We start from the raw sequence: 127,370 nt of genomic DNA, 5'->3' as shown, positions 1-127,370 counted from the left end.
CCCCCCGGTCCTTGAAAAAGTGTTTCTGCGTGAAACTGGTCCCTGGTACAAAAAAGGTTGGGGACCACTGGTGTAGCTCACTAACAAAAGGCACCATGCTTTCAGCACAACCTATTTGTATCCTGAATGTACCCTCATGCTGTTTCTGTTTTGGATTGTAACCTAAACTTTATTACCTACCTTTAATGGTAGAATTTTAGACTTGCTGCTTTGATTGTTGAAGCAATCCTATGAACATGTAGGTGTGGAAAGGCAATAGCGCAGCAGTTAAGCATATGCTTAGCAGACCCAATTTCCATCTTTTTTAGCATCCCTGAGAGATACCAATTGGAACCGCTGCTTGTTGGTATAAACATTGCTGATTTAGATTTGTATTTACAAGTGCAGATCATATATTCTAAACATCCATGAAAGACACACACATGGATGGGCAATAAAGTAATATTTTGCAAAATGTGGGTTTTTTTTGTAAAATAGTAAATCTTAAAATGAGAGCCAGTTTGATATAGTGGTTAAAGCACTAGACTAGAAACTAGAAGTCTGTGAATTGTACCCTCATCTTTAGGCAAAAAGCTAATTGGGTGATTTGGGACTATATAGCTTCCCATATATTAAAGAGAACCAATATTTTTCCATCCGGGGCTAAACATTTTTGTATAATTACTAATAAATAGGCTGCAATATTTTGTTTTGAAGGAAGTTTTAAAATTTTAGTACATGAAATTGGTGTTTTAAGACTTTTTGTGTGTGCGCCTTCAGCTCAGTTTTGATACCTGATGTCTCCCTGCACTAGTTCTTGCAGTTTTCTTGGCAAGATTTTTGTGCCATTGCCTCCTTCTTAGGGCTGGGAAAGAGTAACTGGCCCAAAATCACCCAGTGGTTTGCTTAAGGTGAGTCTAGAATTCAGACTCCTAGTTTCTAATTTAGTGCCTTAACCACTATATCTACCAAACTGGCTGTCGTTTTAAGATTTACTATTTTACAAAAAAACATCTTTGCAAAATGCTACTTTATTGCCCATCCATATTCCCTATGGGTGTCTAGATAGAATATATGATCTGCCCTTGAAAATAAAACAGTAATAACTGAGCTGTTCTAAATTTTAAAAAACCCCTCAGCTATTTTACAAAAGATGTTTCAATTACTGAAACATCTGAAGGCTGATGGATGAGCAAAGTGGTAACATACTTGAGTTCTTCTGAATGTGCTTAGTGAACCTGCAGAAAAGAGATGTGCTGAGCACAATAACCTTTGTTTAGCAGGTACAATATAATTGCCCTCGCTTATTATTTACATTTTGCTGTGGCTAACAGAAAGAAAATGAATGATGCAAAGTAAGCATATTTGCATGATACATTCAAATAGCATAGTGATTTTACTGGCACATAAAAACTTGGCTGGAAATATTTGTACTGGAGTTTTGGGTGAGATGATGGCAAACTAAGATTTCTCCAGAGGAGCAAAGACCATGACATGGCCAGAACCACTTGCTGGAAGCAGGTTCAAGAGTTACATCTTTAAATATCCTTTTTTTCCCCTGATTTTTCCTTTCCCTTTTTTCTGAACTTTGTATTTCTTTCAAATTTCCTTTTTTCTTTCTGATTCCAGTTTGTAATATCTTTTTGTATTGTTAAACTCTTTAATAGAAGTATTTTTTTTTAAAAAAAAAACCTCCTTTGTACTGCCTTGCTCAGAAAGGTAGTACTGTAAGTTTATTGCTCTGTCTTTTCATACTTAAGAAACCCTCAGCCACTGATACTTCATGCTGAATCACATTCCCAGTTTCCTGGGAGAAAGTCCTACTAAATTCTTGATTCTTTGTATACAATTATAAGTAGGATCAAACTGTTACTCTGCTAACTCTTGTTCATTTATTTCCTGTTCCGTGAATATTCATCACATTTGGGATTTTCTTTTTACATGACTTTGCAACCAAATTTTATGATAGTGTAATGGATCTTACTAATATATAAAGGAAAAACAATTAACAATAAGGCTTGAGCTTGTTTCATTTCTTTCATGAGTCAACTCTTCTACTATGTGATTTGCAAATGTGAAAAAGCAATTGCACCCTGGTTTTAAAAAAAACTTAACTAAAACTATTACTAAGGATAGTAGATTAAACCAATAAAAATATGGATTTGAGCCAGCTGTGTTTTGGCTACTCACAAAGTTTGGCTCCTTTCATATTGAAGCTTCATTGCAGAGATACTAGAATAATGTTATGTCCCACTGAAGTTTCTGAAGACCTCTGAAAAAAGTCATTGACTAAAAAGTCATCAGTCTAGACTGTAAAGTCATTTTAATGCTTTGGGGATCCACTGTGTTAGAGGTGCAGTCTTGAAATGGAGGTTTGGGGCTTCTGGGGAAGATATTACAAACTGAAGATGGGCCTGTGAAAGAGCTGATGACAGCAGTGAAGACCAAGGAACCAGTGAATAGACTGGTTCCTTGGAATTTTGTCACAAAGAAAGAGGGCAATTACTCACATGTGTCCTAGATGACAACTCAAGAGGAGACTGCATTGACTTTGCTTGTCCAAAGTGCAAGCTTCTGCACTTCTGAAGGGTACAAGAGGTGGCCACAACTATCATAAATAAATATGAGCCAGTTGTCAATTGTCCAAATTTTAATCATATGCCCATGGGGATGCTGCAATGGTCATAAGTATGAAAAACTCTCATAAGTCATTTTTCTCAAGTGTTGTAATTTCAAACAGTCATTAAACCATTGTAAGTCAAGGACTACCTGTATTTTAAAAATAAAGAAGTGGAGACGATTTGGGGAAATGGTGTATCTTCCCAAGAGTTGTTATTCTTCCAAAATCACTAAGAATGCAACCAGGATGTTTCAAGAACCTTAGAACATCCATAGTGCCTCAGGCTAAAATCAATGTTTATGACTCTATTATCAAAAACTACTGGGTAAAAATGAGATTTGAGGACTGTAACAAATCAGCAACTTCCTCATTAAGGATATGGATGCTCAAGTTTGCAAAAAAGACCCACTTTAACAGGAGTGAATACTTTCTCCCAGAACTGTACACAAACATATGATGTATAAAACATTTCAAAACAAAGTAGAGAGGGTTGTATATTATGACTTGTAAATGTAAGCAGCACAAAATGTAATAAAAGCAGGGATCACTCTAAAATCTTTGTGGGTAACGTAATTCAGAACTGAGAGGAAGTATAACATTTGAACCCTTTTATGGACAATTCTGATCTTCAATCTTTTGCTCCACTCCAAATATTCTAGCATCTTTGAAAAGTCATTTATGTCTAATTCAACTCAGTGCAATTAAGTGGCAATATGTGTACCATTACTTAGAGAATTCTTGAATTGAGATGACAAGTGGAAGGTATAGATTTCAAATAAAGTACTTTTGCTGGAGACTTTCCAAATAGCTTTGAATATTATTATTATGAGCAGAACAAAATGGAATAACAAAGATAAGGCAATACTATTGCGAGAATTAGGGTGTTGTCCTCTACATGCAGTTTATATAAAGATGGGTCGTGTTTCTTGGCAACTGTTACTTAGATCTGTAACATTCCCTCCCCTAATTCTAAATAATCCCCAAATTCCAGGAACAAACGAGGGGCACAGAAAATTTGTTGAGAATGAAGGGGAAGATGGGAAAGCCTTATTCTCTTATTCATAAATGAAGAAACATTAGATTCTAAGTTTTACCTTTCAGTCTGTTGTTCCGTACCTTCTAGTAAACTATTTATTCTATATGGAATTTTTCACATGAAGCTCTAGTTTATACACACACACACACACTCTATTGAATTGTTTTGCATCACAAAGACGCTATATAAACTTTATAGTTACATTTATCTTAAAACATTTGCAAAGACTTTGTTTTTTAAAAAAGAGTCTTCCAAGACATTTTATTAAAGTTTCATGCTACACAAAACATACATGTGATAAGAAAAGAAAAAAAGCATGCATGCTTCGTATTTGAAACAGAATCAATCCCATTTGACAAAGTAATGACAATACAAGCTTAGTCACCAAACTCACACTTTTAAAGATTTTTTTAAAAAGATAGGACACGTTGCTCTAGAATGTATGTGTACAGAAGGAAAACCATGGTCCTGGATACAAAGTATGAAAAGGGTTTGGAAAGATAACTAAAATCTGGTCATCTTTGTCCTTCATCATTCCTATTAATCTTGAGAGAAGTGGTGCAAGCAAATTCCATAAAGGATTATGCCTCAAACACTTCAAATATATAAGAAACATCAATTTTAAAAAAGCAAAATCACCTTTAGGGATTTCATAATAGATAGACATTGATTACCAAAAAATGCTATTTTTTAAATTAGCATTTTTTCTTCAATCTATTCCAAACACTTACTTTAAAAAATTGATTTAGGTTATCAGTAAATTAGAATTTACCAGGAACCCAATCTCAAAGCTGAAATATGAGATCCCTCTCTTCTACTACATGAGAACTATTCTTTTGCTCCATTCACTTTTAGCAGGGTAGTTGTCATGTGCTGGATATGGCTTTGTCTATGAATATGAAGTCCCTCCATTCTCACCTAACTATTTTTATGCTAGTTGCTCTTCACTTTGTCTTCATAGCAACCATCATAGAAGTAATAGAACTCCTTGTCCTTATTATTGCTGTTTATTTGGCACAAGGGATGGCCAATTCTAGAAAACACTATGAGTTGCTAGTTGAGAAATGCACTCACATGCCACTCTGATCTCTTAACTTGTACACTAGAAACTTGTATTATGGTTACGAGTAGATAGGAAGTTACTGTATATATTTTGAGGGAATCTGGTTGCATTAAATTAAAATTGCGTTGGGAAATATGTAACAAAACTAGTGGGTTATGTTGAGCTACTATGCTCTTGCCTACTTACCTCTTTACTTATTTACCCAATTACAATAGGAATAAGAGAAGAGGATAGGATTATTGTATCTGGGTTACAGAAATCTAAATGACCATTAGATGGCATCAAAGAACATCAGTTTGAAGCCATCTGATGGCCATTCAGATTTTGCAATCCAGATATGGTAACTAGTGTTAGATCTGCATCAATTCACAGTTATTCAGCCGCCGCCAACCCCCTTTCCCAATGAACAAGCTAGTGTTATTTATCTTTTATCCAAAATAACATATCCTTGTTGCATTGTGAAGATAGTTCCCTTTGGGCATGGATTTATTTATTTATTTATTTATTTATTCATTTTGATTTGAATTCAATGTCTATAAATGGTTGTTTTCTCCAAGCTGACTGACTTCAAGTGGAATGTTTGATTATGATAAAAGATGTCAAGACATCTGCACAACATAAAGAATAGTGCATTCTTAAGATTCTGGTATTGTTTTAAAGGATTAAACACATAAATTGACTTTTACGACAAAACAATGAAAATAATCTTCAGTATGATCCAAAGGTTTCCTTTTTTTCTAATCTGGAGAATGCTCTCAAAGCAGAATGGAAAATGCCTATCACACATGTGAAGCACCAGTGACATACAGAAAACAGGATTAGTACTGGCAGACTCTGGGCTTCTTTTATACACAAGACCACATGGAGTCACACCAGAACCATTTGTGCTTTGACCATGAGATTAAGACTATGTGACAAAAATACTGCAAAAGGTTAGCTATTTGCTTCTTTTGAAATCATTATTAAATCTGGGTTGTTGTTTTTTAAGGTAGACCATTAACTTCAACAGTTTGTTCAATCCTTAACAAAAGGCTTCAGTGCTTTTAAAGAAACACCTCCTTATCATAATACTTGAAATTCCTTCACTGTACACATGCACATAAGGCAGAAGGGATGGGCTCTGCTACCAGAAAAACTGGGAACACAGTACAAATCCATTACAAAATCAAAATACTGTTAGTTTTGCATATTTGTAGTAAAGATTCTTGAGGTAATGTTGATATTTTGAAGAAGAGGGGGGAAAAAGAAACCCCAACCACATAAACTCTTGCTATTTTATTGCTGAATGTCACATTAAATGAGGTCCGACAGCAATTTCTGTTATGTCAAGCTCCACTGAAAGAGATCGTAGAGTTGCAAACTTCATTCTTTTCAATGGGACTCAGACAATCAAAGTTGATGCCAGGCCATGCCTTTTTCTGAATGCAATTACCACACACCCCCGCCCAGCATTTTTAAATACCATGGAGAAAAATACTTCCAGCATTTTCTAATTCCTACAACACCACACGATGCTCCAAGCCAACAGAAAAGAACCACCACAGAAACAGTAATTTCCTTTCAAAAGAAAACCAAGCCACATTAGTATCACCCCCCAACACACATTTTTCAACTTGATGGAGATTAACAGTATTATCAGAGCTGAAGACGGTTTCTAATTTCTCTTTTCCTTGATTCCACTTCCCGAATTGAAAAATAAAAAAAACAAAAACAAAAATACCACCATAGTCACTTCTAGGATTCCTACTTTCCTGGTGAAATCATAAATAAAAACCTTACACGTTCATAATAAATAGTCATAGCTCCCCACCCCCACCCCCCACGTATCACAAGGTAAAGTGCGGCAAGAAACTCTCCAGAAGCCACGTGGTTTGGCCTCTGGTTTTCTCAGATCCGTAGCTGGTAACCAACTTCATTCAACGTAGAAAGGTCACCCCCATTTTTTTCCAAACCAGCTGGCCTAAAATCAAGAGAGAGAAATCAAAGTTAAAGCTTAGAACTAAACAACATGAAATATCAGAACAGGACCACTGCCAACAATTGCATCTGTATTAGTGATTGGCCTGTAATGCAGCCTTCGTGTTAATGTTTTCTAAGCTATATACACTAAAACAGTGTTTTTCAAATTGACAACTTTAAGAAGTGTGGAATTCAATTTCCAGAACTTCCCAGCCAGAAATAGCATCTTAAAGTTGCCAAGTTGAAAAACATTTGTCTAACCAATGTAAATCACTTTCAGGGGCATCCAGGTAGGAATGAAAAAGTCAAGATAATGGCCTCAATAAATGGAGGCCCTAGCCTTTGTTTATTATGTGCCACATGCGTATAAGAAGGGGCAGGAATTTGATTGGACAGTCTCACTACCATCTTGATTCCCACTGCGGATGCTCTGTTTTTCACTTAAAAATTGTTTAAAAACTACTCTAAGAAAATTAAGAAGTTCTCTAAAATTAAGTATCAAACTAGATATCCTTACAGCCTGTGATTATCCATCATGCTTGGGATTTTTAAACACAAGATACTCCCGCATGAAGAGACAATTTCACCATGACTGGTTTAACCTTTCCCTCCCTCATGCAATACATAGCAATTAGTTCCCACTGATCTGTGTGACTATTGACATTGGCCTCAGCAGCCTTACAAAATGAACTGTTTCCACTATTACCATATTTCACCATTTGAGGGCTTGGATGACAGGTGGTCCTCGACTTCATTTACCATTCATTTAGTGACCATTTGAAGTTACAACAGCACTCAAAAAAGTGATTTATGACCATTTTTCCACACTGTTGCAGCATCCGCATGGTCACATGGTCAAAATTTGGGCACTTGGCAACTGACTCATATATATGACAGTTGCAGTGTCCAGGGGTCATGTGATCACCTTTTTGTGATCTTCTGACAAGCAAAGCCAATGGGGAAGCCAGATTCACTTTACAACCATGTTACTAATTTAACTACTACAATGATTCACTTAGCAACTGTGGCAAGAAAGGTCATAAAATGGGGCAAAACTCACTTAACTGTTTTGTTTAGCAATATAAATTTTGGGCTCAATTGTGGTTGTAAGTCAAGGATTTCCTGTATAACTTTCATCCTTCCCATCTAGTTTTCACCGCAGCTTTAATGACTGCAAGATCTTTGAGCCATTTTCTTTGGATGGTCTCACTACACTGGACAGGCTGTTAATTTTAATTTCACATCTTCAGCAAATGGCACCAGATAAGACTTCCCAAAGATTTTAGGGTTGGTAAAATCTTCCTGAAGAAGAGTTCATCTCCTGATGCCTTTATGGATCAGCCCTATAATTTTATTAAAATAACACAGAAGTAGTCTGGTATTGCCTTCTTCCTGGATATTTCTCAGACTTTTCAATCCAAGCTGCAATTTGAGATTTCCTGATAATGTCTTAGTCAAGCAAATAACTAAATCCAAATTTGTCAAGATCAGCTATTGCTTCCTGGTTATCTGCAGCTACAGCTTTTTTCCCCGCCACAATGGGGAAAACATCGCATTTGACATCCCATCTCTGAATAAAGCCATTTGAAGCCTTTGGTCCTGGCACTCCCAAAGTTGTCATTTTCAAACAAATTGGGAAATGTGGTGATACTGATATGTGACATTTTTGAAGCAATGCTTGTTTTTGCAAGTTACTATTATTTTTAATTACTTTTCAAGTCTCAAAATGTAATTTTTTTAAAAAAATTGCCTGATTTAAAATCAGGAAGCAAAGCCAAAATATCAGCCAGAATCTGCACTGAAGCCAACAAATCCCAGCTACTTTGTTCAACAGGTTTTTGTACTGAAACATACTACACTTTTTTTAACATCTCAAATTCAGCAAGGACTGATGCTTTGGAAATTGCTGCTATTGCTGCTCTTCCTATGCTGGTTTTAGAAAGGCCACTAAAACAGGCTGGGGAGATTAGAAATGTTGTGATTACTCCTGTAATCTGGAGTTTGAACTAGAGTGTTATCTCTGGCACTATATTTTATATTATACAGGTAATCCTCAACATATGACCACAATTGAGCCCAATTTTCTGTTGTTAAATGAGACATTAAGTCAATTTTGCCCCGTTTTACGACTTTTCTTGCCACAGTTGTTAAGTGAATCACGCAGTTGATAAGTTAGTAATCTGATTGTTAAGTAAATCTGGCTTCCCCTTTGACTTTGCTGACCCCCAAGTACACTGCAACTTTCATAAATATGAGCCAATTGCCAAGAATTTGAATTTTGACCACGTGAACATGGGGATGCTGCACTGGTCATAAGTGTGAAAATGGTCATTAGTCATTTTTCTTAAGTGCTGTTGTAGCTTTGAACGGTCACTAAATGAACTGTTGTATAGTTATTTGTGATTTATTGTGTACTTTTTAATCACATTTACATAATAAGGTATGTAAGCCACAGAGATAAATTCAAGTGCAGTAACACATAAGCCCTGTAAATAAGCAAACAAATAGATATTAAATAAGTAAAATGCATTAAATGCTGCCATTAGCAGTGTTATTTTGCTTAATGTTAGATTTTCATTTGTTGGTTTGCATCACCAAATGTCAGTGTTTGGCTACCAAATTTGAATGGCAAAAGGGCTGGAGTGATGATGGGAGGGGGGTCATATGAGACTTTCAGGATGAGGATTGATCTTCCCTACTTCACTGGCAAAAACCAGCCAAGGGTAGCCTGTGCTTGTTACACATGCATATGCACACACAGTCCTGAGCATTTTGAGAGTAGCTTGTAATGCTGTATTTGGGTAAAAGGAAATCTAATGTGAACTTTGAGCCTGGGAGAAGCTTACTGAATCTCATGGCTAGTTGACACAAAACTGATCATATCTTGCTATGGAAGAGGTGAAGTTTTCCCCACGGTGTTGTAGTTAGCCGGCAGCAGGTGCGGACGGCTGAGGAGAGCGAGGACTCAGAACCATTAGGGAGTGGATTGCTGCCTTCACAGATTGTGGGGGCTGGCAGCAGTGAGGGGGAGGTTCCCAAGGAGTCTGTGCCAAGTGCGTGTGCGCGCAGGACTGTTCGCAGGAAAGAGCAGCTACAACAGCACGGGTGACTCGGGAGTAAGGCTGCAAGGTAATGGCCCCTCCTTCAAGAAGATAAAAGGCAGCTGTGAAGCGAATGGTCTTTGTAGGAAGCAAAGACGTTTTGAAACTCAGCCTCGTGGACATTACGGTTGGTATTTGAAGACTCTTGTGTTGTAAACTATTTCTTATCTGTTCTTTTTTGGCAGCCTTGCAAAACCTTGGCAAGGCTCTTTTTTGTTGGAGCTAATTAGTTGGAAGCAGCCTTTTATCTGTGAAGAAACAGGATTCATAGATGAAACATTAAAAGGTTGTGCTGCTGCCTTTGTTTTGTGTTTGCTCTCTTGGAACCAGGTTAGGGGCAGAACACACGGTGTATGCCAAGTTGCTTATTCAGTCCTTGCCAGACCAACTGTGCAGCCCAGGGGCAGGTTAAGTGAGAGCCTGTTTCATACCGTGTCACTTCAGCAGCTACTTTTACCTTGCTCAAATAAAAAATGCACAAACGACAAGTCAAAGCACCCTTGTTGGAAGTTACTTCTGCAGAGGATGTTGGAGGAATTGAATTACCCAGGAATAAAAGTTGCAACCTTCTACTTACGTTACTAAAAAAATCTTATTGCATGAAAGGAGCATATTATGTATTATAGTTGAAAAATGATAATCACCAGTTTTTCAGTGGCTTTAGGAGACCTTTTGTCTCCTAAAAAACTGTTTGAAAATTGCTAGGCGCAGAAGACTACTTAAGAAACCTTTTAGTCAATGTGCTACTAAGCGAAGCACATACATAACCAATGCTTTAAGAACATTTTTTCTTCAGCATCAGCACATTAATAAAAACTAGCACCATATTTTAAGAATCATAGTAAGTTTAACTCATTTATTTAAAGAAACATGATTTGAGGATGGGGAAGCTGCAGCTCCCAATCCTTAATGAACTAAATCGCTCTACCTATTCTGAGATGAAAATCCAGGATCCTATAGATCAGCAATATGTAGAGGGCCATTGTTCTGCATCTCTACTAATAGATTATAGCAAAATACCATATTATGAAAATCACATACTCTGTAATAGTATGTGGGAAATACCTCTGAAGTCAGGGCAAAGAGGTCTACTAAGGGAACAGTTTGATAAGAGACAGCACAGCCCACATATGGATAGTGTGCAGAGCAAAAGGCTCTGAATAGACCCTCTCTAGTTTCTTGGGAAGAAAAATGGGAAGAATTGTACTTTCAGACATGCATGATTCAGTCAACATAGCTTTACAATAAACTAAAATTAGCTCAACTGGTTGTGATTCCTACCTGGTTAACCCCAATGAGGTCAATATCAAGGAGGCCACACAGAATAATCCATGACTCTAAAAGAGATAATCAAGGAAGACTTTCTAAAGGAGATGAGAAGGGATTGTAATTGTGTACTTGCAAGATGTAGAGTAGACCCAGCCTCATCGGATAAACCAGATAGGAATCAGTACAGTACAGTGCTGTTCTCAGCTATCCCATTTTCTTTATAGTCCAACAAACTAAGGATGGCCCCTTCTGAATCACTTGTCCCATCCACTATTAATCTGTAGACTAAACTGTCTCATCTCTGATCTTTCCCTTGGCAGTGTCTCCTTGCCAAATCCCTCAAAGTCTTTTCCACAGACCATTACACACTTTAAGCTAACGCCTTGTGGGCATTTAGTCCTGATAAGAGAAACTCAAATATCTTCCTGTGGCGTTTGGAAAAGACTGAGCTGAAGTCTTCACTCCGGTCCGTGTTTCCAGCGGGAACACGGGCCGTTCCTATTGGCTGATGCTGTTTGACAGCCAGCTATAAAAGGGAGCTGTCAAACGGCATCAACTGTTGTCCGCCAGCTGGCTGCCTTGTTAGCGCGGCAGCTGCGGCAACCCTTTATTGTTACAATAAAGTAAAAGCTGAAGTTCTCTCCGTGTTCGCCTCAGGTTATTCCGCCGCTCCACAACACTGGCGACGAGGGCGGGATACATATAAGAGGCAACCGGGCAAAGAATCGCTGAGCGAAGTCACTACAAAAAAGAGCCGAAGTCACTACCGAGCTGTATGTCACTTTAAAAGCTTACTGTCACTATTCGCAAGCGCGAATTTCAACTTTCCTCAGAAGATCCAGCACCGCTGAGTCGAGATGACTTTGAACCCTGCATTCCCGCCTTTCAGACCGACAGCAGAAACATGGGAATCCTACAGAAACTGATTTGACTGTTTTCTAGATGCCATAGACCTCGCTGACATTTCCGACCATAGGAAAAAGTCCTACTTTTTAAGTTTTTTGCGGAGCCACAGTGTTTGACACTGCTACGGCATTATTGGCTCCACGTACAATTAAGACTGTTCCATGGGAAGAATTGCAGGAAATTCTTTCCAACCACTATTCCCCTAAGCTATCCTGAATTGCCAGGCATCATGCTTTTAGGAGACAGATTCAGACTGAGGGAGAGACTATTAGTGGGTACATGGCTGCCCTACGAACAGCTGCCTTGCATTGTGGGTTTAGAGACGATCTGGAAGACATGTTATTAGACCAACTAGTTTGTGGAGTCAGGGATTTAAGGCTACAAAGGCGTCTATTGGCTAAAGGGGATTTAACCCTTAAATTAGCAATTGAAGAGTCTCAAACTGCTGAACTATCAGCACTTTCAGCAGCAGAAATTCAGGGAAATCCAATTAGCCAGAGCAGCTCAGCCATCCATTACGATGAAGCCTCCACAGAAGAAGGCTATGAAGAGGCTAATGATGTAAATCGCCTCAGGCAGCAAAAAACCAGTCAAAGGGAGAACAGGCCAAGCCCCAATCTACCTCCACGGCCTCAGCCCATTTGTCTAAGCTGTGGGGGAAACCACCTCAGGGCATCCTGCAAGTTCAGGAATGCCATTTGTCTAAAATGCCAGAGGAAGGGTCATTTAGCCAGGATCTGTCAAGCAGGAAAGACTTTTGCCCAAAAGCCTCAGACAACCCAACAATTCCAAAAACAAGTTGAAGACTGTTTTACCTGCTATCAAGCGAAGCTGACTGACAAAGACTCTAACAAAATCAGTGTTTTTGTTTCTATAGAAGGGAAATCTTGCAGGATGGAGGTTGACACAGGCTCAGCACTGTCCATCATCTCATGGAGCACCTTGAAACAACTACTTCCCAAAATGGCTAAGAAGAAGCTTCACGGCTGCCAGTTAACCCTACGTGATTGCCAAGGCAGAACCATCTCAGTCATCGGAAAAGGCAAGTTTTTTGTTCAATTTCAAAATTTTAAAGGTCACTTGCCTTTAGTGGTAGTGGATGGTGCCCTCCCTAGCCTGTTGGGGTTAGACTAGTTCCCTGCCCTTGGCCTCCATATAAGTGGAATCCACTCTATTACAAATGCTGAAGTGGACACCTTGTTTAATGACTATGCTGATGTGTTCAGCGAGGGGCTGGGCTGTTATTCAGGAACCCCAATATCTTTCAACTTGGACCCTCAGGCAATACCAATCTGTTTAAAGCCTCGAAGGGTACCTTTTGCAATCCGCCCCAAATTAGACATGGAGCTTGACAAATTAATTAAACAGGATGTATTAGAGCCTGTGGACTTCACAAAATGGGAAACTCCAATAGTGACACCCCTGAAGAAAGATGGTAGCGTAAGAATCTGCGCAGATTACAAGACGTCATTGAATAAATATTTACAAATCAGCGCTTATCCAGTCCCTGTTATCCAGCACCTACTACATTCTTTTGAGCCAGGAACCATTTTCGTGAAATTAGACATGTCACAGGCCTATCAACAGTTTCCTGTTGATGACACAGTTGCTGAACTACAAATTATTGTAATGCACCGGGGCGCTTTTAAATGTAGGTGCCTCCAATTTGGCGTAAGTGTGGCCCCAGAGATTTTCCAATCTTTAATGGAAAGACTTCTTCAAGGATTACCAGGTGTAATTCTGTATTTTGATGACATTTTAATATCTGCCCCTGACAAGTCTCAATTACTGCAAAGAGTCAGAGGAGTCCTCGATCGTTTCAGGAAGCATGGTCTTAAGCTAAAAAGAGAGAAGTGCCCTATTGCCACCCCACAGGTAGAATTTTTGGGATACAGAATTGATGCCTCTGGTATTCACCCAATCGAATCCAAAGTAAGGGCTATTCACGAGGCACCCACGCCAACTAACAAAACTGAGCTCCAGGCCTTTTTAGGACTTCTTAACTTTTACGCTTCATTTTTGCCACATAAAGCTTCCGTTGCAGAGCCTCTGCACAGACTCTTGGATAAGCAATCCCCCTGGCACTGGGGACCTAAGGAAGCCCATGCTTTCCGTGCAGTCAAATCATTGCTCACATCCGATGCTGTTCTGATCCAATTTAATGAGCATTTTACCTTTAGTTTTAGTAGCAGATGCTTCTCCTTTTGGCATAGGTGCCGTTTTAAGTCATAGACTGCCTAATGGTTCTGAGGCACCCATTGCCTTTTTCTCCAGAACTTTTTCCCCAGATGAGCGCAACTACAGCCAAATTGACAAGGAGGCTTTGGCTGCAGTTGCTTCTGTCAAAAAATTCCATGAGTTTCTATATGGACACTATTTTGAGTTGGTTACGGATCACAAGCCTCTGTTAGGCCTTCTGTCAGGTGATAGACAAATTCCTCAGATTTTGTCTCCAAGGATGACCAGGTGGACTTTATTTCTGGCTGCCTATTCCTATACACTGGTTCATCAAGCTGGCAAGAGTCTCTGCCATGCTGATGCTCTTAGTCACTGCCCCCTGTCTGTTCCTGTGGAGGATCCTGCACCAACTAATGCTGTATTCCTGATCAACGATCTCAAACTTCCCATCACCGCCCTTGATATCGCTGCCCACTCTGCCAGGGACAAGGTAATCGCCCAAGTCCTTGACTGGGTGGGAAGGAGGTGGCCTGCAATTCCTTATGCCCCCAAATTCATTCCTTTCAAAACTCTCCAGCAAGAACTGTCTTCTTTGAAAGGCTGTTTACTTTGGGGAACTAGGGTAGTTATCCCTTCCAAGTTGCAAGCCTCAGTTTTAAAGGTCCTGCATGAAGGGCATCCCGGCATTGTCAGAATGAAAGCCCTAGGGTTATGTATGGTGGCCGGGCATGGATGCTCAGATTACAAGTTGGGTGAATGCTTGTCAGCCATGCCAAGTTACCAGACCTGCTCCACCCACATCCACTCCAGGCAGGTGGGAAGATTCTGGGACCCCTTGGTCCCGGGTGCATATTGATCTGGCTGGCCCCTTTCACGGGCGTACATTCCTGGTGATGGTTGATTCTTTTTCTAAATAGGTAGAGCTGACCTTGATGACCACAACTTCAGAAGCTGTCACTAAGGCTCTATCAAGGATATTCGTTACCCATGGCCTCCATGACACTACCGTGTCTGATAATGGCCCCCAGTTTACTTCCTGTGAGTTTGAGGTCTTCCTAGCTAACCTGGGAATCAGGCACGCACTTACAGCTCCTTTCCATCCTGCCAGTAATGGCCTGGCTGAAAGAGCAATCAGATCTGCTAAGGAGGTCCTGGAAAGGCTTGGGCCCATAGATCAGCACTATAGGCTTGCTAAGTATCTTCTAACCCAGCACATGACTCCCTGTGCCACCACTAATAGGTCCCCGGCTGAACTTCTCATGGGTAGACATCTGTGGAGTACTTTAGACAGACTCCATCCATATTATGCCCCAGTCATGCCCCTAGGATCAAATAGCCAGGCAAGGGAGTTCGCTGAAAATGACCAGGTCTATGCCCGGAATTATGCGGGACACCCTTTGTGGATGCCTGGGCAGATTGTGGTGGTAACCGGTCCTAAGTCTTACAGGGTCCAACTGCAAGACGGGCGCATCTGGCGCTGCCATATCGATCAACTTAGAAGACGTTGGAGTTCGTCTGCAGATGGCCCTCTAGACGTTCCTGCAACAGAGAAACCGCCAGCGCCCGAAGAAACTTCCCACGAATCTGACAGGAATGCAAGCCTACCAGAGCAGCCATCTGTCCCTCGCCCAGAGACGCCTGAAGCCAAGACGCCAGCTTTGTCTGCACCAGAAGTTGCCCAACAAGCAGAAAAGTTCCTTCCAGCAGCAGCTTCGTCAGAACCTAGAAGATCTGGCCGCCTGCACAAGCGCCCGAGTTATCTGAACGACTAAGCATGCTCCGTTCTGGGGGAAAGGAGTGTGGCATTCGGAAAAGACTGAGCTGAAGTCTTCACTCCGGTCCATGTTTCCAACGGGAACACGGACCGTTCCTATTGGCTGATGCCGTTTGACAGCCGGCTATAAAAGGGAGCTGTCAAACGGTATCAGCTATTGTCCGCCAGCTGGCTGCCTTGTTAGCGCGGCAGCTGCGGCAACCCTTTATTGTTACAATAAAGTAAAAGCTGAAGTTCGCTCCATGTTCGCCTCAGGTTATTCCGCCGCTCCACAACACTTCCTTTCAAATCATATGCTAAAAAATTAAAGGATTGAATCTGCAGAACCTCCTTGGATTTGGAAGAGGTTCAAGACACCAGCCTCTAAACAGCCTTGACAATTCCAAACAACAGGAAAGCTACAGTTAGCACTCTGAAAGAGGCTGCTTGTTCAGCTGACATCTTAGTCAAAGAGATATCCCCCTCACCAGGCATATGTGTCATCCTAGCACCTGTGAAACAGCCCCAGATACATGAGGCTGAAAATATCCCCTAAAAAGGCAGGAAGGAGATTGAACAGAGATTTGTAACCTCTGATAACTATAATTATCCAGACACTAAACATGGAGAATTCCAACCAAAAGCTCCCAAGAATATTACACTATGAATCCATGTGTAAAATAGCAACCTGCAGTTAACTGAGCAGCTGCTATGAATGCCAAATTATATTTAGAGAGGGAGCTTAGAGAAATGTTTGGCTGTTTAAGGAACAAATAAAAAGCCTTCACAGTAGCTCAGCTAAAGGAGGATGTAACTATTGTTAAATTGCATGGAGTTCTTGTGGATGTTGTCACTAACTTTTCACTGTTTTATTCCAGAGACTGGCTACTCTATTTGATTTTAGGGACAGATTTGGAATTCAGGAAATGTCTTCTGGATATTCACACAAAATGGCTGCCATACAAGGGCTTGTCTATTGACAACATGGCTGCCAATGGTGAATGATGTCCCTGCTCTGCTCTCAGTCTCACTAGTTTACTCTTGTCGTTTCTTTTTTCCTGGACAGATGGGTTTATTTCCAAAGGGACCAATTCATCATTAACATTTTTTAAAGAATGTCTTGTGATCCTCCGCATTCCTATAATGGTAGGGAATGACATTCTGCTTTTCTTTTATTTGAAAAAGGTTTTACTTAAAAAGTTTGGGAGCTGAAATATTGGCAGGCCTAAGCCCCATAAGCATGGGCACTTTACTTTTGCCCACACCCCAGCTGCAATTTAAGGATCTTCATGCAAACCTTCATCTATACATCCAATGATATCTGTATAGCTACTTATACTACAGTCATGATGCTTCAAGAAATATTGACAGATGTACTATCCAATTCCAGCACTGCAATTTCTAGACATGTCTAGCATTTTTCATTTAGAAATAAAGTTTGGTCAATCAATTTATAATTTATTTTCCAAACTTCAGAATACTATCACTACGAAAGAACATTCAATTGATACCTGAAGACTCCTGATAGCCGAATAGGACTCAGTTTCTGCCTAAAAAGATTGAAAAAGCAAAATCTGCTAAGATATATATTTTAAAATATTGACTACATTTCAACAATTCTCTTCTTCAGTTTTGCATGTTCTATTCAAGTTACTTAGCATTACAGCACTAATGTCAACTTATTTTGGCAATTTAACTACATTTTCCATTTGCAAATATATTAAATAATAAGTATATGGCTGATCTTCATTTTCTACATTTCTATCTTTAAGGACCATTTTCATTATGTATTTGTTGATGATGCCCCCCCCCCGAAAACCCCCGGCGCCCCCCCCCGGGGCCCCCCCCCCCCCCCCAAAACCACCCCAACCCCCCCCCCCCCCCCCCCCAACACAAAACCAACACAAAAAAACCCCCCCCCCAAAAACCCCCCACCCCCAAAAACCCCCAAAAAAAAAACCCCCCCAAAACAAACCCCCCCCCCCCCCCCCCCCACACACACCCCCCAAAACCCCCCAAAAAAACCCACAAAACAAAAAAAACCCCCTAATCCCCAACCTTATTTTTTTTTTTTTTTTTTTCGTTGATGAACCCAAAGGTGGACTTTCCCAGTCAGGGAAAAGGCCATGCCATCTGAAGATAATGGGAATTTTAGATGGAGGGTACCTGGTTGCAGGTAGCTTCCATAAATAATTTATCCTGAAATCACTGTCTCTAGACCAGTTTTTTCTCAGCATCATCAACTTGATGTCATCAACAAGATGTGTGGATTTCAACTCCCAAAATTCTCTAGCTAGCACAGGGAATTCTGGGAATTGAAGCTACACATCTTACAGATGAAGAGGCTGGAAAATGCAACTCTGACAAATCTGACCAAAATACGGAGCATGCATATCATTTCCACTGGAGCTTACTTGGCCTCTCAGATTTTTATCTACTGACTAACTGTGCATCTTATAACAAGTATGGCTAGATTTCTGTTTGTAGATTTAACTTTTTTACTGGAAGCCTCAGATCCACCAACAAGTAGCTGGCTCTTGGAAGTTGCAAGAGTATGCTCTTAAAATTAAAGAAGCATATCTCTTGAGCTCATGTGTGGTTTGTTTTCAGCACCAGAACCAAATGCACAATTCTTTCATACAAAAGCCCATCTCAGTCTTGGCCCAGCCTTTCCTAATTCTAACAGCCTGTTTTATACAGCGAGGAAACATTCGTGATCGATGTTCTAGACAGACAGCCTGTATTCTTCTGGATACTACACTACACTCCATTCCTTATTCCCAACAGCCTCCAATCAGGCTGATTATTCTGTTCATTCTCCCAACTTTCTTAATATCTTCTGCTTTAAGATTCTTCAATAGGTAGCTCCATTTGATTGTCATCAGAGAATAATATATATGTTTCATGTTACAAGATGGAGATCTGGCTTTTCGGGATTCCATTCCATACCTCCTCAATAGGGTTTTCTGTTTCCTATCCAATCATTTGTCAGCATCCCATGGCCATTGATGCCCTTAGTCTTCACTTCAACTTAAACAATTCCTTTCCACAAGGATGCTTTTCTACATAGACTAGCAAACTTTGAAATAACTCCTAGCCTGTTTACAAAACCTTCTTTTAAGTACATGGAGCCATTTTACTGACTCATAGTTTCAACACTGGAAGCAGTAGGAAATTATGTCTGGGAGCCAGAAACCCTTCCTGATTTGCAGCAAACTGCCCAAACATCAGCTAGGAAATGCAAAGCTACCTCCCACCCAGCTTTCCATTCTCACAGTTGTAGATTATAGAGAGATTTGATATCCGAAGGCCTGACTGAAAATACACACCATAGTAACTTACTTAAACTGTTCCATATCAAACATCTGGAAACGATCTATTTCTATCATCTCTATGAAATACATATGAAAATAAGCATGCACGCGCACACACATACATTATTTGGGAAATCTACATGTGCTACCACGAATTCCATCATGGCAGATAAACAAAAAATAAAAGCAAGAAATAAAATTAATTACGGTAAACGTGTTGTTCTCCAAGGAAGGTAGTTCCAACATTACTGATCTTGATTATTTTTTTAAAACACAAATTTCCAAAGAACTCGGATATTTCCTAGTGCAGACACAGACTCTGAAGTCCTAGAGCAGGGGTCCCCAACCACCGGGCGCGGACCGGTACCGGTCCGTGGAACATTTCCTACCGGGCCGCCGGTTTGCTGGGCGCCGCCATCTTGTTTGACGAGAAAGTGCTTCCGGGTGAGCTTTTCCGGTTGAAGCGGTGTTTGGGTCCTGAAGGAATCCTCATGCCTTAGTTTCATCGAAGGGGGCTTTAACGAAACTAAGGCGCAAGGATTCTTTCAGCACCAAAGGCAAAGCGAGCCAAGCGACCGTCAGCGAAGCCCATCGACAAAGGTACAAAGGAGGAGTTGAAGGTGGCGGGAGAAGCGGGGACGGCTGGCTGGCCGGTCGCTCGGCTCGCCTTGCCTTGTCATGCGTGCTGATGCCGGTACCGGGCCGCGGATCATTTTGTGATGCCGGTACCGGGCCGCGGCACAAAAAGGTTCTGGGCCACTGTCCTAGAGCATACTACCCATGTCTCATCATATCACAGAATCACTCAGAATCGCAACACTCACGATTTGTCTCTTCGACAGGTCCGCCTCTGAGGGCTGGCTTGTCTTCGTCGAGGGGACAAGGACTTTCCTCGGGATCTCTGCTTGACTGGAGAATGGGCACTTGCAGGCTTTAAAATCTTGAAAGAGAAAAATGATTTTATATCCAGATGTATTTATTCATAATAGCTGGCTTTCACAAAGCTTTTATATTTTAATAAGTCATAAAAGGTATATAATGATTTATCTGCTACAAATATGTAGAATTTGTGTTGTGCTTTTCACTTTTTTATTACAAATAAATGGAGAACAATCTTAGACCAGGATTTCTCAACTGTAGTAGCTTTAAGACATGTGGACTCCCAGAATTCCTCGCCAGCATGCTCGGGAATTCTGGAGATAGAAGTCACACATCTTAAAGTAGCCAAGGTTGAAAAACACTGCCTTTGATCATGTCCAATGGTTGATTTAGCTGGCTCAGAATGTTGGATGTAAAGCTCCCCTTCAAATATTTTTTATTTCTTTATTTGTTTGCTTTTTGAAACACACTCCCACATTCTTGTGCTGATGAACTCCAGATTGACACAATTTGATGGACATAACATTTGAGGACACCAAATTGCCAGTCTCTGATCCACATTGACTTGTTACAGTTCTCCAGGGTTTCTGCGCTTAGTGTTTTTCCTGTCTAGCCTGAAGTATCAGAGGATTGTTTTTTTCTTGAGATCTTTCATGTTCAAAGCATTGACTGAAAAGCAAATGGAAGCAAATGGAAAAGGAATAGAAACCCAGTATATGTGAGCTACCAGGAATTTATTTTTACTATCGCCTGAAAATGTTAGGAAATGATGCCAGTAATATATATTTATCCCTTGGAAACTGTTCCTAAAATAACCTCCTAGTAATCCATCATTATTGAGAAAAAAATCATCATTTTTCTGACATAATTTTTTATTCCAAATGATTACGTAAGTAGTCCATGACTTATGACCACAACCAGAATCAGAACTTCTGTTGTTAAGCATGGTGGTTTTTAAGTGAGATGTGTCCAATATTATGGCTTATTTTGTCATGGTGTTAAGCAAATCAGCTTCCCCACTGACTGCTTGCCAGAAGATAGCTGGGAAGCTGCAAATGGCAATCACTGCAATTGCATTAAATACATGCCAGTGGCCAAGGACTCAAATTTTAATAACATACCCATGGGAATGCTGCAATGATTGTAACTGTGAGGACTTATTGCAAGTCACTTTTTAGTGCCATTGTAACTTTGGATAGTCACTAAATGAAGGATTGTAAGTAAAGAAGTACTCGTATATGGGAACAGAAGTGTAGAAATTAGCCTCTTAACTAAGAAAGTTAATCATCAATAAATTAGAAAGACTGTTACTCAACTCTATAATCTGTATGCCACAGTGTTATTGTCCCAGAGACAAAAGCAAAAATTCTGTAAAGTTTGAAAGCCAAAAGTTCAACTTTGCATTGATTCCATTAACTGATTGTCAGAAGAAAATATTTATGGGAGCCACGTGCTAAATCAATGTAGAATTACTTAGAATAATTTGTTTAGGCATTAAACAAATATTCTTGAAGAGAATAAAGACATACAGCAGATACACACCTACACATAGACGTGCCATCCCACAACCCACTGGATTTGCCTATAAAAAGGGTGAATGTACTTGCTGAGTCATTCTCAATTGCTATGGTCTGCATTCTACGGGCTGGAAGGCAGGGCCATGGTAGGAAATTAGATTCCAAAGAGACAAAGAATGGAGACATGCAAAGAAGTGCATAAATCTCTTAAGTATAAACATGTACCTTAGAAGAAACCCCACCACTGCAAAGGGTAATATATCTAAGAAATAATACCACTGCTTTGCTGTCAAAGATATAAAATATTGCGGGAAATCTTCTCAATCCATAGATTTAGATACATGACTATACACAAGCATAACTAATAATGAAATCATTTTCTGAAACACCATCAATACAAAAAAGCAAAGCTTCTAAGATTGCAGAAATCAAAAACTCAAAACAATTCAACAAGAATTGAGCAAACTCAGGGAGTACTGCTTGCTAAATGTTGCAGGACTCACACATGCAAACTTATTTTGGAAAGCAATAGTTACAACGTCAAAATATCTGGCATCATTTCCTCCAGAAATTGGAGCTTTCAAACTGACAGGGCCATGCTTGGCTTAATGCATGCAAGCGAAAGTGTTGCCCACAGGTAACCCTGGTTTCAAAATCCAGCAGTGCAGCAGTTATTTATCCACTGGCTGCATCTTAGTTGTATAAATCCAGACAACTTTTAAGGGGACAGCCAATAGATTTTTTTAAAAAAGGCCTTTCCTGTACTTTTGGTCAATTGATAGTTTCAAGTGCTAAAAGGAAAAAAATTCAGGTAAGAATCAATGGAACTGAAGAAAAAAAGTGTTGGGCATGGAATAACCAGAGGGTGTATTGCCAGCTGGAGGATTCCCCCCTCCCCCACATACCGGATGACAATGGTCAGGGCTGGAATTTTAGTGAAGAAAACTGCCTAAACCTCTTTGAACGTTGTGCATGAGTGCTGAATGGAACGCAGAACAGCACAGATCTATTCTGGGCATACAATAAGATACTACCAGCTCTCGGATGGGATGGGAGTATGGCAAAGTAGCCAGGTAGATCAGGCCATATTCATTGATCTTTGATGAAATCAGCCAAATGACACAGGAACTTGCCTTATCTACAACCTTCCCAAGCAAAACAGTTTCCCATTTTCACCCGAGAACCATTTGTGAGAACTAAGCTTCTGCCACTTTCCAAATGTCACAGAAACAGTACATACCTTCATCCTCATGTCCCTGGCATATTTCTCCAACTCCTTCCTTATCTCTGTCCGCATCATCTTTGACATATTAAGTACCAACTGCTTCCATTCGATGGGCTGAAAACTGTGAGGTTCATGAGGGACATACAATCCAATCTTCACTTTTTTAACCGAGTGTAAATACTTTTTATAGGAGTCTTCAAATTCAAAGATGAGGTCACTCAGAGTTCGGTAGATTAAGGGCTTGTCCATCAACTCTGACCTTCGGCTCATGCCCAGTGATCCATATCGGCCATTGAAATAAATTCCAAGCACCACGTGATGAAAATTGCTCCCTGAGAAGTGGGATTTAAAGCTGATTGGGAATCGTTCGACAGAAGACTGCCCGTTGGTTAAGTATCTGGTAAGGACCATGTCAAGGCAACAACAAAGCAAAGACTCCAAATAATAGAAAATGTGTTCCAGGTGTAACTACCTCCGATTTGATGCTCTTTTCTACTGATTCACATTGTTCCTCCATGCACCCCTCTGTTTGTTGTCCAGTCAAGATAGATAAAAGGTCTTTCTAGTGTGGCCATGTGCTTAAACCCCTTGGAAGATATATTTGGTGTGAAACAATCCAAGTCCAGTTCAAAAATAAAGAATGAATATCAGGGGTTGCTGACGACCCTGATATTTAAGATCAACAGTGCCTGTGGACTTTGTGTGTGTCTAAATCAGTAAGATGACTGTGATGACCCAGGGCATGGCACAAAGTCAACACAGTCAGATAATCAATAAGAGTCCTTTAATAGTTCCAACTTTGCCTCCAATGTCCAGGTTACCTTCTGGCTGGAGAAAAACTCTCCCAGGAACAGCCTTTAACTGCAGAGAATCAAGTCCAAAACATGGTCAACAAAAACTGTAACTTTAAGTCCAATCAAGCCAAACTGAAGCAATGGCAGGGAAGGAGCAAGAATTCCAGACTTGAAGGCACAGCAAAACTCACACAGTTGGGAAGATGTCAGGAACACAGATAAACAAAGTCAACACAAGATAAAGTTACATTTGCTCCCAGCAGCTGCCGCACGCACGCAGACTGCATGTCTCTTAAACTTTTTTCCCAGGTGTGGCTAATGAAGGGAATCCAGGGCCCTTTCCTCCCCTGTAAGCCACGCAACCCACATTGCTCTCTTCTCCATTCGTCCCTGTGTGCCCTAAGATGAAGAGGGGGTGGACCTGGGTCTTCCTCTGAATTCCCTCTCCCTTGTTCTACATCTCTCCTGCTCTGCCCAGCCAAACTTTGCCCTTCCCCAGCCTCCTCTACAGACAATGGAGCCACACTCCCACTCCCTGTCAGCTGTTCGTCTTCCTCTTCAGATTCAGACTCTGACAGGGTCATGACAATGATAGAGAGTTTTGCGATGCAAGCCTTATTCCTTTTGTTCATATGGAAATCACATCCATGTTCAAAAAGACAATTTGTATCACAATGCTCCATCTGACTCCATCAGAGTTAGGCTTAGACACACACATAGCCCACAGTCATCACTGTGTGTGGTTTTTTGTAAGACATCCCAATCTTGCAAACTTTCCAATCAAATGGAAAGTTCTTTCCATTTCATTGGATGATATAAATTCCCTTAGTAAAAAGGAAAGGTGTATCCAGCCTCTGTTTAACTATTTTCCTCATCCTGTGAGGCAAACAATAGTAAAACATGAAAGCTTCGTTATCATTTCATTCTCAACGCAAGAGGATACAGCCACTGTTCTGATAGATCAGCCCCCTATTTCTGCTTTGAAGGACACTTCTGACTTAATTCTCCTAATCTCCACACTTCAGTCTCAAGATTCCCCTTCTCCTCCCAAAGTAATTGGTCTTATGTAATTGAAAGATTAAGAAATCCATCTCAAAATATTTCTATCCACTCCATTTTCAAAAAAAGCCAAGCAATTTTTCTTTCTACACTCTTCAAATGCCCCATCGCTGCTTAAATGGAAAAGTATTGTTCGATGTTTGCATGAAGGATGAGCATGACACAATCAGGCATAAAAATGCTATTTTAAGATAAATTGGTGAGAGGTATTTTCTCACAGCCTTCTAAGTTTCTGGCTTCTATAGCATTTGCAGTTATTTCCTTGCTCTTCCTACTTCATTCTCCTTAAAAAATTAAAATCATATCCAACAAAGACACTAACAGGACAAGCCATTTCAACATTTACACCATTTACCATCATCATTTGTCACTTAGCCTTCCACCAGATATGAGCCTGGTCAAAGCTGCTACTTTAATTGGAAGCAAATGAAAGAGTTTTCCAGGATTAAGGATAGGTCTACTATTTCCCAATTTCTTTCATTCAAAATTTCCAGGACATCACTATTAATTTTCTTGGGAAATTATAATAGCTCCTTGTAAGTTTACACTTACAATAGGATATACAGAACTCTAGATGTACATTGAGATATATTGCCAATGTAGAAGTTGAATTTTAAAGCTTGTATTTTTTCTTTTTCTTTTATGCAATGGACTTCTAGATTGCTCTACCTTATGTTAGTGTCTATCAAATTCTGGGAGTATTGAACTGATCTACTTTATATTCTGCCTTCAACACAGAGGAGTTGAAATGATTCAAAGCACCAGACTTTTTGTATATCTGGAATTATTTCATCTACTGTATCATAAACAAGTTCATCAGAGAATTTTTCCTATTACCTCCTTCATTCGAACGGCAATGCCTCTGGAACTGCAGCTGGTCCACCATCTGGAATGTCTTGCCCAAGGCTTCATAAGGTACAAAGAAAACTCACCTTGGCCAACAGGCTTTTTGGCTGCTTGATTTCAGTGCAGTAATTTAAAGCATAGTAATCTTCCAAAGGAAGGAAGAATGATCTAAAAGCTCTATTCATTTCTGAGTCAATTTTAAAATGTTGCATATTATCAATACAGATAGTCTTCGACTTACAACAGTTCATTTAGTGACAGTTCAAAATTTCAACGGCACCAAAAAAATTGACTTATGACCGTTTTTCACTTATACCATTGCAGCATCCTTATGGTCATGTGATCAAATTCAGAACTTCTGACAAGCAAAGTCAATGGGGAAACCAGATTCACTAAACAACTGCATTACTAACTTAACAACTGCAATGATTCACTTAACAACTGGGGTAAGAAACATTATAAAATGGAGCAAATTCACTTAACAAATGTTTAACTTAACAACAGAAAATTTGGGCTCAATTGAGGTCATAAGTCAAGGACTACCTGTATAGGCAAAAATCATGTTTAAACCTTATAAAAAAAATCATGTTTAAACCTTCTTTATCAGGTGTCTCTTATTATTTCCAATTATATTATATGCCTCTATACAAAAGGGAGCTTTAGCAGGAGAGCCCAGGCATTGTAATGATAATAAAGAATTGCCACCATAATGCGCCTTATCCTGACTCTCTTTGCAGTCTTTTATGTTTTGTAGTTGTTAACATTGTGCTAAGGCTGACACAACCATGGAAGCCTGGGAATAAACTAACAGGACAAGGTTAACATTGGGATTGCCAGGACATTAAGGTGATAACCTAAACCACTTTTTCAAGACTCTTCATATTATCTTGTACATTTGCCATACAAAAAGCCTACAGAAGCCTACATATATCAAAAATAAGTTCATCAATCTTTTTGAATCCAACACCATACAGTACAGTTGTTTTTAATACGAAGCACAAAATCTCTAACAGTAAGGATTTCAGAAATCATATTCAGACGTTGAAAAGTTTGGGGGACACAAAAAACTTTGCATGAAAACTGATTGGAACCTTCTGCAAGTCTTTGTCACAGGAGGCAGTTTATATATTTTTCCTCAGCTTTATTCACAAAGAATTTAATATGCATCTAAATGACCAAAACTTCTTGTAAGCAGTCAACAGAGGATCCTTCGGCCAAGAAACTGATCTTGTTTATGAATTGCTCACCACGTAAGATAATTTCAAAAGATATAATGCAGGAAAGATGTGTTGGAAAGACCACAGATAGTTGTTGTTTCATATAAATCATAGCAGATTTAGTAGTAAGTTGAGTCCACTAACTGATTCTGACAAAATTGTGAGAATGGATCTGGAGCGGGATTCAAACTGCCACAAATATCCCATATGGAAGTGACCAAATTTGGAATCATATTTGTAATAGCAATGTGCAAAACCTTCCCTTGTATTCTCTATTAAGGAAGACCAATTTTTTGTAGTTGTTTAAAAGCACAGTTGTGGGGCAAAAACTCCTACCCAAAATATTTTTAAGTGTTTGTTCAAGTTGACTTCTTCAGTGTTGTTCAGAAAATGTATCTATATTTGATTTCTCTTTCAATTTGAGCAGATTTTTTGCAAATGAAAATATATATTTTTGCTATGTAATTATATTCCCCGAAGTATAGATATATCCAAGAATACCTTTTACCCTTTCCTTTCGTTGTATTTTATTTATCCAATATAAGTCCAATATTATTTGTTTGTTCGGGTATCCTGCAAGGAATCTCAAATGTCCTACAACTCATGTCTGTATTTTCTTCCCGCACTACTCCTTGACTTTAATAAATAAGGAAACGGAAGTGGTATTCAGCTAGTTCAAACCAGTTCTGGCACACCAGTAGCGAAAATTTTCTCTGAAATTTTTTTTCCCGAGAACCGGCAAATAGCACCTCTGTCTGGCTCTGCCCCTCACACCCACCCTTTCCTGTCCTATATTCCCTTGTATTTTAGCTCAGCTGATTCGCATGGCAGAGTGGATTGCCGCGCCTCAGCTGAGCTAAAATACAGCTCACCTCACTAGCACTAACACAGAGGGCAGTTTTTGAGTGCTGGGCTGCGTGAAGCATGCTCTCATAGAACTGATAGGAAAATCGCACCACCAGCTGGCCCCACCCTGCCCCACCCCACGCTATATATCTTGTTTTTGCCATGCAGCCGAGCTAATCTTCGTGCCTCACCCGCTCTGCTCACCAAAGGTAAGCATGCCACCCACTCACCCTTCACCTCGGCTGGGTCAGGGAATGCGCCATTCCCCAGCTCCAGCCTTGCCCCAGGCCTCTGCCTGCATGCCGCCACCCTCCTGTGGCTTCAAACTAAGCTCCCCCAAGCCGAAACAATTAATTTGGCTGCGGCCTGCCACACTAGGCCAAAGGGCCACAAGGGAGGGGGGTGCATAAGGAGGGCCAAATCAGTTTGAGAATGGACCAGACAGTTCTTCTTACCTGTAAGAAGTCCCATCTGGAAAGGACTGCAGCGGAGATCTTGCAGCCGCTTCTTCCATCCCTTGCCGAGCCTTGGTCGCTTGCAGAGACACTCCATGTGCTCTCCGGGTCGGCAGCTGCTTCTCTCCACTGCTACTTTTGCTGGGAGAGCGTCTTGTGCAATTTAGCAGCTGTGAGCCACCGCTTTCCTCTAAGTCCCATCCGGAAAACACTGCGGCTGAGGGAAACAGCTTTCAACATGGCTGCTGTTTCTCTGTGCTGCAGCGCTTTTCGGATGGGACTTAAGAGGAAAGCAGCAGTTCACAGCTGCTAAATTGCACAAGATGCTCTCTCAGAAGTGCGGAGAGAAGCAGGCACTGCCCTGGAGAGCAGAGATGAAGGGGAGCAGGCCCCAAAAGGCTGCTCGGTTGAGCCTCACTGCGCAGAAACCATGCGCACACGCTTGCCCACACTCACATTTTTGGCGAACCAGTGGTGGAATTATTTTTAAAACCACCAATAGAAGGAAAGAATGACTCACCTAATGTTGATGTTGACACAGCAGCCAAGCAAGCGAGTAATTCTATTGCTTCTATTTTAAAAGAAGGTCAAACAAAGAAATTAAAAACAAAAGGATACATCCCTAGAATAACTGCTTCAAGGCATTTGATTGGCAAAGACTCCCTGGTCATTTCTTTTGCTGATTCCATTAGCCTAAAAAGTGATAAATAGAAAATAAGCTAAATTTTTGGAAAGAAAATATGGCTTAAACAAACAATTGTTGTGTCTGAAAAAAAGTTTTTATATTCTGTAGCCTTGTTTACATATAAAAATTGAATTTTGCCCCCTCTCATTTATTTAGAAATAAAGTTCCCTTTCCTATGTTCTGCCCTTGTTCCAGGAATAGATGGTCTTGGGGCAACATTCCAGGGTCCATTCATTGGAATGAGTAGAACAAAGGCAGCAGGGTCAATTTATCTCATTTTACAGGAAATAAAGTAATGAAAATTTATGCAACCTTAAATCCAGAGTCTAAACTCACTTAAGTTACAGTTATGAAAGCCCAACACAAAGGAGCCTTTCAGTGGACAAGTCTGTTCAGACCATTTCCTCTCTCCATTCTTTATGGTAACTTCCCAAATCCTAGAACATGTCCAGATGAAGCTTTCATTATACAGTTGCCAAACTGGTTGACAGCATGGCTGGGTACAGTGCATCATACCAGATTCCAGTTTCCTCGTGGTGAAATAGTATGGTGTTATGCAAATACACTGGCCTCTTGGCTTTTTTTCTTGATTGACAGATTTTGTGCCAATAGGAAATTTCTGCTTACAAAATATGTGTAAATAAATAAACCTCGTGACAGCAGCAGTAAAAGAAGCCGGAGCATTGGAATATGCCCATTCGTTCTGTTAACCACTTGGCTAAGAGTTTAGATCATTATCTAAATTCTGGAAATAGCCACTGCCTTCTACAGTATTTGCAACTCCCCTATTTTTTTCTTATGGATGATTTTCTTTTTCTTTTCATTGGAAAAAAAATTAACTCTACCTGCCTAGCAACAGGAGCCTTTTGTCTGAGAATATCTTCATTCAACTGAGATCATGAAGAGGACTAAATTAGTTTGGTTGCTGCAGTTTCTTAAGCTTGTTGATTCCCTTCCATTAAAAAAGCTTTCATTAGCGAAATCCAGAGTTCTGGGAGAGTTCCACAGTAAACTGACATTACTGTGCTTAATTACATCTCTTTAATACAAATTTGAAGTCTACTTGTTACCTACTAGCTTCCCTAGTGCTTATAATCATAGCTTATTTGCTGAAGGTTAAAAAGGGAACCACAACTGACTTTATACACTAACAGATACTAAAGATTTATTGTGTTCATCCCACCAACTCAGCTAAGTGATCCCTAAAAAAAAATCCAAACAGTTCCTTAAAAGAATATTTAGTACTAAGTTTGTACTTATTTACACTGATTGCCAATGCTGCTTATGAAATAACAAAAACCAAAAGAACTGAGATCCAAAATGTAAACTGAAACCTTGTAAATTGGAATAAAATGTGTTATTATAGCAGCAGTGATTTGAAAGGCTTTGGGTTTTTACTCTTTTTTTAATATTGTTATAAAATTTTGAATCAGTAACATTTAAAAAAAAACTGGAAAAAGCATTTTTTTAATTGGCATATTGGTTTTTCTAAACATTAATGGACTAGAAAGATAGCCATGATTGAGAATATCTTTGCAATTACTATTTTTAAAAATGCTACAAATACATTACTATATTTTTCTGAGAGATCTCTAGGCTCAAAATACATGATATAATAACTACATGTAGCATGTACAGACTTTAATTGTTAACCTTCCTTTAACATTGTTTTAAAATCCTTGTTTTCCTTGAAGTTTTTGATTCAAGCTGTTCGTGTATATAACTCATTGCAGCTAAGGTTAAGGTTTTCTATTCCATCCTGCCCCCTCTATCTCTGATGTTATTTATGGGATGCACTTTAAATTGTAAGCTTCACCACCATTCCAATTCTCACTAAAGAAATACAACTGTAAAAATACACACACAGGCTGCTGTGCTAAAAATTGCTGCCCCAGCCAAATCTCCCACACACTGTATATATTATCTTTCCATATTCTGCCTGGGATCAGTAAACAAATGGTTCAAGATAAACCATGAGCTGAACCACAGCATGCAAATGATCTGAAATATGTGCAGTAAAAAAAGGTCCACTCTGTGTAAGCATGCACGCAGAAACCTCCAAATACAATCACTTCATGTCTATAACTCCTTACGATGGATGGTTGTTTATATAGATATGTGCACATATTTGTATCAATAGTTGTGTCTCTATATAAACATGTATTAGTATCTATATTTATGTATGTATGTATACACATGCATAAACACACATAGCCCCTCACAGAATTCATAGGGGGCTAGACTTAGGTCTCTTGAACCATCACAATGACTACAAAGTGATGACACATTTAACCCCACCTTCCAGCTCAGCTTGCTCTTCTCTTGCAGGTTCCATGGAACATTTTCACTGCCTTCCTGAGCTGTATCAAGTGAGTACCAATTAAATCTCTGGAGAAGGAAAGGGTATTCCAAAGCTGCTACTAAGAAACTTGATTTCTAGGCCCTCTCCCTAGCAATCTCAGAGAAGGGGATATTTAACAATCCTTGTTAGGAGAAATATACCAAATGAGTCATTCTTCCTTGAAGGAGATTGTCTTGATGATATCTAGAATTAAGCCATATAAGGGTTGATAAGCTAAACAGAGGACTTTAAATTGTATATGGAAACTTACCAGAAACCTACCATAAATCAATGAATAAACTAAAGTCTTATTCCCCTCCCTGATACAAGTATATATGCTTCATTTGCTGTACCTCTGTGGTGACCTACTGGGGGCAGAGACAGGTCACCTTATCATATATTATTAAAAATATAAGGCTGCATTAAGAGGACCCTTCCATATTTGCAAACACATCTTACAGGCTGCAAGTACTGGAGCCCAGAATCCTTTGAATTATTTCCATGGGCAAGAAAGCAACATGAATTCTCTTGGGCATGTGTTAGGATACATTCAGAATGTATGGTCACATTCAAATGTGATCTCAGCAAATTTCTATTCTTTCCTAAATACAGTAATCCGACACCACACTTGCTAAAGTTAAGCATTATTTAGTTTTACGTTTGTCATTTGTGGGATAAATGAAGGATAAATTCTTCCTGCTAAGTATTGAAAGACTGAAAAGAAACTAGCTATCTCTGTTCTTTGTCATTAGATGTTGCTGGTTCCTCCATATGAAAATTGCAAGATAACAAAGAGTTTCATTCTGTATGATTTCATTATGTGTGAAATAATTTCATTATGTGTGATTTATTTTGAAGGAAGGGAGGGCACTTTAACTACTATACAAAGTTTTTTCAATAATATCACAAAACAAGTACCACTTGAACACCATCAGTACTGAAAAAAATCACTATCAGTCAATTGCAAAAGGCAGCTTTACTTGGAGCAATTTACAGTACATCCTGCAATGATACATCTAACACCACCGAACAACATCATCTGCCGATCCCAAGTCCTTGAGAAAGACAAAGTGGATAAAAATGCCAATTCCAGTCTAAACATCTGGCTGACTGTGTCTAACCATAATAATGACTTGATAGGTAAATAAAAATGCCAAATGCAGTTTAGACAACTGGCTGACTGTGAGACAAACCTTAATAAAAAAGCTTTTTGAGCAAGTTAGATGGCTTGTACCAGGGCCACTTTCAATGTCAATAGAAAAAGCAGCATGTAAACTTTAATATGCATCTCATCACAGATAGGTAAGCAAAGCATCCAGTAACAATGGGTACCTTTTTCTGTGAAGACAACTGTGAAGTTCTGTGCAAATGTTGGTTGTACAAATCATCTTTGTTTTTTCCCCTTTGTTTTCAGAATGAATACACACACACACACACACCTACTGTGGACAAAGGTCCTAGTCCAGTGTTTCTCAAACCTGGCAACTTCAAGAGGATTTCAATTCCCAGAATTCCCCAGCCAGCCAGTCTGCCCAGTTTGAAAGACACTTTCCTAGTCCAATTTTCACAGCTCTAAGTGTGACAAAGAGTCTATTCAATATGTTGGGAAACTACCACCACAGCCAATGGGGCAAACCAACAGCAGGACTCCATATCAACTGTTTTTTATGTTTCTAGTACAGATGCTTGTATCTGGGGTGTTAATAAACATTATTGGCTGAGTATTATAGGAATTAAAGTCTAAACATCTGAAAGGTTGAGAAAGGCTATCTAAGTTCATGACTTCTCCTCTCGACCAGAAGTAAGAAAAGGTTTTTCAGACATGCTGCAGTTCCCCCTTCGGTCCTGCCTTAGAGGCACAGGAGTATGCTCACTGTCACTGTTACATCACCAGAGGATGAGAGGAAGTAACATTTTCAGAATCATTTTCCCCATTTTGGGGACTTGGTAGGTGTTTTAAGAAGTGCCAAGGTTTAAGGCCTTGGTTTCATTCTTAGCCTTTTCACCTCTCCCTCCGTCACCACTCCAAATGGAAAAGGGGATCTAAAAATCAAGATCTGTGCTTTTTTGGACCACATATGGCCTCATAGTCACAGGTTAGCTACATTTATATTAGATGATAGCTCTTGTGCAGCCGAAGGAAAACCGCAGACAATACGTGCAATAAAAGGAGTATAAACTGTTGACTTTGTGGTTTGATGGTAATGCATCACAGAAGACTGAGAATAGAGATGGGTTGGATGTGTAATTTGAGAGGTGATGAAATATTCAAGAAGACTCTGTGATACATGCTGTCAACAAGCATTGTGCTATTTCATCTGTTGGGGCCATTTATTGGGTTTGCAAGCCCCTGTGTAAAAATCATTCTTTCTGTACAATGTTACATACCCACTTAGAGGTCTTGATTTCCTAATTTCGAAGAATTGAGTTCCCGTATGGTTATATCTGGATTTCATTTGTTAAGACAAAGTAATAGCAAAAATGAAGAAAGCAATAGTACATGTGTAAGATTCAAATAAATGACCTTGTCATAACCTTTTCAAGAAAGAAAGAGAGAGAGAGGGAGGGAGGGGGAGAGAGGGAGGGAGGGAGGGAGGGAGAGAGAGAGAGAGAGAGAGAGAGAGAGAGAATGAGAATATTTGGGACTAGGTCTTTGCTTCAGTAGTATTTGTCTTCCTCGACAAGATACATTTCAAATTTTTCTTTCACCATGGTTCTTGACTTAGCCTTTTAGCCATAACCTCCTTCGTGATGGGCCTAAGAAATAATTCAGTTGGTTATAAAGTCATTCCCTTTCAAAGAATAATGTTATAAGCAAACAATTACTCCTCCAAATACTGAAAAACCTACATCTTTCAGAAGGCATTGTGAAACTACTTTAAGAATTACTCAGTTTGTCTCTGTATGCTTGTTCACATATAGATCTTTTCTAAAAGTGTGTTTGGAAGCGCTATCCAAACTGCTACAATTATTGAAAATCAGGATTTGTCTCCAGTCTAAATCCAAAGTGGATATCATAAGAGAGGCTATTTAGGCCATTAAATTCAACTTTCTGTTTAAAGCAGGAATCCAAATCAAAGCATCTCAGTCAGATGGCTGCCTAGCCTCCTCTTGATTATCTCCAATGAAGGAGAACATACAATCTCTCTGAGTCAATTGGATTGTGGCTTGACCTGTTCGGAAAATTTATGTAATATTCAGAATCTATCTTCCTATCACTTAAATCCACTGTTTTGTGTCCTGTGCCCTGCAATGAGAACAAACAGGTTCCTTTTTCTACATAAACATACTTTCTGACATGCCTTTGCTGCCCTTTCCTGAACTTGTTCAGAATTCTCAGAATCCTACTTAAATGACGGCGTTGAGAATTTGAGTAGGTATTTGAACAGGGTTCTGATGAAAGTAAATTAGAATAATTACATTTTGTGATTTGGAAACTAGTATTTATGCAGCCTAAAATTGCCTTTGCCTTAACCAAATCATGTTGCTGACTTGTATTTAGTTTGCAATTAATCATTATTCTAAAACCTTTTCTGCAAGTATTATTCCTGTAACAGTGCAGCAAACATAATATAGGCAGTATCGTGCTGATCGTATGTCTGGCCCATCCAGTCCAGCAGCCTGTTTTCACAATGGCCAATCAATTGTCCAAAGAAATTTCCAGGCATATGACCTTCAGAGACAGAAACTCTGGCATCAAGGCTAATAGCCATTGATCCCCACGGCTTTCATGAATTGGTCCAATCCCCTTTTTTAGGCCACCAACCACATATCATGCTATAAGAATGCATATCACCTATTTCTACTGCTACAATATATTGCCCTAGATGCCGCTGCATTGTCATCCCAATGAGCCCCCATCAGGGTTGAAGCTAATCAGATTGGAACCAGTTCTGTTTAGACCAGATAGAGAGTGGGAGCATTCTAATCTCAAGTATGGGAAAACCACGGCCACAGTCCATTGACTGGATAGGACAGAAGAACAAAGCTTAAAATTTAAAACCTTTATTTTGTATATATAAAGGGCTTCACTTGTGTGTTCTGTAGTAGTCAGATTATCTTCATACACACAAATTCTTTCTTGTCTGCAATAAAGCAACTTATCTTGCAGTATTGAGTTCTTGGCACTGGTGCTATCTAGTTCCTGAAGGAAGGGTTGGGTTCATCAAACATAGATATTCCCTGCCTGAGGTTATACACTCTACGTACCATGATCATACAAAAAAGTCTGATAACTGTTCAATCTCCTGCATCAATTACAATCTCTTATGTGCTTTTAAAGCTACATATGGCATTGCAAAGGCCAAAGGCAATACCTCACGCTTAAGTAATCTCATAAAGCTACATAAATGCTGGAAAATAGAGCAACAGCACTTTTCATTCCTTATTGTTCCTCAGGTTGGTTCTCTACTAAAGTATCCATTCCTTTCCATTTTCCTCAACAAATAAGCTTAATAGAAGAAGCTCTTTTTTTAAAAAAAACAACAACAAAAATAAAGGATACTGCAGCATCTTCATGTAATTCTGTATTGCCTGAAGCCAGTCTGGGATCGTCATGGAAGCCTTGTAATTTGGCACCGATGGCACAGAAGGCTGCATAAAACGAGACAGAGACAAGTTGGTAGACAGCCAAAACTGTTTTAGTGGAGCAGAGAAGAAGAGCTAGACTGCAATGTGAAAGAGCTGAAATGACCCCCTGCTAATGCAAATCCTGTCCCTGTAGGTTATCAGGTTAAGACCCACTGAGCAACATGGGATTTATTCCCAGGTAGGTGTGCAAATGTGCAGCCTGAGCATTCATTTGTCCGAAAGAAGACCTAACTTGCTAAGGTTTGTCTTCTATTAGTTTTGAGCCAGCTTTGCCAAATTAAGGTATAATCCACAGAAGACCATTTGCTATGTCTCAACATCCTCCCTGCTCCAAACTTCAGAATATTTATACAGTTGTTCATGCAATTGGAGAAAGAAGCTCCTTCTGAGATTCGTATGTCACAACTCCGTGCTAGCAATTGACAAGTGAACAGAAACAAAGGAACATTGTCTATTAACAAGTTGTGCGCTAAGCATCTAAAGCAGAAGCAAACTGTCCGATTTCTTTGGCATTAAAATATTGGGTAAGGATGAAGAGTGAATCTTTAAAGAGCAACTTAGAAACAATTATTGTACCTGGAAACTACAATAACTAAGATTGTATATGTGCAGACTCATAATTTGAGTAATAATTTGTACACAAAGCACAATAGTTATATCTGTCTGGAGAAAGCCTATTCCTTTAAATGTGATGCTAACCTCCAAATATTTACAATGTGTTTCAGATTCTTGGATGCATTATCAATCTATGCCTTGTTATCTAATGCTGTCCTCCCAACTGCACAAGGCTTTGTTCAGGAGGGCTTTCAGGAAGGCTTTCCTACTCATATTTCTCATCTGCAAACTGAGTATGTTTGGCTCAATGATGGGCTCTCTCAACATTGGTAGGTACATGGCCACCAATGATCATATTGGCTGGGAATAATGGGAATGATACAAATATACTAGGAGATTATCAGGTTGGGAAGGCTTTATTACATTCATCACAGCAATACAAGTAGCTTGGCTGGTTGGGCAAGAAAGGCAAATACTGTATCCAGAATCTGGTTTATACAGATAAAAAATGCTGGTCACTTTCTTCCTTTAGTAGTCACATATAGTAGTTGCTGTAAATGACAGAAATGCACTTGTTGGCTGCAAGTCATTACCCCAGCAGCATGGTTTATAAGTAGACCAGCATTTTCCCTTAATCTTTTAATGAAAGGGTGGATAATTTCTGCCATGACTCTATGATGCCCTTCCTTTTGGGAGATCCCAACTATATCATGGGGTGGGGGGAGAGGGAGTGTTTGTAGTTGTTGCCAATTAATAGCACAATAAATCCCTCAGATGCACCTTCATACATTTAAAATGAAGTATCACATAAACAGAACAAAAACAGACCATCTTCACTAACTTAGAATAAGCTACAGACTCAAGATTTACTCAGCCTTCCATCCTTCCGAGGTGGGTAAAATGAGGATCCAGATTGTTGGGGGCAATAGGCTGACTCTGTAAACCGCTTAGAGAGGGCTGGAAAGCACTATAAAGCGGTATATAAGTCTAAGTGCTCTTCCTATTGCTATTCTAGTCCTGCCTTAGCCATGAAAGACAGCTGGGTGACTCCGGGCCAGTGACTCTCTCAGCCCAATTAATCTTACAGGATTTACTCAGCCTTCCATCCTTCCAAGGTGGATAAAATAAGGACCCAAATTGTTGGGGGCAATATGCTGACTCTGTAAACTGCTTAGAGAGGGCTGGAAAGCATTATAAAGCAGTATATAAGTCTAAGTGCTCTTCCTATTGCTATTCTAGTCCTGCCTTAACCATGAAAGACAGCTGGGTGACTCTGGGCCACTGACTCTCTCAGCCCAACTAATCTTACAGGATTTACTCAGCCTTCCATCCTTCCGAGGTATGTAAAATGAGGACCCAGATTGTTGGGGGCAATGTGCTGACTCTGTAAACCACTTAGAAAAGGCTATAAAGCCCTGTGAAGCAGTATATATGGTAAGTGCTATTGTTATAAGCATTAAAGAGCTGATACTGAATTATTGATACATTGGATCTCTCCCCAGAATCCCTATTCCACATGCTTTGAGTTTAGAATTTATTAATTATATAATGTGAACCATCCTGTCTTATTATCTTCACTTTCAAGAGTGCCTCTGGAGCCCAATGGCTGCTGTTCTATGGCCTGTTCCCGTGTACCTAGGAAAGAAACCAAGCTAAACTGGCATGGTAGAGCATCCTGGGAAACTGAAAAGGAGGCTGAGAAACAATCCCACCAGTTTGCCTTACATTAAATTGCTACTGTGAAACTGGCTGTGCCCATCATGACACCCATTTTATGAACAAGCCCACCAACTGTCATGCAACCATATTGTGAGGCCTTATTGTCAGATTCACTGACTCACAAAGATGGCTCTGTCTTGCTTGAGATCTCCATGTAGCAGATGTGTTGCAACTAGAAAATCAGTAGTGTTGGGCTGCAACATCATTCTGTTTCAATTCTATATCTCTTTATCACAGTTCTTGTGCTTGCTGCTTACAATAGGGACTTTGTTAAAGGTCATCCATAAATCAGTCCCCCATTTTCCCTTTAATTTGCTCCTATTAGTAAAGCGGAGAAAGTATGCTTCTATTGCACAGACAAATGAATTTTCAAAATGCCAAGATCCTGATTTGGCCAATAGTTAGTTTCTCCATTGGTATAATATATGCTTTCTATAACACAGCAAGATTTTCCAATTCTGGTTCCCATCGCCAGACTGTTCCCAGCAGTGCCACCCTTGCCTACAGCTGCTAAGACACAAGAGGAAGGAATGAAGAACCCCACCCAAGACTCTTCTTCAGCATTTGGGCTTACAGACAGGACAGGTGGCTGGAAGGGCTGCTGTCTCTGAAGAGTATACATTGCAAGTGTTTCCATCCTTTGATTGCCAGCTGTTTTATCAATCATCAGAGCTCTCCACAGGTCACATGGTACAGAATTAAGTTGGCAAATGGAAAGGAGATGACACATAAAGGCAACGCCTGCTGGGATAGCTTTCACTTAAGCCCAGATTCTTATCCCTTCATAGCCAAAGAGAAAACTAGCCGCAGGAACCATGCCCCATAATACTCTAATTAGAAAATGTCACTAATGACTATTTCTTTCAGATGACACGTACCAGAGACACACTGTATTTTGGTATGTGTTTTACCATTCAGAGCTGGGACAGCATAGTAATCAGATGTTGATTTGGACAGGAAACAGTAGGTTCAACCACAGCAGCATCCACAGGCTCTCACTGCTTTTGCCAGAATGATGAAAATGGTGTCATGTCATAATCTCCACCTCTTTGGAGATGGGTGACATCATGAGATATAAAGATGAGAGGCAGGGCTGGCACCATAACACTGCATTTGTCACTCTGCCACACTTTACTTGCCCTCACCTCCAGTCAATGGGACTCTAGTTCATCCTAGAGAATCAAGAAGTAAGTTGAAAGACCTCAGTAGGTTAGGATAGATTGTCATGGAGAAACTATTTGAAAACAACTTGATGATCCACAGAAATAAAGTCTTTCTAGAGGTGAGCAACTTGTTCCTTGCTAGATACTGCTAAGCCAAATCTCCATTAATCTTGCCCACCTATCCAATGGCAAGAGATAGTTCAGCCAATTCTAAAGTGCCAAAATTGTTCATCCCTGGTCTAGACAAAGTTAATCTCCCTTGGTATAAAGCAGTGACATGCAACTAGTGTGACAGGCGAGTGAGAAAGGGGAATATGAAAACCAACTATGTGTAGGCTTCCAATTCCATCCTGCTAAATCCAACATCTTGGCAACTCTCAGCAAAGTGGTGTTTTTCCTGCCAAATTCAGCTGCTGTGCCACTTGTGATTTCTTCCCATCTTTCTTATCACAGAGCTGCAAACTTTCACAAATGTTCTTGGCGATAAGGAACTAGACAGCACATTTTCGAATGTGAGGAAAGCGAATAGCTGCTCAAAATAAGCTCTTGGTATAGAAATGCCCAGGTGACAATTAACTGTTAGCACTTTTGGTTGCAACTACAAATATTTCATCTGGGGAAAAGAATGAGCAGCTGTTGAACTACATTCATATATGTCTCAAGAGTTTATGAAAGCAAGTACAGCCAAGGCTGAGAGACAATTAGCCCTCCACAAATAAAGGGATTCTGAATCTTGAATGAGTAGGGTTCAATTATTTTTCAAGCAACTTTCTAGCCTTTGAGGCTGAACAGAAAAATGTGAAACATATCAACAGCTCTCAGAATCCAGAACAATATTTTAGTAGTTACTAGACACCTTTTTATTTCTATTTAGTTCCATTTCTATAGGTAGCTCCCCCCCTCCCAGCCAGGCTGAGCTCACAAGTGATAAACTCCACATATTCTTTCAATATAATTTGGCAGTAGCATTATTTCCCCACCTCAAAAAAAATATTATGGGGTAATTTTTGACTTCACAGTCTTCTTTCCAAGTGGTATTCAATTGAAATGCCAAGCAGGTATGACTATTTCTGGCTTTTTCCAAGGTTCACTGAATTTTTCAAAATTCAGTTTTCAGAATTACCAATTGCTAATAAAATTCTAAGTGTACACCATTATTTCTTTTCTTACAAAAAGAAGCAGGGAAGATAAGTTCTTGCAATAACACCTATCCCACCCCCATGAAAAGTAGACGTAGTAGAAAGTAGAAAAGTAGAAATAGCCACATAAACAACTACACATAAACAAGGAAAAACCCTTCACGCATCCTGATCAGACTGTTAAGTAGAAAACAAGGACTGGGGGGGGGGGGGGAGCCATAACTTACTTTTGTAAGCAAATCAGCACTCCTTATAGCTTCCACCATCTCTCTGCTCGAAGGGTGGACCTTCGCCACATGCCCCCACATTCTCTCCCAGGTCTGCCCATCAATTGGAAAACCACTTTTGTTGACAAGGAATACTGCTCCTCCATCTTTGTCCTCCTCTTCTGAGCCCCCGTTGTTGGCAGTACTGAGCGTCCGAGTGTGGGAGCTTCTGGAACGGCCCCCTTTGTCTCCCTTGGGGTGGGAATTGTGGGAAGCTTTGGAGCCAGAGCCAGTCATTGTGAGCTCTCAAGGAACCAGCAGTCCGACAGAAGACAGACCCTGGTCAGTGTCCCGTCAAGCAAGCCTGCTCCATTCTGCCCCCTGCTCCTGCCGAATAAATGAGGCTGACATGAAATCACTTGCTAGCAGCCACCAAGCAGATGGTGGAGGGCTTGTTCCTTATAGAAGCAGAATCTACAAAGACACAAGGAGTGGAGAACAACATGGTATCAGCAGCATCAAGCAGCCAAGCCAAACCTTCCCACCAAGGGTCACGTTCCTTCCTTAAGCGTGGTTTTTATTTTTATGTTAATTAATTAATTAATTTGCCAAGCATGTATGAGATAACATGTATAAGTATAAACATGATTATGAATACATGAAATGGATACGAATAAGCTTCAATGTTCTAAAACCACCCATCTCCCTCACAAACCTCGCCTGGTTTGCATGCTACAGGGAATCTTCTACTAACCAAAGGAGCAAAACAAAACAGGGCAAGCCTGTCTCTCCCCCCACCTCCCCAAATTCCCAGCAAGGTTAATAGTAACCAAGCCTAGGATGCTACCTGCTGTGTACATGCAGCTGAGGTCTTTGACCCGATTAAGGGGGTGATGTGAACACAACCACCGGTTATCCTTGTTATCAGCTGGAAATAGCAAACGACAGAAGGGCCTTTCCTCAAAAGCCCGATTTTACTCTATTCACTTGTCAAACAAAAGGACACTAGAAGAGCTCGCTCTGCTACAGCAATCCTCAGGCTGCCTCTCGGCAGGGGGCGACAGCAGCCAGCCAAAAAGCCTTTATTTCAGTCTGAGAAAGAAAGGGCTCACAAAAGCAACGGGACGCCTCGCCGTTGCGGGCTATATAGCGCCTAGATTCCGAAGCCCAAATCCTCGGTAAAATGAGAATCTGCAACACAGGACGGTTGGCGCCGCATCCCGCCTCAGCTTTTGGTTGGGACCCACAAGGGGAAAGACACACACACACATACGCGCGCGCGCACAAAGAGAGTCCTGAAGGGAGATTCCAGCAGCTCTCCGTGCGCGCATTCCCACGTTCACCACCCCTGCTCCTTATTGTTCGGAGATTGGAAAGCTCAATGGCGCGCAGCAACCAGGGTCGGACTGCTGCAAAGGAAAACGCAAGCACGCTTCCACATCGTTTTGGCAACCTCCAAGGTGGACTGTTTGGGGTTCTGGAATACGTGCGTGTGAAACGAAGCCAAAGAGGGGCTGGGGGGGAAGCTCCCCGGCTGGCTGACCCAGCCACAGCATGCCTTTTCTTTTCCTCAAGAAGAGGGTTCCCCCCACCCTCCATCACTCGCTCGGCTACGAGGACCCCACCCATTCTCCCGTTCCCGCTGCGCCGCCGTTAGTCTTACCCGATCGCGAGAGGATTCATTGCACCGGAGCCTCTCCAGGCGGCTGCGGCTGATGCTGCTCCTGCAGCTGACTCGGACGCCTTCGCTTTAGTCCATGTTCCATGATCAAGTGTTACTCTCTGACATGTAACCATGTTACCCGGCAGCTGCCGACATTCGGTGCGTCCCCATTGGGCGCAGCAACAAAGAGAGGCGGACTTAAGAGACTCGGGAAGCAGCTCATAGAGGCGTTGCACACTTCTGATTGGTCGGAAGCTCGGCAGGCTAACAAGGCCAGCCCGGGAAATCTAATCGGTTAGCATCTCAAACCCCTCAGTCATATCAATACGAGCACGGACAGGGGGCTTTCTTCAGGAAGTAAGAATGTATAGGTGACATTGCACCCCACGAGGTACATCAATAGTTAAGTAAAAATTGATTATTTATATAATATATATAAATATATATAAATAAAATATAAATTCTCTCTCTTTCTCTCCGCACACAAACACTGGAGGATTCAGACACACACACACACACAAATAATTCATCTGAATCCTGTGTGTGTGTGTGTGTGTGTGTGTGTGTGTGTGTGTGTGTGTGTGTGTATATATATATATATATATATATATATATATATATATATATATATATATATATATATATATATATATATATATATGTGATGTATGTATGTATGTATGTATGTATGTATGTATGTATGGCATTCAGCTTTGTTCGGGTATTTTCCCACGTCATTGTAGTTGTGCTTTTAAAGTTGTAGCAACGTTTCGGCAGAATCTCATCTGCCATCATCAGGCTTCTGTATAGTGTTCATCTCCATATATATATATGGAGAGAGAGAGAGAGAGAGAAGGCACTCATGGGGTTGGTTAGGGTCTTCAAATTTCTTCCTGCCTTTTTAATTTTAATCTATTCTCGTTTCAAATGCCTATTATAATATGTACATAGGGTTGTTGTTGTTTTTTAATGTCTTGTACACCACCCAAAGTAGCTCTGTGAGTGAGATGAGCAGTTTCTAATGTGAACCTGTGAGCAACTAATCTGGTACCTACCATGTTTCTCATATAATAAGGCCGGGTCTTTTTTTTTTTTGAGCCCCAAAAACGTGGCTAGGCCATCTTTTCGGGGGTGACTTAATTCCCCCCCTTGCATCTTCGGGCGGGCGGGTGGCAACGGCTTAGATGTTGACCTTGGCGTTGGTGGGGCACTTCGTATCGGGGTCAACGCAGGCAGCACCATATCCGGGTGTGCAACAAAAGTACTTCCTAACGGCAAGCCCCCCCACCATTCCCCCCATTTCGCATGTTTTAATATAGGCCTTAATTTGGGGGGAGGGGCTTAATTTCATTTCATGCCTATAAAACATGCTGGGACTTCCTATTGGGGGAAGCCGTATTGTTGGAGAAACAGGGTATTTTCTGTATTCTTACTCATGTTTATACTTATACCTATTATTTTGTAAGCGATTGACAAATCAAATAAATAAAATGTGTGTGTGCGTGCGCAGTGGATATAAAAAAATCTACAATCTCCCCCCTTTAAAATGCCAGGTTCTTGAAATGTAAAAGAATTAGTGCAAGAAAAAATACTTCTGGATTTTTCCACCTTTTTCCATATAAGCTGTGCAGTTCAACTGAAAAACAATCTGAAATATTTAAGGGGGGGTGTAAAAAAACTAGAATAATATGACTGCATGAGTGTGTGGAAAAGCCTTCATCAAATCTGACAAAGGCATGTTAGAAAATGTCTTATGGTCTGATGAGACCAAGGCTGAACTTTTTGGCCATGAAAGTATGTTTGGCACAAAAACAGCAGTGCACATCACCAAAGATACACCATACCCACAATGAAGCATGACGGCAGCAGCATTATACTTTGGGGCTGCTTTTCTTTAGCTAGAACTGGAGCTTTAGTCAAGGTGGAGGGAATTAGGAACAGTTCCAAATATCAGTCAATTTTGGGGAAAAACCTTCAGGCCTCTGCTAAAATGCTAAAGATTAAAAGGAATGTCACCTTTCAACAACAATGGCCCAATAACAATGACCCTAAACAAGCATTTTCAGTTTGTTTTTCAATTTAATTGTGTAGCTTATAAGTTATATTAAAGGAGGAAAAAAATCTGAAGTGATTTATCTTTGGTCTGATTTTTTTTTTACATCTTAAAATCCTGGCATTTTAACAGGTTGTGTAGACTTTTTATCCACTGTGTGTGTGTGTGCGTGTGTGTGTGCGCGCGCACGCTTCTGTTTTCTAGCCATGTTAAATCCATAAGAAGGAAAGATGGTATAACTGGGTGGGGGGTAATATTAGAACTTGTCCTTTTTAAAGCATCCTGAGAATAAATCCTGTCGTGCTGAGCTTTTTTACTGGACATATTTTTGGTAATGTTAAGTGCACTAATCCTTTCACCTGTAACTCACAGAAGTCCTAACATTCCAGGCATAACTTGAACTGGTGTTCTTTTTCATAAAAAAAAAAAATTCAGTGTTATGTCTCAGTCCCAGAATATGTTCAGTTTTAACAAAGGAACGACATCTGTGTATGAAGATAAAATTGATTACCGGTAGTAGCAAGTCTGTAGCCCAATCTGTAACTACACTTAATTTCCCATAATACAGTTTACGTACAGCTCTAACTAAGAAACCAACTTGTTTGCAGGAATGATCTAAACCAGGGGTGTCATACTCAAGGGCCCAGGGCCAGATCCGGCCCACAGATTGCTTAGATCTGGCCCACCCTGGAAATAGCAAAGGGCCAGCCTGCGGTGCCTCTGCCAGCAAAAACAAAGATACAAACCCAGCTTGGAAAGAGTAATGTAAGCATAAATCTGCCACTTATAGAATGTCTTATAGAATTAATGTTTTCTATTTCTCAAGATTCACATGTAATCAGTGCCTTTTGTTGTTTGGTCACTTGTTCTGTAACATATCACGTATACCAAATATAACTATTATTTGTTTCTGTACCCTAAAATGATTTGACTCCCTCTATAATGATTTTTGCTTTGCCCAAATTACTTGGCAATTCATATTTTCAGGTGGACAAAGCTCTTTTGCAAAGATAAAATTCTCTCTCAAATTCAGGGATCAAGTTATCAGCTCCACACCAACTCAGGGTGCCTGAGTTTGGAGACAACAGTGGATAACTTCTCCCTATTAGAATTAAACATCAACATAAAGGAACAAGCAGTCAAATACATTGGAGACGAGCACTTGGTAGAGCAGCCATGAAGGCCTTAGAAAAAACATTCAAGTGCCATAATGTGTACATCACAGTACCTACAGGTATTTAAAAACTGTGATATTTCCTGTGACACTATGGAAATGAGTTAGATTTTGAAGCAGGATAGGAAGAGAGCCAGTTTGGTGTAGTTAAGATGCTGGCCTACAAACCAGGATTCTAAGGTTCATGTCCTGCCTTAGGCATGAAAGCTGGCTAGATGATACTGAGCCAGTCACTCGTTTTCAGTACAACCTACCTCAGAAAGTTGCAGTGGAAAAATAGGAGAAAGGTATGTTTGCCACCTTGAATTACTTGTAAAGTAATAAAAATGGGATAAAAAATTCTAATGTGGAGTATTGATGCCAAAAAACAAAAACAAATTAATGGACCATAAAATAAATCAAGCCCACGTTCTCAGTCAAGGCAAAAATGACCAGAATTAAATTGTTGTACCTCAAACACATTATATAAAGACAAGAACGAAGAAAGAGAGATAACCAGGCGTGCATGATAGGTCTTTGTGACAATAACAATGTTGAATATCAGATTAGGGACAGATTATGATGAAAAATTATCTGTGATTGCTAAGAGTTGAAAATAAAGTAATTTGGTATCTATTCAAGGAATCCACCAATTGGGGTTAGCACTGACATTTTGAGTTTTGCTTTGTAGCACCGGAATCATTAACTCTTGTCAAATTATGTTCATGTCAGTCTAAATATACAGTCCCCAGTGCGAACTGCCAGCATGCAATTTCTCATCAACAGACATCTTTGCTACAATTCCTCTTGAGCTGAATTGCTAAACCATGTCATTGGCATAAATGTCAGGCAGACCATGACAATCTTATTGGAGGCAGTCAGTTCCATCAGCTCTGTGAACTTTTAAATGCACTGTGAAGCCACCTAGATGAGGCAAAGCAGAGCAGATGTATTGCTCAACTCTTACATAGTCAGCACAGCACAACAGTTTTAACATTAGCCCGAGTGTGTTAAAACATAGGGTTTCTCCTATGCCTTGGGTTAGGATGATTTTGAGGGCCATCTCTGCTGATGGGGGAGAGAGTTGGTTGATATTCCCTCCAAATGCTGCTATCTTCACAGTTTTGTTTTATTTTGTTGTCCAGCTGAGTGGCTAGAGTTCATATAATGGAAATGTGATTACAAATAAACAAGCTAGTTATTAGCCACAAGACAACCACTGAACTGTTCTAATAAATTATATAAATGTACTCTTCATACATTTCATTTGTTCAATACCTAAAATAATGTTATCTTTAAATACAACATTCAAAAAGATTAAAAAAAAGCAGATTGCTGAACGAAATAGTTATTTAGGAGTTTGGGATAATTGTTCCAATTGTCTCACTAAAGAAGAATGCAGAAAAGAACAGTAACTTCTAATGCCACCGTTATTTCAGTAAATACTTCTAAAGCCATCATATGTTGGCCATTTTGATAAATACTAATTGTTGCAAATATTGGTATGATCTAGCAAAATTTAAGTATCTTTACATCCTATAAACTTTAAAGAAAGGTAGACTTAGTTTTTTTTCTGATAACTGGGATAGAAATGTGATTTGATTTCCTCATAAATTATTAGGCACAGATGTATGTATACTATGTTAGCCTTGAAGCAACATTTATTCCTTGTGTGAAAATGAAGACTTATTACCATACTTACTCATTTGTAAAATAAGAACATCAGGACAAGAGGACTCAGCAAAGCAGCAAGCCATTTACTTTCACCCTTCTTCTAAAGGTGAAAAAGATCTGAAGGTTTATCTTGATTTACTTCCAGGTAAGCCAAAGGACATGAAAACATTTATGAAACATACAGTAATTCTTCTTAAGTGTACACAAAATATTGTCATATTTCTGTCAAACTAATAGGCTGAAAACATGTCAATTTTCCATATCATGTAAATCTTTTTGTTAAGTAGTAGAGTTATTTTAAATCTACACACATTCCTAACTAATGAAATCGTATAGAGTCCATTGTGAGCTCTGTCTTATTTTATTATATTTTATTTGCCAGAAGTTTTCTTCTACATTTACTTTTCACAAATTCACAAAGTGATGTAAAGAACACAATAACATGCATATGACATGCCTCTGTATGATATGGCAATACTTTCTTGTGATTCATGTAATACAAAAAGATGTTCATTTTCAGAATGTAAAAAAAATTAAGGAACCATGAATATCTTGTTCTGTGATCAAAAATTCAGAAGGCCTTCGTCTTCAATAACTTAGAATATAAAATACTTCTTGGAAATTGGGAGCTTACCATTCACTCATTTGTATTTCATAACAAAAAGATTTCATAAGCCACAGTTCTTTCAAAGCCAAAAAAAATGGCAAAATCCAGGATTTACAGTATAACGCATCCAAAAATATGAATTTCTTATACTGTCTATTGTGCTAAAGACAGTGCCCTCCTATAGGAAGGGCAATTTTGAATATTTCAAATAAAAACCAAGTTTTAATTGATATCAAACTACTCACAGCTCACATTCTATATGAGAATTCCAAGTGTGGATTAGCTAGTGGCACAGATTTTGAAAAAAGAGATTCTAATTTATCACTTACAGCATAATATGTTTTATGAAAGTGCACAACTTCCAAATAAAAAATGGAATATTCTGGGAATTTTATCACTGAAAAAACAATTGTTGAAAATTACAATTTTAAAGTGAAAATATGTTCATTAAGTGCATACAAATCTTTATCTAGTTGTACAATCACTGCTAACTGCTGCCATTCAGCACAATTTTTAGGCTCATAGTTCTTGTGATTGTCCATTAAGTTTCTTTTATTATAACACAGCTGCCAATTGTAGTGTTTTTTCATTTTTCATGTTTGATTCTGTCTTGTTTTTTGATGTTTTATTTTCATCTTCAATAGGACTGTCAATGGGTATCTAGGAAATAAAAGGCAATTCAGAACATAGGAGATTTAGAAAACAGATTTAGTGAGAAGCTAGCATGGAATATTATCAGAGTTTAAAAAAGAGGGTATTCCCTAAATTCCAATGAAACATTCAGAAGAATGAAAATATATACAGTGGTACCTCAGTACTCATTGTTAATTGTTGGGGGAGGGGGGCGAAAAGTACACACACAAAAATGTCCCTTAAGAAATAATGTAGGCAACATTATTATTATTATTATTATTATTATTATTATTATTATTATTATTATTAGTCACAAGGCAACCAACGACAAGTTCTAGCTTGCACATCAAGTAATGAACAAATGATGAGTCTGGGATAAAATTTTCATGTCAAAATGTGTTGAGTACCAAGTTCAATGAGTTTCAAAGCAAACAAATACCAAGGTACCACTATACTATGTTTTGTCCAAATCCTTTTGAAAATGAGGTGAACTAACATTAATTAGTAAAAAGTTCAATTGGTAGGAATGTATATTAAATGCAAATAAGTCATACTGTCATCTATATTAGAACCCTCCAAGTCAAGTTTTACCATACATTTAAATATTAACATATTATACCTAATATTTATACACAAATTCATTTGATACACAAATGAACATTTGCCTTCTATAAATGTATCATATTACTTGCAATTGTTTTGTATATTAAGACTAAACAACCCAATTATTGGCTTTGGGGATCACTATGTACCCCAATATATAGAAAATGAGTTATTAGTGGGTTAGGTCCCCTGTCTATGGAACATAACCCACTGATAATTAGTTACATAATTGCAGTTTAAATATGTATATAGTGAAAGAATAGGTAATGACTTCAAGAAATATTACAGTGCTGTTTGTCATTTTAAAATATGCAACATGATAGCTACTGAATTTCCAGGAGGAAATTGAATATTTGTTAAGTTCCAACTCAGACGGAAGAGAATGCTTTCTATAGTTATATTATCCTGCACTCTTTCAATTTCTCAGTGGTCTCTCTTCCTCATATGCTGCAGACAGATTTGAGATAAAAATTGGATAAACTGAAAGGTCTTCAGAAACAGCAAATAATACATTGGGTTTTGAAACATCAAACAAAAAAAGTTGCAAACTTCATAAAAAATATTTTTTGAAATTTACTCAAAAGAACTGACAATATAATGATAGTGAATTAAACTTGTAATCACAACAATAAATTTAAAGATTAAAATTACTTACAGATGTAATGTCCACAGTTACAATCCCTGAATTTATATTGTGCCTTCGCAAATCAGATTTAATTAAAGCTAAAAAAAAAAAGCGATAATATTAAATATCAATTCAAATACATTCGCTGTGATTTTTTTAAGTTTGGCTTTGTTAATTGTCCTACAGACACCAATACATTAATGTCAGAAGTCTTCTGCAGAATATCTAATACTTGCTTTATTGAAATATTTTTCAGATATTTCTGAATTGAGAAATAATTATATGAGTAAATACTAAAACATATTAATCAAAAGTGCAAATCTAGATCAGGGAAAGGATATTTTGGTGATGGGTGGAATGATGATATCAAGATAACATGGGGACTGAACAGCAGCCATTGTAGTGCAAAGAAAGTAGAACTGATGTAGATAAGAAGTATTCAAACTGATTGAACAACTAAATGAAAACATTTTTCTGGAACATATGTTATGTTGAGAACTCATTCTACTCCACAACTTTCCATTTGTAGATACCAGATACCTCCACTGTTTGATCCTCTTGGAGTTTGGTAAAAGCTCAATTTTTGCTAACTTTAGAGAAGAAAATAATTTAAGGGTAATGATTAGAGTAAGTTGCTTTATTCTTCAATATAATTTAATTTATTCTTTCCAATGAAAGCCCTGTCTGTCTGTCTGTTTATCATCTATCTATCTAGGTGATATGTAATATCATGACCAAAGCTTGTTGAAAGTATGCAGCAATATCGCTTTTATATTCTGTTATACTATTAAATAAATCTAATGTATTACCTTTGGGATCTACTATATAATTACTATAAGAAGCTAAGATTTACAATTCCCTCAGATTCTACAAATATTTGTGATGGAATATAGTCTGGATTCCCAGAAGGGAGAAGTTGCATTCCAAAGGACCAAGAGACAATGAAGTTTAGATAGTTTGGTTGGGAGAAAGAGGATCAGAATAGCTCCTTCCTAGAAGTTCTCAAGAGTATATTTTAAGGAGATACTAGTTTTATTTGGATGAGATTTCTGTCTGTAGGTGAGGAACAATAAAGGAAACTGCTTAGAAGTAAGTCTGTGTGCCTTTAATGATTTTCAGAGCCTCAGGCATTATCTGAGTTTAGATATTTCTTAAAAATCATGTTTCTTATTGCTCTTCCTTTACTGTTAACATATTTAAAATGTTTACAAATTGTTATTTGCTTTACCGTTATGATGCATTGTGTTTTTATTCTTGTAAGATATGTGTATGTTTTGGGGTAATAAAAGTTTCAAATAAACAAAAATGACTTAAGCCTTTGGACAGATTTCATATTCACAATTTTTCTATAAAGAACAAAAACATGATTTGATATAATGTTAAGTGATTACCTGTTAAAATGATACCTATAAACATCCACACAAAGAGAAAAATATTTCCAGCACGAGGACTGTAAACTGTTGTAAGCTTTCCTTGGATCAACGTAAAGACGATCCCAAATATCTGTAATTGTTTATAAGAACACGTCAGAATTTAACTCTGCCAGTTCTCCTTGAGTTCCCTGAACTCTGCCAGTTTTATTTCCTACTGTGCCCCATAAGTGGGATTTTGTTTACACGCTACTTTCAGAAAAGAACAGCGTGTTCTCATATTAAAAGTGTACTACTCATGGCCTGCAAATTTATTCAATTGGGGGAGAGGGGGAAACTCATCCCAGAATTACCCTGCCATTCTAATGGAAAATAGCTTATTCAAGAAAAAGTATTATTTTGGATTCCAAACATAAACAGAGATATGAGGAAAAAATAATTACAATGGACTGGGTAACCCCGAATCCATTTTTCCACAGTGCCAATATAAATTCAGCAAATTCAGCAAAGGACAAATGTTTTTTTGTGATATTTTTTTTTGCATAGTAATGCAATTGTTATAACGTATACACTATTTTCTAAATATTTTCAATAGAGATGCTGCAAGCTTTAGGAAAACTGTATAATTACTATGTTCTGCAAAACAACTTTCTGAAAGTTGTTTCCTTAATCTTTGCTAATTACCTATTTATGAAAACAGCATTACTGAAGTTATAAAGTTATCTGAACTCAAAACTCCAAAACTCTAGTAAAATATTCCTCATTACCTGTGCTGAAGCATTCAAAAGCCCTGATGAAGTGCCTTCTGATTCTGGGTATGTAATTTCCACAGCAAATTCAAAACCAAGGGGCAGATAACCTGTCATAAAGAAACTGACATAAAAAGCCAAAGTGCAAATTAGCAATAATTCCTACTATTAGTATCAAAACTGTTATTCAGTATTTATTAGGATAACCTACAATGGATTTTCTAGTTTACTCCAATAATTTGAAAATCCAGTTACAAAAATCCACCTTTGATGGAAACATATTCCACTAGAAAATTAGCACTTTGTTATATGAAACAAAATATAAATTTAATATTCCTGAATTAGCATTGCAGTATATTTTATTGCAAAAAGCCTTACCCAAGTACTCCACCTGTCACAAATACAACTAGAAGGTTTCCACAGTTCAAAGTGAATGTAAATATGACCATCCCAACAAAAGAGAGGATGTATACAACTAGTGTGGTCTGTCTGTAGAAAAAAAAACACAAATCATTTTTACTATTACTTCATTACACAGAGCTCAAATAAAAATGTACATTTTCAGTGGCAATCTGTCGTTGCCTTCTTTTGCCACCTAACAGAGTATAGTAATTGGGACTGGAATTTCTATTGTAAACTTCTATGATATGCTCCTAAAGTGTGACACTGTGTGACTGCAGTGCTTAGCAATAGCAATCCTAACAATCCCTGTGCCATCATTAAGTTGTTAAGCAAGGACCTCATGTGACTGCAGCTTGCAACTGTCCACTGGCTTCCAACAAGCAAAGTCAATGGGGAGCCAGCAGGAAGTTCACAACAAGCCTTTCCTTAGATAGCTTGCAAGCAGGCTGGCAGGCCAGTGAGTTGTATGGCGTGTGGACAGGTAAGCGGATAGGTGCTGTGGTGCACGTGGGAGGTAGATACTGTGGCATGGTGTGAGTGCAAGTAAGGAAGGGGATGCTACAGCTTGGCACAAGTTTGATCAGGTACCACTCGCCCTGTCACCTAGCAGGAGCAGGAGCAACTTACTCAAAACAACTTGCGACCTCCTGCCGGTTTTGCTTGTGGGAAGTAGGCAGAAAAGCTCACAAATGATGATGGGATGTTGCAACCATCATAAATGCAAGCCAGCTAACAACAAGCACCCAAATCACAATTACATGGTTGTAGAAACACTGCAATGCCACAACTTCAATGACTACAAATCACACACCCCTCATTTAAAATAACTTTGAAAAGTCATTGAACTAGATGTAATCTGAGGACTAGCTTTATTATCTATTTTAAAATTTGTGAAAACAGCTTTCTCAGATTTCAAGACTCAAAAGGTGCTTATTACTATAAAACTGTAACAACCTAGAGAAACACAGGCAGTACAGATATGTAATATGGACTGCAGGATACACAGACCATTGCCACCTGAAACAGTCTTACTCTTAACAGCTTGAAATTTCTGTACGCATGACCTGTTTTTAAAGAAAGACAAAATGCTTTAGAAATCTAGTTAAAATGTTATGTTTAGCAAAATGTCTATGATCCTGATATTATCAATGTGTCAAGCAATCTTCTCTCATCTTTTCTATTTCTCTTGTGGCATGATCTTTGGCACAAAGTTCCTGGCAATGATAAAATCAGAGATTCCACTTAGAACTAACCAAGAAATTCTGGTCCTTTGCCAAAAACCAAAAAATGAGCTATGAATTATAGCCAGAAGCTTTCCAAAAATGGTTAGTTAAACATAATTCTAATAAAGGAGAATATTTGTAGCACAGGGTTGATGTAAGGGATCCTTGGTGCTCTCTGAGCTTGTTTTCTTGCAGACATTTTATTACCCAAACTAGGCAACATCATCAGTGCTAGTCAATGACAGTGACTAATATTGATAATGTTACTGAGCTCAGAGTTCACCAAGGACCTCTCATAAACTTAATTCTCTCTTGACACATACACAAACACTTTCAACTAATTAACAAAAGACAGAATTATGCTCCCTATATATTTTGTAATCAGTCTTTTGACCTCTATTAAACTACTCAAACTTCATATTATAACTAAAGCACAACATATGCATTTAAACATTTGCTATTCCCATTTATATACTTACTTGTATGTCTTGGTATAATCCAGCCATAAGCCACAAATAATAGAGCCAACCATTCCAGCTACCACAAGTGTGAGGCCAATCCTACCTGCATTTATCTCTTCTCCCTTTATGTATATAATTATGAAATTACATAATTATGAAATGAATAAGCAAGTTCATTCTAATTCACTTGTTCAAAAAAGTCAATCTATAAAAAAATTAGTAAAATGTATCAATCATTTTGGTAGGCGAATAGCAAGCATAAGTAAATTCAAAATACAGCAATAGTAAAAGAAATATTGCAGCCGAGGAGCGGACACTATATGCATAGCCATAATTTTAGTTTACAGCCTATTTTCAGGTAGTGTAAATAGGTAGGTCTTCCAATTATAAAAATATCCATTAAAGATTATTCTATTACCAATTTTATTAAGGATTTATTTAAAAAAAATAAGGAAATAGAGGCAACCTAAGTCTACAAAACTAGTATTTTTAGACAGAACTTTCAAAGATCTGAAGATGAAATGCTCATTTTTTTCATGATTCTCAGAGTGACAAGCCCATCTTTTATTCCTTCTACATATTTTATCCTTTTTATCTGAGGTAAAAATAAATCCATAACCAGATAGTGTATCAAGCTATTATTCTTTTACATAATGTCAGATCTCCCACATACTGTATGCTTAACTCCTGTACAAATCAGAATTTGCAATGACAAAACAAGCAGGGCACTGATTTTGGTTCAACAAATGCTATAAAAACTTACCTCATAGTGAGTTAATATCATTTGGTTTAGTAGAGTTGACACTGAATAAAAGGCTCCAGTCATAATTCCTGCAATGAAATAAAAAGTATTGCCATCGTTACAGAAATTAAACGAAGCCAAACTCATAAAACACAAAACAAGTTACTCTTCAGAAGACTAAATTACCTGAAAAGGAACTGAAACCTGGGACCCCAGAATATCTTTTTGCCCTGTATGGCCTCATCTCCTCCTTGCCATCAAGACAGACATAAACAGAAGCACTACATAGCACATTGAAAGGGAGATACCCAAACAGTCAGTTAACTATGGGGAGGGCTGAACAAGTAGAAGTGAAATCTAATTCCATTCATCATTTTTACCATAGGCAAATTCGGAGGGGGCAGGGAAGAATCACTGAAAAAAGTAGGCTTCAAATGGTCTTATGGCTACATGATATTAGACTCAAGAGTCTAATGCCCCAAGACTTTTGTCACCTCCAGTTTCACATTATTCACCCGCTCCTCAGTAAATCTTTGGCTGGGACTCTATGAATCATGGGGTCAAAAGAGAGGCATGGAATAGACTGTTGATCTTGTCAGGTCTGCCACAATATTCCAAATTATACAGAATAGTGACAGCTCCCCATTCTCATATGAGAGAATTGTATAAACACAGCTACATCACTGCACATTCTTACAGCTCACGTGCTCCTTCATCAGCAATAGCCGAAAGGTATCAGGACAAACCTCAGAATTTACATTTCGTTCTAAGCTGCAAATACTACTGCTGTCACTATGAATGGTATAAAACCTGTTGAAGTTTCTTGAAAAATGCTACAAATAGAGGAAGCAATTTTGCTACATTTGTCTTTTAGTGCCACAAATATTTAAATAATTATAGTCATTGTATTTCAAAATCCATTACCTTATTTTTGAACAATTAAACATTATATACCACAGAAAAAAAAGTTCAACAATATTAATACAGGTTCAGAATCGAATGTATAGAGTGCACTGTACATGGTTAAATTGAATAATATCTGTATAACAGAATTAACGTGAAATTTTAATCTTCATGTTTCTAACATGAATATTAATAATTTAAAAAATTATATAAGAATTTATAATAGCAATTACATAACTCAATAGGGAGATGGGTGGCATATCAATTTAATAAATATCTCTTAGCAAATGAATCACTAAAGTACAAGAAGAAAGCCAGGTTATAAAAACAACACAATGTTTGGTACAAACATCTTTAAATAAGTTAAATAAATGCTTACCATAGCTTATCAGCAAAAGAATAAAAGGAACGTTCCTGAACAAATTGAGTATTGATTGTTTATAGGAGTGATCTTTTGGAGATGGATCCAGGAGAACAGCCTGAGACTGACTTGGAGGATATTTGGGTTTTTCCTTGAACACTAGGGAGAAAACAAAAACATATTAAGTATGTGACATTTTTGCATGATGGAACTGTTTTACATGCACCTTCATATGTAATAAATTACCAATATAATAAAGGAAGAATGTTCATGTTTCCACAGATACTGGGATAACGTGGAACTTCAGTCACTATAAAACCTGAAAGTCAATGTGTTAAAGGTACAGGTAGGCCTTGACTTACAAGTTTGTTAAATGACCGTTCAATGGCACTGAAGTAAGTGACTTATGACAGTTTTTCACACTTATGACTACTGCAGCACCTGTCGGGCTCCGGATGCTTTCCAACCTGCTCTGGAGCCCGACACATCAGCAGGGCACACGAGGGGGTGACATCAGCAGCCACAGCATGCTATGCATGCCTTCCGTTTTGTTCCAGAGCCATCAGCAAGCTATGGCTGCCCAGGAACTCGGGAAGACCTGGCGGTCCTGACTTTTCACTGTGAGAGAACTGCTGTGGAGCGGCTGGGAGGCTGCAATAACCTGTACTGCATGGGGCTGAATTTGTGTGACTGTGGCTGTTTGCAACGTTTAGGAACGGCGCAGGGAGCACAGGGGTGGGATAGACTGCGGAATAGGTATGGGGAATTGGATAGCATAGAAGCACAGTGGTGGATGATTAAGGGGTAGGATAAGGAAAAGCAGGATGGCAAGCAGATATTAGGAGGGCATGGTATTAGGAGGGGGCAGATGTTGGTTAACCCGGGGTTGTTTACAAAGGAAGTATTTAAAGCACTGAGAGGCGTTAGCTCTAAACGCTGGCTTTTCACGGGTTTCCCATTCTTGCTGCTGTTAATCCTGACTGCTCAAATTAAAGCTGAAACGTGACTACATCAAAGAGTACTGTCTGCTTTGTGACTAACTGCTCGGGAGTTCAGAGGCAGCTGAGACACCTCATGGTCATGTGATCAAAATTCAGCTGCCTGACAACTGAGCCATATTTATGACGATTGCAGTGTCCTGGGGTCATGTGATCACTTGAGATCTTCTGACAAGCAAAGTGAAAGATTTGCTTAATAACCGTGTTACTAACTTAAGAACTGAAGCAATTCATTTAACAACTATGGAAACCAAGCAGTCATAAAATGGGGCAAAACTTGCTTAACTGTCTTGCTTAGCAACTGAAATTTTGGGCTCAATTTGGTCGTAAGTCAAGGACTACCTGTAGGTATCACAGAACAAATTCCACTTTTTCATATGTAATGAGCAAAGGATCTTTGTCCAAAAAGCTTCCCTTCCCAACTGAGGTTCCTAAAATACTCTGATGCATAGCCATCATCTTCATCTTGAGAATTATAAGAATGGCAACGAAGAGTGCTGAACCACTCCCGTCCTTGAAAGTAAAACTTGCCCTTTTAAAACAAACAAGATTTTTAACAGTGTCAGAAGCTGCAGCATCCAACCTTTTATGAGGAAGCTTGCTTACTAGAATTTAAGTCATTTATTTTCCCAATTTTGATTGTCAGTTGCTCACGTAACCATGCATTCTAATGAGCAGTTGAAACCTGAGAATATAATGTGTCACTTCATTGTCTTGAATTTGCCAAAGGAATTGCACCATAGTTGTGTTATTCTATACTTCTACTGATAGAACTACAGTGACCAGCAATAGCATTAATGCCATATTATGTTTCCAAAGCTAGTACCAGGTTTTTTTTCTTCATTACTATCAGATACAATCTTTTTTTTTTTTTTTGCTTGAGGTTTCCTCATTCATCAAGTGTTCCAAGTTCTTATATTCATAGGATCTCAGATTTTGCAATCCCTCCTTGGTTACTGTAGTATTTTCCATTGTTTATCTTAACTCCATAATTCTTCTGGTCATATTTTAGTACAATTTTGGTAATTCTTTTACTTTTCCTTCAATTTGCTTCTTAGTCCTCTTAACTTAAACATCCCATTATAATTTTCCTTACTATCTTCTCATAGATGTTACAATTTGTAATTACAGCTAATTCTAGGAAAAACAACGCAAAATGTTATTTATAATACATTGACATAATTCTTTTATTATTATTATTGTTGTTGTTGTTAATCTTCATTTCAATTCACAGTCTGGGACTAGTAAAAACTTAACAGTTCAAATCCTAACCAAGGACCTAAGAGCTGTTAAGGTAGCATTTGAGTATATAGACCAGGGGTGTCAAACTTGCATTGTCACGTCACATGATGTATGGAGACTTTTTTCCCCTTCATTAAAACGGGGGTGGGCATGGTCAGCATGTGACACATCTGGCCTGCGGGCCACAAGTTTGACACCCCTGATATAAGCAGTTAAGAGTAGAGTGGTTTTTTGCAAAGTCAGGATATTCAGGTCTAATAAGTTCAAAATTTCCATGTATCTAGGCAGCTTTGGGTATTACTATTGGTACAACCATTGATTTCTTCCTCCATAATCACTCAACTTCAGTTTATAAACTATTTATTATTGTTGTTGTTGTTATTGTTAGACTGAAATGTTTTACATACCAACCGCTGTTAATAAAAACAGGAAAGTAGATACTCCTGCTGTGCCATAGAACATTATGCTGATATTATGTCCGATAAGATTCAGGTCATCATATGTGTTTGGAACTAAAACTGGAGGCAATAAAAAGCCAATTGCTGTGCCTAGCTATTAAATAAAAAGAAAATTGTGTTAGAATAAATCTGAAAGCGTAAGAAATCTATTAGATTAGGATAGGGTCAATCTAGCCAACATGGTATCATACAACAGTCCAAAATACATTCAAATGCATAATCATAAACAGTAAGACAATAGCCTTGATTTACTGTTTCTTCCCAAGAGCTTCTATTTAAGCTCTCACATCTAACTCTCTGGGATTAGTATGCAACCAAGAATTACAAATATGAACAGATCAACTCCCCTCACAACCTGTCTAATTCTCCTTTAAAATAACCTAAATTTGCGACCATCACCATATCTAATTATGCATTATCAGGTGACATACTTTCTTTAGCATTTCTGTTTTATAAGGAATGACTCAAAGTTCTGATACTGAGAGGAAGAAAACTTTATTGCCCACATTTTCCATCATAAATATGTTTTACACCTCTTTACAAACCCTTTTCTCTGCTTTTAAGAAAAAAGCTTTAAATGCTGTAGTATTGTCTAACATAAAAATTGATATAATCCCCTAATCATTTGAGGTACTCCTTTTCCAGTTTTATACTTTTTACAGACACAGCAGTCACATTATAAAATAATTACATACTACAATGGCAATTATATACTTCCGTTTCCTTCCTATTCATTTCTAGAACATAATATTACACCAGCACCCCACTGAACTATCCCAGAAACTGATTTGCACATTTCAACATGAAATTGCGTATTCTCCCTTCTCCCTTATGTTTTAACCAATAACCAATTCTTGAAAAGTTGAATACTTTTAATACTCCTATGGCCATTATAGTTATTCAGGAGTGTTTGGTAAAGGATTGTATGAATGGTTTTTTTGAAATCCAAACATATATTCTGTGTTGGATTTCTCTCGACATACTTGGTGATACCCTTAAACAGTAACTAATAACATAAACCTGAAAGTTTGTATCACAAAAAATGGAAAAACATTGCTTTTTCATCAGGAAGTCAACAGCTAGTAACAGTTCTAATTTATTATATTTAAATGACATGATTTTTCTGGATAAAGGTGCAGAACTATATTTAGAATGCAAGAATGTTACAATAACATTTTATATTCATTTGTTTTCCTGATTTTCTGAATATTAAAATATCAAAACTCTTGCAGAAAATATTTTGTTTGAAATATGCTCATATTTCTAGATTATTAGTTCTGCAATTATTAGAGGGTTATAACTGAAACATGAAAACTTACATGATGCCCTACTGACATCACAGCATCAGACAGAAAATACAAATCCAATTAGCAAGGATTTGGATTAAATATATGAAGGCTATTCAGTTGTAAATGTCCTTGCTTATTCAAGTTAATTGCTTCAATCACCAATGCCAACAAGGTTATGCATGATCAGTGCTCATCTAACTATTAAGAATGGAAATGAGATTTTTTTCTTAAATCGAAATGTACTTATTTTTTCTCACCAAAGTTATCCATCAACATCCCTACCTCATGCATCTCTTGCCAAACTTTCTCCTCTTTATCCACTCACCTGATTGCCCAAAACAGCTACAGCACAAGCAGTGGACACTTCCTTGGGTCCAAACCAAACAGAAGCAATGCGGGAGGGCAAGCCCAAAATGAAGACCTGGGCTACAGAACACACAATCTGAGCCAGCAGAGTGACCAGATAGAGATTTGGCTGGACGCTGGCACACTTAATCCAGGCCCCCAGGCAATTTAGTCCAGATCCCAGCAAGGCCGTGAGACGGAGGCCACGGATGTCCAGCAACCAAGTGGCCGGAAATATGAGAGGCACGTATGCCACCATATACGATATGGAGAGCCAGTCAATTTCAGAAGAAGTCACATTATAGTAGCGAGTGAAGACGCTGGTCAATATACTGTACTGGATCCACTGGAAGGCATTTACTAGCGAATAGCAGCTGAACACGGCCAGCACCACCAGCCTCCGTTTGGAAAGGCGAGGGGTCAGCTTCACCCCCACGGTACAGTCAGACAGCATCGCCTCCGCTTCTGGATACTTCTCGAGATCAGCAAAGGAAATGGCGTTTCTTCCAACCGCCACATCCTTCTCGGTCACCAAAGGCATGCAGCTGCCGCCGTTGTCCAGCTTTTTGCCGGCCAGGTATCCATTGGACTGGAGGGCTGGCACCGTGGCTTCCTCCCCAACCTCGCCGCTAGCCTCGCTGCTTTCCCCGGGCTCGGCCATCTCCGTTCCCTCCCCGCCCATTCTGGTTCCCCCGACCTGAGGCCTTCGCCCCGCCCGAACCTACCTGCCGGCGGACCCCTGCTAGGAACCTCCCTTCACTACCGCAAACAGAACCGCTACACGCGCCGCCCCCTTTCCCTTCCGCCTCCCCACGCAGGTGTGCCCGCGGCTACTTCCAGCCTGCCTTCTCAGGTGCTGGCCAAGCGCTTCCCGTCCCGGCCTTCGCTTTGGGGATGCTTCGCTTGCCCTCCCCGGCGCGCCTTGCATTTAGCCCTCCCTTCTCATCTCTGCCTCCCCAACTCTAAGATTGGCTGAGCTGCGGCCTCGCTTCCCGCACCCGCTAACGGTCATCCCAGAGAATCCAGGCAGAGATTGAAGGAAGAGAGCATCTCAGCTCCGGCGCCTCGGAGTCACCGAAGACGCGATACCGGCTTCCGCGTGCGCACTTAGTCTCCTCTTCGATCGGGAGACGTTCCAAAGGAGAGATTCTAAGCCAATGAGGGGGCAGAGAGGTATTTGCGCTATCGCGGCTCCGCCAATCCTGGAGAAACGAGGCCGGGCTGGGTCCTGCGCCGAAAGGGCTCCCACGTTGCCCGGCCTCGATTGGGGAACCGGGTGTTGTAGTGCGTCTCTTTCGCCGAGACTTCCCCTCCGGCCACGTGGAAAGGATTGGCGTGGCAGCTGGTCCACCTTTCACAGATTGCTGCATCATGCGCCTAATCCCTCAGACACAACCAGTGAGGTATCGGGGGGAGGGGAGCGCCAGGACTAGCTGTATGGGCGCTCATTCGTAGCATCTTTCCCAGGTTTCGACGGCGGGTTGATTTTTTTATTTTTAAAAAAAGGTTCCTAAACGTTTGAGAGACACGTATGTCACCATATACGATATGGAGAGCCAGTCAATTTCAGAAGTCACATTATAGTATATGTTTCTGGAAAATTAAGAAGAGGGTAGTTGGACTGTAGGAAAAGACTGATGGAGAAACACACCCGGTTTTCTCTTAGACCTCGGCTTCTCTTGCCTTATGGAAAAGCAGCTGTTTCTTACCGCTACCTTCCCCGATTTGTCGTAGAAAAATTCTTGGACTACAGTGTCTTGCAATCTAAACCAGCTCAAGGTATTACAGACACTGGGAGGGAATGTCCAATTTGTGGAGTTAGCACGCTACAAAAGAGCATCTGAAAAATATTAAGATGGCTGGGCTGAAAATGCTTCAGGTTAAGAATCATTTTTAGGGGCCGATAAACAGTTTTGTAGTCTTCGGTAGAGATAATGCGCTAGGAAGGAATTGACGGTGAATGGGCTCTTGCTCCTCTGGGCTTGGTTGCTTTCTGCAGATGTTTCATTACCTGGCTAGGTAACATCATTGCTAAGGAGTGGAGTTCACTGACTGAGCTCAGAGAACACCAAGGACTCCACAGTCTCTTCTGTCAGTGTTTATATGTAGCCCAGGGATGGGATGCTGCCAGTTCTGCCTGGCTCTATAGAACCGGCAGCTCTGAAGGGCAGCAGACACCTAACCTAATTCTGTGTTTGCTGCTGTTTGGCCGACCCACCCACCCGGGCTCTTACCTGTCTTTTATTTCCTGCTTTTTCAACCTCAGCTGCTTCATGTGGCACAGCTGAGGTTGAAAAAGCAGGGAAAAAGTGGCTTTTCAAATGCTATGCACCCACCTGCAGCTACTTTCAGCTGTCTGGGTGGCACAGCTTAAGTGTTTTTACATGTGCATGCGCGCACAAAATGCAGTCACCGAACCGGTAGTAACACTGGTTAAATCCCACCCCTGATGTAGCCCCTTGCCCTGCCAGTCTTAAATAATATAATTTTATTTCCTTTCTGATTATTATCTGGTGCTGTTTCCTGCTTTTTTATAGTAGGCTCTTGAAGGACATTGGGTTCAGGCTTGCATATTTTTAAAAAAAATTAAAAGAACTCAATTAAATTTCAAAATAGCTTTTTATCCTGATGACCTGATATGCAAACTACTATCACTTCTGGGCAAATTCTCCAAAACTACAATTTTTGCAGTCCTCAGGATTTTGTTCCAGAGTACAAAATCAGGGGAAATCAGCAATTTCAGGATGTTTGATGGGTTTTTTTACTTGTTTTTTTCTTCTTTAAAAAACTTTAAACAGTTCTGTATGATTTTTTTAATAGTACAGAACTGGGATTCTGTGAATTTCTACAGTATTGGAAGATAGGTATTTTTGCTGTGACTCGCACATATTGGCTATCAATTAACCCAATGCAAATTTCTTATCTATTGGAAGAGACCACCACTAATGTATGGAAACATTTTTACTGGATGTTAAAGAATTGCAACTATGGTACTTAAGGCATTTTTGCACTGTCACATTAAAGTACTAACCATCTTGAAATGGTAGAAAACTATAAAAGTTCTAGTCTGATTTGCTGATCCCAAAGCTATCGTGAACTCCATTTTGTTTTCTTACCAGCTGCTGTGTATGTTCTGCATACAACAAAGTCAAACTTTACTGGTTAAATTCCTTGGCTATATTGGCTTAAATATCACCACAGGAACAATATTCACTACTAAGAACAGAGATGCAATGATGTGCAAGTTTTGACTGATGCTGACTCATCTCTCCTGTGTTTACCCTGTTGGTCAAAATAAGACTTGTACAAAGATGGAGCAGAAGTGATAAAAATAAAGCAGGAGAGTTGCCTATCCCAAAACTCAGCAGTTCCCCTTCCCTGTTGTTGGGAGTATTGTGGGACCTGCAAGATAAGAGAGAAAGCTTTGCTGGTAGCTCCCCCAGCCTAACCAAAAGCTGTTTGGTTGACTGTAGGGACGTAAGGGCTATAGCCACCTCTGGCTGTTGTGTTAGTTCACAGTATCTGGAGCAAAGCAACTATGGTGATAGAGAACTGGGCTTAGGACTTGTGAAACAACCAATAGGAGTGGATTGATCCCCTTTCCTGCAGCTCAGTTGAGAGTGATCTTCTAAGAGTTTCTGCCAGTTTTGCTTTGTTTTGGGTGGGGACACTTATTTAAAACCAGAACAACTGGAAAGATTTTTTTCAGCCATGAGCTAAGAATGAGTTAAAGGCAATATCATGGGACCTGGTTCAACAAAGAGATTGCCAAGACATATTCATTTCTTGGCTAGTTGCAAATGATCTCCCTGATTTTTTAAAATTTCATTTGTCTGCTGAAGTTTCTTGTCTTTGTGCCTTGTGATAACATAGGTCCTTTGCTTTATTGTGCAACATATAATTCAACTTACCAACAATTGATTAAAATAGATGTCTGTGTACTGGTTTTGCCACAATTTGAATTGCTGGTTGCCAAGCATTTCTGGAACCTTCTAAGATTCTTAGTTAAGAGTGACCGTTTCTCAACAGCTATTAAAACTTGGGAACTTAATTTCAGCGGAAAAATGCAGTTCTGCGAAGCATAGGTACGTGTCAGTGAGCATGTGGATTAGAAAGATCAAGGAATCATTGTTTATTTGGATTTCAAAAGGCTAATGAAGCCTCTCATCAAAGATTTCTATGCAAACTTCCTCTTTTGTTAAACAAAAATCTGAAAGTTAAAAAAAAGTTATTTCACTATACAAGTAGTGGAAGCCAACTCAGCCAATGTATAATAATTAGTGGCTTGAACTCCAGTAATCCAGACTAATAAAAAGTTCTTCAGCAGTTTTAACACTTTAAATAATGCAAATAAATGGTTAAACTATTAAATGCAGTGCTGCCAAGTATATAATGGACATTATAGCTTTAAAAAGACAGATTCATATCATGAAGGATAGGCCTATTAATGGCTATTTGTCTTGGTGCTAGTATGAGTTGCTAGGGGAAACACCAGTAATTATAGTGCTTCTGACAATTGAAGTTATCAGTAGTTTTAATAGCTGTGATGGTGTTTCCCATAAAACCATAAGCAACAATGGTATATGATAATGATCTTGAGAGACCAGGAGGAAGAGCCCCCAACAATGATTCGTTAACAAAACTTGAGTCCGAAGGAGGAGGGGTGATGAAAACGTTCCTAGTTTTCTGGAGAATGAAAGGGAAGAGGTACTTTGACATTTGCAAAATTGATGTTAGCCTTGCTAGGTATCCAAACTAAGCACAACCAGGTGTACTAGTTACACCTTTATTGTGAAGTTAAAAGAATCTGGCGAATCTGAAAATACTTCCATCCCTAATGGAGTCTTAGTGACATCTAGCATGTCTGGGCAGAAGCCATGTGTTTCAAAGTTTTTTGTGCTTTTGAAAAATAATAGCCTACAGTATAGTTCTAAAGATGGCAACCTCAGATGCCAAAGAGGAGCTTAAAAATTCTACAAATCTTTTAAAACTATTAAACTAAAATGGTGTGTCACAACTTCTGAGGTTGAAGATGAGGGGTTTGCACCCATTGTATTAGAAATGCCTCTCTGAACTTTATATTATACTCAATTACATTTTAAGTTAATGTTCTATCATTCCCCTATAATCTTTCAGTATGTTGGCATAAGAAAGAATATTAAACAGCTTTTATTATAATTTGGTTATGTGGGAAGTTACAGTGGCGTGAATTACCTTTTTGTAAGAGGGGAAAATCATGTTTATTACTTGACCAGGAAAAAGGTAAAGATCTGCATTTTCAAGCAAGAGGTTTATAATCTTCATAATCTCAATGTGTCAATATCTCTAGAAAAAAAAACAGTGGTCTATATAAGATATACTCCAGATCAGTTTACTCTATTTTTTCAATAATTTTCAAAGAAAAAGTTAATTACATTGTTAATAGGCATCTGTGTAAATATGACAAGACAGGAAAGAGGTAGTTTACATCTTTCAGAATATTTTCTAGACAGGATGCATGCCCCCTAAATTACTAACATTCTCTAAAAAGAAACTTTTAGAACATTACAGGATTTATCACTCTCAGGTGATAACCCTAAACTCTGGAGAGATTTTACAAGTAGCTAGAAATACCAACTGGAACATGAACTTTTTGGCTAATATTCTTCAGAGCTACCATTGTACTTACTATTCCTAGCATTGTAAATCTGTCTAATGAACAGGGTATGTAAATAAGAATCTACTATGTAGGAAAAACTGAACACAAAAGGAAGGAAAAAAAATCTTAACATGGGAAATCACATCAGACTATCCAGAAGGAAGGAGAGATTTGAAGGGCCATCAGGATACTCACATGAAGGAAATAGAATCACAGAACGGGGCAAGGGATGAAAGAGTGATATATGGATTTTAAAACTATGCAAATGAACTATATGATTCATTCTATCTTAAAGAATTCCAAAGAGCCCTTACTGACTACATGTACATGGAATTGGAAAAAGTGCTCAAAAATAAATAGGGCAGAGGAAATGCAGACCAATTCTGATCAAATGAATTGGCTGGCCAGAGAATTTCAAAAGCTGAATTAAGAGGACTACTGCAGCATCTTTGATGGAATGGGGGTTTACATTGCCCTATCCAGCAATATTTTTGTGGCAGCCTTCTCCAGAGCCAAACTTCTACTATTTAGTTGGATCTTCTAGATCTTGAGAATTAGAACTACTGTCTCCTAATCTTGTTTCTATTTATGTCTAATTTGTTTTTAATGGTCTTTGAAGAAAGTTTTGGGGTTCATTTGTTTTTTGTACACCATGCAAAATCACATTCCTGAGATAGATGGCATATATATTTGATAAATCAGTACCTATCCAGCTGGAACACTTGAATGTCTTCCCTGCAAGAAAGACTTTGGGACATCTTCACTTAGAAAACAGCCACTGAGGCGGAAAGTTATTGAGAGGAATAAAGCCACACATAAAATGAACAGAGAATTTTATTCCTCTCTCACAAAATGGTGGTAGGTCATCCAATGAAGCTGACTAGGGAGAGATTCAAAACAGTCTTTAAAAGAGTGCTTTTTCCCCAAAATGAATTGAGGAAATAATTAGCACCCTGGTAGTCTGTTACATTGGATGGCTTTAACAGCAAATTGATTAATTTCTGTACGTGGAGAACAGATCTAACAAAGGCTGTTGGGTTAGAAAAATCCAAGACCAGTTGCAGGTGATAGTGGTGGGAGATGATTATATCTCTTACCACTTCAGAGGCATCTGAAGGTTTATTATTATGAAAAATAGTGCAGGACTAATATCAACTTTGGCCTCATCCAGCAGGGCCATTGTTGTACAGGTGAAACTCGAAAAATTAGAATATCGTGCAAAAGTTAATTTATTTCAGTAATGCAACCTAAAAGGTGAACCTAATATATGAGATAGACTCATTATATGCAAAGCAAGATAGTTTAAGCTGTGATGTGTCATAATTAAGATGATTATGGCTTACAGCTCATGAAAACCCCAAATCCACAATCTCAGAAAATTAGAATATTGTGAAAAGGTTCGATATTCTAGGCTCAAAGTGTCCCACTCTAATCAGCTAATTAAGCCATAACACCTGCAAAGGGTTCCTGAACCTTTAAATGGTCCCTCAGTCTGGTTCAGTAGGAAGCACAATCATGGGAAAGACTGTTGACCTGACAGTTGTTCAGAAAACCATCATTGACACCCTCCATGAGGAGGGAAAGCCTCAAAAGGTAATTGCAAAAGAAGTTGGATGTTCCCAAAGTGCTGTATCAAAGCACATTAATAGAAAGTTATGTGGAATAGAAAAGTATGGAAGAAAAAGGTGCACAAGCAGCAGGGATGACCGCAGCCTAGACAGGATTGTCAGGAAAAGGCCATTCAAAAGTGTTGGGGACTTTCACAAGGAGTGGACTGAGGCTGGAGTCAGTGCATCAAGAGCCACCACACACAGACGGATCCTGGACATGGGCTTCAAATGTCGTATTCCTCTTGTCAAGCCGCTCCTGAACAACAAACAATGTCAGAAGCATCTTACCTGGGCTAAAGAAAAACAGAACTGGTCTGTTGCTCAGTGGTCCAAAGTCCTCTTTTCTGATGAGAGCAACTTTTGCATCTCATTTGGAAACCAAGGACCCAGAGTCTGGAGGAAGAATGGAGGGGCACACACTGCAAGATGTTTGAAGTCCAGTGTGCAGTTTCCACAGTCTGTGTTGATTTGGGGAGCCATGTCATCTGCTGGTGTTGGTCCACTGTGCTTCATTAAGTCCAGGGTCAACACAGCCATCTACCAGGAGATTTTGGAGCACTTCATGCTTCCTTCCGCAGACGAGCTATATGGGGATGCTGAGTTCATTTTCTAGCAGGACTTGGCACCTGCCCACACTGCCAAAAGCACCAAAACCTGGTTCAATGACCGTGGGATTACTGTGCTTGATTGGCCAGCAAACTCGCCTGACCCGAACCCCATTGAGAATCTATGGGGCATTGCCAAGAGGAAGATGAGAGACATGAGACCGAACAATGCAGAAGAGCTGAAGGCCACTATTGAAGCATCCTGGTCTTTCATAACACCTCAGCAGTGCCACAGGCTAATAGATTCCATGCCACGCCGTATTGAGGCAGTAATTGCTACAAAAGGGGCCCAAACCAAGTATTGAGTACATATGCATGCTCATACTTTTCAGAGGTCCGATATTGTTCTATGTACAATCTTTGTTTTATTGATTGCATATAATATTCTAATTTTCTGAGAGTGTGGATTGGGGGTTTTCATGAGCTGTAAGCCATTATCATCACAATTATGACAAATCACAGCTTGAACTATCTTGCTTTGCATGTAATGAGTCTATCTCATATATAAGTTTCACCTTTTAAGTTGCATTACTGAAATAAATTAACTTTTGCACGATATTCTAATTTTTTGAGTTTTACCTGTACACTAGCTGTTTTTAGGAATGGATTCCAGAACGATTAGTGCATGAATTATCCCATTTGAAAAGAATATTTTTCTCTTGAGATCAGCTGCATCATCTTTTCTAGCAAGTGTATATCAGACTTCATCTCTGTTAAGGCCAGGCAAATCAGTTTTGCCTGTTTTCAGTAATAAAAAGTATTAAGCAAGTGAGGTCTGAGTATTTTGTATTATATGCATTGTTATTTTAAAACACAGGAATTTGTCTCACGGTAACAACTACATTTCACTATCATGGCTGAAGATGTGAAAAAGCGCTTGCTTGAATATAATAAGATGAGGGACTCGAGATGTTTGCTAGAAGGAAAGAGTGAAATGTATTGGCTCAGGCCCCAGAAAAAACATTATCCTCAAAGTAATCGGGCTTCACTAGAGAACTACAAAGAAGAAAAACAGGAGTATGACAGTGGCAGGACATCCTGGATAAAAATAACTCCTCCTAATAAAGAAAAACGGCATTTTCCTGAAAAAAGTAAGTTTGCACATATTGCACTTCAAATAAATATTGAACTTCACACCTCTGTAATTTCTTCTTTAAATTAAGAGGAGGAATTCAGTTGTAGTGGGTCCATTACCCTATTGCTGCAAACTAAAATTTTATCGGTCCAGATATTTTGGTGTACTGGGTGTGTGTGTACACTATATATGTATATGATTGCATCACTTCTGCTTTTGTTGTTAAGCAAATCATGGGTCATTAACATTAAGTAAGATATTACATGACCACAACTTGGAATTTTACTGCTGTTTTCTCTATTTACTCTGTGCAAAAGGTGCTTTTTTTTTTTCAAGAGGCAACTGACTTTCTGTTTTTTTCTTTGAAGACATTTCACTTCTCATCCTTCAGAAACTTTTTGGATGAGAAGTAAAATATCTTCAAAGAAAAAAACAGAAAGTCCAGTTGCCTCTTGGGGAAAAAAAGCACCTTTGAGACAACCATGATTTGGATGACTGGGAATCTCCATAGACATTTACTCTGCTTGTTTGGAAGCTGGTTATGAAGCACACAGATGTCACTTATGTAACCATGGGGACATTGTGATGGCCATAAATGTGAGGATTGGTTGAAGAACCCTTTTTCCAAATGTAACTTTGAACTGTTGCTAAACAAGGAAATTAGTAAGCAAGGATTACCTATATGTACAGCATATACAATTAAACCCAGGTATATGGTAAGTATCTAGAGAGGCAGCTGTCTGAAAAGCATTTTCTGAAGGTCACATACTTTCCCTGAAAGGCTAACCTCTATAGGTGTAGACATCCTCTTCCTTCCAAAAACAATCAGAAAACATTTTAAATTATGTAATGGTGAGAATACCGGGAGATTAAAGATGACATTAAACCTAATGCTGTTCTGTAAATAAATTCCAAATTGGCTGCATGATTAAAAGCTTCCTTCCTAAATGCTTGTAGCATACATTAATGTTTCTATTGTTTCTCTGGTTGAAAGGAGACAATAAGGACAAATTATGTTCTCCAGCTATTTCCTTGGAGTCCTTGCAACAAAAATAGTTTGTAGTCAATAAACAATTCTCCTAGCATTCTTGACTATTTACCTGCATTGCCCCAACAAATGTGTCTGAAAATATGTTCTCTGGGTAGAAAACTATATATTATTTAATAAATAAATTTGAATATAGAAATATATGATACATAGAGGTCTCTCTATATCAGTGTCATCTTAATAGTATCTGACAGGCACCCTTCTTTATCATGCTCTTGGTTACCTCCTAAGGTCCACATGATCCCAATCCCTCATCTTTCAAGAATGCCTTAAAACTCTGGCACCTCCTCTAAGTGGCCATTTCTGGACAGATAATCAAAATGGCTTCCTCAGCACATCACAGGCCCAGAAAATTATGTTTAACTAGCTACTGTAAATTATAAGCCATATGTGATTGCTGGTGCTGTAATTCTTGTTTCTTTTATATTACTATTCTATAACTTTATTTGTCTTGTAACAATTCAGGCCAGATTAAATAAATTTATTTCCTAATTGTATCCCCATAGTAACAAACCTTTGGATGTGGTTGGGATTGGAGAGAATGATTGATCCAGAATTATTCAGAGGGGACTATGGTTGAATTGGGACTTGAACCTGGTTTCTCTAAACATTATATTACACTGATTTTCACACATTAAAACTATAACAAAAGAGCCAAATTAGTTTTTTAAGGGTCAATATTATTCTGCCAACGCATTAGTCAAAATCATTTCTGTTGCTTTTAGCATGTGCTCCAAAATACTGGGGGAACCATGGTCTCTTCTTTCATTATTTATTTATTTATTAATATAAATATATTTATTATTAATGTAAATCTATTGGCAGCCCAGTTCCAGTGGTCGCTCAATATGAATTAATGTATCTTGTGATGAAGCGAACAGGTATTCCATTTTACTGAGAATTCTTTGGTCTTAATCACCAACTTTTTTGTAAAACAAATATTGATGTTGAATATATAATAGAAGAATAAACTACTATGTTATTCCTATTCAATTTATATCAAAACACTATGGAGAGACCCAGTACTTCTTTTCCTAGCCCTAATTTTATCTCGCTTGGCTCATAATTACATTTCATTTTTATGATCAGAGGAAATGCTGCTTGAAGTAGCTTTTCACTTTAAACTGTTCATAGGTGATTTTATAGCCTTGCAATGATTTTTACTATTTGGTTATTTTCAGAGAAAGACATTGAAAAAATATGAACGACATCCATTACATTTTATCTCTTTGAGAAAGCATAGGATTTCTTTAAAAAAAAAGACTTGAGTTTTTACCTGAAATAAATACTAGAGTAAAATATGGGAACTTATGAATTACCCTCTTCTCCCTCGAGCGCTCGGAGCATCCAGAGACCGGGATGTGCTTCTGAGTCCTCTTCTTGCAGGCTGAGCTTTAGATGAGGAAACGCTCCGCCCCTCACGTGGTATCGCGCAGCGTCTCCCCAGTCTTTTGCTCAGCCTCGAAGAGTCAGGCTGTGTTTCAGAGAGCTCCTTGGCTGATCGCACATTTCTTTCCTATTACAACCCTCTCGTCTTGATAAGGTTTGCCTTTCCTTCCTCCTCCTGCGCAAAGGGTCTGGACTTAAGGGAAAATTTTCCCGTCCTTGGGGCAAAGCTGCGGGCGCAGCTGCGATAGCGCGGCCCCCCACCCTTATCAGATCGCTTCGCTGCCTCCGCGTTGCCTTGTGGCACGCGTTTTCTTTACAGCTGGATTCCCCCCACCTTAAACGCCGATCGGGAGGGTCATCGCCCCTAGGGCCCTAGGCGCTGAGCTGACCAGCAAAGCCCTCCCTTTCCGTCCCGAAGGCGTCCCGACGGTTCAGCTTGCGGCCGCCATTTTGGCTCCGCATCGTGGTCGGGCGCCATTTTGAAATTCTTAGCTGCGGTGAATTGGAGCCCCAGGCCTTGGGTCAAAGCTTAGCTGCCCATTTCTTCCACCTGGCTCGCTCTTTTATTACTTGTTGGCCTCCCGCAGCCCGTTTCGGGCGAAGTTGCAGCCCCCTCCGGTTTTATTTTTCTTGTCTGAGGCCTGCTGCCAGAGGCTCTTTCTTCTACCATAGGCCTCAGGTGTTTATTTGACTGATTGGCCTGTACTGAGATATACTGAAGTTCTCACTGTTACGGTTACTGTTTATAAAAATTAAAAAAAATAAAATAATAATAATAATAATAATAATAATAATAATAATTTTTGTTTTGTACAATAATATTTTTCGTAGATATATAAATATATACGGATAACCTGTATATACATTTGGTACAAAAGCATAATAAAGATAAAAAATCAATCAAAAGGAAAAGGAAGAATTACAAATTAGAGTATCTATTTTTCTGTACATACTATATTTCTTAGATACCTTACTGTTATCTCTGTACACAACAAATTCCAAAAGGGGAGAGGGCCAGCTTCACCTTCACCCGGCCTCATCCAGGCCTGATCTGGGCGAGCCAACCGCCTTTGCTAGTGTTTGTATCTAACATGGCAGACGACAATCCCTCTAAACGTCTTTCTTTGAAGGCTAAGGCAAAGTCCCACTACTTGCGCAGGCAGGACAAGGAACCTAAGGGCTCTAGACAGGACAAGGAACCTTCCAAGGCCGCCCAACGTGACGCCTTAAGGCGCCACAAAGCGTTGGAAAAAGAGTTTGACCGGCGTTCAAGGGAGTCCGCTCGGAGCCGTCAATACCTCCTCCTCCAAACCCTTCTACCTCTGCTCAATCTCTCCCCTCAGACCCCTCTTCCCTACCTAGGCGCAGTTCGCTTCAGGGTCTTCCGACCCCCGGACCTCCGACCAGACGGACCCCGAAGCCACCTTTACACCCACAGCCGCTGGTCTGCGCCACGATGAACCCTCTACCTCCGAGGTTCCACCTCACATCAGGGCTTGGATGGAATCAGCCATCCGCCAGGGCATAGCAGAGGGACTACAACACATGACCAGATCAGGCTTCTCTCCGCGAGCCTCCGAGCACAACTCGATATCAATCAGATCCCTTCCACAACCGGTCCCCCAGTTGATCAGGTACTCTCTCAGAGGGACAGCCCTCCTCCGATTGGGGCCCAGGTGGAGGAGGAAGGGGACTTTGGGGATTTCAGGGAAGAGGAAGAGGATTCCCGGATGGGATCCTCCCGCTACAGTGAACCCCTCTTAGAGGCTGACATCATGGAGGGGAGATGTCGGAGGACGAGGACCCTTCCCCCGACCAACCCTCCTTTGGGGGCTGTTCAAACCGCATATGTTCAAGTCCCTCCTCCTTAAGGCCAAGAATGTCTCTGGCCTTCTTCCCCAGTCCACTGCAGAAACCCCCTGTCCCAGAGGGCCCGGAAGACTCCATTTTCACCCAACCAGTGGTGGAAGCTGAGGTCATCCCATCCCCTCCCATCTTCGTAGATCTGGTAGCGAAGCAACTTACCTCCTCAGGGACCCCTCCCACTCCCTCTAGCCAAGACAAGAGATTCTTTAATCTCGATTCGGCTCTGTCTAACCTTCTGAATATCCCGGAGGTTGATGACCCCATTGTGGGTCTAGCCTCCTCCTCTACCCCTAGTGAGGCCCTAGAGGCCTTGAAACCTGAGGACAGGCGGGCGGAGCAGGCGCTACGCAGGGCTCACCTATCTGACGCCTGGGCCATTAAATCAGCTACGGCCGCCTCATTTTTCACGAGGTCCTCTATCCGCTGGCTACGTCAGCTCAAGGACCACATCCCTGCTTCCAATCTCAGAGCTCACCAGGATATAGCGAAGTTAGTGGCTGCAGCCGAGTTCTCGGCTGACGCCACTTACCAGTCGGTAAAATTTTCTTCCAGGGCCATCACGTCGCACGTCACGGCTGAGCGCATGCTATGGCTCAAACACTGGCAGGCGGACGTAAAGAATAAGGTCAAGCTGGCCACTGCTCCCATTACGGGAGATAAACTGTTTGGCCCAGCTTTGGAACCACTGCTGGTCGAGGGCCGCAGTAAGAGAAAGTATCTGCCCTCCCTTTTGAAGATCGGAGGCCAGGGGCTCTCAGCCCTTTCGGAGGAGCTTTCCATGCCCCTTCTACCAACCCCCTTCCCACCCAGATACCCCAGACCCCCTTCCTTCCGATCCCAGGACCGCACGGACCCGGGCGACAGATCCAGGCGCGGTGGCGGCTACAAGAGACCCTTTCGGGATCGGGAGGAAGGCCCTACCGCAGAAGGTAGAGCCTCTTCCTCCCCATTGGCGGCCGCCTCAGCCACTTCGCCGCCCAATGGGACATATCCACATCCGATGCATGGGTTAGGGACACAATCAGGTTTGGCCTCGCCCTGGAGTTCAGGTCCGCTCCCCTGATTGTTTCTTCCCATCCCCTCCTCAAGGGATCCCTCAAACGTGCACTAATGGATGCTGCCATCCATCATCTTCTTGACATCCAGGCCATTCAACCTGTCCCTCCGGATCAGAGAGGAAAGGGTTTTACTCCCATCTCTTTGTGGTGCCCAAACACTCTGGGGGTTGGAGAGCCATCCTGGACTTAAGAAACGGCTCAACCGTCACCTTATCCAGCGTAGATTCAAAATGCACACTTTGCAATCAATTCTTTTAGGCACCAGGCGGGAGACTGGTTATCTTCCATAGATCTTTCGGAGGCATACCTCCATATTCCAATCAGGCCTTCCCATTTCAAATTCCTCAGGTTCTGTCATAATAGCCTTCATTATCAATACGTGGCCCTTCCCTTTGGACTGGCCTCGCCCCCGGACCTTCACCAAGGTCCTGGCGGCCCTGGCGGCTCATCTCAGGAGCGTTCCCGTCCGCCTCCACTGCTACTTGGACGATATCCTTATTCTATCCCCGTCCAAATCCCAGGCAGTCAGGGATACCAGGGTCACCCTCTCCACCTTACAGGCACACGGGTTTCTAGTCAATTGGCAAAGAGCCACCTTACCCCTTCCACCCGAATCAACCACTTGGGTGCCATAATTGATTCGGTTTCTCAAAGAGTTTTCCTCTCCCAGGAGAGGTTCCTTAGCATTCAAGCCCTGGTCAAACAGATCAGGCGTTCAAGGAGGGTGGCCTTACTGGACCTCTCTAAATTGTTGGGCAAAATGGTGTCATGCATCTCTATTATTCCCTGGGCCCGTCTACACAGCAGATCCCTCCAGTGGTTCCTGCTCCCGTTCCAACGATCCGGAAGAAGCAACTCGAAGGCCAGAGTCAGGGTCCCTCCAAGGGTCCTCACGTCTCTTCTATGGTGGACCAATCCCGCCATCAACAGAGGCCACCTCTTCGCGGAACCTCAACGACTCACCGTCACTACGGACGCAAGCCTGTCCGGTTGGGGCGCTCATCTCGACTCGCTCTCGGCACAGGGCAGATGGTCGCCGTCCGAGCAGAGGTGCAGCATCAATTGGCTAGAGCTTCACGCTGTCCATCTGGCCTGCGCAGTTTTCCTCAGATCCGCAAACATCACGTCCTCGTTCTCACGGACAACGTCACGGCCAAGGCCCATATCAACAGGCAAGGCGGCACCCAGTCCATCCAGCTAATGAGGAAGCCGGCGCCTTTGCCGCTGGGCAGAATCCAACCTCCTATCACTAAAAGCCGAACACATCTCCGGAGTAGACAATACTCAGGCGGACTGGCTGAGCAGGGCCACGGTGGACCAGGCAGAATGGCGTCTCCATCCATCCCTATTCGAGGAAGCGTCCAGAATATTCGGCCTTCCGGTGGTGGATCTCTTCGCCTCCCGTCCAACACTCAGCTTCCACGGTTCTTCTCCCGGTATCCATCTCACACGGTCGGAGAATCACAACGCTCTGCGCTGCCCATGGCCCCCAGGGCTCCTATATGCCTTCCCTCCGCTCCCGTTAGTTCCCAGAGTAATACAGAAACTTCTTCAGGAGAGGGCAGACCTTCTCCTGGTGGCTCCCTATTGGCCCAGGCGACCGTGGTTTGCGGATCTCCGCAATTTATCGGTAGCGCCCCATGGAGGATCCCCCGGACAGGGTCTCCCTCTCTCAGGGGCCCCTTCTGCATCCGGAGCCTCAATGGCTCCAGTTAGCCGTCTGGAAGTTGAGCGGATCCGTCTGACTAGTGAGAATCTCTGAGTCAAGTCATCGACACTATTTTGGCCGCCAGGCGACCTTCCACTACACGAATTTATGATGCCACTTGGAAGGGGTTCTGCAAGTGGTGTAGCGGGTCTCAGGTTGATCCCCTCTCTCCCTCTGTGGCTCAGATCCTAGATTTTCTTCAGGAAGGCCTTCGTAAGGGGCTCGCACCTAACACCCTGAGACGACAAGTTTCTGCCCTCTCAACCGTGGTCTCCTGTGATAACTACGGTTCCCTTTCTCATCACCCCGAATTAGATCTTTCCTTAGGGGTGCCACCAACCTGTGCCCTCCCACTGTTCACAGGTTCCCACATGGGACCTCAACAAGGTCCTCGTTTCTCTCACACGTTCCCCGTTCGAACCTTTGAGGGATTCATCCCTTCAGTTTCTCACCTTTAAGGTAGTTTTTCTAGTAGCTATTACTTCTGCTCGTCGAGTTTCGGAAATAGCAGCTCTGTCAGTTAGGAGCGATCTATGTGTGTTCCACGCTGATCGGGTGGTCCTTCGTCCTGACCCCACATTCCTACCCAAAGTTAACTCTCCCTTCCATAGGTCACAGGAACTGGTTCTACCAAATTTTTGCCCTAGGCCCTCCAGGGCAGGGAGGTCCTCTGGCACACCCTAGATGTTAGAAGGGCCTTGCGTATATATATTAAGCGCACTCAATCCATGCGAAGGTCGGAATCCCTCTTCCTATCCTTTCAACCCAGGTCACTGGGGCTTAAGGTTTCTCCTTCCACCATCAGTCGCTGGATCAGGGCTACTATTGCGAGGTGCTACCTTTCCCATTCTCTGCCCGCTCCGGGTGGAATAACCGCCCATTCCACCAGAAGTGCAGCCACCTCGGCGGCCTGGGCCACACAAGCCCCCATCGCTGACATTTGTCGGGCAGCCACCTGGTCCTCTCCGTCCCCGTTTATCAGACATTATAAAATAGATACGTGCGCCTCAGCGGAGGCCTCTTTTGGCCGACGGGTCTTACAGAGGGTCATCAGTGATCCGGAGGGGCCTTCGGGCCAGACGGAGTCCCACCCGTAGGACAGCCCAGCTTTGGTATGTCCCAGTCTCTGGATGCTCCGAGCGGCTCGAGGAGAATGGGCGTTGGTTCTTACCTGATAGCGCCCCTTCTCGGCGGCCGCGAGGAGCATCCAGCCCCACCCTAATTTCTCCGTCTGGTGGGGACTCTTGCTTCAGCCAAGGAGCCAATAGTAGATTAGAAAGAATTAATAACCTCTCTTCTCGTTATCGCAAAAACTGGGAGACGCTGCGCGATACCACGTGAGGGGCGGAGCGTTTCCTCATCTAAAGCTCAGCCTGCAAGAAGAGGACTCAGAAGCACATCCCGGTCTCTGGATGCTCCTCGCGGCTCGCCGAGAAGGGGCGTATCAGGTAAGAACCAACACCCATTTTCAGATCAGCATCCTGTGAGCCAAGAAATCCATTTAGTTTGTTGGCTTGATTTAACCTTATCATCTGAGCATTCAGAAGCCTACCTATTTTCAGGAATACCTGTTCAAAACTATTTCAATGAAATATAGAAGCCTGGAAAATGTACAAATAAAATGGCCAAGAATCCTCAGTAAAGGTTGTCCTTTAGTTAGGCTTTGTTCTTTTATCTGAAGGGTTGTTCAACACAATGTAATTAAAATGCTGGAGTAGGACCTTGGGAATCCAAGATCACATCTCCTGGCAGTCAGAAGTTCATTAGATGACCTTTAGACAGCCACTCCTTCTAAGAGCTTATCGTAGAGGAAATGGGGGAGAATATGCTTACACATTATGCCTATGCTTCTAAAACTGTAATAGCTAGTTTAGTGGTTAAGGCATCAGTCTAGAAATTGGGAGACTGTGACTTCCAATCCCACCATGGGCATGAAGCCAACTGGGTAACCTATGGCCAGTCAATTTCTCTCAGTGCTAGGAAGGAGGCAATGACAAACCTCTTCTGAAAAATCTTGCCAAGAAAACTGCAAGGATTTATCCAGGCAGTCTCCGAGAATTGGACATGATAGAACAGAAGGGAAAAAACTAAAGGAAAAATGGGGTAAAAATCAAAAGCATTATTATTAAGGTTGGTTGCACATAGCCAGGTATTTAGATTTGACATTTTTATCCATCTATCAAGTCCTTCCCAAGGAACTATGATAAGCAGATGTGTTGTTTGATGTTGTGACCGACCAAGCGGCCAGTGGAGCTGGTGGCAGACTCGGACAGTGAGGAGGTTGCGGAGGAACATGGGCCAGTCCTGGAGTCTGGGGAAAGCTCTGACAAGCGCTCTGCATCAGAGGCAGAGATGGGGCCAGGGCCGTCCAATAGTTATCAGCTGCCTTTGGAATCAGAGATCAGTGGGGCAGAACAGCTGGAGCATGTTCCCGATGTGCACATGTGCAGAGCTGCCAGAAGGGAACAATTAAGGAAGAAGGGTCAACTCAGGAGTAAAGGCACAGGTGGATGGTGAATGGCCCCTCCCATAGGGAACAAAAAGCAAAAGGGGAGTGGTGTTTGCAGGAGACAATTAGTTCATTTAATTAGGGTGAAAATTTGTTCATGATTTCTTGTCAAGTATTTTTTGGTACAGCATTGTGTTTGGAAGCTATTGGCCTGGCAACTCTCTAAGCCTGATAAGCTCCGTGGTTGTAAATCACTTTTGAAAGACTGTTTGCCTGGACTTTGCTGGATGTGAATGATAGGAATTTACATTAGCCTAATAAAAGGGGTTTTTGTCAGAACAAGGAGTCTGCTTCATGATTTTGGTGAAGACTAGGTTAGAATATTTGATGGTATTAAAGATATTGTTCCAAGATATAAGCTATTTCAAAGAACTTGCCTTTTGCAATTTTGTTAATGCCAATGGTGTTCAAGTGGTACTCTAGATGTTTTGGGATTGTACCCACGATGCCTATTACAATTGGTATTACTTTTGCTTTCTTTTGCCACCATCACTGTATTTTGTGATTTTCTCCAGTTCTTTATTTTGCTGTCTCCAGGCACTGCCACCTCTACTATCCAAACTTTGTCTTTCTTATCAACAATTAAATCTTGAGGAATTATGTGGCAGATGTTTGCCTATTTGAATTCCAAAGTCTCAAATCATGTTAGCATCATCTTCTATTCCTTTGTCTATTTTTGGTCTCACTTCCTACTGGAAGGCAAATGGTATTTCTTGCAGATATTCCAATCATAATTATTGGAACTGTGCATTGCCATTGTTCGTATTTTTTTCAAAAGACAGCAAGAAAAGAGCAGTGGAACTTCCATCCACAGTTAAGCAGCTCTGTTGACTATATGAAATGTCTTTTAGAATATTTATATTTAAAGATATCAAATAATCTGCCTCTATGTATTCTTCTGAGAGTGGTGGCTATATATATTTGATAAATGATGTCTCTGTGTATCAATAAAGGATTGATAATATTTGTAACTTGGTTGGGATGAAGGGTCCTTGATGCTCTCTGAGCTGGGTGATTTCTTGCAGATATTTCAAAGTAATCTAGCACTGATGATGTTACCTAGTTTAGGTAATGAAATGTCTGCAATAAGACAACTTAGTTCAGAGAGCACCAAGGATGTTCGATGTCTCTGTGTGTACTCTAATGTGTGTGTGTGTATAAATACTTCATTGCCTAAGAGTAACTAATAAGACACTGCAAGATCATTATGGCTTATTTGTCACACATTGTCCCATTAATACCACATCACTCCCTGGCAGAGTGGATTGGATTATTCTGATAAGAAACGGACATCATGACATAGATGGTTTCAGAAGTCTTGTATAACTTGTGTTTATACACATTTCAACTACCATGACAAGTTGTAAGATTTTTGCATTGTTAACTAATGGCAAGAAAACATTTATATAACCAGATGATTCTGTTTTTCACTTTGTATTTATCTTTCAGACAATGCAATTTTTGGATGAGAAATCTTATTAGAAGCAGTTTCTCTGCTGGAGTACTGAAGTTGTATGCATTTTGCCTAACTGAAAAAGCAGCTGTATTGTGTATGTACGCATGTACACATACAAACTTAGCTACACAATTATGATTAATTTTTAAAATGGATTTGCATGGATTATACAAAATAAAACATAGTATGAAGAAATAAATGTCCTTCATTTCAGTATTTTTTCAATATTCCCCATAATATCATATAAGGCTGGTCAGTATCATTATATAATGCTGGTTTTCCCCAAGTTACTGAAACATACAGAAAAAATTGGAGTCACAGATTAGTTCTCAGTTTAATGTATTATTATGTTACACTATCAAAGCTTATTCACATGGTAAAATTTCCAAAGTTTCCTTAAAGGTTGTCCGCACTAGTTGCTACCATGCCTGAACAGAATAATTTTTGACAGCTGTACTTTTTTAAAAAAAAATAAGTCTGGCTATAGTTACATCATTTTTTCCATTCACATTTAAAATAAAATAAAAGAAGCTGAGTGGTATCATTTTTTAAAAAAACACATTTCTACTAAGTTTTATTCTTTTCTATGCTGCATAAAGTTCTTGGGTATTGTGCTTTTTTAGCGCTGATGAAAGGTATAAAAGTCATCAGAATGCAAAATAGCTACTAAGATTTTATTTTAATTTTGAAACTGGTTGTTGTGCTTGTATATAACTTAGTCTGTATGAATTTTATTTTACTTCATTAGATCAGTGTGTGCATGCGTGTGTGTGTTTCACACAAAAGTATGTATATACACTAAGACCTGCCAGCAAGAAGGTCACAGGTTTTTTGGTAGAAAAAGAGGAAAATTGTCCAATGGGGGGACATCGTAGCCTTCAGTCCTGAGTAGTTTGCAAACTTGCTAAGACTTGTGTCTGTCTTAAGTTAGTTTAAAGTCTAGCTGCCACAAGCAGAGGGCAGGAGCAGTTTAAACAACAAGTTCAGATTTGTCCATCAGGTGGAAGGTAGCACTGGTGTCTCAAACCTCAGTTATGGGGGATAAACACACAGGAAGCTCCCCCTACCCCATCCCCAGTAGGTACATCTATGACAGCAGAAATTATCAGGGTGCTAACTCAAACTGCAAAGTAGGGTCCATGGTTGGTGCGAAAACTCAGAGGGTTTCTGTGAGGAGCAACTTCAGACCTTGCATTCCACTTATAGGCTTGCCCATTCTTGTGGCAAAAACAAGACAGGCTAGAGAGGCAGAGTAAAGCACCATTTCCTGATTTCCGTTCTCCCAATGTTTGCAACCCAGCTCATGTCATTTTTTCAAAAACCTACATTATTTGAGCTTACTCTGTTCTTGCTGACCACAGCTAGTATTCGATAATATGCATTTCAGTGTAATGTAAAAAATACACTTGTATTTTTTTAGAGGTATATGCACCCATTTAACCATGAGAAAAACTTTTGAACTTCATTGAAACAAGTTCAAAGACTTTTCTGGACAGGAATCTCATTCCTTTCAAGCCAAAAATAGCCCTTTGAAGATAAAGTTCATTCTGTTTATTTAAAAACTGTTCTGATATTGTGATAGCAATGTTTCCAGCCTCTCAGATAAATTCCACTAAATGCTTACCACTACATCTTGTATATCAGTCTTAATGAAATGATTTGAGACTGGTTACTGAAAGCCTAGCTTTTTTTTTAAACCTTAGATACTGGCACAGTCATTATTTCTTACATCTTACCTTCAAGTGCTTTCTCTCTTCCGGAAGCTGAAAGTGATCTTAAAATACTGATCCATCTCCAGGGATAAATGAAGATAAAAATATGGAGGGACATAATTTACATCTGTGGTATCTGAAGCCTAGAGCCACAATTAGGATTGCACATTAAGATACAAATTTGGTGAATGTTCTGCTGAAAGGTATCTTCCATGTAGTCTCCTTTCAGAACTACAGTTCCCTGGAGAAAGGGAATGGTTATTATGCCAGGGAGGTTTAGGTTCTGTGAAAACATAACCCCCACTGTTGGCCCATAGTTTAAGCAAGGTAAAAAAGAAATCCCTGACAACAAGATAGCTCCGAGTTCAAGAAAATGCCATGTGAGGCAGTCATTCTCAAAACATTTTATCTCCATGAATATTATTTCTTGGAATGCAGAGAAACAAAAGGCATGTGCCCTGATTAAGAGCACAAAACTTAAGCCAAGAACATCTTAATAGGAGAAATACAAACATTCTTCACTTCTAATAGCCACCAGATTATTATTGTGCTTTTAAAATGAGAGTCCATAGATCCAACCAAAATAAGCAAAAACCTTACTGAACCTCAAAACCTTAAAAGCTCTTTGAAACTACAATAAAGGCTTGTTAAAAATGAGACAAGAAAACATGGAACCACATATGTTCAATACATGCCTCTAAATATTTAGATTTCTATATTATTGATGCTTTTGGCTAGAAATGAGTGTATGAACACTAACAATATTCCTTATAGAAAGAAAATGCTGTTGTCTGAATAACTGGTAGGTTTCTATTTATGTAAGATATTGTTTCCATGCTTTATCTGCATTGGATCACAAACCAAAGTACTGTTTATGTGTAGCTCTGCACTCAGAGCCTTGGCTGCTGTGGCATCACAGATCAATCTTAATCATTTCTGCTTTTAACATGTCACAAAACCTCATTTCAGCACAAAATTTCTCAAACTATGACTGGTACAAAGATTATCTGTATTCTGAAACATGATTGGGCATGAAAGGAAGGGCACCTGAGCTGGGTCTGTCATACAAAGACAACCTGTGTTTTGTTTGGTTTTCCCTTAAGCACTAGTGCTTCTTAAAATATTTTGTACATTGAATGTAGTCAGATGCATGAGTATTGTTGTTTATCAGATTTTTATAGAACATGTAAGAGTACTCTGAAGGAACACTCAAATGACAATTAACAGCTACAGTGACACTGTGTTGATTAAAAGTGCTTCAGAAGTGCTCCATTGTGACAACTTTCAGGAAAGCAGTACTGTAATGTATAATCAGAGCAACCTGAAGCTCCTGTACAAGGCTATTCCATAAAACATGCAATAAAAAGCAACATCTCCTAGTCTTGGGTCTAATAACATGGCAGTGGGAGGCTATCAACAATTTTTCCCACATATATACTGGTGAACTACTAAGTCTCACTGATAATTATGCATCTTCCACAGGTGAAACTCGAAAAATTAGAATATCGTGCAAAAGTTCATTTATTTCAGTAATGCAACCTAAAAGGTGAACCTAATATATGAGATAGACTCATTACATGCAAAGCAAGATAGTTTAAGCTGTGATGTGTCATAATTGAGATGATTATGGCTTACAGCTCATGAAAACCCCAAATCCACAATCTCAGAAAATTAGAATATTGTGAAAAGATTCAATATTCTAGGCTCAAAGTGTCCCACTCTAATCAGCTAATTAAGCCATAACACCTGCAAAGAGTTCCTGAGCCCTTAAATGGTCTCTCGGTCTGATTCAGTAGGAAGCACAATCATGGGAAAGACTGCTGACCTGACAGTTGTGCAAAAAACCATCATTGACACCCTCCATAAGGAGGGAAAGCCTCAAAAGGTAATTGCAAAAGAAGTTGGATGTTCGCAAAGTGCTGTATCAAAGCACATTAATAGAAAGTTATGTGGAAGGGGAAAGTGTGGAAGAAAAAGGTGCACAAGCAGCAGGGATGACCGCAGCCTAGACAGGATTGTCAGGAAAAGGCCATTCAAAAGTGTTGGGGACTTTCACAAGGAGTGGACTGAGGCTGGAGTCAGTGCATCAAGAGCCACCACACACAGACGGATCCTGGACATGGGCTTCAACCGTTGTATTCCTCTTGTCAAGCCGCTCCTGAACAACGAACGTCAGAAGTGTCTTACCTGGGCTAAAGAAAAACAGAACTTGTCTGTTACTCAGTAGTCCAAAGTCCTCTTTTCTGATGAAAGCAACTTTTGCATCTCATTTGGAAACCAAGGACCCAGAGTCTGGAGGAAGAATGGAGAGGCACACACTACAAGATGCTTGAAGTCCAGTGTGAAGTTTCCACAGTCTATGTTGATTTGGGGAGCCATGTCATCTGCTGGTGTTGGTCCACTGCGCTTCATTAAGTCCTGGGTCAATGCAGCCGTCTACCAGCAGATTTTGGAGCACTTCATGCTTCCTTCCGCAGATGAGCTTTATGGGGATGCTGACTTCATTTTCCAGCAGGACTTGGCACCTGCCCACACTGTCAAAAGCACCAAAATCTGGTTCAATGACCGTGGGATTACTGTGCTTGATTGGCCAGCAAACTTCCCTGACCCGAACCCCATAGAGAATCTATGGGGCATTGCCAAGAGAAGGATGAGTGACATGAGACCGAACAATGCAGAAGAGCTGAAGGCCACTATTGAAGCATCCTGGTCTTTCATAACACCTCAGCAGTGCCACAGGCTAATAGCTTCCATGCCACGCCGTATTGAGGCAGTAATTGCTACAAAAGGGGCCCAAACCAAGTACTGAGTACATATGCATGCTTATACTTTTCAGAGGTCCGATAATGTTCTATGTACAATCCTTGTTTTATTGATTGCATGTAATATTCTAATTTTCTGAGATTGTGGATTGGGGGTTTTCATGAGCTGTAAGCCATAATCATCACAATTATGACAAATCACGGCTTGAACTATCTTGTTTTGCATGTAATGAGTCTATCTCATATATTAGTTTCACCTTTTAAGTTGCATTACTGAAATAAATTAACTTTTGCACGATATTCTAATTTTTTGAGTTTCACCTGTATATACCAACATATATTGATGTGTATTGAAATTGACAACACATGTACAGACTCAACCATAGTTTCAAGTGGGAAACTGAGCATCCTAGACCAAACTGGATCCCCAAAAATTCCTGGAAGAATCCCAAGACACAGAGATAAATCACATTTACACAAAATAAAAAGCTAAGGAGAAAACAAAAAAGAGCAGAAAACACCCTCTCTTGCAGCCAACATCCAGATAAGCAGGAATTAGCACCAGGCACACAAGCAGAAAACAATATCCTAATCAAGGAACTACCAAGGATAAAACCACATCCCCAACAACATTGGCAGGACAATCTAAAGGTAAAGGTTTTCCCTGTCCAGTCGTTTGCGGCTCTTGGCGGGGTGATGCTGATTTTTGGTTCTTAGCCATGGGAGGCAGCATTATCGAAGACATTTCTGTGGTCATGTGGCCTGCATGAGTATACGCCATGGCACATGGAATGCTGTTACCTTTCCACAGAAGTGGTACCTATTTCTCTACTTGCATTTGCATGTTTTCTGGGGAAAACAGAAAAGGGAGCTGGGAAAAGTAAAGGAAGCTCAGCCTATCGCACAGCACTTGGGTCTTGAACCCAGGCGGTCAGCTTTCCAGCTAATAAGCTCAGCATCTTTAACCGCTAAGCCATCATGCCCTCAGGGCAACCTGCTATGTATAAACAGGGAGCAAGCCACACTCACTTGTACTGATGATGTTACCTGATTGGGTAATAAAACATCTGCAAGCAAACAACGAAGCTTAGATAGCATCCAGGACTCCAGAGTTCAACTCTTGAGCCACACATATGCTCTTCTGTTAGATATTTTAATATTATACATTTTATGTGATTACATATATTTAAATAATCTGAATTAATATCAGATACTATAGAACAGGGGTGTCCAACCTTTCACCTTCCCTGGGCCACATTAGAAGATGAAAATTTGTTTGGGCCGCACATAATTAAATTAAATAATTAATTAAATTAAATTAAATTAATAAAATAATAAAATAAAATAAAATAATTATTTATTATTTATTAAAAATTATTTATTTTTTATTTTTTATTTTCCGGCCAAATTTTGTGGGGTGGGGGAGGGGGAAAAAGCTCGCCCGCCTTGCGCCTACCTCTCCTCCTGCAAATGCAGCAGTGGTGGCGGCGGCGGCGGCAACAGCAGGAGGTGGCGGGCGGGACTTTTGGGCTGCGGCTGCCCGCCTTTTCTGTTGCTCGCCTTGCCCTGCCTCGTGCCTGCCTCTCCTCCTCCTCCTCCTCCTTGCTGGATCTTTCATGAAGGTTGGGGTGGGCGTTGGGTCGCATTATGAGGCGACCTGGGCCGCATGCGGCCCATGGGCCGCGGGTTGGACAAGCCTGCTATAGAACATCATCTAGATCCTGAGGAAGTTTTTCAGTTTAGGAAAGACCTTCAGTGAATTCTGCGTTGTTACATGTAAAACATCTTCCACTGAAATCCCTTTTATTTTAGCAATGTATTCTGCAGCAATGAAGATATTCTTTGGCTCATTTCTCACCTGAAATGCAATTATAAGATTATAAAATTTATTTTAAAAAATGATAAAATTACAAAGTTTATAGACATTTATAAAATTATATAACAGGTTCCTATTGGGCAATTATTTTTCATTTACAACTCATCTGCAAATCTCAGTCCAAACCTAATTCATTGAGTCCTGCAGTAATGCAGGCATGATGAAGGAACAGGTAGATATCACTGATAGTTGCTGTCATAAATCTGCACATGAATGGCTCTTGGACCGGTTCTTAGATAATTTGTTTCTGTAACCAAGACAGTAGAGATGTCCAGCAGCATCCAGGGTGACTGGGCAGCCCTTCTAGAATAGCATTACCCACCCTCGCATGAGGGACGACATTAGAAATCCTAACCCTAACCTTAAACATTGTCTTCCCTACAACAACATCTGGCTAGTTGGAATAAATGACCAGATTATGAAATTCTGGTATTTTCTCAGCAAGTCCTTGTATATCACCCACCATTGTCAGCACCTATGCACCAACTCTCACAAGTCCAGGAGAAGAAAGGAAACTTTCTACAAGGACTTAGATCAGATTGTCCAAAGAACCCCCATCAGTGACAAAGTCATCTTTTTGGCAAATGCTAAGGTGGCAACAGACAGTAATCATGGTGTTACATGTGCTTCCAGGTATGACTTATGATCACTCAGTCACACACTCAAAGCCCTAGAAACAGCTTCTGTACCCTCAAGCCACTTTCAACCAAACACTAAGGCACAACTGGTTCTTGAGACAGAAGCTGCCAAGTCTGGATCAAAAAATGACTCAAAGAGTAGGAAGGCTTCAGGACTCCTTTTATCTCCCACGTCCTTGCTTGTTTTGCTTTGCTGATTGAAAGACTATCAGCTACTCTTGCCTTGTTAATTTATAAGTCTGGTTATTGCTATTGATGAGATCTGGGGGCTTCCCCACATGCTCAGGCTCAATTTCTTTTGTCTGGTTCAGATGACTTGGTTCCTTCTTATCTACCTCCCTTAAGACATGGGGTGGAAAAACTAAGTTGCAATTGTCTGCTACTTCTGAGCAAATGTGCCAAGCACAACAGGCGCACCACTAACACAATGTTCACAGTTGCGAACAAGTACAAATTATCTGGATGTATGCCAGATACAAACACAAGTAACAGAGTAACATAGGTATAGCCTTAGTATTTGAGATGTGCAGACAATATCACAACCTAGAAACATTTTCCATATTGCCTACTAGGTGGCACTCTCAAGGTCCACCAGTTTTGGACAAACAACATCTGCAGTTTATTTCAGTGAAATAACCTCCCCCTTTCTTTACACTTAGGAGTCTTTTTAACAGTCATTTAGTGCAGTGGTCGCCAACTGCTTGGCCACGGCCCACTGGTGGGCCCCAAGAAAATTTTGGTGGGCCACAGAGAAATGTCACCACCTCCCCAAAGCAATTAATCCAGGCTGCGCAGAAACACAAGGCTGAGCCGCCCACATGGCCTGCGGGAACCCTTCCCACCCACTCACTCCTTACCCAGCAAACTTGCCTGCAAATTTGCTATTTTTCCTTTTTCCAACTATCAGCTGTTCTGCTGTGCCGGGAGATTTAGATTAGCTAGGAAGTAGGAAATGGTTGGATTTCTTGCTTTCTAGCTAGTCTTTAGATCTTGGGTTCTGCTTTCAAGCACAGCCGAACCTCCCTTAGGACTGAAGGTTCTATTATTCAGTGCAAACTCATGGCAAGCAAATTTTATGTGACAGGCTCAGGTAGCCGATGGCAGATAGATAGATCACGGAATGATTCTGTGAGCAACTCAATCTGCCTGCCTGCTTTACCTGATTTTAAATAAAAGTTGCTCTTTTTTTATAAAAAAATTCAATATTTACATACATGGTGTGTTGTGAGTTAATTTTGTGAGTTTACTTGCAAGCCAATTTTATGTGATAGACCGAGCTAGCCGAAGGCAGATAGATAGATCTCTGAATGAATCTGTGATTCTGTGAGCAACTCAATCTGCCTGCCTGCTTTGCCTGATTTTGGGTAAAAGTTGCTCTTTTTTATTAAAAAAATCAATATTTACATAAATATTTATAATATTTACATACAAGCCATGCCCAGCCAGTCACATGACCATCAAGCCACACCCACAAATTAGGCCATGCCCACAGAACCGGTTAGTGGTCCCTGGGATTTAAAATTACGAGTTTAGTGGCCCCTGTGCTCCAAAAGGTTGGCGACCCCTGATTTAGTCTGTCATTTTAACAGACTTTAACTGATAAAATAAATTCTACTGTTACACTGTGTGTGTTATTGCTGAACTTGACAAGATAGAATCACTGATGGGTCCTCACCTGTTTCTCAGGACCTAGGGCAGGTGAGTCAGTTTCCAAGCAAATGCTTTCTAGAGGTAGCTGTTTCACAAGTTTCTGCTTCTTAAAGGAAGTCACAGAAAGGAATTAACATCTACAGCTTTTAAGCTGAAAAGGCAAACTTTTGAACAAAAGACTATTAATCAGTTGATAATCCCCACATAAACAACTGAAATATGCATCTTGCCAGAAACTGAATTCTTAGTCTTTATATATGTATACAGTCCAAACAATTTTTATTTCCTATTTCAGTATAGTCAAATTTTTAAAAATTGATAAACTCCAAGATCCATTGAGAAACCTTGCTTCTTTTTTTAAGCAATGAATAGAATAGAAGGAATGAATGAGCTGGAAGGGGCCTTGTAGATCTTCTAGTCCACCCGTCCACCCCCACTCAAGCAGGAGAACCTGTACTATTTCACTGAACTGAATCCTTCAGTTGATTAATAACTGACAATTAATTTGTTGTACTGTAAATGTAAAAGACATCAGGCTAGAGACCAGACCATGAGTTCTAATCCCACCTCTGAGATGGGGCTAACTGGATAATTTGGCCCAGTCACTCTCTCACACCTCTAGGAAGAAAGAAATGGCAAGTTACTTCCAAAACTGTTGCCAAAAAACTAGGGACTTGCTTAGGTAATTGCCCGGAATCAAGATTGATTTAGACCTTTTTTACCTGTCCTGGACTATGTTTAGAAATATGCTTATATACTTATATATAATTAGATTTGTATTACACAATGCCATGAATGAAGAACTTTTGTTCAAGACTTTGCTCCTTGATCCTTACCTGTTCACTCCTTGCAATTGAAGGAGGGATAGAGAAAAAATATCCAGCCTTCACTCCTTCCATTGCTACCGATGGTTTGCCATCAAATGCATGTAGCAACACTTTCTCAGCACCTGAGAATACCACAGGAAAGAAGTCACATTACCAGTAGATTATAATAAATATATAGTAAATAAATAATAAAGATTATATATGTCAGAACCTAACATGCTCTGTCAGAACCTAATGCTCTGTCTTACATATTGGTAAAAAAAAATCAGAAAATAAAATACAAGCTGAATAGTCAAGATCTTGTTGATGACCCAAGCTCTGTAAAGGACCTGGGAATACTCACCTCTAATGATCTAAGTGCTAGAGCCCACTGCAACTACATAGCCAAAAGGCATTAAGAGTTGTTAACCTAATCCTACGTTGCTTTTTCTCTGGTAATATCTCACTACTAACCAGAGCATACAAAACATTTGCTAGACCAATACTCGAATACAGTTCATCAGTCTGGAATCCTTATCACGTATGTGATATTAACACAATTGAGAAAGTCCAGAAGTATTTCACAAGAAGAGTTCTCCACTCTTCTACCCGTTGTAGAATACCTTATGCCACCAGACTCGAAATTCTAAAACTAGAAAACCTCGAATTACGCCGTCTTCGGTCCGACTTAAGCATGGTATATAAAATCATACATTGCAATGTCCTACCTGTCAATGAATACTTCAGCTTTAACCATAACAACACAAGAGCACACAACAGATACAAACTCAAAGTAAACCGCACCAAACTTGATTGCAGGAAATACGACTTCAGCAATAGAGTGGTCAATGTCTGGAATACTCTACCCGACTCTGTAGTCTCTTCCCCAAACCCCAAAAACTTTAACCTTAGACTGTCTACTATTGACCTCACCCCTTTCCTAAGAGGTCTGTAGGGGGCGTGCATAAGCGCACCATCGTGCCTACCGTCCCTGTCCTATTGTTTCTCTTATTCTTTTATTTTTCTTATATGTACCCATTTCATATATTCACAACTATGTATACACTTGTACTTATTATCTTGTAAACAATTGACAAATCAAATAAATAAATAAATAAAAATAAATAAAATAAACATAAGCAGCCAAATATACACAAAGAAAGTTGGTGTATATCAAAACCCATATTATGCAACAGAGACAGCTTAATGCCCTTTTGTAGAGTGAGATTATTTGTATTCCCTGTTCGTATATTCATACTATATTTTTCTGCATGATTGCTTAACTTGTCTGACAATAATCCAAAGGCAGGAATTATTGTTAAATTCCTTACAGAAGGATGTGCTACTAAAACTAGAAATTCAGACACACAGCTTCCTATCCTGTTGTTGATGTGATTCAAGAATGTGGTTGTTTCTAACAGTCTAGGAATTGTTTGCAAAAATCACACAAAGGCAAAAATAAATATGCATTCAATTTGGGGAATCCATTTGCAAAAAAAACTTTATATCGTATGATCCTATTGAAGTGCTGTTTAATTTTAGAATAAATATTATATTCATTAGAGTAGTTAGGAAATTTTAGACTTTGGGCTCCGTGATGTTATAGCCCTCCAGCACTTTAGTCTGCATAATGTACACAGGTGTCAAACTCGCCGCATCATGTTGCCGTCACGTGACGTTTCATGATGTTTTTCCCCTTAGCGGAGCTGGGGTGAGCATGGCCTACATGTGACATATCTGGTCCATGGGCCGCCAGTTTGACATCCCTGATATACTACATGATTTATGGAAAATGCAAATGCACTTGCAAAATGTGGCAAACTAGCCCCTAAATAAACACATTTATTTCAAAATGTGGCAAATGTCACAAGATTTGGGGATCTTCCTGCCAATACTCAAATCTTGCTAAAATATAACTGCCCCAGATTTTCAAATGTCTGTGCTTCTTCCAATAATAAAGCATGCTTTTGAAAATTGCAGTGAAAGCAGATGAGTAAGCAACTACATATCTTTACATATCTGATATAACATCTAAAGAAGAAAAGTTGACTTAGACTCCCATGGAGATGAGACCCCATATCAGGGGCACACATATTTTAACAAGAAAGCTAAACAAACTTAAATTGTTAAATAAAGTAAATGATACCTTGTTCCTTTAGGAGGTTAATCGTTGGCCTTCCAGCTGAGCGGGAATGGACATTTCTAGAATAAATAGAAAGAACAAAAACTCAGCATGAGATGTTGGCAAAACTAGCATGATTTTCAGGGTCAGATAAACCAGCTATATATGACAGATTGCAGCATGTCTAGGCTTTTGGGTTTAGGTAGATATTTTAATTTACTGTTAATTTGTATTCAGACTTAAGTATAGGGTAATTATTATAGTAAAGTTATAATAAATATCGCAATATTAAAAAAAGCATTTGGAAATGAGTCTGTTCTCTATCATCTTATTTGTTTGTACAGCCACCCATTTCACATGGGTGCCATATGAAATGGGTGCCATAGTCAGCTCACTCATTGTTAAATGTAGAATTCTCTAACTACTCCTCATAGCAACAAGGAAGGGTGTGCTTAGAGTCCCTTCCATGAACCAATGCCATGTAACATGCATGCACCTTCTCTTCTGCGGCACTTCCCTAATGGAACATCATTCCCACCCTGAGGTTTTCTAAAATCTACATATGATGTTTTGCTAAATTGTTGATTATACAAAATTGGAGGGTATGAAACAGAATAATAAAATGTTTAGAAACATTTGAAATAACTAAATAACTATTATACAATAATGCAATATGTTGCATTATAATTACAGTATATGAATAACCACAGGATCTATGCAAAATGCAATCAGATTTTTAGAAAAATAAGTTCATTTAAATAAACTAAGTATCACAAAGAGTCTCTAATTCTATAAATTGTAAAAATAGCTATATTTTTGCAACAAGGACCTACAAAGGTAAATCAAGTTGTTTTGCCAGTTGAATTTGTTTCATCAAGACTTGACGTTGCCCTTCCTTCTGTTCATCACTGCTGGCAATTCTGGGAGTAAAATCCAAACCAATCTTTGGAAAAAAAGCCAAGATGAGTTATGATTGTGAGAAAAAAAGGAAGGAAATGTTGTGCTCCTGGAGAAAGAGAAGGATCTACATCTATTAAATTATTATTATTTATTAAACACTTGCAATCTTTAATCATTTATTCAAGAATGTAAATAGTTTATGAAGCTTGCCACAAAAAATATGACTATTCCATGAGAACAAAAGCAACAAAAACATGCTTGTGGTTTAAAGATAATTTTCAACATGGAAAAAAAATCTTACATGGAAAATATTTCCTAGATATATTGCAAATACTATGCAATCCATACGTATTGCCATTTATGACAACTACATAGATATGTAAATGGGATGTAACATACGTTTTATTTATTTTAAATGATTCTATATTTGTACTGTTCAAAATATATAAATATGTATGTATTTTCACAGATATAAATATTTCAGCAATTGCAAATTCCAAAACACACCCAACACAGGAAATATATAGGGATGTTTTTTGTCATGACATACTGTACATTGATATATTACCTTCCGTTCTATCTGTACAGTTCTGTGTGAGTCCACTTACATATACTATAAGCCCATTTTAGTCAGTAAGATTTAATTCCAGATAAATGTACTGCAAAAATTAAATCTAAAGCAGTGTAATGTGTAAACACCACAGGTTGGATTGCAGTATTGTGTCCTGAAAACTTTTATCAAGATACAAATTTCGTTCAACTCTTTAAGGCTTAATTCTAAGTGATATACACTGCTTTTGTCAGAGGAAAAATTATATATGAAAAAGACCTAATAAAAATGTTGTGATGATTCTACTTGCCTCCCCAATGGCCAGCAAACGATCCTGATACAGCTCAATGAGTGGGAATGCTTCTTCTACATCCTGCAAAAAGATTTTACAATATGAAATGAATATTAAAGTAAATGTACATATTTGCTTCTGCTCATTTAGTTTCATGTTTCTATTGATTTCTCTTCTATTTATTCATTTATCTATCAAATTTCTACACTGGCCATCTCACGTAAGTGAGCAGTTTAAAATAAAAACATCAGTAATATAAAAACATAGTTAAAAAACAGAAGTCTTAAAGGTTGAAAGCACTGCTATATTGAATACCTTAATCTACATTAAAACTTTGTGTTGTGCATGGAACCAAAATCAGCCAAGCTCACAAAGATTTCTTCCTGGCACACTATAGGACACTCCTGTCTAAATACCAAGCCATGTGTCTTAGTACTCATACTTTACTTCTGATGGAAAACATTGCTTCTTCCTTTGTTCTCCTTATACAAATATTGATAGAAGATGGTGCCCTATTGTTTCTACAAAAGTCTTAGAACTGTACTTTTAATCTTGAAATTCTAAACTTTCATTAATAAATATTTTCAACAAGACTGTAATAGGCAAACTCCTCTCATAAGAAGTAAGAGGCATTTTACTGGTATGTTTTTATGTATGTATTTACTGCAGATATTTTCTTATTTATGTGTTTAGTGTCAACTCATAAAATATTTCTATGGTCTTTTTAGAGTTGTCAACAGAAAGGGAGGGGGAAAAGGGGTTTGAAAGAGCAGTGTGGCAGCTTGGAAATCGAAAGTGCATTCCATAAATAGTTTTTCAAAGATAGTAACTAGGTGACTGAAGTTTCTGCCACGCAAATATCTAACTGGAGAACATGATTAATGACTCTTGGCTATGGATGTGTCTCATTGGAGAATGACAATGATTATGTGTCTCAGAGTCAGCTACACCCAGGCAGTGCCGGATATTTTAACTCCCAATAAATCCTTTTGAAGTTTTGGAAGTTTAGCTCGAGACTCATGATTTATTTGGGGTAACTGCCGGAAAACTGATATTTAGTCTTTTGTGATGGTAGCTATGAATACATGCCTTATTCATATATCCATATAAGGGAATTTCTTTTTGTCTAGTATTTAGATTTTACTTACTTTATTTATTAGACTTTTATGCCATCCATGTCACTGATATAATGACTTAATTAAACCAAACTGATTTTAGAAATGTTGATGATTTTTAATAAGTTGCCCCTATTCTCAAATGGATTTATTCTGTGATCTTAGGCAAGTTTTTACTCACTGAACTTTATTCTTTACTTAAAAGATTGAATAACTGACTACAGTTTTTATAAAGACTTAAAAATATCTAACAAATCAAGACACAGTATAGACTTAATAATGTATAGAACTTAAAGTTGTAATTTTATTTTATGTCACCTTTAAAGTAACACTGCGTTCACATCCACCTGGAATACTTTGAACTGGATGGATGCCCAAGCATGGAAAAATAAATCCTGGATACCTAGACATAAGTATTTGTTAAGGCATGGCATGTCAGGTGCATATTACACTGAATCACTAAAATTAATGTCAAATAAATCAATACTTATTTCAGATAAAATAACTAAAATAAAATAAATTATTCTGTTCCTAATTCTTACAATTTCAATGCATTCCTTGTCTGAGTACCATCCGAAAACAACTGCAACTCTACTTGTTTTGTGCAAAAGAATATCAATCTAGGCAGGAGTGTACTGATAAATGTTTAGGAATTGACTCCACTAGCTCCATTGTTGTTGCTGTGCCTCACTGCTAGCTGAAAAACAGACGATCGGCACATTAGGCATAGTGGCCCAACTCTACTTTCAAACAACAATACACAAAGTTCCAGAAAATTTAACAGGTAGCTCTTGCAAGCCAATTCCAGCACACCACTGAGTTAAAGTATCTCAAGTTTCATACAGTATATATTGAATAATGGATGAAGGAAAAAGTATGATGCCAGATTAACCAACCAGAAGACCCTACTAAGCTGTAAAATACAAATGGATGCTGACTCAGATACTGAGATAGCTGGAAAGCACAAGCATTTGATAATGTCTAGAAAAAGATAACCTGTTAACATGTACAGGCTTAGATCCTTTCATAAAACTCAAAAAAAAACCACCATATTAATTCTCATTGTCCCACTTTCTGATCTCATTAACAGATATTGCCATATCCCAATCAAGTATTAATTAAATGTATATTGCAATTTACATAAATCTATAAAAAGAGGTTGCACTCCCTCCACTTATAGGCTTGTCTTTCACCTTCTGGACCATAATAAAACAATTTATCCCTCAATGGAACTGAGTGCTAGTCCCCAGTGTTAAATGAATTCTTGGGAAGTTCTCCTGCACATTATATCAAATTACATCCAGTTGTTAAAATTTAATTGTAAAATACTGTGGGTAAATGTAATATTCCAGAAGAAATACTCCAAACATTCAATATATATTTAACTTTTTTTCTGAACACAGATATTTATTGAAAAATAGCATAGCTCAATTTAATTTTGAAACTAAAAAAAGCACGACAAAAATGGAAATGAAGATCTTCATTCCAAAAGCCCATTAAATGGATATAACTAACTGGTTAATTCTTTAAATCCTAAACGGTAACTATTTTCATCCCATTCAGTACAGACTAGAAATATTAGTACCTTTCTGAAAGCTGAATAATTTTTGTGAAATCTCCAGAATGTTCAGCAACTACTACCAGGGCCAAAACACCAGACTGAAACAGGAAATAAATTAGATTAAAAGCAGTAAATCACAAAACTCTTCCAAAGTAAATCTATCCAAAGATATTATTCCCACATTTAAATGTTAAATTATGGTACAATGACTTGAGTCTAAAGTAACCTGCGTACAGAAAGTTTACAAAAGGAAAGTTCTGCATTTCACATTATTTCTATGGCAATTCTGTCTCAAAACCTGCAGGTTCATTCTGCTAAAAAGAAATTAATTAAGGAAAGGAGATGGAGAAACATTCCTTAAACCATAGAAGTTGGGATCCAGATCCAATTTTGATCATTTTCCTCATGCTTCAATAGTTTCAACCTATGCACTCCATCTTTCAAAAAAGGCCTTCTGACACTTGGGAGTTCTCAGGATAGAATCATAGAAGTACAGGGCTGGAAGGAACCCTGGAGGTCTTCTAGTCCAACCCCCTACCCAAGGCAGGAAACTATTGCATCCTGGACAATATCATTTGGGATATATAAAGTATAACTTTACAACTTTTAAGAAAGTATCCTGAGGCAATTTGTCTCAGTATCTATGTATCTTACAATTTTAACAAACAAAAGCACTCTTACGTCAGGCTTCATTTTTACATTGAATATATTAGCACTCAGATTTGTGCCCCATCTGAGTTACTTTGCAAATCAGCCCAACTTTTTTCAGATATGAATTCTGTATGCACCAGAGGGAGCAAACCACATATGAATAAACATATATGAATCAATCAAATACATTTCTATGGCACATTGAACATCTTTTAATGACTGCATGAGAGGAATTCAGTCTTCTTTCACAGGCTCATTGCACTGAACTACACTGAACTACAGAAGTCTTAATTATAATAAGTTATTAAAATAATTCACAAATTGGGTTATGTACCATAGGCTGAGCCATAAACTAAGGCTTATTCTATTATGCATACCTATGTTTACCAAAGGGTGGAGTTCTGCTTGGTTCATACAATTTTTTTTAATTATCCCTTTTTTTCATATATATCTCAAGGCAGCATACATGCAAGGTTCCATGCAGAAAATCCAACCAAGCCCAGGAGGAGGGGGGGGGGGATTTTGCAACCCTAAGGTCTATACTTGCACTCAATTTGTTTTTCTTTTTGTGTTGTACAGGTCACCTTCAAGAAGTGAGGGGAGCCAAATATCAACTCATAAAACATGTCTTCAAAGAGATTTTGCAAGGTACATAAGATGATATTGTAGTATTGTATTAGAAATAGAAAACTTAAATGGCTTAAGAGTTGATAAGAGATTAAAATGTTGAAATGTTAATAATGATTGGTTTTAAAATTTAATAATATGAGGGAGGTTTAGAATATTGAGTTTTAATTAAAGAGTGTAATAAGGTTATGGTATTGATGTTATTATAAAATTTTTATTATAGTATTTGTTTTTAATATTTAGATCTATTGTTTAACTATGTATTTAATTATTCTGGATGTATTATTCAGATAGAATGTACCAAGCAAAATCGGATTGGGTATTGGGTGGTATTTTAAAGATTAACTTGATTAATTTAGTGGGGAGATAGAAAGGCATCATACTCTGATTAGTGATTTCAGGAGAAATTTCTTTTTTTTTATAAGGAATGAGACAAAGGTACAATAAAGAATGGACAAAATATACAAATATAATGACTCAAATTAAGATGATTAATTAAGATAGAATTAAGAAGAGTGAAATATGTGGAGAAGTTAATATAGAAGACTTAGAATGGTAAATAAAATAAGTAATGATATGTAAGATGAGCATGAATACAGTTGAAGTCCATGAAGAGAGAGATACCTGGGTCCAAGTTACTTTCCAAAAGATTTTTTTATGTTTTGTGTGTTGTGTATATATGGTTTTTTTTTTTGGGGGGGAGAATTAATAAAACCTTGCAGAAATATAGAATGAGAATAATGGTAATTAAGTCAGAAAGAAATAGATGAAATAATAATAATAAAATTGAATAAGAGTAAAGAGAAATAAAGAAATTGGATAAGAGGTTTTTGTATGTTTATATGGATGGTTTAAAACAGAATTATAGTTCATCTGACTTGTTAAATTTATAATGGAAAAAGGTTTAAATATGTAATGGATAATGATGACTTGTGTGTTTTGAAAATTAATAAAACTTGTTTAAAAAAAAAAAAAACATGTCTATGCTTGTTTTAGAGTTGCCATGAACAGAAACGGGGAAGGGATTTGAAAGAGTAATGCAGCAGTTTAGAACTGAAAGTGCATTCCATTCTTTATATTGCAAAGACTATAACTAAGCTACCAAAATTTCTGCCAGGCAAATCTCTAATTGGAGGACCTGATTCATGACTCTTGGCTATGAACGTGTTTCGTTAAAGAATATGAATTATGATACACTCAGAGGGATGGGGGGAAATCAGGGTCAAGGGTGACAGTGAATTACGTGTCTCAGAATCGGCTTCATACAGATCATGCTGACATGTCCACTCCTAATAAATTCTTTGCACTTTTTGAAGCTTGGTTTGAGGCTTATGATTTAATTAGGGCAACTGCCAGAATCCTGACAGCAATGCTCCTTCCTCCTCCTATTTTTCCCACAACAACCCTTGGTGGTAAATTGGGCCAAGGGACAGTGACTGGCCCAAGGTCACCTGGCTGGTTAAAATGAATTGTATGTCATGGCTCTCTAAACCCAATCAGCATTTTGAACTTCAACCTAATTGAGTATATGTAACATTCAACGCTCAAATCTGCTTAAGTTTCAAAACCCAAATGCAGATATAATTCTTTCTAGTTTGATAAAGGGAAAATAACAATTGAAAAATATTACAAACCTTTTTGGCATCTTCCAATACACTTTCAATGTCCTGAAAAAGGTTAAAATGTTATTATGCTGGCAGATCAGTGTGTTTAAGCATAGCATATTTGCCATGGCCAGGATTCAGCATGCTTTTCTTTCCATCTATAAAGAGTAACACAGCCTAATATTTCTTCTTTTTAAAAAGTAAAGTCAATGGGGAATCCAGATTCACTTAACCATGTTACTATTTAACAAATGCAATGATTCACTTAACTGTGCCAAGAAAAGTAGTAAAATTGTGCAAACTCACTTAACAAATGTTTCATTTAGCAACATAAATTTTGGGCTCAATTGCGGTCATAATTCGAGAACTACCTGTAAACTCCTTTATTTGGTATTGGAATGTAGATTGCCCACTTCCAATCTGTTGACTAATGTGTCTTTATCCAGATATGCTGGCATAGTTTGGCTAAAACTTTTATAGATTCTTCTTCTGTTGCTTTCTGTATTCACTGTATCCATTTAGAAGTGATTCCGATTTCTGCAGCCTTATCAGCCCTAAATTGGAGCCAGGAAGATATGCCTCCATAGTATAATCAAGAGGATCCACAAATGCTTGCAATCTTTGGGGAAATTATTGGTGTATTCTCGCCCTGACAGGACCATATATATATATTTTCAGATTTACTTAACAATCATTTTCGTTTTGAACTGTAAGCAGCCCAGAGTCAGTGACTAAGATGCGCGGGTATAGAAATAGAATAAATAAATGTCAGACGGCAAATTCGGGCAGACATTGCCATATCAAACAGTAACCTAAATCCTTCCTAACCCTTAAAATAGCAATATTTTCAGATGAAGAAAGCTCGCAATTCCTTTGCAAAGGTTTAGAGTGACTTAATAAGAGCTTTCAGTAAGGATTTTGGTTTGGTTTGGTTTTTTCCTTTCGTCCAAAATCACTTACCCATTGAAATTCGGGTGCCGCGAGATGGCAGTGACAATCCACCGCTCCCATCCTGGCACTCAGAACTACAGCTGTCCCAGTTGCAGTTTCTACCCGGACCTATTTCTGGATTCCACCGTCGGGGATGGCAAGGCGTGAAATGAGGATCTTTTGTTTCTACTTCCGGGTTGGGCGGGAAAGTCCGAACGGCTTTGAAAGAGAGCGGGAAACAGCAACCGAGATGGAGGCGCCGCCGCCGACTGCGGCTGCGGCAGTTTGTCCTCCGGCGCCGCGTCAGGAGCCCCGAGTGCAGTGCCTGTCGCGCCGTTGGACGGCCGAGTTGCTGGATCACTTCAGACCTTTCGTGCGCAGACTCGGAGCCGGTCAGGCTGTGGAGACCGAGAATTTGGAGCAGGCTGTGGGGGAAGCGCTTTGGGTGAGGGGAGTCAGGCTGAGAGGGCTCGATCGGGGTGAGAGTTGGGCTGCTAAGGAGGGATGGCGGCAGGTTTAATTGAATTGCTTTTCATTAAGATTACTATCAGATGAAGATTTTAAATAAATATTGAATTGTGTGCGGGGCGTTGTTTGTTTGAATAGAGATTAATTCATTGTCCTAAATCAAGAGGCAACTGGACTTCTATAATCCAGGGTTCTATAATCTCATAGGATTTGAAATGGACACCTACTATTAGAACCATCATTAAAAAGACACAACGACGAATGTTCTTGCTGTGTCGACACAGAAACATCAGAGACTGTCCAAGAAGTTGCTGATACAAATTCTACAGAGGAATGATTAAAGCTGTCATTTGTACTTCTGGTTTTGGTACAGCAACCAAATGGGAACTGCATAGTTAGGACTGCACACCCAAGAGGCAACAGAGCTGAAGAAGCTTCTTGAATGAGAAGTGAAACGTCTTCAAAGAAAAAACAAAGTCCAGTTGCCTCTTGAAAAAGCACCTTTGGGACCACCATGGCCTGGATGACAGAATCTCGATAGACTCTTTTCCCTAAAATTCCTTTAATAAGCAGATGAATAACCTATGGCCCCAAATAAGTCTTCTACCATTCTTAAAGAATGATTGCTGAAAACAGATATCTCAGATTCTTGTATCTTTTAGGTCAGAAACACACACAAGTTGTCATATAAGTTCTAAAATAAGGATAACTATCAGAAACCGTCCTGAACATCTTTACATTTCCTCTCCCACTGATATGTACTGTGTGATGTGATCCTAAACACTTTAAACCCGAGAAATTCTAAATGCAACACAAATGTTGCTGATTTTTAAATATAGAATGACAGCAAGTCATTTTATTTACTTGTGATTTCTTTTATGTGAAGCTAGGCAATTAACTATCAATTGTAAAAAAATTGAAAAGCAATATGGGAGCATAAGAAATACATAAAGATTCAAGAGGGAGATTGCTAAGTATCTTTGAAGAGATTTCACAATTAACGCAGAAATTGTTGTAGAAGTTGACACTTCTGACACTGATCTTAATTTTTTTAAACTATCAGAAGAAGCCAATAGAAACTAAGCTAGACTGGTAATTAATTACTAATGTCTTTAAAAGTTATTAATAGTATTTAAAATGAAGCCTTGGAACTAAAACAGCCAATAACTGAATAGATAAAACTGTGTAGATCATTCTGTTAGGAAAAGTGGCTCTTGTGTACTGTATTTGCCATGCAAGTTTTTTTTTTTTCTAAAATTTTGAAATGTGTTTGTTATGTTATGCTTGGAAATCCTGATAAGAGATCTTTCCTTAGTAAGTTTATTTAGATTTTGTGATTATGATAGTAAATAATGTAAACTAGTATGCTCTGCATACTGTAAGTCAAGACTGACTTGATTGAGGTCATCTAATAAGTTCATAAAAGATGTGAGAAGGACTGATTTTCAAATCGATAATGCCTCTGCCATTATTAACTTTGTATGCAACCCCCCCTAAAATAAAACCAAATTTGAGTTCCAGAAAGCAATTTCTGACAATTGAATGCTAAAGAAGGTCTACCAGTTAGGATGTACTTTCTCTTGAGTACATGTCAGAGTTTTCCTTCTTTTATTTTTTGTGGGAAATCTTTTCTTTTAACTGGTAATAATTAATAGTGAAAACAGACAAGAGAAGTCAAAGGTTCTTTGCAATTATTCCCTTGATAGAAATTAATAGTATCTTTCTGTATATGAAGTACAATCTGAACTGGACAATTTGTTTCAGAAAGGGCAGTGGTCTTATTACATCCATTAATTTGCCTTGAGTTTTCTGTTTAGCAACAGAGGGTTTTTTTCTGGTATTTGTGAGTATATTAATAGAGTTGAATTTGGCATTCATTTCTTATGAAAATACTAGTATCTGTAATGAGATTTATTCCCCATAATTTTGTGTATTGTCATGCAAAAGTGTTTGAAGCCTTGTTGCTGAATGTTGGAATGTACTGAAGGTTGGAAACTATCTTGTAATTTATCTGTCAACATGAGGACATCATTGTGCTTGTAAATATTGTGGACGTTTTGCTGAATGGATGTGCTTTGTTAGATTGCTGTTTATCAATGTACTGTTTATCAATCTCATTCATTCTTGCTGGTCCATTTTGTGATCCAGTATTGTCATTTAAAGGTATCTTTTTAAGAATTCTGACATTATATATTCATATCTGTATATATTTTTGTTCATTTTGTACAGAACTTTGAAACAGCTGTACAAGAGAATATCACTGTTAACGGGCAGCCATGGCAGGAGTCATCAGATCTTCAAAATGGTATATTAATTTAAAAGTATCTTTAGAATTAATATGCAAGGTCTTGACTAATACTGTTGGAAAGTCTTATTCATAAGAAATTATAGGTGGTCCTCGACTTACAACAGGACATTTAGTGACCATTCAAAGTTACAACAGCACTGAAAAATGTGACTTATTGACCAGCAAAGTCAATGGGGAAGCCAGATTCACTTAACTACTGTATTATTAATTTTCAACTGCAGTGATTCACTTAACAAATATTTCACTTAACAACAACAATGTTGGGTTCAGTTGTGGTCGAAAATTGAGGAGTACCTGTATTTTATTGTGAACAGAATTACTCAGTCCCTGTTGTAATAGAATTCCTTGCAATGTTAATCTGGTTTAAAAATATTAGGTATATTAGTATGGTGAGGAGACTTAACATAATAGATCATGTACTTTAAATGCAAACATTTTCTGTTCTTCTCCTGTCGTCTCAGATTAAAGGGTCTGCTACTGCCATCTGTTGGCTTGTTATAATTTGTGGATGGCAGTTAATAATTATATAAGACACTACTTTAAAATGATGTGAATTAATAACAACATTTGTAGAAAAGCTGTACTATATTTCTTTTCAATTTCATTGCAATTGAATTATTGACTCTTTTTTTTAATTTGCTATTTTATTTTAAGTACCAGTGGTGAATTCTGCAGAGCCAGTTTTGTATCATGGTTAAAGTACAAGGCTAAAAACTAAGAGATAATGAATTCTAATCCTGTCTTAGACCAAAGACAGCTGGGTGACCTTGGGCCAGTCATACTCTCTTCAGCCCTAGGAAAGAAGCAGTGGCAAATCACTTTGAACTCTTGCCAAGAAAATTGTAAGCACTTGTCCAGACAGTTGCTAGGAGTAAGCACTGGCTCAAAGGCACCAAAATAAAAATTCTTATCAGACTATTAGATGGCAGCAAACCAGTACACCATTCTATATTTATTAGCTTATCTAGATTTTTGCAACCCACAACTAGTATCCATACTCAAGAACAATTATGCTTATAATTTAAAACCACTTTGTGGAGCTGAGGGGTATTTGGAATTCCTGATGTGAACATATATTTTTATGAAACTGAATACTTAGGTATTTGAACTTTTGGAGGAGTCCAGATTTCAAGGTACTAAGCAAGCCTAAATAATTAGTGTCCATATGTGTTTAAATTTTAAATGCCTCATATAGAAAGATGGATGAATGGTGTTGGTTATTTTTTGAGTTTTGGATAAACTTCTTTCTCCAGAATTTTTTTAAAATAACTCATATTTAACCATTGAGGCTTTTCAAAATACTTGGTAACATAGTACCAATATAGATAATCCTTGAGTTATGCAGGTCATTTAATGACTGTTTAAATTTACAACAACCTTGGAATGAGTGCTTTATTAGCCATAAGATGTTTTCACCTGTTGTAAAATGTCTCACCACCCCCTCCTTTAGTCAAGTGATCCCATTTCGGAGACTTTATAACTGGTTCACATTTATGACCAATTGCCAAGCACCCCAAAATATGAACACCATTTGCAATCTTCTCTGCTGGCTTCCCCAGAAAATCAATGCGGATACTGGCAGAGAGGGTTCCAAGCAGAGGGGACAGAGGGGAGTTTAAGTCTTCCACAGGCAGCAGGAACAGAGCAAGATACTGAAGATTTCAGCACCATAGCCCACCAAAGCATTCCCCCTCCCCCATGCAGTGAGAGAAGCTGAAATTTTTCAGCTGGCTGCAGGAACATTTGACAGCCAAAGGGTTGCCTACTGATGGATTTTATCTGCCAGAAGGCAGACCTTAACGACCTAGATCAGTGGTCCCCACCCAGAGAGAAGGACAGGCTTGGTTGCTTCCTCCCTCCTCTTCTTTCATTTGTGTCCTTGATCCCCGATCCCAGCAGCATTCACCGAAGGTGAAGAAAGCCGCCATTTTTTAAAAAAAAATTCTTTGCGGCCCGGTAGAGAGTGCTCCGCGGCCCGGTCCCAGTCCGCGCCCGGTGGTTGAGGACCCCTGACCTAGATTAATAACTGCAAGTGGAAGTGCAGTCATTGAATGAAGCAATCACATGGCATTTCACTTAATGACTGCTTTGCTCAATGACTAAGATTCCATTACAAATTGTGGTCATTGAGTGAGGACTACCTATACCTGTATTTTTATTTTTACTTGGAGAAGAGTTCCAGTCAGTTTGTTGCACGTGATTCTTTGTTTCTTTTTCAGTTAAAATGATTTATGTCAAGAAACTAGTCTGTTTCCAGGCAATAATTTCTAAGCAAAATTTTATTAGACAGTTAATTCTTACAGTTTTGATGCAGTAAATCATCAGTTGGTTTGCTTTTGTGTTGGTTTCCTTTTTATGGGTTTATCATACAGTTTGTCATTTAACATAAATTCAAATTTGTTTCACAATTTTAATTTTAATAATAAATAAAAAATTTACTGTAATAAATCTTTTCCGTTCCCTTTATACTTTCATGTATACCTGGTCAAGATGATGATATATGTATCTTTTTCTATGCCAATTGAAGTTAAAAATAAATCCACATACTATACTCTTCAAATATTAAACATTTCTATTTTTGTTGTAAAATAGACACAGACATTAAACTCCTTGAAGACCAGCTTGATGAATTAATTGTGGAAGTATCTTCCAAGCGTAATCAGTATCCTAGAAAAATGCAAATAAATGTTGTTAAAGGCATTAAAATGCAACAAAAATTGTTGGTGAGTAATTTAAATTGTAAATCATTGGGTGAAAATATTTACTTTGAGAGAATCAGATAATGATTTACTTACTGCAGTAGCAGATGTCTGTGAATATCAGATTATAGTGTAGGAGCCTAGTTTAATAAGTTACTATGGTGAGGTAATGTTTTGATCCAAGGCTCTTCAAACTTGGCAAGTTTAAGACTTGTCGACTTCAACTCCCAGAACTCCTGAGCTAACATGACTGGAGAAGGAATTCTGGGAGTTTGAAGTCCACAAGTCTTAAAGCTGTCAAATTTGAAGACCCCTGTTTTGATTTCTAAAATCTATTATAAATTATTGTGGTACGGGGAAATACATATGCCTACTTAAAGCTTTAAAAAATGTTTATTGGAGGGAGGTTCAGGATAGACACATACAGCCAGTACTTATTTTATTGCAGACATTGTTAGTTTTATATAGTCATCCCTTTTAATACAAGACTCTGGGTTCTATATGGTGTGTGTGCGTGCGTGCATGTGTGCACATATATGCATATACATGCATGCATGCATGCATACATACATACATACTATATCAAAAAATTAATAGCCAAGGTAACCACAACCATACATAACATTAAACGCAGCCACTGCACAGACTCTAGTTCACTCTCCATGTCTTTTGGCAAAACCATGTTTTCAGACCCTTGCAAAAAGTCAGTAGATTGGGAGAGATGAGGTTCCACATGCAGGAGCCATGACAGAAAAGTTTTTCCTTCTTAGCTCTCCCAGACAATGCCAGGACCAAAGTGTGTTCCTCCTGCCATACCTGATGGAATAAGTAGTCATAGTTGGACAGAGAGGCAATCTGAGATAACCCTTGAATTATACCCAGAAGCAAACTGGCAACTAACACAACCCACAGGGAGAAGTGTAACATAGCCCGATCAAGGGGTGCAAATAAGTCTTACAAAGACACATGTTGCATCTCAATGTAGAAAGTATCACAGTAATCCATACGAAAGATAACCAAGGCATGAGTGATTATAAGCAGGACATGATTTCTATGCTAATAAAGTAGTGTGTTTTAGTGTTATGTAAGTGAAAATATTTACAAAATCAGTATGTACATAAGATGATACAATAATAAATCTTAACCAGTTAACCTCTCAAGTTTTTTTCTTTCACTATTCATTTGTACTCTATTATGGCTTTTTCTTCCCCTCCTTATCTCAATTACTGGAATGTCAGTTCTCCCAGTTTGCTAACAAACAAAGGCATTAATTCACATAGTTCCTCTGTTTTGCTACTGAATCTCCAAACACAAATCACAATATCTTTTCCTGGTCTTTCCATACTCTTTCAAGTCAGTTCAGCATTTTCTTCCTGATCTTACTTCTTGTCCCAGAACCAGAATCTCTGTACTTGGCAGGCTGTACTCCATTGAACGTTAACCAAGTGACATCCTCTATAGCAGCATGTGCTCCAATATTTGAATTGTTATTTTTTTAAAAAAATAATAATAATCTGCTTCTTATTGCTTTTTTAATAATCTGTAGGTAGGACATATACGTGCCATTGTATAGGTGCCTTCTAGCATTTTCCCCATTCTGCCTATGTGCTGTTTGTTTTGGGGCAGGTACACATTCTCGTTTTGTCTGACTGGCTTTCTGAGGACACTAAGTTGCATATTTGAGAACACTTGCTTTGCTGTTTTTTCTTAAATATATTTTTTATTTTTTTCAAACAAGATTAAAATACAAAATACAGAACTCCAATAAAAAAGGTTGTGAGTAAAAGGAAAATATCTGTAAAACATTTTCAGGAAACCAGTGAGACGGGAGAAGTGGCCATTCACTTACTTACAATCGCTGATACATTTTTTAAATAAAAGTCTGAATTTTTTAAAATAAGAAATCTACCTTATCCTAAGTCTTGCAGCAGGGGGCACTGTTTTATTAGTCATCCAAATTGATGTAAAGTTAGATAATACCTAAATTTGAATATTCAGATTAGAATATAAAATATATTGTAATAACAGCATTTAATTCATCTAGGTAGTTCTCCCTTACCAGCAGTAATTGGGAATGGGAACTCTGTCACTAAACAGTGCAATTGTAACTTATGACAGCAGTCTCAGTTGCCACTGTTAAGAGAATCCTAAATGGTCACACAGCATCCTGTAGTCATATGATTGCCATTTACAACCTCCTGCCAGCTTCCCTGTTGATTCCATTTGTCAAAAGCCAGCAGTGGAAGTCATAAATGACAATCATGTGACTGTGGAACTTTGCAATATCATAATTGTGAGCCAGTTGCCAAGCTTGCTACCCATTATTGTGGGTACACTGCAGTGGTCACAACTACAAAGACCTGCCATAAGTGCCCCTTGTTCAGCACCATAACTTCAGAAGGTCATTAAAAGATTAGAATACAGAATAACAGGGTTGGAAGGGACTTTGAGGTCTTCTAGTCCAACCCCCTGCTTAAGCAGGAAACCCTATACAGTATATGTGATGAGACAGCAAAACCTGCTTTTGCTAAATATACAAATCAAAAAATAGTGGGTTTTACAGAGATGTATTACATATATGTACTTGGATAAGAATGTTCATTTGCTTAAGAGTCAAATGTTTTAACCATGAATTAAGTCACATTTTAGAAGTTATAATGCGAACAAAGGAAATGTTTTAAATGCATTTGTTTGTCTGTTTAGGGCTATCAACCTTTTGTGAACTGTCAAGACATAAAAGTGGAACCTTCTCAAGGTAATTTTCTGAAATAATGTACTTCATTTCTTTTCATAGAATATGGCAATTGTATGTTTTAAACACTTCATAAGTCTCTGATCTTTTCTTGAATGGACCTCTTTCATCACCAAAACCAAACCAGATATCTTATAACTTAGCTTATTCATATGACATAAGCTTTTGTGGACTAGACAGCATGCCAGTAGTTAAAGGAAAGAGTATTTGGCAGGTACATAAAAGTGCTGAGTAATAAGGAGAAAGAGGAAGGAAGGAAGGAAAAAAGAAAGGAAAAGGAGACAAGACATAATCTGGCAATATGTGGGAACATTTTATGCTTCTGATGTGAATTCAAGTGAAAAAAAAGCAATAACGTGCAGTCTCTAAGACAGCCTTTTCCAACCTTTTTTCCCTGGAAAAACCCTTGAAAGTTCAGGTCTCAGGGAACCCCTGCATAAGAATGGTGAAAGTACAAAACTTCATAATAAAATTCACTTTTAGCCTACACAGTTCACAATTTGCAATGTTAAAAGAACAGCAAAGTGGTGGACTGGCAACTAAGTTGGAGTGTGTAAAAAACCCCAATCACTGAGCACTAGCATGGTGTGTGCAAAGTTTAAACAGTGATGCTTATTTTTTTCAGTCATGCTTTCAAAACTCTTGACTGATAAAAAAAATACTTAAGATTAAAAAAGCTTATAATTTTGGGTCCAATGCTTTGCAGGAAAAAAACAGAATGCCATATAAAGTTTATAGTTTAAATTCTATCACCTTCCAAGCCATAGTGTTTAGGCCAGTGTTGGGCAATTAATTTTCCCACATGAGAAACTGAGACAATAGGTTGAACTTAAATCTGCTCAGAATTAATTTTATTGCTTTATACAAAGAAGTAAATTATATCATTTTATTAGATGCTATTGGTAAGAACACATGTTATGATAAGGCTATGAAAATGTGGAGTAGGTACAAATATAGCAGTAAAAATAGTAAAAACACCAATCATATCACTATTTCATTTTATTTTTAGCATAACATATGAATTCACTTACTAAGGCAAATATGGCATTTTACTATCAAATTTAACTTGGCTTCAGGTAACATTTCTTCTAACTTGAAATCATTGCTATGGTAATTTATTTGCAATGAAGAATTATTGCATACAAATTTGTGCCACAAGTTCCACGTGCTGGTTGGATTATAAAGTAAAACTATTTGATCAATCACAATTAAAAGAAAATCTAAAGTGGAAATAATGTTTAGGAAAACGTGCAACTATATGGTGAAAGAACTTACTTGCACAATCTGGAATTTGCATCTATCCCTGTGGTGACTACAGTCACCAGAAACGAAAGATAGAATTATAGGCTTTCATTTCCTTATTTCATTTCCCATGTTTTGGAAGCAGTGTAAAGATCTAGTTTTAAAAATACTTAATCTGATGTACAATCCTGTAATATTATACCAGGGCAAACATATTTATAAGGATTGCTGGGATGGATTTATTGGGGTAATCTAGTTTCTTTTCAAATGAGGTTAATTGACCTTGGAAAAACCCGCAAGCAGTTGTTTTGTAATCATTTTACAATACATAGTATGCTGTAACTCTTCCCATTCCTATTTTACAGATGGAATGCAGAAGTGAAGGGCAATAACTTGTCCAAGCTCAGTCAAGTTAACCATAAGTCACCCAGAAAGAATTTATTATTGTTATAATACTTTCAGTTTTCCTTGAGTTTTAGAAAGAGGACAGTTCTCAGCTCAATGAGTTTCTAATATAAAAGGTAGCAAATGTAAAGAGAGTCAATATTTTTATTTTTATATTTGAACTCCTTTTTTAATGGTGCCTCTGATTCAGTGTTGACTCCTGACAAATACCTGGACAGGTCTCTGCTGTTTTCTGTGCAATCTTTTGGGACTGGTTTACCATTTTCTTCCTCCTAGGGCTGAGAAAGAGTGGCTGGCTCATGGTCACCCAGCTGGATTACAATTACTTATGGTTGGTTATAGTAGGAAAATAGAAATCAGACTTAGGGAAGAGATTCAAAGAGCAAAGCTGGAACATTATTGCACAGATGCTTGGGAAAGCAAATCAGGAAACAAGAACAGTGAAGATATATGGGAAAACACCACCCTAGGATTATTAAGGCTAGCAGACAAAGAACTGCATGTTCTAGAGGCTTTTTATTATATTTGTTTCTAGCTTTAACTTTTTTCATTAGGTACATTTTAATTGTACCTGCAAAAAGCAGTACTAACATGCCACAATTTGCAAACTTTTGCTTTTGCTGATATTGGGTGGGGGGGGGGGTTTGCTGTATGGTCACCAACAAAGTTTAAAGGGTTTAAACCAGGGTCTCCAACCTTAGCAACTTTAAGACTTGTGGACTTCAATTCCCAGAATTCCTCAGCCAGCTTTGCTGGCTGAGGAATTCTGGGAATTGAAGTCCACAAGTCTTAAAGTTGCTAAGGTTGGAGACCCCTGGTTTAAAGGGTTCAAACTGAACATTTGGTGTGGCCATAGAGTTTTTTATCTGTATATTTATTTTGAATAATTGATATGGCTACTTATCTCATAGCAGTGAGTTTTTTCAGCTTATCAAAATTTTGAATTCAAAATTTGAAACCAACCCCCCCTTCCCCAATACGCAGCCAAATTGCGATTCTTTAGTGAGGGTCTTCCTGAAAAAGAAACAAATATAGCCGATGAAGAAAATTGCATGGGCGGTTTGGAGGGGGTGGATTGTGCCTTTGACTCCTGGTGGCTGTCTAAAGTAGCCCTACAGTTTTCTTGGCAAGATTTCAGAAATGATTTGCCATTGCCTTCCTAGGGCCAAGCATTGCTCAAGATACACTGCTTGGATATGTACTCATTTGTTTTTATCTGAAAAGTGATTTCCCAAATTTTTTGAGTTGAGAAAGGTTACTTGTGAGTCAAAGCAGATTTTGTGAATTTGTATTTTGCTGAACATGTAGATTTGTCCTTGGAAAGTCTTAGATAACTTACTTGATTATTCCTCCCTTTTCCCTGGAAACTTATATTGTGAAGTTTTTAGAAGATGTGTTGACCTATACCCGTGATGGCGAACCTATGGCATGCGTGCCAGAGATGGCATGCAGGACCCTCTCTCTGGGCACACGAGTTGTCATCCCAGCTCAGCTCTGCTGCGCACGCGCCTCCCATCAGCCAGCTAGTCTTTGGGTCTCTGCTGTGCATGCGTGGGGGAGTGGCCTGCGCGGGAGTCACGTGCGCATGTGGGGGAGAACACGCGGGTATTGCATGTGCAGGCGGTGGGGTGCATACACAGGAGTCACACACACATGCGAGGCAAATGCACAGGGGGTCGGGTGCACGCACGGGGGTCGGGTGCACATGCACAGGGGAGTTGATGCATGTGCGGGGTTGTGCATGCGCAGGGTTGTGCATGCGCAGGGTGTGTGGGTGTTGCATTCTGGGGATGCGAACACCCACTTTGGGCACTTGGTGCCAAAATGGTTAGCCTTCATTGACTATACACTCCTAGCTCACATGTTTACTGCATATTGTAGCAGTATAGAAGTAGACAATTTTGTATGGGTGATTTTTAAGAAATATTAAGAGAAAGCTTGAAGGTTCACTGTGGCCTCAAACCCTGTATGTAGTTGTATTAAAAAAACTAATTTTATATAATGCTTTGCAGTTATAATTTTGGCATACACGTAATCCTTGATTTACTACAGTTCATTTAGTGACCGTTCAAAGAACACTGGAAAAAGTGACTTATGACCATTTTTCACACTTATGACCGTTGCAGCATCTCCATGGTCACAAGGTTTACATTTGGATGCTTGATAATTGGTTCATATTTATGACGGTTGCAGTGTCCCAGTACCATGTGACCATCTCTTGCGACCTAACAAGCAAAATCAATGGTGAAGCGAGATTCATTTAATAACTGTGCTACAACTGCAGTGATTCACTTAACAAATGTGGCAAAAAAAAGTCATAAAATGGGACAAAACTCTTGTAACAAATTTCCCATTTAGCAACATAAATTCTGGGCTCAATTGTTGTAAGTCAAGGACTTACCTGTACTTTATATCATCTCTTCTAATAGAGATTATAATTACAACTACTATTTACTGTTCTTCATTACTGATGTGGATTTGATATACTGTACAGTTTAGAACGCAACACAGTATTTTCCAGATAGATTAATCTAGGATTTATGCAGTTTTGAATATACAGCAGTTCTAGGAATTTCCCTCTCAGAATTCTGATGATTAGGGTTCAAGAGCTGCAAGACGAAAAGACGTCCGTTGAACTTCTGGAAATCAGCATTTATGACATTAGATACAATAGCAATGAAAAATTTGTGGAAGAATAGGAGATAAATAGTTTATGGCAGTATAAATATATGTGTGTAACAGTTTAATTTCAGAAGTTTCTGTCAGAAAATCTGTTTTAAAATAAATATTAGGCTAAAATGGGAAATTAATAACAACGTTTTGCTTTTTGCTCCTTTGTATAGCTTTGTTTAAAAATACTATGAAATTGCAATACACAAGAGCTTTTATTTATCCAACAATACATATTAGAAGTTTTAGAAATTTGTGGGAGAAGCTGGCAGGTTAGGGATCGTGAAATCCTGGAAGACAATGTTTATTGACAAGTCTGATGTTATTTTTCTGTTTGTTTTACAGTGTAATTATTCATTTCTTCCAAAGAGTTCTGATTAGTTTATTTAACTATTTTTTGTCATCCCTTTGCAACTATGTATGGTTTAGGAGGAGGTATGACCAATCTAAAGCATTGGTAAATTGAGTTGCTTGCTGAATATGGATTTTGAATGAAGTATCCCTAATTTGAATGAAGTATCCCTAATCTCACTATATCAGGGGTGTCAAATTCAAGGCCCGGGGGCCAGATCCGTCCTGTGGGGTGCTTAGATCTGGCCCACAGGGCCGCTCTGGGAACAGTGAAGGACTAGCCCACGATGCCTCTGCCAGCAAAAACAGAGCTCAGGAGGGCCCTCCCGAGCTCCATTTTTACTGGCAGAGGGTTGCAGGAGGCTGTCGAAGCCGAAAATGGAGCTCAGGGGCCCATTTTTGCTGCAGAGCGCTTGGGCCGCCACAGGCACCCCCAACACAAGTGACATTGAGCTGGCCATGCCCACCCTAGCAATGCCCACCCCGATCCCCGAGGTCAAACACAACCCTGATGCAGCCCTCAATGAAATCAAGTTTGACTTCTCTGCACTATATCATCTGAGTATGTATGTATGTGATAGGAAAAGAGTTTATTTTCAGTTTTGCATATTTCAGAAGTGATTGTATATTTAACTCATTGAATGTCGCAGTATATAATTGCTTATCAAAAATAAATTGATAGTAAATTGCAGAATGAAGTAACATGGTCCACAAAACATTTGTACTTTTTAAAATTTTGGAACTTTTCTTTTTAGAAGTTGAATAAAATAGTGTCTTTGGAATAGTAGATTGCCCATGATACTGTCTCAATATCAATTCCTCCCCTCTTCTCTCTCTTTTACATTACAATGCAGCAGATTGATATTTTTCTTGATTTATCTTCTCAGATAATATATGAATCTTTTTTTTTTTTTACCAGATCAGTCTATGGTAGAACTGAGACTTTCAACAAAAACTATGTCTAGACATAGTGCAGAATCATTTAAGGTGAGATTTCTAAAGATACAATGGGATGTATCTAGATTCAGTTGATTAATTGACATAATGGGTTATGCATTAATGACTCAACTCCAACTGACATAAGATAGTTGTAAGTACAAAAAGTCTGGTCCAAATTAGTAGCATTCATAAGCTGGAAATATAACTACGTGAAAAATTACATATTCCAGTCCTCAAATGTTTCACTATTCTCTGGGATGCAATGATATGCTAGTTCTAGAAAGGTTTGTGTCTTTCCAGAAGTGTATTTTCCAGGTGGTGTTCTACTTAAAATCCAGTCTCCAAATATCCATTTCCAGGGAATGCATAGTTTTACAAATTCCTAACTTTTACTTGTTGCCAAGCAATAAGACACTTGTGAAAACATGATTCATTAACTATTTTAAGAAAAAAAAACTATAGGGGTCTCTTTATTTTTCAAGTGAATAGATCTATTCAGAACTTGTCTGGTGTACTTAGTGTCATCTAGGTATGCTTTGAATCTACAACTCCCAAAATTTCAGTCCTTTTAAATGCGTATTGAAATTACAAAGTGGTTTTAGGAAAAGTTGTAAAACATATCACATATGAATTAAATTTTAATGTACTATTGTTAAAATTCATTAAAGCGGTTTAGGAATTCTAGTACTCCAAGAGTACTAGTAATAGCTCAATTTGAATAATCTGGGATTGTTTTTGTTTTTCTCCTGCCATCTCCAGTCCCTGTCATCCCTTGTGGAAAGAGCAGAAGGCTTCTCAAAAGCATTGTCTTTACAACAAACTTTGGAACAGTGCAGACTCCATCAAGAAATCATGTTTGTCTCTGAAGTTGAAAAAGAGAATAAAAACGATGTCAAAAACCTTACATCACAAGTGGAAGTTATACCTTCACAAACTGCTATCAGTAATTCTGTTGTACTCAAAATAAAGAGATCGTCGTGTTCTCCACAGAGACGCTACCCACTCCGACAAAGAAAACTTAGTCATGATACTTGAACACTTTTTTGGAGAGATCATTGCATAGCCTTTGATATTTTTTTTTGGTTTGTTTGTTTATATAGCATCCTTAGTGATCCCCTCGAATCCATATAACCAAACAAATTTTGTTTGATAGTGATGAAGTTCGATACTGGATCCCTTTATATAGCTACTCTGTAAAATACTTAAGCATATTATTAAATTTGAACATTATTCTTTGAAACTAAATTTGCCTACAGTATATTACAGCAGGATGATCTTCTACAAGGACTTTCACTTGTTTATGAATGCTTTAATGCTTAATTGCTTGAATAGTAATTTCTCCAAACATTAGGTAAGAGCATTATCTATGCTCTTGATCCATGAAATTGTACATTTCCATAGCAAAGATTCTTACTGAGTCAAACTTTAAAAGAACTATGAGCAGAGCATCTGCAACTGGAATTTCAGAGAACTGAAATCCTTTAGATGCACATAGTATCTAGTTCCCTGTAACTGTGGATTTCTAGACCAGTATAATTTTTTAATGAGCTCAACTTCTATATATGTTCATTGTAGCTATAGGCTGGGGTTAAAAATTAAAGTATTTAGCTGCAGATTGTGTCTTCACTAAAGTCTAAAAACTAATGAGGAAAAAGTATTCGGTGCTAATATACAGGTAGTGTCATGCCCCTGTTGGAAACTGACTCCGAGGGAGAGGAGGAACAGCTGACAGGGAGTGGAAGTGTGGCTCCAGAGGTTGTGAGGGAGGCTGGGGAAGGGCAGAGGCCAGCTGGTCAGTCAGAGGAAAACCCAGGCCCATCCCCTCTTCATCCTAAGACATGCAGGGAGGAACGGAGAAGGGAACAATGTGGCTTACGGGAGATGAAATGGCCATGATCCCCCACATTGGTGCAGCTGGGGGGGGAATAGTATAAAGGAGGGGCATTTAAAACACAGCGTTGCTAGAAGCAAAGTGAGTTATTTCTGGCTGAGGTTTATCTTGGTTGGCGTTCTTCCAACCGACTGTACCTTGTTATCTTCTTTAAGGTTGTAATTAATTATTCTGGTCTGTCGTGGAAATTCCTCCAGTGCGGTTTGTTTTGGTTTTTGATTTCTCCGTTATCTGTTCTTTGAGTTTGGACTGTATTTCTTTCATTTGGAGACTATTTTGGAAAGAGTTTAATCTCCAACTGCGAACAATTGAACAGTGAGGCCAAGTTGGAGGCATTAAAGGAAATTTATTTACGTTTGGGAATTTATTACGTGTGTGCTGCTTCCTGGGTCATCACAGGTAGTCATTGACTTATAACAGTTCATTTAGTGACCGTTCAAAGTTACAACGACTTGTGACCGCTTTTCACACGACTGTTGCTCACATGATCAAAATTCGGATGCTTGGTAACTGGTTCACATTAATGACAGTTACAGGGTCCCAGGATCATGTGATCACCTTTGGTTACCTTTGGACAAGCAATGTCAATGGGAAAGCCAGATTCATTTAACAACAATGTTACTAACTTAAATCTGCCATGATTCACTTAACAACTGTGGCAAGAAAGGTTGCCATATAGGGCAAAACTCACTTAACAAATATCTCACTTAGCAACATAAACTTTGGGTTCAATTGTGGTTGTAAGTCAAGGACTACCTGTACCTCCTCTTTCCTGCGTTCCCTTTTCCCTGAGTCATGACAGGGCTTCTGGTAATTTGGGGGGGGGGGGCTGGGAGTATGACCATTTATCCATCACCATTTAGTAAATATTCAAGCTGCAAAGAAACACCAAATTTTGTGCTCCCAAGAAACTATTAATAGTGGATGTTTTGTTTTATTTTGCTGATTTCCGTGGTATGCAAATTAAAAGAGGACTAATTGAGTTGGCATTAATCTATAACTCAGGAAGATATAGTAATAGTAAGGTTACTAATCTATATATTATTTAAAAACCATTTTGCCCAGAATATAACTGCACAGTTCTACCAGTAGTAAATTAGTTTTATAATAAGGGGTTTTCAATTGAAATTGGTTTTATATTTACCGTATATTCTTGTGAAAAGTAACATATTTTTGTAATGGTTTGATCTGTGAATATTTAGATGTCCTTTTTCTAAATCAAATTAGACTGTATTTTGAATTGCATACAGTAAGCAAGCAATATGATAGATTCTAATAGGCTTGCTTAAGCAATATATATGCAAGGAGAGCTAGACAGAAGCAATTTTGGACTGGGAATTATTGGAATTGTGTTATAAATTACCAGTATTTTCCCTTAAGTTTTTAAAAACTCCGTTCCTTCTGGGTTTCTGAATGCCAAATGCCTTTTCATTTTGTAATTGTGATCTATAAATTTTTCAAAATCAACATTATATCATTTTCTCTTTTTTTATTAAATTTACTGCAAATATATTGTTTCTGAAAGATGAGAGTGAGATAGTGTTTAAGATACCAGGCTAGAAACCCAGGAGACTGTGAGTTCTAATCTTACTTTAGCTATTAAAGCCGGCTTGGTGACTTTGGGCCTCTCTCTCAGCTTTTGAAATCATCCTCAGGTGAGAAGCCATTCAGTCAATTCCTGTTACAGCCAAAGGATCAATATTTAGTTGACCGCCCACCCCACCCCCAAGACAGCATTCTGAACCAGCAGGAGTTTTGTTTTTGTTTTTTCTCCCTGCTGACAGACAGGTGGTTTCACCACCAAAGCTGGCACTTTGGCAGCATGCTTCCTGGATTTGAATGGGAGCTACTAGGAATGGCCCAAGATGACCCTCAGATGACTGTGGACCTACCTGAGAAGAGGACCTAGAAAGTGGCAATTTTCAGTGGGAGTGATTGGAGGGCTGGGCCGCCATCTTTTCCTTCCAGCTGCCTGTTGTGTTAAGAAGGCATGGGTTTTAATAGCATGTTTTGATATTTTCTTTTGATTTTTACTTTTAAATGTTAATCGACTGTTGAATATTGATCTAATTTAATCTGCTAGATCTTTTTTTAATGTTCTTTTTATTGTTTTATTGTTATAAATCATGTCCGCTTCTTCCACAGCAGACTCTGAAAAAGATCTGATTTGATTTACATTTATATCAAACTTTCACTATAGGGATTTTATACTTTTGTAAAAAAATTTTTAAAGGTCCAGTTTTTTTTTAATTTTTTGATTAAAATCTCTCTTTTTTTTTTTTTTGCTGGGGAAGTTCTTTTCTATGTCTTTCAGAACTAATTTGATATGGTGCCTTTCCTGTCTTTTGAGAGGAGCTTTTTGTAATTGGCTGTAAAAGTTCAGCTGCAAAAGTTTAGCTACTGAAGTATCCTGGACTATATCAAAATATACTCAAAATGCAAACAATATATCAAGACAAAAAATAATATTTTTTAATTTACAAGCCCAATTTGAATATTTGGATAAAAAGCTTGATAAAATAACAGTGATTTTCAACCATCTCAAAGAAGATAACCAAATGTAAGTAACCAGATGGATTGGAATGTAATTTGCTGCCAGCAGACCTGAAGGAATGAAGCTGCTTCAAAAAATGCAAGTTGGTTAGAGGTATGGATTTTAAAGACAGACTGGATAGAATTGTCCAGGGATGAACTCAATTTTCTCAAACAGATTGGAGATTGGAGAATGAATTTATCATCTTCAATCAGAAAACAAATGTTAAGAGATGTTGAATTACAACTTACAGGAGACGCTTTGAACAGCAAATGCTGTGGAGATATATACAACAAAGACATGACTTTGGGGGGGGGGGATCCAACTGTTAGGAAAGATTCTAATTAATAACTTAAAGGAAAAACATTAAGAATCAAGGATATTTAATCCTCTCAGACCAGAGATGATTATTATGGTGATTTATGGTAGATCAGAAGCCAGTTGTGAACTTCCTGCTAGACTATTAAGTGAGGGATTTGAAATGTAACTCTTAACTATGTTTCCACCTAGTAAATAGATGTAAGGCCAAGTGGGTTGGGTAAACAGAGTTGTAGAAATTTATAAATTGTGTGCCTGCTTCGCAATGGGAGAGGAGGTATAATATTTGAAATATACAGTATTTATCAGTATTCATGGGACAATTTACATATGTCTGTTTTGGGGTTGTTTTTAATGCACATTTTTGTGTAAACTTACCTAGTTGTGTTTTGTATTTGTATTACCGTTTTCCTGTTTTGGAGTTTGTATTTTAATATTTCGGATAAAATAAAATTAATATTAAAAAAGGGTAAAAAGAGCAACCAATTGATTTTTAAAAAATGATTTAAAAAATGAAAAGAACAACCCCAGGAATTCATTATTTCTTGAAGAAAAACATCCTGAAGGAAAGAAAATGGCAAAAATACATGTAGGGAATATATTGCTTGTAGTTTTTTAAAATTTCTGATTATTTATTCTTTTTAAAACAGCTTAGAATTTAGAATTCAAGTATAACTAAGTTATAAGAGAACTGGGCTATATAATCAAGGTTAATGAATATGTTTTCCAAAATTATTTAATAAAAATACAATATAGTAGCCAGGATTCAAATAGTGGCTTAGCTACCCTGGCACCTATGAATATAGGTTTCTCAAAAACGAGGATCTTCCATTAATTTTAAACAGGAGACTAACAGGTTTGTTACAAGGATCTACTGATCAAAGCTAATTAATTTTAAACAGGAGACTAACAGGTTTGTTACAAGGATCTACTGATCAAAACTAATTCTTTCTCAGCTGCAAAATGAACTGTAAAACACTTCAACCATTAAAAGAATAGAATAGAATAGCTTTATTGTCCGAGTGTGATAGACATGCAAAGAATTTGTCTCCAGCACATAAACTCTCAGTGTACATGGAAAACAACAAAGTAATAACAATATTAAAGTAATAATCATAATTGTGATACCAATAAGAAGGTAATGGAATAGTTGAAAAGGATAAAAGTAAAACAGCCAAACTATATGGTTAAATAGACATAAGGCAGTACTGTGGGAATTAGGTGTTCAATAGAGTAATGGCACAAAGAAAAAAGACTAGTTTTGGCATGCAGTGCTCTTTAGCGGCGTCCCAAGGGAAGGATTTGAAGTGGATGTGAGTAGTCTGTAGATATTTTCTCAGCCCTCTTTCTGACCTGTGCAGTATACAGGTCGTAATGGAAGGCAGGCTGGCTGCAATAGTATTATCTGCAGTCTTAAATATCTATGGAGATTCTCAGTCATCCAGGTCATGGTTGCCCCAAAGTTGCTTTTTTCAAGAAGCAGCTGGAATTCCTGTTTTTTCTTTGAAGACGTTTCGTTTCAATGTTTACAATCACTTCATAAATGCATGGCACAACATAGGAGAACAAACCCATCAGGACTAGATTCAGCAGTCTATCTGCATTTAAGAGACACACGCCACTCTTTTGAAAACAGCAAACCCCACATTTTGGACAGAGAAGACCGCTGGTTTGAAAGACGGGTCAAAGAGGCCATCTATGTTAAAATTGAACAACCCACTCTCAACAGAGGGATAGGAATATGACATCATCTATCTCCAATCTACAACACAGTCCTTTCAACAGTTCCAGAAAGCTCCACACCCATTTGCACCACTCAGGTGACCCTGATAACGCAGATAAACCTCCAGGTGGCCTTAACAATCGCTGTCTGCAAGGAGTATAAATCCTTCCATACTCCACCATCCAGTCAGAACTGAAGAGGCTACTTGGATGAGAAGTGAAACGTCTTCAAAGAAAAACCAGAAAGTCCACTTGCCTTTTGAAAAAAGCACCTGTGAGTATGCAATCCTAACTATGCAATCCTGTTTGGTTGCTGTACCAAAACCAGACAGTTATATTCTTGTTAGTGATGGTTCTAATATTAGGTGTCCATTTCAAATCCTATGAGATTATAGAAACGAAGGACTCTACTGTTGATACCACGTTGTCTAATATAGTAAGAGGTGGTAGAATAAGAGGGCTTCTCCTAAAATCCACACTCATCTCTACAGTTTTAAGCATATTCATCTCCAAATTGTTCCGGCTGAGACCAATGACTATTGTATCATCAGCAAACATCTCTACAGAGGGATCCATCTCCATTCCTCTGGCCCCCCACCTCTATTTCTAAATTGGTTTAGTTCTATTACTATATATACAAAAATGAAGATGATTTTAGTATTTTGTGGCTGTGTCTTTCAGAACCTCTTGTTGCTTTAAATGCTGTTCCATTTTTTGCTAATTTTCCTGAAATTTCCTGAAATTAGGAGGCAATAATAAAACTATCATTAACAGAATTGGCTAATTCTCCTAAATATTCAGATTATTTTAAAATGAAACTGTGACTCACTATTATTTCTTAACTAATGGACTTCCCCACTATGTGAGCATTAAATTTAATGTTAAGATCTGAATCTTCTATTAGCTTACAATTTTGAAAGGCATTTTTCTATTTGTAAAGCAATAAACATGTGTTTCCTTTAAATAAAAAATAAATTTAGCTGTTTAAATCTAAACAGCTAAATGATCTTTTATGACTGTTACAATAATTAGCCTACCTTAAAAGTAAAAGTTTTGAGTTCTAAAATCAAGTTCTCTTCATATCAATCATTCTGCTGTCCTAAACGTACTTGCAAGTAATTGTCACTGAATTGTGCAAGAACGAGGTTATATACTGTATTGTATTTCAGAGGACCTTCTTTTCATAGCCATGTTGTTGGATTTTTTAAAATGTAAATGCTTTCAGATGACTGTACTCTGAAGCATTGCAGCTTGACTATAAAATTCAGAAGAATGTAAAAGAGTAATTGTACATCGATAGATGACTTTCTTTTAGTTTTTATAACAGCAGAAGTATGGGAGTATATATTAAGTTTTGTAAAGTATAACAAGGAATTTCAAAGCTGGGAGAAGAAAGTAAGAGGAAGCAAGGCAGTGCTATTTGAACAAGGAAGTGTGTGTGTGTGTATCATTTTGAGATGAGTAATGTTGCCTATGGTTGGGAGAGCACTATAAATTCCAACTGCAGGTAGGTAATGAGGATTCTTTGGAAATTCAGGAAAGATAAATCAGTACACTTTTAAATGACTTATACAAGAGAAGTCTGTTTTTTAATTGTGCCATTATTTGACTGACTTAGAAGTCAGTCCTTTTTTTAAGGCTTAAAAATATCTCTTCACTTGAAATGTCACAACATTCAACTTTATATTTTTAACTTGACTGTAAACCGACATTGCATCAGAAGGCGTCTGGTTGTTTTCTTAATATAGCTCAGATGGATACATAATTAAACTGGTTGCTTAATCCCTATATGCATGTCGTCTTCATAGTTATGGTACACAGAGCTCCAGCAACAACAAAAATACTGCAATTTAATGGTGAGTAGAACAGAGTATAGAATTTGGTTTCCATTACTAACTAACTAAGCTTCAATATCCCATTAAATGAATTTTGTTTTTAATGGCTTCTTGACAATAGTCAGGAATAAAATTTTATTTGCCTATGATGTTGAACCTTGAGGTTCTCTCCAGGGTACTTGATACTAAGAACATGGAGTGACAATTATCAAGTGTCTTATAAAAGTCTATCTCAGTGCTAGCCTATGATGAATGGAACCTAGATCTCTATTATATAAAAGACAAAGGAGAATAGTTCTTTCTGCTCTCAAAATCCATTGCAGCTTCGTTTAAAAAAAAACAGTTGTCTTTTATATTCATGCTTTTCTAGTTTAAGGTTATAGATTAGTGCAAAAATCCTTTTGTGTTTTACAAAACACAGTTGTAACGTTTTAAAATTCTGTTATTCTAACTAAATGTGGAAGTGGTCCTTTTTTGCTCAGTCTGGGAAGGACAGAGTCTAGATAAAATCAGGCATATGAGTCGAGTCGGTAGGTGGGATTAGAAAGTCAAAACTTCTTTGAAGGAGGCAGTGACAAACCACTTCCATATTTCTGCCAAGAAAACTACATGGCCCATGAGATCAGGAATTGAGCTCAATTCGAACTGCATTTTTCACAGTATATCCACATAGCATACAAAAGCTGCTCAGTTCAGTCTCTGATACCTTTTAAAGTAGGGTTGTGAGAAACTCCTGTTTGAAATTCAGCAGAGTTGTTGCGGGCCAGTATAACTTACAGAAGTAAATGTGTTAAGGCTTTACTGCACAAGGCAATTTTCCATGTAGAATTTGAATGTACTTCTAGGATATCCAACAACTCTTAAGCTTGGTTCAGAAGCAGCCTAACAACTCTGCAACCGTTGAAGGTTCCAAGGGTAGTTGAGCAGCAAATAAAAAGTGTGTGATATTTTTTTTCTTTATGACACCTTTTTCACGTTTTATGCCTTTCAAAGCATGTTTTGTCCATCAGACATTTCACCTGCAAGCTTGTGCATCTAATAAAATGCAAATCAGTGTATTGGTTAATGATGGACTAAATCGCAGAGATCAAAGCTCGAGGTTTCCATAGCTGAATAGTCACCCTCTCTCTCAACTCAGCTTTATCCTGTAGAAGACTGAGAGGAAAAGGCAAGAGAGTGATAGGGACTTCATCTTGAGCTTCTGAAGGAAAGGAGATACATCCAATTAGATAAGCTATAATCAAAACTATCCATTTCCCAGTTCATGTTATACTTTAGAACAGGGGTGTCCAACCTTGGCAACTTTAAGCCTGGAGGACTTCAACTCCCAGAATTCCCCAGCCAGCAAAGCTGGCTGGGGAATTCTGGGAGTTGAAGTCCTCCAGGCTTAAAGTTGCCAAGGTTGGACACCCCTGCTTTAGAAGATTAATTTACAGTTTAACTTTCTACAGAAGTAAAGTTAGTTCACAATAAAAGTGGGACAATTAGGGTTTTAATCGAAATTTTTAGCTAACTTAGAGCTAATAATACAGCTTAATCCAGTTTATTTTGCGCGGGTCATTCTTTTAAATGCAGACTGCGGCTCCTTGAGTGGTACTTTTTTTCACTTTTCGTGAAAAGGTGGGATTCAGACAGCACGGCACAGCCCTCCTGTCACTTCCACGCTCCAGTGTAACAACGGCGACCCCCTTTCTTTTACAGTGGTAACGCTAGAGGCAATTGCCTACCAGCTAGTTTAGGATTTGGTCCCGGTTTCCGCCTCCTAGTCTCCGCAAGCACGGCTCTCTTTAGTCCAGGGGTCGCCAACCTTGTCCACTTTTAAGCCTGGATGACTTCAACTCCCAGAATTCCCCAGCCAGCAAAGCTTAAAAGTGGACAAGGTTGGCGACCCCTGTCAAATACCCGCCTACAAGCGCGGCCTTTTTAAACGAGGAAAGACGAGCGAGAGAACGAACAGCTCCCACGGCCACGCTGGAAGCTCTTTGGACTTGCCCGACCATCAGCCGAGCCGGATTCCGGCTCGAAAGCCACCCCAAAACCCCACAGCCCGCGAGCGGGGCGGAAGAAGGGAAAAGCCCCTCTTTTTTTCAGTTCCCCATCGGGCTGGGCTCCGCCAAAGGCCGCCTCCCGGTCTCGCTGCCAGTTCCCTCCTGAAGTTTCAAGGGCCGCCACGTGATTTTCATGAACTTGGGTTAAACAGATCTGAGGCGCCGGGCAGGGCGAAAGCGGCGGCTCCTGGGTTTCCCGGCCGCCGAGCGCTCGCTTCGAGAAGAGCAGCTGGGGAAGCAGGCGAACAGCGGCGGCGGCGGCGGCGGCAGGTGTCGGGCAAGCGCCGAGGGCAGCACGCGCGTCCGGGATGCCTCTCTTTGGGCTTTCCGCTTAGACGGTGGCGGGCGCAGCGAGCCCCCCCCCCCTTCACTCCCCCCCCCCCACACACACACGCGTCCCGGCTCCTGCTGTGGCTGCGCTGTGTTCTCCGGTACCTCAGGCGCCCTTTGGCCTCCTGACAGGGCCGTCCAAGCTCCTCTTTCTCTTCGGCCAGGATGTCTCAGGGGATCCCCGCCGCGGGAAGCATTTTGGAACGAAGTTCCTCGTCCGACAGGACCTTGCAGGTAAACAGAAGCCCGGGGGGGGTGTGTGTGTGTGTGTGTGTGTGTGTGTGTGTGTGTGTGTGTGTGTGTGTGTGTGTGTGTGTGTGTGTGTGTGTGTAGGAGAATAGAAAAGTTGGACAGACGGACGCGCCTCCAAGAAACTTTCCTCTGCGATTCGGAAGCTACCTGGGATCGCGCTCTTTAAATCCCGACTCCCAGCCGGGTCTTTTCGGCGTTTGCGGGGCAGGGTTTCTTTCAGCGCTGCCGTTTGGACGCGCCGGACCTCGCTCGCGGGCAACGGCGGGAATCGAAGTGCAGCGGTGGCCCCTCGAAAGACCTGGGGTGCTAGATTTCTTCGGAGAAAAAAGGCGCTTTAAAAAAAAAATCGGGTAGCACAGAGACCAAAACCACAGGAGATAAAAGTGGTGCGTAAAATCATGGATCGCGCCTCATGCCCCACATTTCCTCTTCCTTTCCCTTCCCTTCTTTATTACCAGAATTTGCCTTATTTCGAGAAACGGAGGAGGTAGCAACTTCTAGTCAGAAGACGGGAGAAAAGGATGGAACTTCCCACTGCTTGAAATGACTTTAAAATTCTGCGATTGGGAGGGAAGGTGTTTTTGAACAATTAATATTTCATCATCAGCTACTGCTCTTATTGAATATACATTTGTCTGCAGGGTTTTAGGAATGGTGAGTGTCCAGGCTAGTTTTCACCTACTGGTACTTGTCACAGTAAGGGTGGAGTGGGGAACCAAACCTACATGCCCAGATCTTACTTCTCCTGTTCTTTGGTAGGCCTACCTCTGTGGCCTTCCAGACTAGATATGGCTTTGTCTGAGTTTTGATATCCTTAATCTTCAGTTCCCCAGCTCTGTCATCCAGCAAGTGGCATTCCCAAAAGGCAAACCCCGTTTGAACAGTGAAGAACAGAATTGCTGCATGTGTCCAATTAGTTTAATGCTAACTGTACCAGTCTATGCAACCCAGCACACTGTACATGTGTTGGATTCAAGTTCCCATCATTCCCAATTGAAAGTTGAGGAAAAAGTGAATTCTTGTTGTAATATTTGGCTTCTCAGTGTCTCTGGTACATACAACTTTGCTCCCATCCAGGCCAACCCATCTCTAACTGTACAGTTATTCGAATGAGCCAGGAACCATTCATCAAATTTTAGGGCGTCTTTTAATTGTGCCGTCAAATCATTCGATAAATCCACTTCTTGTTTCTTCTTTTGAGCTCTAGTGACCACCAGGGTGGCTAGCTGTTTGGTTGAGACAATCGGCCGTATCACTTCCTGATGAACACTGTTATATTGAGGCAGTCTAGATAGAGCATCCGCCATAAAATTCCTCCCCCCCGGGATGTACTTCAGTGAGAAGTTAAACCGCTTAAAATACTGAGCCCACCGAACTTGTTTAGGAGACAGTTTTTGAGGCGTTTTTAAGGCCTCCAAATTCTTATGGTCAGTCCATACCTCAAACGGGTGTTTCGCTCCTTCTAAGAAATGTCCCCATGTCAATAGAGGCCAGCGTACTGCAAAAGCTTCCTTTTCCCAGACGGCCCACCTTCTTTCGGTTTCAGTTAGTTTACGGGAGGTGTAGGCACAGGGTTGTAAAGTTCCCTTCTCATTAATTTGAAGTAATACCGCTCCAACGGCCACATCACTCGCATCGGCTTGGATCACGAAAGGGGCATCCATGTCCGGGTGCTTTAGCACTGGTTCTGCAGCGAACAGTCATTTCAGCTTTTCAAAGGCGGCTTGGCATTCCATGGACTACTCCAGCGGTTTGCTAGGCTTTGGTTTCGCCTCCCCTTTAGTTTTTAAGAGGTTGGTGATAGGCATTGCTATTTTAGCAAAAGACGGGATGAATTGCCGGTAAAAGTTGGCAAATCCCAAGAAGCTTTGAAGTTGTTTTCGGGTGCGTGGGGGGGCCCCACTCCAACACAGCTCACACCTTCCCTGGATCCATTTCGATGCCCTCGTGTGAAATGCGATACCCCAAATAGTCGATTTTCTCTTGATGGAACTCACATTTGGACAGTTTAGCATACAATTTAGCGGCTCGCAGTTTCTGTAGTACTGAATGCACCAGTTTCACATGTTCATCCCAGGTTTCCGTGTAGATAAGGATGTCATCAAGGTAAACCAAAAACCCCTTGTATAAATGTTCATGTAACACCTGGTTGATCATCTGCATGAATACGGCTGGAGCCCCTTGTAGGCCAAATGGGAGAACGTTGAACTGGAAACAACCCATCGGGCAGTTAAAAGCGGTTTTCCACTCATCTCCTTCTTTAATTCGGATTCGGTAGTATGCTTCTCTCAAGTCCAACTTCGTGAAAATTTTCCCTTTAGCCAAGTGGGCTAGCATGTCTTTCATCACGGGGAGGGGGCACACGTTTTCCCACGGAAATTGCGTTCAGGTTTCTATAGTCCTCTACCAAACGCTTGGAGCCATCTTTTTTTTCACGGAACAGCACTGGGGCCGCTACCCGAGGTCTAGCGGGTTGGATGAAACCACATTTCAAATTTTTATCAATAAATGACCTCAGCTCTTCTAATTCCCGTGGTGTCATCGAATAAAGCTTCGGTTTCGGGAGCGTCACCCCAGGTAAAATTTCAATACTACAATCTGTTGACCGATGAGGGGGAAGCTCATCTGAAGCCTTTTCACTGAACACTTCCTTTAAGTCCCAATATTCTTTCGGAATTCTTTCCTCCCCCTCCAGGTCCTCGGTACCTGTGGAGGCTAGCTCAACCGGATTCTGAAGCTTCTGCTGGGATCGCCCCTCCCTTTCCGGTTGCTGATCAGTGCGTATGCGCAACGACCCCTTCCTCCAGTTCACATGGGGGTTCCACTTCCGGAGCCAGGGCAATCCCAGTATTAACGGTTGTTCCATCCCAGGGGCCACAAT

General features: G+C 39.3%; 6 protein-coding genes across 11 annotated transcripts in view; 3 read left to right on the top strand and 3 right to left on the bottom strand.

Moving 5' to 3' along the window:
- Positions 1-5,694: 5,694 nt before the first annotated feature.
- On the bottom strand, positions 5,695-42,271 carry VASH2 (vasohibin 2). Of its 2 annotated transcripts, XM_026682861.2 has the most exons (9): positions 42,078-42,271; positions 40,436-40,888; positions 35,547-35,635; positions 33,431-33,487; positions 28,635-28,709; positions 22,815-23,196; positions 20,003-20,118; positions 17,376-17,414; positions 5,695-6,658 (listed from the first exon to the last, which is right to left on the bottom strand). In XM_026682861.2, exons 2-9 carry the CDS (start codon positions 40,709-40,711, stop codon positions 6,586-6,588), a joined length of 1,107 nt encoding a protein of 368 aa, XP_026538646.2. In that variant the 5' UTR covers positions 40,712-40,888; positions 42,078-42,271; the 3' UTR covers positions 5,695-6,585. The 2 variants fall into 2 exon arrangements, with proteins under 2 accessions (XP_026538646.2, XP_026538656.2); XM_026682871.2 differs by lacking the exon at positions 17,376-17,414 and having other exon boundaries at positions 42,078-42,268.
- A 5,028-nt stretch (positions 42,272-47,299) lies between these two features.
- FLVCR1 (FLVCR choline and heme transporter 1) lies at positions 47,300-60,700 on the bottom strand. Its single transcript, XM_026682882.2, has 10 exons — positions 59,949-60,700; positions 58,284-58,428; positions 55,655-55,795; positions 54,394-54,461; positions 53,649-53,752; positions 51,923-52,033; positions 51,563-51,668; positions 50,817-50,928; positions 49,456-49,523; positions 47,300-48,224 (listed from the first exon to the last, which is right to left on the bottom strand). Exons 1-10 carry the CDS (start codon positions 60,648-60,650, stop codon positions 48,120-48,122), a joined length of 1,662 nt encoding a protein of 553 aa, XP_026538667.1. The 5' UTR covers positions 60,651-60,700; the 3' UTR covers positions 47,300-48,119.
- Positions 60,701-61,125: 425 nt separating this feature from the next.
- Positions 61,126-115,814, top strand: NSL1 (NSL1 component of MIS12 kinetochore complex). Of its 2 annotated transcripts, none has more exons than XM_087963673.1 (6): positions 61,126-61,371; positions 102,424-102,499; positions 105,095-105,225; positions 107,905-107,956; positions 113,541-113,608; positions 114,320-115,814. In XM_087963673.1, the coding sequence occupies exons 1-6, from the start codon at positions 61,126-61,128 to the stop codon at positions 114,593-114,595; spliced, it is 849 nt and encodes a 282-aa protein (XP_087819799.1). In that variant the 3' UTR covers positions 114,596-115,814. The 2 variants fall into 2 exon arrangements, with proteins under 2 accessions (XP_087819799.1, XP_026538680.1); XM_026682895.2 differs by lacking the exon at positions 61,126-61,371 and adding an exon at positions 99,881-100,171.
- Positions 61,233-80,129, top strand: SPATA45 (spermatogenesis associated 45). Of its 2 annotated transcripts, none has more exons than XM_087963701.1 (3): positions 61,233-61,371; positions 68,639-68,912; positions 79,924-80,129. In XM_087963701.1, exons 2-3 carry the CDS (start codon positions 68,675-68,677, stop codon positions 79,941-79,943), a joined length of 258 nt encoding a protein of 85 aa, XP_087819827.1. In that variant the 5' UTR covers positions 61,233-61,371; positions 68,639-68,674; the 3' UTR covers positions 79,944-80,129. The 2 variants fall into 2 exon arrangements, with proteins under 2 accessions (XP_087819827.1, XP_087819831.1); XM_087963705.1 differs by having other exon boundaries at positions 61,316-61,435.
- TATDN3 (TatD DNase domain containing 3) lies at positions 86,111-99,879 on the bottom strand. Of its 3 annotated transcripts, none has more exons than XM_087963685.1 (10): positions 99,757-99,879; positions 98,827-98,859; positions 95,939-96,012; positions 94,672-94,756; positions 93,257-93,319; positions 92,330-92,439; positions 91,521-91,576; positions 89,405-89,517; positions 88,594-88,671; positions 86,111-86,262 (listed from the first exon to the last, which is right to left on the bottom strand). In XM_087963685.1, exons 1-10 carry the CDS (start codon positions 99,805-99,807, stop codon positions 86,119-86,121), a joined length of 807 nt encoding a protein of 268 aa, XP_087819811.1. In that variant the 5' UTR covers positions 99,808-99,879; the 3' UTR covers positions 86,111-86,118. The 3 variants fall into 3 exon arrangements, with proteins under 3 accessions (XP_087819811.1, XP_026538693.2, XP_087819817.1); XM_026682908.2 differs by having other exon boundaries at positions 88,594-88,674; positions 99,757-99,878; XM_087963691.1 differs by lacking the exon at positions 98,827-98,859 and having other exon boundaries at positions 88,594-88,674; positions 99,757-99,869.
- Positions 115,815-123,283: 7,469 nt separating the features above from the next.
- Positions 123,284-127,370, top strand: part of BATF3 (basic leucine zipper ATF-like transcription factor 3) — a 15,788-nt gene continuing 11,701 nt past the window's right edge. The window contains exon 1 of the mRNA XM_087963648.1: positions 123,284-124,471. Coding sequence (XP_087819774.1) covers positions 124,403-124,471 — 69 coding nt within the window. The 5' untranslated portion in view covers positions 123,284-124,402. The remainder of the gene's footprint in view (positions 124,472-127,370) is intronic.

The sequence above is a fragment of the Notechis scutatus genome, chromosome 1, assembly GCF_049901735.1.
Source record: "Notechis scutatus isolate UNSWTSFEM ecotype Mainland chromosome 1, rNotScu1.2, whole genome shotgun sequence".
In the NCBI taxonomy this organism is placed as follows: domain Eukaryota; kingdom Metazoa; phylum Chordata; class Lepidosauria; order Squamata; family Elapidae; genus Notechis; species Notechis scutatus.
This window is presented reverse-complemented; position numbering and strand designations above follow the sequence as displayed.

What these genes read in the sequence shown, in the direction of transcription:
- VASH2 (XM_026682861.2), bottom strand. Translation starts at nt 40,711, where the DNA reads ATGACTGGCTCTGGCTCCAAAGCTTCCCACAATTCCCACCCCAAGGGA. An exon ending in AAATCAAGACCTCTAAGTGG is followed by an intron (nt 28,710 to 33,430) that starts GTATGTAACATT and finishes ATCACTTTTTAG; the next exon opens with GCTAATGGAATCAGCAAAAG. An exon ending in CGGCTATCAGGAGTCTTCAG is followed by an intron (nt 6,659 to 17,375) that starts GTATCAATTGAA and finishes TCTTGATTTTAG; the next exon opens with GCCAGCTGGTTTGGAAAAAA.
- NSL1 (XM_026682895.2), top strand. Translation starts at nt 99,881, where the DNA reads ATGGCAAGGCGTGAAATGAGGATCTTTTGTTTCTACTTCCGGGTTGGG. An exon ending in CTGTGGGGGAAGCGCTTTGG is followed by an intron (nt 100,172 to 102,423) that starts GTGAGGGGAGTC and finishes CATTTTGTACAG; the next exon opens with AACTTTGAAACAGCTGTACA. An exon ending in AAAAGTGGAACCTTCTCAAG is followed by an intron (nt 107,957 to 113,540) that starts GTAATTTTCTGA and finishes TTTTTTTACCAG; the next exon opens with ATCAGTCTATGGTAGAACTG.
- SPATA45 (XM_087963701.1), top strand. Translation starts at nt 68,675, where the DNA reads ATGGCTGAAGATGTGAAAAAGCGCTTGCTTGAATATAATAAGATGAGG. An exon ending in ACGGCATTTTCCTGAAAAAA is followed by an intron (nt 68,913 to 79,923) that starts GTAAGTTTGCAC and finishes TTTATCTTTCAG; the next exon opens with ACAATGCAATTTTTGGATGA.
- TATDN3 (XM_026682908.2), bottom strand. Translation starts at nt 99,807, where the DNA reads ATGGGAGCGGTGGATTGTCACTGCCATCTCGCGGCACCCGAATTTCAA. An exon ending in ATTATTCAGCTTTCAGAAAG is followed by an intron (nt 94,757 to 95,938) that starts GTACTAATATTT and finishes ACTTATGTCTAG; the next exon opens with GTATCCAGGATTTATTTTTC. An exon ending in GTTTGCTGGCCATTGGGGAG is followed by an intron (nt 92,440 to 93,256) that starts GCAAGTAGAATC and finishes TTTTTTCCAAAG; the next exon opens with ATTGGTTTGGATTTTACTCC.
- FLVCR1 (XM_026682882.2), bottom strand. Translation starts at nt 60,650, where the DNA reads ATGGGCGGGGAGGGAACGGAGATGGCCGAGCCCGGGGAAAGCAGCGAG. An exon ending in TTTTGAATGCTTCAGCACAG is followed by an intron (nt 50,929 to 51,562) that starts GTAATGAGGAAT and finishes AAACAATTACAG; the next exon opens with ATATTTGGGATCGTCTTTAC. An exon ending in TAACTGTGGACATTACATCT is followed by an intron (nt 48,225 to 49,455) that starts GTAAGTAATTTT and finishes TTTATTTCCTAG; the next exon opens with ATACCCATTGACAGTCCTAT.